The sequence below is a fragment of the Vicugna pacos genome, chromosome X (assembly GCF_048564905.1).
Source record: "Vicugna pacos chromosome X, VicPac4, whole genome shotgun sequence".
In the NCBI taxonomy this organism is placed as follows: Eukaryota; Metazoa; Chordata; class Mammalia; order Artiodactyla; family Camelidae; genus Vicugna; species Vicugna pacos.
Window position 1 is genome coordinate 61647891 of NC_133023.1, and position 144179 is coordinate 61792069.

At 34.2% G+C, this 144179-nt stretch overlaps 1 protein-coding gene across 1 annotated transcript; it reads left to right on the forward strand.

The window, feature by feature from the left end:
* The first annotated feature begins 38025 nt into the window (after positions 1-38025).
* Positions 38026-100340, forward strand: LOC102544123 (sodium/hydrogen exchanger 2-like). Its single transcript, XM_031671591.2, has 11 exons — positions 38026-38281; positions 41157-41620; positions 42134-42384; positions 60198-60415; positions 63683-63879; positions 73692-73781; positions 87363-87433; positions 89819-89983; positions 93172-93195; positions 93985-94057; positions 100323-100340. The coding sequence occupies exons 1-11, from the start codon at positions 38026-38028 to the stop codon at positions 100338-100340; spliced, it is 1827 nt and encodes a 608-aa protein (XP_031527451.2).
* Positions 100341-144179: the final 43839 nt, after the last annotated feature.

Sequence of the window (144179 nt, forward strand, 5' to 3'; positions counted from 1 at the left end):
TATCTTGTCTTATGTTTAATTCTTTGATCCATTTTGAATTGTTTTCTGTATATGCTGTCAGGGAGTGTTCTAGCTTCATTGATTTACATGCTGCTGTCCAGTTTTTGCAACACCATTTGCTGAAGAAACTGTCTTTATTCCAACATATATTCTTGCCTCCTTTGTCAAAGATTAGTTGACCAAAAGTTTGTGGGTTCATTTCTGGGCTCTATATTCTGTTCCATTGGTCTATATGTCTGTTTTGATACCAATACCATTCTGTCTTGATGACTGTAGCTCTATAGTATTATCTGAAGTCTGGGAGGGTTATTCCTCCAGCCTCTTTCTTTCTCTTCAGTAATGCTTTAGCAATTCTAGGTCTTTGATGGTTCCATATGAATTTTATTATGATTTGTTCTACTTCTGTGAAATATGTCCTGGGTCATTTGATAGGAATTGCATTAAATCTGTACATTGCCTTGGGCAGTGTGACCATTTTAACAATATTGATTCTTACAATCCAGGATCATGGGATATCTTTCCATTTTTTAAGGTCTTCTTTAATTTCCTTCATCAATGGTTTGCAGTTTTCTGTGTATAACTCTTTCACTGCCTTGGTTAGATTTATTCCCAGATATTTTATTACTTTGGGTTCTAATTTAAAGGGGATTGTTCCTTTAATTTCTTTTTCTGTTGATTTATAGTTAGTGTAAAGAAATGCAACTGATTTTTGAACGTTAATTTTGAAACCTGCTACCTTGATGAATTCTTCAATCAGCTCTAGTAGCTTTTGTGTGGACCTTTTATGGTTTTCTATATATAGTAACATGTCATCGGCATATAGTGACACTTTTACCTCGTTTTTTCCAATTTGGATCCCCTTTATTTCTCTCTGTTGCCAGAATGCTGTGGCTAGGACTTCCAGGACTATGTTGAATAGGAGTGGTGACAGTAGGCATCCTTGTCTTGTCCCAGATATTAGTGGGAAGCTCTTTGAGTTTTTCACCATTGAGTACTATGCTGGCTGTAGGTTTGTCATATATAGCTTTTAATATGTTGAGATATGCTCCTTCTATACCCACTTTGGCGAGAGTTTTTATCATAAATGGGTGTTGAATTTTATCAAATGCTTTTTCTGCATCTATTGAGATGATCATGTGGTTTTTGTCCTTTCTCTTGTTGATGTGATGTATTACATTGATTGATTTACATATGTTGAACCATCCTTGTGTCCCTTGGATGAATCCCACTTGGTAATGATGTATAATCTTTTTTATTTTTTGTTGGACTCAATTTGTTAATATTTTGGTGAGGATTTTGGCGTCTATGTTCATCAGTGATATTGGCCTATAATTCTCTTTTTTGGTAGTGTCTTTGCCTGGTTTTGGTATCAGGGTGATGGTGGCTTCATAGAATGTGTTTGTGAGTATTCCCTCGTTTTCAGTCTTCTGGAAGAGTTTGAGAAGACTGGTATGAGTTCTTCTTTCTATATTTGGTAGAATTCCCCAGTGAAGCTGTCCGGTCATGGACTTTTATTTGTAGGGAGGTTTTTAATTGCCATATCTATTTCCTTTCTAGTGATCAGTTTGTTCAAGTGGTCAGTTTCTTCTTGATTCAGTCTTGCTGGAAAATATGTTTCCAGAAATTTGTCCATCTCCTCTAGGTTATCCAGTTTGGTTCCATATAGTTTTTCATAATATTCTCTTATGATATTCTGTATTTCTATTTTGTTTGTTGTAATTTCTCCATTTTCCTTTCTTATTTTGGTAATTTGTGCTCTCTCTTATTTCTTCTTTGTGACTTTGCCAGAGGTTTGTCGATTTTATTTACTTTTTCAAAAAACCAGCTTTTGGTTTGGTTGATTTTTTCTATGGCCTTGTTAATCTCTATTGTATTTATTTCCTCCCTGATGTTTATAATTTCCTTCCTTCTGCTGCATTTTGTGGCTTTTTGTTCTTCTTTTTCTAATTTATTCAACTGGTGGGTTAAATTATTTCTTTGAGATAGTTCTTTTTTTTGAGGAAGGCCTGTATCGCTTTAAACTTCCCTCTTAGCCCTGCCTTTGTTGTGTCCCATAGATTTTGAGTGGTTGTGCTTTCATTATCATTTGTATGAAGGTATTTTTTAATTTCAGCTTTGATTTCCTCATTGACCCATTTTTTTTTCAGTAACATATTGTTTAATCTCCATGCTTTTCTTTTTTTCTCCTTTGTTTCTCTGTTGTTGATTTCTAGTTTCATGGCATTGTGGTCAGTAAAGATGCTTGAGATAATTTCTATCTTCTTAAAATTGTTGAGGTTTCTTTTGTGCCCAAGTATATGATCGATCCTGGAAAATGTTCCATGTGCACTTGAAAATAAAGTATATCCTATTTTTGGGGGGTGAAATGCCATAAAAATATCCACTAAATCTAGTTTTTCTATTGTAGTATTTAATTTCTCTTTTGCCATATTCATTTTCTGTCTGGAAGATATATCTAGTGATGTTAATGCAGTGTGAAAATCTCCAACTATGAATGTATTCCCATCAATATCGCCCTTTATCTCTGTTAGTAATTCTTGTATGTACTTAGGTGCTCCTATATTGGGTGCATGTATATTAACGAGTGTAATGTCTTCAACTTGTATCACTCCTTTAATCATTATAAAATGTCCCTCTTTATCTTTCTTTAAGGCCTTTGTTTTAAAGTCTATTTTGCCTGAAATTAGTACTGCAACACATGCTTTTGGCTTCTCCATTTGCATGGAATATCCTTTTCCATACTTTCACTCTCAATCTGTATGTTTCCTTCTCCCTAATGTGGGTCTCTTGTATGCAGCATACTGAAGGTTCTTCGTTTATTATCCAGTCTGCCACTCTATGTCTTTTAACTAGAGCATCTAGTCCATTAATATTTACAGTAATAAATTATGGATATGTTTATTGCCATTTTGAACTTATGTTTGCAGTTGAATTGGTATATCCTCTTTGTTCCTTTCTTCTTCCTTTTGTGGTTTGGTAATTTTCCTTTGTATTATCATGGAGTTTATTTAATTTTTGTGATTCCCTTTTTAAGTTTTTGGCTTGTGGTTATCCTTTTCCGTAAATCTATTAGCCCTTTAGTATAACTGTTTTTATTAAACTGATAGTAACATGATCTCAAATCCATCCTACCGATAAAGATATTCAGAAAAGAAAAAAAATGTATTTTATATTTCCCTGCCTCCATCTCCCACTCTCAGTGATTTGTATGTCTTCTTTCATAATTTCGTGTTTATTTTATTTGTAGTTCATGAGTTATCACCTTTCCAGTTGTGACTTTCTCATTTCTGTAGCACCCTGCTGCTTTTGTATTTATAATAGACCTTTCAATATTTATTTTAGCATGGGTTTAGTGTTGCTAAACTCCTGCAGCTTTTTCTTGTCTGTGAAATTCTTTATCTCTCCTTCTATCCTAAAAGATAGCCTTGATGAATATCATATACTAGGCTGAATCTTTTTTCATTCAGAACTTTGAATATATCTTGCCACTCCCTTCTGGCCTGTAGTTTTTGTGTAGAGAAATCAGTTGAGAACCTTATGGGGGTTCCCTTATAACTTACTCTTTGCTTTTCTTTTGCTGCCTTTAGAATCATTTCTTTATCCTTGACTCTGGCCATCTTGATTATGATATGTCTTGGTGTGGGTCTGTTTGGGTTCTTCCTGTTTGGGACCCTCTGAGCTTCCTGTACTTGGATATCTGATTCCTTCTTTAAGTTTGGGAAGTTTTCAGTCATGATTTCTTCAAAAACGTTTTCAATCACCTTTGATCTTTCTTCCCCTTCTGTGATCCATATTATGTGAAGATTGGGATGCTTTATATTATCCCATTGGTCCCTTATGCTATTTTCATTATTTTTTATTTGTTTTTCTTGTAGCTCTTCTGATTGGGTGCTGTCTATTGTCATGTCTTCTAGGTCACTAATTCATTCTTCTGCATTATCTATTCAGCTTTGCACAGCTATTAGATCATTCCTCATCTCTCTCAATGAGTTTACCCATTCTACTTGACTCTTCTTTATAGCTTCAATTTCATTTTTGACATATTGTATATCTCTAAACATTATCTCTTTTAGTTCCTTCAGTACTTTGATTACTCCTTTTTTGAAATCTTAATCTTGTAGGCTATAGATATCTATTTCATTGATCTTTTTTTCAGGGGATTTCTCTTGTCTTTTAATTGAAAATGGTTTCTCTGCTTCATCTTGCTCATACCTCTCTGGCACTGTGGCTTATGGAGTATCAGTTATATATTGTGGTCCTTAAGAAGTTTATCTATCTAATGCCTATTTAGGAATAAGACTTAGGAAAAAAAGAAAAAAATAAGAGACAGAGATAAAGAATTTTAAAAGAAGGGTGAAAAAAGGTTTGAAAACAGTGTATAATGAATAATAGAAGAGCAATTTGAAGCAGAATGTCACTCGGTTTGAGACTTCCTTTTAAAACCTTTAAAAAAGGGGGAAAAGAGGAAAAGATGTATTTGAAATCTGTGTCTAATCAATAACAGGACATCAAAACCCAAGAGAAATAGAAATGAATTAAGAAGTAAAAATTAAGAGGGTAATAGAAAATAGAACATTTTAAAAAAGATTTAAAAAAAAGGGGGGCTGTCGGTGTTCTCTTGGAGTCTGTGTGCTTTTAATGTGAAGTCTTTCTGTCTTCGTCCTGTTTAGAAAGCTCAGCTTGCTGTTTCCAGAGGCCCTCTGTTGGTGCCCTCTTCTGTGCTGCTCCCAGTACCTGTTGGCAAGCAGATCACGCCTCTTCCCATCACTGGGTCAGGTGCAGCTCTCCTCTGCTGTGGGCGGGCGGGTCAATGCCCCTCCCGATGCCGCAGTCAGATGTTGCAGACTGGCTAGGTAGGAGGGCTGGTCACACCCCTTCCCAGCAGCCTGGTCAGGGGCTATGTTCCTGCCAACAAGGCGGGGAGCCGCACTCCCTCTCCCGGCGCTGGTCAGTCAGCTGCTCTGTGCTGCTGCGCTCTCCTCCTTGGGTGGGCTCTCTGCATGTGGGCTCGCGGAAGACCGAGGAACAGCCTTGTCCCTACTCCAGGCCAAAACCCAGCTCCTTGTTTGTCTTGGTGGAGCAAGTTCTCTGAGGGTCCAGGATGGAAGGATCCTATCTGCCTTGGGCTGTAGACAAGTCTCCCTCTGGCCTTTGAATCTGCTAAGCCCTTTGGTCCAGATGAAGGTTTCGCCCCCGCCTGGATGCTAAGCGCTGGAGTACATGGCCGCTGTGCCTAAGCCCCTACTCTCTTCCCCCGAAAGCTTTTCACAGGTTGTCAGAGATGGGGGTATACACCCTTCCCCCCAAGGCACATCAACCGTGTTGTTTTATGGAGGACCCAGGTTGTTCTGCCCTTTATACCCATAGCTACGGTGCGCAGCCCCTTACAGTCTCCCAGGGCTGCCTCAGTGTGGCCGTCCCATACTCCGCCTGGCTTGTGCAGCCTGGCCCTGCCCCTAGCTGCCGGCCAGTGTTTCGGACTGGGTGTCGGGGGGACCCTCTGTACCCGTTTAACTTAGTTCTGTCAGTCAAGGGCTGCTCTACAGATCCGAGCCTCGGAGGCTCCCCCTCCGTCCCTCTGGCCTCTCAGTTGGAGAGGGGAGACCCAGCGAGCGAGCGTCAGTCCTCCTTTGCCTCTCCCTCCCCGCGGGACCCGTCCAGCTCTACTTTGCCTTTTGTTCTTTCTTTTTTCGTTTTCTCCTACCAGATTTTTGGTGTCTCTATCTTTTGAAGAGGGTGATGTTCTGTTGGAGTTCTGCAGGTGTTCTGTTTGGCTGAGTGGGTCTGTGGATGTGAATCTTGGTGTATTTGTGGGAGAGGGTGAGCTACGGGAATATTTCTACTCTGCCATATTCTGTCTTTCTCTCTCTTTACCTCTTCTTTTTCATTTTGCATCCTTTTTATTTCTTTTTATTGCCTGATTGCTGTGGCTAGAGCTTCCACGACTATGCTGAATAGAAGTGGTGAGAATGGACAACATTTTTTTCCCCAGATTTCAGTGGGAAGCTTTTGAGTTTTTCACTGTTGAGTACCATGCTGATTGTAGGTTTGTCATAAATAGCTTTTATTATGTTCAGATATGTTCCCTGTATACCCACTTTGGCAAGAGTTTTTATCATAAATGAGTGTTGAATTTTATCAAATGCAGTTTCTGCATCTATTGAGATGATTATGTGGGTTTTGTCCTTTCTCTTGTTGATGTAGTGTATTACATTGATTGATTTGTGTATGTTGAACCATCATTGTGTCTCTGGGATAGACCCATCTTGATCATGGTGTATGATCTTTTTTATGTATTATTGGATTCTATTTACTAATATTTTGTTGAGGATTTTTGCATCTCTGTTCATCTGTGATATTTGGCTGTAATTCTCTTTTTTTGTTAATATCTTTTTCTGGTTTTGGTATTAGGGTGATGGTGGTTTCATAGAATGAATTTGGGAGTACTTCTTCCTTTTTGATCTTCTGAAATAATTTGAGAAGGACTGGTAAACTTTTTTCTTTATATGTTAAGTAGAATTCCCAGGTGAAACCATATGGTCCTGGACTTTTATTTGTATGGAGGTTTTTTTATTGCTAGTTTGATTTCATTTGTAATGATGTGTTTGTTCAAGTGGTCAGTTTCCTTTTCATTCAGTCTTGGTGGAATGTACGTTTCCAAAAACGTGTCCATTTATTCTACATCCTCCATTTTGTTTCCATATAGGTGTTCATAGTATTCTCATATGATATTTGGTATTTCTGTGGTATTGATTGTAATCTCCCAATTTTCTTTTCTTCTTTTCTTTATTTGTGCTCTCTCTTTTCTCTTCTTCATGAGCTTGACCAAAGGTTTGTCAATTTTGTTTAGTCTCTCAAAAAACCAGCTCTTGGTTTGATTTATATTTTCTTTTGTTTTTTTAATCTCTATTTTATTTATTTCCTCTCTGATCTTTGTTATTTCGTTCCTTCTGCTGAATTTTGGATTTTTTGCTCTTCATTTTCTAACCCTTTAGCTGCTAGGTTAGACTGTTTATTTGAGATTGTTCTTTTTTGAGGAAGGCTTGTATCACTATCAACTTCCCTCTTAACACTGCCTTTTCTGCATCTCAAAGATTCTGTATGGTTGTGTTTTTATTGTCATTTCTCTCAAAGTATTTTTTAATTTCTTCTTTGATTTCATCTTTGACCCATTGATTTTTTTAGTAGCATGTTGTTTAATCTCCATGCTGTCATTTTTCTCTCATTTGATTTTCTGTAGTTGATTTCTATCTTACTGGCATTTTGATCAGAAAAAGATGGTTGAAATAATTTCTATTTTCTTAAAATTTTTGAGGCTTCTGTAAGTGCCTGAGTATACGATCTATCCTAGAAAATGTTCCATGTGTTCTTGAAAAGAATGTATATTCTATTTTGGGGGGATGTAATGTACTGAAAATATCAACCAAGTTTAATTTTTCTGTTATATCATTTAATTTTTCTGTTGCCTTAATAATTTTCTGTCTGGAAGATCTGTCCAGTAATGTTAATGGTGTGATAAAGTCTCCTACTATGATTGTATTTCCATCAATTTCTCCCTTTCTATCCATTAGTATTTGCTTTATGTATTTAGGTGTTTCTATATTGGTTGCATACATGTTAACAAGGGTAACATACTCATCTTGTATTTCTCCTTTAATCTTTATAAAATGTCCTTCTTTATCTTTCTTTGTGTCCTTTGTTTTAATGTCTGCTTTACCGGTATTGCTATTCCTGCTGTTTTGTCATTTTCATTTGAATGGAATATCTTTTTCCATCCTCTCACTCTCAGTCTACATGTGTATTTCTCTTTATAGTGGGTCACCTGTATGCATCGTATTATAGGTTATTGTTTTATTATCCAGTCAGCCACTCTATGTCTTTTGATTGAAATATTTTGTCCATTGACATTTACAGTAATTATTGATAGATGTGTGTTTATTGCCATTTAAAACTTAGTTTTGACTTCCGGGCAAGATGGCGGAGTATAAGGATGCTTGTAAGTCACCCTCTCCCACAAATACACCAAGACCCACATCTACAGACCCACTCAGCCAACCAGAGCACCTGCGGAACTCCAACAGATCATCACCCTATGCAAAAGGTAAAGATGCCAAAAATCTGGTAGGAGAAAAGGAAAAAAGAAAGAACAAAAGGCAAAGCAGTGCAGGATGGGTCCTACGGGGAGGGAGAGGCAAAGGACAGGCGCTCACTCGCTGGGTCTCCCCTCTCCAATTGAGAGGCCAGCGGGACGGAGGGGGAGCCTCCAAGGCTCGGATCTGTACAGAGCAGCCCTTGTCTGACAGAACTAAGTTGAACGGGCACAGAGCGTCCCCCCGGCACCCAGCCTGAGACGCGGGCCGGCAGCTAGGGGCAGGGCCAGGCTACACAAGCCGGGCAGAGGACGGGGGTGGCTGCACGGAGGCAGCTCCCGGGGACTGCAAGGGGCTGGGCGCTGTGGCTATGGGTGTACAGGACAGAACAACCTGGGCCCTCTATAAAACAGCAAGGTTGATGTGCTCTCGGGGGAAGGGTGCATACCCCTATCTCTGAAAACCCGCGGAAACTTTTCAGGGGAAGAGGGGCGGGGCCCAGGCAGAGCCGCCATATTCTCAGGCGCTGAGCACCCAGGCAGGGGCAAAGGAAAAACCTGCGTCCGCACCTAAGGGCTTAGCAGCCTCAACGGCCAGACTGAGATGGGCCTACAGCCGGGGGCAGATACGATCCTTCCATTCTGGTCCCCCAGAGAACTTGCACCACAAAGAAAACAAGCAGCTGGGTCTTGGCTCGGAGCAGGGACAAGGCTGCCCCTCGGTCTTCCCCGAGCCCAACTGCGGAGCGCGGCCAGGGCGGAGCGCCGTCCAGGGAGGAGCACGACCAGGGCAGAGCGCCGACCAGGGCGGAGAGCGACCAGGGCGGAGCGCCGGCCAGGGCAGAGCACCAGTGCAGAGCGCGCAGCCTCACAGAGCAGTGGAGCTACCGGCGGCACAGGCAGGGGGAGAGCGGCCCACTGCCTGTCGGGCAGGAACACAACCACTGACCATGGTGCTGGGAGAGGGCACGACCCGCCCTCCTGCCTGGCCAGTCTGCAACATCTGACTGTGGCATCCGGAGGGGCAGTGACCCGCCCGCCCACAGCAGAGGAGAGCTGCATCTGACCCGGTGTTAGGAGGAGGCACGATCTGCTTGCCGACAGGTGCTGGGAGGAGCACAGAAGAGGTCGCCAAAGGAGGGCCTATGAAAACAAGCTGAACTTCCAAAACAGGACAAAGACAGAAGGACTTCACATTAAAAGCACACAGACTCCAGGAGAACACAGACAACCCCTATTTTTTTTTGTTTTGTTTTTTGTTTTTGTTTTTTTTTTGGTTGTTTATTTTTTGTTTTGTTCTTAAATCTGTTTTTACCTGTTCTATTTTCAATTACTCTCTTAATTTTTACTTCTTAATTCATTTCTATTTCTCTTGGGTTTTGATGTCCTGTTATTGATTAGACACAGGCTTCAAATACATCTATTCATCTCCCCACCCCTTTTTTTTCTTTTTCTTTTTTTTTAAAGTTTTTAAAAGGACGTCTCAACCTGATGAATACTCTGCTTCAACTCGCTCTTTTATTATTCATTATACACTGTTTTCAAACCCTCTTTCTCCATTCTTTTAAAAATCTTTCTCTCTCTCTATTATTTCTCTCTTTATTTTCCTAAGTTCTATTCATAAATAGGCATTAGATAGATAAAATCCTTAAGATCCAAAATAGACAACTGATACTCCATAAACCACAGTGCCAGAGAGGTATGAAAAAGATAAAGAAGCAGAGAAATCTTTCCCAATTAAAAGAACAATAGGAATCCCCTGAAAGAAAGATCAATGAAATAGACACCGATAGCCTACTAGATCAAGATTTCAAAAAAGGAGTGATCAAATTGCTGAAGGAATTAAAAGAGATAGTGCTTAGAAAAATAAAATATGTCAAAAATGAAATTGAAGCTATAAAGAAGAGCCAAGCAAAATGGGAAAACTCATTGACAGAGATGAGGAATGATCTAACAGCTGTGCAAAGCCAACTAGTTAATGCAGAGGAACGAATTAGTGATCTAGAAGACAGGGCAACAGAAAGCACCCATTCAGAAGAACTACAAGATAAGCAAATAAAAAATAATGATAATAGCATAAGGGACCTATGGGATAATATAAAGCATCCCAATCTTCGCATAATAGGGGTCCCAGAAGGAGAAGAAGGATCCCAGGGGGTTGAAAAGGTTTTTGAAGAAATCATGACTGAAAACTTCCCAAACTTAAAGAAGGAATCAGATATCCAAGTACAGTAAGCTCAGAGGGTCCCAAACAGGAAGAACCCAAATAGACCCACACCAAAACATATCATAATCAAGATGGCCAGAGTCAAGGATAAAGAAATGATTCTAAAGGCAGCAAGAGAAAAGCAAAGAGTGAATTACAAGGGAACCCCCATAAGGCTCTCATCTGATTTCTCTACACAAACACTACGGGCCAGAATGGAGTGGCAAGATATATTCAAAGCCCTGAATGAGAAAAAGATGCAGCCTAGGATACTTTACCCAGCAAGGCTGTCCTTTAGGCTAGAAGGAGAAATAAAGAGATTCACAGACAAAAAAAATGCTGCAGGAGTTTAGCAACACTAAACCCATGCTAAAAGAAATATTGAAAGGGCTATTCTAAATAGAAAAGAAGCAGGATGCTACAGAAATGAGAAATTCACAACTGGAAAGGTGATAACTCATGAATTACAAATAAAGAAAACACGAAATTATAAAAGAAGACATACAAATCACTGAGAGTGGGAGAGGGAGGCAGGGAAATATAGAATTTTTTTCTTCCTTTTTAAAATTTTTTTAACAGTAGGATGGGTTTGAGATCATGTTATTATCAGTTTAATAAAAACGGGCATAGGTTAATAGATTTACAAAAAAGGGTAACCACAAGTCAAAAATGTACAAGGGAGTCACAAAAATTAAATAAAATCCATGATAATCCAAAGGAAAATTACCAAACCACAAAAGGAAGAAGAAAGGAACAAAGAGGATATATTAATTCAACTGCAAAGATAAGTTCAAAATGGCAATAAACACACATCTATCATTAATTACTGTAAATGTTAATGGACTAAATGCTCCAGTCAAAAGACATAGAGTGGCAGACAGGATAATAAAGCAAGAACCTTCAGTATGCTGCATACAAGAGACCCACTTTAGGGAGAAGGACACATATAGATTGAGAGTGAAAGGATGGAAAAAGTTATTCCATGCAAATGGAAAAGCCAAAACAGCAGGTGTTGCAGTACTGATTTCAGACAAAATAGACTTTAAAACAAAGGCCATAAAGAAAGATAAAGAAGGACATTTTATAATGATTAAAGGAGTGATACAAGATGAAGATATTACACTTGTTAATATATATGCACCCAATATAGGAGCACCTAAGTACATACAAGAATTACTAGCAGAGATAAAGGGGGTTATTGATGGGAATACAATCATAGTTGGAGATTTTAACACTGCATTAACATCACTAGACAGATCTTCCAGACAGAAAATAAACAAGGCAACAGAGAAATTAAATACTACAATACAAAAACTAGATTTGGTGGATATTTTCAGAGCATTACACCCCCCAAAAAATAGAATACACATTCTTTTCAAGTGCACATGGAACATTTTCCAGGATTGGTCATCTACTTGGACACAAAAGAAACCTCAACAATTTTAAGAAGATAGAAATTATCTCAAGCATCTTTACTGACCACAATGCCATGAAAATGGAAATCAACAACAGAGAAAGAAAGGAGAAAAAAAGAAAAGCACGGAGATTAAACAATATGTTATTGAAAAAACAATGGATCAATGAGGAAATCAAAGCTGAAATTAAAAAATATCTTGAGACAAATGATAATGAAAGCACAACCACTCAAAACCTATGACACATCAAAGGCAGTGCTAAGAGGGAAGTGTATAGCGATACAGGCCTTCCTCAAAAAAGAAGAACAATCTCAAATAAACAAGTTAACCCACCACCTGAATCAATTATAAAAAGAAGAACAAAAAGCCCCAAAAAGAAGCAGAAGGAAGGAAATAATAAAGATCAGAGAGGAATTAAATACAATAGAGATTAACAAGACCATAGAAAAAATCAACCAAACCAAAAGCTGGTTTTTTGAAAAAGTAAATAAAATCGACAAACCTCTGGCCAAACTCACAAAGAAGAAAAAAGAGAGAGCACAAACTAGCAAAATAAGTAAGGAAAATGGAGAAATTACAACAAACAAAATAGAAATACAGAATATCATACGAGAATATTATGAAAAACTATATGGAATCCAACTGGAAAATCTAGAGGAGATGGACAAGTTTCTGTAAACATACTGTGCACCAAAACTGAATCAAAAAGAAACTGAACACTTGAACAATCTGATCACTAGAAAGGAACGAGATATAACTATTAAAAACCTCTCTACAAATAAAACTCCTGGGCCGGATGGCTTCACCGGGGAGTTCTACCAAACATACAAATAAGAACTCATACCAGTCCTAGTCAAAATCTTCCAGATGATTGAAAAGGATGGAATACTCCCAAACTCATTCTATGAAGCCACCATCACCCTGATACCAAAACAAGGGAAAGACACTACAAAAAAAGAGAATTATAGGCCACTATCACTGATGAACATAGAGGCCAAAATCCTCACCAAAATTTTAGCAAATAGAATCCAACAACATATAAAAAAGATTATTCATCATGACCAAGTGGGGTTCATCCCAGGGACACAAGGCTGGTTCAACATACGCAAATCAATCAATGTAATACATCACATCAACAAGAGAAAGGACAAAAACCACATGATCATCTCAATCGATGCAGAAAAAGCATTTGATAAAATTCAACACCCATTTATGATAAAAACTCTCGCCAAAGTGGGTATAGAGGGAACATATCTCAACATAATAAAAGCTATATATGACAAACCTACAGCCAGCATAGTTCTCAACGGTGAAAAACTCAAAAGCTTCCCACTAAAATCTGGGATAAAACAAGGATGCCCACTATCACCACTCCTACTCAACATAGTCCTGGAAGTCCTAGCCACAGCAATCAGGCAAGGGAAAGAAATAAAAGGGATCCAAATTGGAAAAGAAGAGGTAAAAGTGTCATTTTTTGCTGATGACATGTTACTATATATAGAAAACCCTAAAAGGTCCACAAAAAAGCTACTAGAGCTGATCGAAGAATTCTGCAAGGTAGCAGGTTACAAAATTAATGTTCAAAAATCAGTTTCCTTTCTTTACACTAACAATAAATCAACAGAAAAAGAAAGTAAAGAAACAATCCCCTTTAAAATAGCACCCAAAGTAATAAAATATCTGGGAATAAATCTAACCAAGGAGGTGAAAGAATTATACACAGAAAACTATAAACCATTGATGAAGGAAATTAAAGAAGACTTTAAAAAATGGAAAGATATTCCATGCTCTTGGATTGGAAGAATCAATATTGTTAAAATGGTCACACTGCCCAAGGCAATCTACAGATTTAATGCAATTCCTATCCAATTACCCAGGACATATTTCACAGAACTAAAACAAATCGTAATAAAATTTATATGAAACCATCAAAGACCTAGAATTGCTAAAGCATTACTGAAGAGAAAGAAAGAGGCTGGAGGAATAACTCTCCCAGACTTCAGACAATACTACAGAGCTACAGTCATCAAGACAGCATGGTATTGGTACCAAAACAGACATATAGAACAATGAAACAGAATAGAGAGCTCAGAAATGAACCCACAAACTTTGGTCAACTCATCTTCGACAAAGGAGGCAAGAATATACAATGGAATAAAGACAGTCTCTTCAGCAAATGGTGTTGGGAAAACTGGACAGCAGCATGTAAAACAATGAAGCTAGAACACACCCTTACACCATATACAAAAATCAACTCAAAATGGATTAAAGACTTAAACATAAGACAAGATACAATAAACCTCCTAGAGGAAAACATAGGGAAAACATTATCTGACATACATTTCAAAAATTTTCTCCTAGAAAACTAAAATCAAGAATAAACAAATGGGATCTAATGAAACTTACAAGCTTCTGCAGAGCAAAGGAAACCAGAAATAAAACAAGAAGAAAACCTACAGAATGGGAGAAAATTTTTGCAAGTGAAACCGACAAAGGCTTGATCTCCAAAATATATAAGCAGCTCATATGACTCAATAAGAAAAAAATAAACAACCCAATCCAAAAATGGGCAGAAGACCTAAACAAGCAATTCTCCAAGGAAGACATACAAATGATCAAAAAACACATGAAAAAAATGCTCAGTATCACTAATTATCAGAGAAATGCATATCAAAACTTCCATGAGGTATCACCACACACCAGTCAGAATGGCCGTCATTCAAATATCCACAAATGACAAATGCTGGAGAGGCTGTGGAGAAAGGGAAACCCTCCTACACTGCTGGTGGGAATGCAGTTTGGTGCAGCCACTATGGAAAACAGTATGGAGATTCCTCAAAAGACTAGGAATAGACTTACCAAATGACCCAGGAATCCCACTCCTGGGCTTGTACCCAGAAGGAAATCTGCTTCAGGATGACACCTGCACCCCAATGTTCATAGCAGCACTATTTACAATAGCCAAAACATGGAAACAACCTAAATGTCCATCAACAGGTGACTGGATAAAGAAGAGGTGGTATATTTGTACAATGGAATACTACTCAGCCATAAAAACCGACAACATAACGCCATTTGCAGCAACATGGTTGCTCCTAGAGAATGTCATTCTAAGTGAAGTAAGCCAGAAAGAGAAAGAAAAATACCATAAGAGATCACTCATATGTGGAATCTGAAAAACAAAAACAAACAAACAAACAAAAACAAAGCATAAATACAGGACAGAAATAGACTCATGGACAGGGAATACAGACTTGTGGTTACCGGGAGGTGGTAGAGGTTGGGAAGGGGTAGACTGGGATTTCAAAATTGTAGAATAGATAAACAAGATTACACTGTATAGCACAGGGAAATATACACAAAATGTTATGATAAATCACAGGGAAAAAAATGTGACAATGAGTGTGTATATGTCCATGAATGACTGAAAAATTGTGCTGAACACTGGAATTTGACACAACACTGTAAAATGATTATAAATCAATAAAAAATGTAAAAAAAAAAGCAAGGCAAAAACACTGTAAAGAAAGCTGATTTACTTCACTTAGTATGATCATCTCTAGCACAAGGAACTATAATCTTGTAATAACCTATAATGAAAAAGAATCTGAAAATGAATATGTATAAATATGTATGTAAGTGTAAAAAAAATAAAAGTTTGTTTTGCATTTGATTTGGTATTTCCTCTTTGTTCCTTTCTTTTTGTTTTGGTGTTTTGATGATTTTCCTTTGTATTATCTTGGTTTCTTTTTAGTTTTTGCCACTCTTTTGTGAGCTTTTGTTTTGTGGTTACCCTATTTATATGTATATTAACCCATTACTATAACTGTTTGTTTTAAACAGATTCAAAGCCATCTTAGTGAAAACAAAACAAAACAAAACAAAACAAAAAACCCTATATATTCTTGTTCCCCTCTCCCACCCTTGATGATTTAGATGTCCTCTTCTACAATTTTATGTTTATTCTGTAGTGACTCATTGTAGTTTTTGCCTTTTCAACTTGTTTTTTTTTCTTTCTGTAGCATTGTACTTCTTTTCTAATTAGAGTAGACCTTTCAATATTTCTTTTAGCATAGGTTTATTGTCCCTAAATTCTTTTAGTTTTTGCTTGTCTGTGAAGTTCTTTGTCTATTCTTTGTTTCTAAAGGATAACGTTGCTGTAGAATGCATCCTGGTTTGCATCGTTTTTTCATTTAGGACTTTGAATATATCTTGCCACTCCCTTCTGGCCTGTAATGTTTTTTAGAGATGATAATCACCTGAAAGCCTTATGGGGGTTGCCTTGTAACTAACTCTTTGTTTTTCTCTTGCTGCCTTTAGAATCATTTATTTATCTTTAATACAAGCCACCCTGATTTTAATATGTCTTGGTGTGGTTCTGTTTGGGTTCTTCTTGTTTGGACCCCTCTGTGCTTCCTGTACTTGGATATCTGATTCCTTCTTTAGTTTTGGGAATTTTTCAGTCATGATTTGTTCAAATATCTTTTCAACCGCCTTTTCTCTTTCTTCTCCTTCTGGGACTCCTATTATGCATAGGTTGGCACAGTTTATATTATCCCATCAGTCTCTTATATTGTTTTCATTGGTTTTTATTTGTTTTTCTGTAAGCTGATCTGATTGGGTAATTTCTGTTTTCCTGTCTTCTAAGTCACTGATTTGTTAATCTGCATTATCTAGCCTACTTTTTACAGACTTTACCTCAGCTCTCATCTCAGCAAACGAGTATTCCCAATTTTAATTGTCTTCTCTTATAGTTTCAATGGTTTTTGTTTTTTTACATATTCTCTGTTTCTAATCAGAATCTTTTTTACTTCCTTCAGTACTTTGATCACTCGTTTTTTGAAATCATGATCTAGTAGATGATTGAGGTCTATTTCAATGATCATTCTTTCAGGGGATTTCTCTTGTTCATTTAATTGGGAGTGGTTACTTTGCTTCTTCATTTTAATTATCTCTCTCTGGAGCTATGGATTATGGAATATCAGTTTTCTACTGTGGTCCTGAAGAGGTTTATTTATTTGTTTAATTATCTAAAGCAGATACAGAAATAAAAACTAAAAAAAATTTAAATAAGAAAAAATTCGAAAACAGAATGCAATCAATAACAAAAGAACAAAATGAAGAGAAATAAAACTCAAGTTGAGACAAATTTTTGAAAACTTAAAAGAAGAAAAAAAGGTTTGAAAACTGAGTGTAACCAATAACATAAGTGCAAAACAAAGAGAAATAAAAACCAAATTGAGAGATTTTTAAAAAAATTTAATAGAAGAAAAAAAGATTTGAAAACAATATAATCGATAAGAAAAGAACAAAACAAAGAGAAATAAAAATTAAATTGAGACAAATTTTTTAAAAATTAATAAAAATACTTTAAAAGAAAATTTTGAAATGGATTAAAAATAGAAACACAAGAAAATTTTAAAAATAAAAATTAAAAAGAAAAAGAAAAAAGAAAAGAAAGAAAAAGAAAGTGGATGTGTTCCCCTGAAGACTGTGTGCTCTTAATAATTTTGTCAAGAGATCCTTCTTAATTATGGGTGTTTGTCAGGTCTTCCTTCCATGCCTTTTGCCTGTTATCCCTTTGTTTGGGGGTGTGTCCGATGTTCTGGTGGCCAGAACCTGCCCTGGCTATTGAGCGGAGCCTCCTTTTGTTTTGTGGTTGTCACCACTCCTGCCCTCACCCTGCTGTATTAACTCCACTCATTTGCTGGTTCCAGTGGCCCTCTGGTCTCACCCCTTGTCTGTGCTGTTCACAGTGCCATTAGGTGGGCAGGAGGTTACACCCTCTCCTGATGCCACAATCCAGAGCTGAGCTCATGCATGGCAGGAAGGCAGGTTGCACCCCCTCCTGATGCCTCCTCCTGGTGCATGGCTCCTGCTTGGTAGTTGGGCAGGTCACTCCCAGGTTCAATGCTGCTCTGCACTCTGTAAGTCTGTGCTATGTAGGTGGGCTCAGAGAATATGGCCACACCAGCATCCAGCATGCTCTGTGCCAGAACTCTGCTCCTTATTCATTTGTCTTAGAGGTGCAAGTTCACAGAGGCACCACAGCAGAATGTTCCCCTCTGCCTGGGACTATAAACAAATCTCAGTCCTACCTATGAGTTTGCAGAGCCCCTGGGTAAGGATTCAGGATTTGAACCTGCCTCCACCTGGGAATCACACACAGGAGAATATGGTGGTTGTGACTGAGCCCCACCTCTCTTCTTTGGAGAACAGGCCAGTAATGGTGCTGCAGGTCTGTGGAGACAAACGCTATGGCACTCCTCCCCCCAGAGCACACCAGCAGTGTTGCTTTGCCTTTTTTTCTTATTTTATGGGGGGGCCAGGCTGTTCTGATCTGTATACTCTCCCAGCAATGGCACACAGCACTGCAGTCCCTGGGGGTTGTCTCTGTACAGTCAGCCTGAGTCCTCTGCCCAGCTAGGGAATTCTTTCCCATCCCACCCCTGCTGGTTTGTGTCTAGGGCTGGGAGTTTTGGGGACCTTTTGTGCCTATTTTACTTAATTCTGTCAGTCAAGGGCTATTCTGTACAGATCTGAGCCTCTGAGGTTTCCCCTCCATCCCACCGACCTCTCCAATGGAAAGGAGAAGACCCAGCAAATGAATGCTATTCCTCCTTTGCCATTCCCTCCCCACAGGACTGGTCCCACACTATTTTCCTTTTCCTTCCCTCTTTTTTCCTTTTCTCTCACTGGATTGGTGGTGTATTTTGCCTTTTGAAGAAGGCAATGTTCTGTCAACGTTCAGCAGATGTTCTGATTGGATGGGTGAGTCTGTGAATATCAGTCGTGGTGTGTTCATGGGAGAAGGTGAACTACGAGCATCCTTTTACTATGCCATCTTGTCCCTTCTCCATGTCCAGTGTTTTTCAGTCCACAGAATTGGGGTTTGTTTTGAACCCAATTATGTAGTTTGTCTTGTTGAGCATTCCAGTTGACTTCCATGAAATTAATCTTTCTTAGAATCCCATCTCTTTGGTGTTTCCTGATACATTGTGAAAGCTGTGCTAATGTTTTCCTTGACTGAGAGGATTAATTCTATTACTCATTTCCCATACTCTTTATTAGTTGAAAAAATTTCCCATTAAAGCATTGGGAACCCTTCCTTAACTAGAATATATCCATACCTCCACTATATTATTTCCTGTCACTTGCCACATTGTCATTGCTGGACCCTGTTCAGCAGATTGGATCCTCTCTGATAAAACACTATTTACTTGCTCTTGATGGGACTTGCCTTTGCAACTAACTTAGTTTCTGAATTTTTGTTATATACAAGTTTACTTTCTCTACTACTTTTTTTGCCTGTTTGTTGTATATTTAGTTCTAAAACTTCCTCAAGTCTATATCTGCTCCAGGTACATCAGTAATGAATATTTATTTCATTGTATGTATTTCTGATACTTATTATCATATTGGCTTAAATACATATTGTTCATATTTATAGTGAACCAGTAATGTACCACTGTTAAAAGGTATTGAGTACTATTGATTTTGTGAAAAAAAAAATCAGTTTAATGAGTATAAAATAGCAAGACTTTTTAAAAACGAAAAGCAAAACAATATCTGAGAAGTGTCTTTTTGGCATTTAGAGTTTGACTTATTTTATATAGTAATTTTTCCTTATTTTTATGAATAATTGTAATGTATTATAGTAATCCTGAAATTTCTCTCCCAACCACTTCTGATAATAATTGAAGATGGCTTAAAATGAAAGTACAGAAACATTGAATGTTACAAAGGAACTTAGAAGAAATATCACAAAAAAACAGAAAAAAGGAATCTCAGGATAGTACTACTATTAAATTTTACCCTGAGCATTCTTGCAGCCAAATGATACAGAGAAACATTTTAGATTATGACATTTTTATTATCTGGTAATCTATTTTCAAACATATATTTGAAACACATATTCAAAATATTGAAGTTATGATTTATGTTGCTGCATGCTCAATTGAAAATTTACAAATACACTGCCCAAAATATTTTGTTTCCTCTTCTAATTTCTATTAAACAAACATTTTCTGCTTTGCTGCTTCAAACTTTGCAGATTCATTTATTTTACTTTACTTTAAAGCTATGCATCATTCTCTCTCTCTCTCTCACTGCTTCTGAGATTTGACTGCATACCAGAAAATAATCTGGATGTATGCCTCAGTTTAGGAAATATTGGCAAAAATCACCATTCTATTTTACCCACTAGTGTCATCTAGTGGAGAATAGTAGGAATTGTGGGTTTATACTAAAAATGTTTAGAAGCAGTCTTTTTATCTTCTTTCTAAATTATCCATGATAAATACATATTTTTTTCCATGAATAGAAATAAACCAAAATGAAGAATTTGCAATAAGATTAATATAGGGCCTATTTTCACCAGTTTTGTTTTCATTAGGATTTCCATCAACCATAATGTTGAAACTACACTCCATTAGATTTATAATGTTCTCTGTTTTTCATAATGAAATTCTCTCTTTGACTCTATGAATAGAAAAGGGTTATACAGTTTATTTAATAATACCTACAATTTACTGAGTGTTTTCAATGCATCATCTTATTTAATCCTGTAATACTGTTGTAATCTCCACTGTATATATGAAACAAAGGCTCTAAAGTAGGAAGTTGCAGATCAGACATATGAATCTCAATCTCCCTGGCTCCAAAGCAGATACTCTTAACCACTGGACTATGTTTATTCCTTTATGTATGGTGTAAGGGCAATGAGTCAAAATAGAGAGCAATATCAATCTTTATGAGGGTGGAGATATAGATTGAAAATGATTATAAAATTTTCATTTATTTCAATGGAAATTTTTCGCCAAAAATCAAGAGAGACTTTCAACCCAATTAATTAAAACATTATTAAAGTAGAGTCAATTAACAATATTGTGTAAATTTCTGGTATACAGCATACTGTTTCAATATATATATGTTCCTTTTCATATATATATATATATATATGTTTCTTTATATACATATATATATATTCCTTTCCATATTCTTTTTGATTATAAGTTATTACAAGATGTTGAATATAGCTTCCTGCACTATACAGTAGGACTTTGTTGTTTATCTATTTTATATATAGTAGTTAGTTTCTGCATATCCTGAACTCCTAATATATCCCTCCATCTTCCCCTTACCCACTGGGTAACCATAAGTTTGTTCTCTATGTCTATGAGTCTCTTTCTGTTTTATAAATAAGTTCATTTGTGTCACTTTTTTAGATTTCACGTATAAACAATGTCATATGGTATTTTTCATTCTCTTTGTGGTTTACTTGATTTAGTATGACAATCTTCAGATCCATCCATATTGCTGCAGATGGCATTATTTTATTCTATTTTATGGCTATGTAGCATTTCTTTATGAAAGTATACCACAAATTCTTTCTCCAGTCATCTGTTGACAGACATTTAGGTTGCTTCCGTGTCTTGGCTATTGTAAACAGTGCTGCTATGAACATTGGGGTACATGTATCTTTTTGAATGAGAGTTTCCTCCAGATATATGCCCAGGAGTGGGATTGCTGAATCATATGGTAGGTCTACTTTTTTTTTTTTGAGAAATCTCTGTACTGTTTCCCATAATGGCTACACCAAACTACATTCTGACCAGCAGCGTAAGAGGGCTCCCTTTTCTCCACAGCCTCTTCAACATTTATTGATTGTGAATTTTTGAATGATGGTCATTCTGACTGGTGTGAGGTGATACCTCATCGTAGTTTTGATTTGCATTTCTCTGATAGTGATATTGAGCATTATTTCATGTGCTTATTGGTCATTTGTATGTCTTCAACACAGAATTGCTTATTTAGGACTTCTGTCCATTTTTGGATTGAGTTGTTTGTTTTTTTGTTATTACGTTGCATGAGCTGTTTATATATTCTGGAAATTAAGTCCTTGTTTGCTGCATCATTTGCAAATATTTTCTTCCATTCCATAGGCTGTTGTTTTGCTTTGTTTATGGTTTCCTTTGCTGTGCAAAAGCTTGTAAGTTTAATTAGGTCCCATTTGTTTACTTTTGCTTTTATTTCTATTGCCTGGGTGGACTGCCCTTGGAGAGCATTGCTAAGATTTATGTCATAAAATGTTTTGCCTATGTTTTCTTCTAGAAGGTTTATCATGTCTCGTCTTATATTCAAGTCTGTAAGCCATTTTGAGTTTATTTTTGTGTATAGTGTGAGGGGGTTTTCTGACTTCACTGATTTCCATGCAGCTGTCCAGTTTTCCCAACACCACTTGCTGAAGAGACTGTCTTTTCTCCATTATATATTTTGCCTCCTTTGTCAGGAATTAATTGACCTTTGCTGTGTAGGTTTATTTCTGGGCTCTCTATTCTGTTCCATTGAGCCATATATCTGTTTTTGTGCCAATACCAGAATGTTTCAATTACTGTAACTCTGTAGTATTGTCTAAAGTCTGGGAGCGTTATTCCTCCAGTTTTGTTCTTTTTCTTCAATATTGCTGTGGCAATTCTGGGCCTTTTTTGACTCCATGTAAATTTGTCCCAGGTAACTTGATAGGGATAGCATTAAATCTGTAGATTGCTTTGGATAGTATGTCCATTTTAACAATATTAATTCTTCCAATCCAAGAGCACGGGATATCTTTCCATTTCTTTAAGTCTTTAATTTCTTTAGTCAATGTTTTGTAGTTCTCTGCATATAAGTTTTTCACTTCCTTCATCAGATTTATTCCTAAGTATTTTTTTTTTTGGTTGTGGTTTTAAAAGGGATTGTTTCTTTACTTTCATTTTCTGATATTTCATTGTTAGTGTAAAGAAATGCCACTGATTTCTGTATGTTAATCTTGTATCCTGCTTCCTTGACAAATTCTTTTATCAGTAGTTTTTGTGTGGAGCCTTTGGGGTTTTCTCTGCATAGTATCATGTCATATGCATGTAGTGACAGTTTTACCTCTTCTCTTCCAATTTGAATCCCTTTTATTTCTTTTTCTTTTCTGGTTTCTGTGGCTAGGATTTCCAATACTATGTTGAATAGAAGTGCTGAGAGTGGGCATCCTTGTCTTGTTCCAGATTTTAGCAGGAAGGCTTTCAACTTTTCATTGAAAAGTATTATGTTGGCTGTGGGCTTGTCATAAATAGCTTTTATCATGTTGAGATATGCTACTTCTACACTCACTTTGGTAAGAGTTTTTATAAGGCCTTATTACTTATTGATTAAATTTATTTATTAGATATGGACCTATTCAGCTATTCTCTTTCTTCTTGCATAAGTTTTGCTAGATTTTGTCTTTCAAGGAATTGGTCCATTTCAGTGAGGTTATCAGACTTGTGGGCATAGAGTTGTTCATGATATTCCATTATTATCTTGTCATAGGATCTGTAATGATGAATATTTTTAATTTCTATTATTAGTAATTTGTGTCTTTTTTTCTTAGTCTTGTTGAGGCTTATAGATTTTAATGATATTTTCAAAGAACCAGCTTTTTTAAAAATTTACTCTATTGATTTCTTTTTTTCAGTTTCACTGGTTTCTGCTCTAATTTTTATAATTCATTTTCTTTTATTTACTTTGTATTAAATTTGTTCTCTTTTATGCAGTTTCCTAAAGTGGAAGCTTAAATTACTTATTTTAGATCTTTCTACTTTTCTAGTAGATGCATTTAATAATATAATTTTTTCTAAGCACTGCTTTCATTGAATCCCACAGTTTTAAAGAATTAATTTCTATATTTATTTATTTTCTAAAATTTAAAAAATTTCTCTTGTGAGTTCTTCTTTGACTCCTATATTATTTAGAAGTTTGTTGTTGCAGTCCAAGCATTTGAGCATTTTCCACTTGTCTCTATATTATTGATTTCTAGTTTAACTCCACTGTGATTGAAAGCAGACATTGTATTAGTTACATTATTTTAAAATATTTAAGGTATGTTTTATGGCCCAAAATATGATCTATATTGGTGAATGCTCCATAAAAGCTTGAGATGAATGTGTTTTCTGCTGTTACTGGATGAGGTAGTCTATTGATGTCCATTACATTCAGTTGATCGATGGTGCTGTGGATTTCAACTATGTCCCTATTAATTTTCAGCCTTAAAGATCAGTCCATTTCTGATAGAGGGGTTTTGAAATCTCTAACTATAATAATGGGTTTTTCTGTTTATCCTTGTAGTTCTATCAGTTTTTTTTTCTCGTATATTTGGGTACCCTGTTGTTAGGTGCATGTATCTGGGTCTTCTTTTTGGTTTACTCTCTAAATGTCTGCCTTTTAATTTGGGGTATTTAGATGACTAACATTAAAATGATTATTAATATATTTGTATTAATATTTACCACATTTAATGTTGTTTCTTATTTGTTGCCTTTGTTCTTTATTTATTTTATTTATTTATTTTTGTCTTTCACTTTTTACTCTTTTTCTGCATTCTGTGGGTTTTAAATGAAAAATTTTTTATGATTCCATTTACTTTTCTTTCTTAACATGTCAATTATACTTCTTTTTTTCATTTAAAATATTCTTCATTCCTTCCTCCCATTTTTTGCATCATTGCTATCATTCATTTCACTTTGAAATGAATATGTAAGTATATAAATATACATAAGCATACAAAATTGAATAAGCTGTTTTTTGGGGGAAGCTATTAGGTTTATTTATTTATTTTTAACAAAGGTACTGGTGATTGAACCAAGAACCTTGTGAATGCTAAGCATGCACTATACCACAGATCTATACCTTTCCCTCCAAATACATTGTTGTTATTATTACTTAGAACAAACTGCAAACCATTAGATCAATTAAGAATAAGAAAAAAAAAACTTTAAAAAATTATTTTATTCCTTCTCCACGTCTCTTTCTTTCTTTCTTTATATAGATCTGAGTTTCTGACATGTATAATTTTCTTCTCTTTGAAGAATGTCTTTTAACATTTATTGCAAGACAGGTGCAGGAAACAGAATTTTAGGTTTGTGTGTGTGTATGTGTGTTTATGTGTGTCCTTGCAGCACTTTAAGTATTTCACTCCACTCTTCTCGCTTGCATAGTTTCTGAACAGTAAGATATAATTCTTTCATTTTTTTGCTCATATGTAGTTAAGATGTTTTATTCCTCTTGTTTCTTTCAAAATATTTTCTTTCTCTTTAATTTTTTGCAGTTTGAATATTCTATGCCTACATGTAGGTTTTTTTGGCATGTATCCCCCTTTGTATTCTCTGAGCTTCATGAATCTATTGAATTAATGTGTGACATTAATTCCTCATTATTCTTCATTACTGTTTCACAAAATTATTCTGTTGTTTTCTCTATTCTCCTTATATTCCTATTATGCTTATGTTTTTTTTATTTGTATCCTACAATTCTTGGATATTCTGTTCCAATTTTTTTTCAGTCTTTGTTCTTTTGCTTTTCAGTTTTAAAATTTTCTATTGTTATATCTGCAAGCTCAGAAATTCCTTCCTCACCTGTGCCCATTCTATTAATTAGCCCATCAAAGGCACTCTTAATTTCTGTTTTTTTAAATTCTAACATATCTTTTTAATTGTTTCTTAGAATTTGGATCATTCTGCTTATACTATTCATCTCTTATTTTATGTTATCTACTTTTCCTTTTTTTTTCCCTTTAGCATAATAACAGTTGTTTTCAACTCTCAGTCTGATAACTCCAGCACCCCTGGCACATCTGAGTCTGGTTCTGATGCTTGTTCCGTGTCTTCAAACTGTGTTTTTGGCTTTTTAGTATGTCTTTTAATTTTGAAAGCAAGACATAATATATTAGGTAAAAGACACGGTGGTAAATAGGCTTTTGGTGGTATAGTGGTAAGGTACAGGGGGAGGGAGTAAGTCTATAGTTGTATGATTAGATCTCAGTCTTTCAGTGAGTGTGTGTCTCTGGGCTATGCACCTTACAAGGATTTATCAGTTTCTTCTCCCTCTTAGGTGGGACAGGATAACTAGCATGGGCAGGAGTTGGTATTTCTTTTCCACCCCATGGAAAGGCAGAGAGAAATTGAGTTCCTTCAGGTCAGTTAGGCTCTTAATAGCTTAGGCTTTGGTAAAATATTTTCTCCTGAGGACAGGCTTTCTTTCAAAGAACAGAATTCCCTGGTGTATATCCAAATGGTTATTTCTCCCTCTCCCCTGCAGGAAACACAAAGGGATTTTTCTCTTCTTCTACATTCACTGTGAGAACCTGGTAGAACTCCTGGAGATGAAGCATTCCCTCTATAACTGCCTCCTCTACCCATAATTTTTAATTTTTAGACCTGTCCGCAATGACCCTCCCTAGGAATCTGCCTATTAAAGTTTAAGTTTTCCTACCCTGGTATTTGCCCCAAGATAGTTTTCTGCTTGTGAATTTTGCTCCAGTAGCTTGTGATACACTATATTCCAAGTCTAGGAAACAGAAAGTGTATATTGAAGGGCAGACCATAATTCTGGAGAGGTAAGTCACTTATCTATTTAATTCAGTAAATATTGATTAAAAACTGCCATGTGCCAGGCCCAATGCTAAGAACAAGGGGTCCATAAATTAATAAGTTATTGCCCTGAAGGTGCTCACAGTATAGTGTGGGGGACAGTAAGAATAAAAATAATTTCAATATAGCAAATAAAATACAGTGATAGAGGCATGGTGTGATATGAGAAACTGAGTAGGTGGGTACTTAATACAATTCAATTTCCTGGAAAAAATGACATCTGAATTGCAACTTGAAGAATGAATAAAATTATTCAGTGAAGAAACGTAGGAATGGCTTTCTGGAAGCAAATAACAATATGGCCACAGCATGGAAGTGAGGAGTAGCATATTGTATGAAAGCAACCACAAATATTTTGATATCATAAAAGCATGAAATTAGAGGAAGGAAGTGGTAGGAAATGAGAGTGGAGAGGTATGAGTGAAATAATTATCAGCAGCATTTAATATGTTTAAGTTTTATACTCTATTGTTGGGAGTCAATGAAGTGTTTTAGGCAGGGATTGAGATTATTGATTTGACATTTTAGAAAGACAACTTTAGCAAGCAATACATCAAATGGTTTGGACGATGATGAGATCAAATACAGGAAGAACTGTTAAGAGGCTATTACGCTGGTCCCAGGGAGAGATGTTGAGGCCATGAACTGATATAGTGAAAATAGAGAAGAGGAGATGGATATGTGAAAGGGATAGGAAATGGAATGAACAGGATTTGGTAATAAGTTAGATAGATGAAGTAAGGCAGAAATGTTAAGAATGACTCCCAGATTTCTAGCATGTGTAACATGGGCGTACCATTATCTGATATAGGGAATTCAAGAAGAAAAGCAGAATTAGAGTAAGAAATTATGAGGCCATATATCCAATTCTGGACAGGTAGAATTGAAGGGTAGAGTTTTTAAACATTGTGGTATGTTTTAAAAAGTCAATTTTAAAAATAATATAGCTCTCTGGTTATAAATATTTCCATTTCAGTCATGATAACTTTGAGAGGAATATTTGAGTGCATTTAGACTTCTTTTTCTTCCTTGTGGAAGGGTGGAACAGATGGTGTGTGTGTTTGTGTGTGTGTGTGTGTGTTTAGAAGCGTGTTCATATGCTTGCAGAAACAGTATATGTACTATACTAAGCCCCTAAGCCCTGCATTGAGCTGGGAAAGGTATATAGTGGTGTGAGATTGCAAACACAGTCTTGGGCATGCCATAAATATCACATTATTCTTAAAAAATCAAATTAAAGTTAATTCTGAGGCCCCATACTAACCAAATGGTGCTTCAATCTCAGTCACTGTATGTTGCATGCATGCATGCATGTTTGTTTGTGTGTGTGTGTGTGTATGAGTATATTTGAGGACCTTTTCCTTTCTTTAAACTCTCACAAAAATCTGAGATTGTATATGGTTCCGGAAATCTTGCCTTTGCTGCAACATGGATGCTATTGAGTTGTTCATTGTCTGACTCCACATGGTACCTTAAAGATTTGCTGCATTTTTGTCAAGCTTTGGCATGACATTATTTGCCAGATTTAGAAGCTGCCCTGTGTAGGATCCAGCTTGCTCTATCACACTTCCACTCCCAGGAGGTCCCGGAATCTCTCTGAAGCATCAGATTCAGGGTATAGGTCCTCTACTGATTGTGGAGACCCCAAATCATAATCCCTTTCTGATCCTGGGAAATTTCATTCTCTTTCACTGCTCATGCTTTTCTCTCCTCAAGGTTCTCTCTCCTTAAATTTATACATTCCATTCTTTGTTTCCAAGCATATTTACCTCAGGTTACTTAGGTTTCTGGAAACCAAAAACTAGGAACATTATATTTTCCGAAAGCAACTTCTGAGTTTAGCACTGCATTTCAACTCTTCCCTGAAAGTTGAAGTATACAAGAAGGAACCAGGAAGGGAAAAATACAGGGAGAACAAATTACATATGTCTCATTCTGGTTTACCTTAAAAGCTGAGCCTGATTCAAAAGCTTTTTCATGAAGATAGTTTATTTGGGAAGTGGGAATGAGGAACCAGAGAGAGTGAAACAGGGAAGGAGATAAACCTAATTATGCAGAATCAAGCTGGCTACCACAGTGGATAATTGATATTCAATCTAAGTGGTCCATTCTGAGGAGATATATAAAATGTACCCCAGAATGACCACTTGCCTAAGGGATATTGTCTATCTATTGATTCTTGATTACAATTTAGTTGAATATTGTGCTATTGAGATGAAGTATACTGTCAGCATGAAGTAGAATAAAAACTTGGACACCGCTTTTTGTCATTATATGGCTGGAATCAGACCTGAGGGTGAGATGCTGTGAGGTAGTGTTCAGATGTATCCTATAGGATCCACCCTTTGCACTCACTGTCTCTCATTTTCTTCATTAAGTTTTTAATGCAATATCCAACTGCATTCTCCACAAATGACAATACATGGGGGAGATTAATGGAACTTGCTACTATTGTCCCTACTGTTGCAACTGGTTCCAAGCCTGTGTGGATATTCATTGTCTCACTCCTCTACCTGCAGTCTATTTTTCCCTCACTCTCAGTCAATACTTTAGTTAATATAGATTGCTAGTCTGGTGGGATTATCCAAACTTTCAACCCTAAGGGTTCTGAGTCCTTAGGAGACTTGCCCTTGCCAGGCTATGGTAATTGTAATTATCTATTACTCATTATTATGAGATGTGGAAACACAAAGAGATACCCTAGTAAAATTTCCTGGGTTCTAGAAATTGATCCCTACCTCAATCATATAAGAGTAACCTTAGTTCTTCATGGTAATGGGCTGATATCTCATATTAATATTAACTCCTTTCTTTGCCTGCTGGTCTATTTTTATGAGAAGTCCTAAATGACCAAGTAGGGGTTGTAGTTTCATGTTCAATGGCACCCTACGCTCTCCCTTTTTAAGAAGCATTCTTCCCCAATTGAAACTGGGGCTTTGAATCTGGCAGAGCCTAAAAATTTAGGAATGGAAAGTCATAACCCACAGTGTTGGAGAGAAGAGCCAATTCCATTATTCACTGGACCAATTTATTCTAGCCGTTGAGGATAGGAACCATGTATCAGCTCTTCCTTCAATGAATATGCTTTATACTGGAGGATCGTGCCTCATCCACATAGGGTGTAGTTTCCAAATGGAACCTTCATCATGCATCTACTAGGCCATTTAATTAGGCTAGCTTATCTCAAATAATGTTACATATGGTAGAACTAGTAGATCCCTGATGGAAGAAGGATTTTGTCATTAACCAGCAACAGTGACTGGCTGGTCTCTTTGAAGGACTATATTATATATAGAGCTCAATATCAGTTTTTGCTGCTGGTAAATTGGACATTCATCAGTAGAGGTAGCTATATCAGCCTTGGTGAAAGGAAGCCCTTGCCTAGCTCTTATCCTTACCATCATAGCCGCTTTATTCATGGTTCCACTACAAAAGCACTGGGATAGCCTAGTAGAGAGGTTGGCTGATATCTATAGGGTGAATTATCTTGTTCACTTGGATGTTCTCAACATTAAAGGGTGTCTCAAACTTTTTCATGTTTTGCCCTTTCCTTCGTATCATTCACATGTCTGTACCCTAGACTTTCTTGTTTACGATGTTTTAATCTTGCCATTTCCAGGCCTCTGAATCCAAGCCATTTATCACTGCCCAGAAGTCCATGGATATCCATACTTCCAACCATTTCTCCTTTCACATTATATCAGCAAGCTATTGGTACAGAATAAATCACATCCAAATTCAGTTGTTTAAAACAATAAACATGTATTTTTTTCTTATGATATTTTGGTGAGCTGGGTGATTCTGTTTTTCGAGACCAGGCTTGGTTTATCTCAGCCATCTGTCTTCAGTCAACCAGTGCATCAGCTAAGAGATGGCTGGTCTAGGAGGGCCTGTCTCACATGTCTGGTACTTTGTTACCTATTGGCTAGGGTAACTGGGGCCACATGTATCTCATCAACCAGCAAACTATCCTGGAATTTTTCATATGGTCATTTCAGGGTTCTGAGAGAGAGGAGAAGCATAGAAAGCCTCTTGAGTACTAGGCCCTGAATTGGTCTTATTCTATATCAATGTACCAAACAAATCACAAGGCCAGCCAACTCTCAAGGGGTGGAAAAATAGACTCTACCTCTTAATGGGAGGAGTTGAAAAGTCAGAAAAAATGGTAAAAATTGTGGCCATCTTTTCAATTAATTTATTATACACAGGGAATTGATAATCAGGTGTACTACATAAAACTTTGCCAATTGGGAGGATTTTCACTTATTTCTGTCCTTTAGGGACACCCATATATGTGGCTGGTAGATGCAGTAGTAGGCTATTTTTGGTTCACAACAGCATATTGAGCCCACCATTCTGTGAATCAAGTCCTGGAATATTTTCTCTTTCTTTTTATTTCAGAGCAGTTATAAGGTAACCCATGTGAGGGAGAGGCATCAGTGCAACAAAGGCAAATGACATGAGGTCTTGACCTTCTGTTTGTGCAATTTACTTGGGACTTTGGGACCAGTCTATTGTATGATTGATTGCTATTGACTTAGTGGATCTGATAATAACCAGCTCATTATGGTCAGCTCTAGTGGTAAGTCACTTGATATCCCCTAGTCATGTGCTTAGTCTCTACTAGGGTCTAGTAGTATATCCAAGTCTGCTTTTCAAACATCAAGTAGTCATCTGCTGCAGAAAGCATGGCCTTATTCTGTAACCCCTGGAGTCTGTGCTATAATTCTCTAATTGGGGCCAGATAATCCACATAGCACCCCCATTCACTACAGATATCTCTAACACCATCAAATCTGCTAGGTCATATGGCTTGAGAACAGGGCAGTTTTCACCTGGATCTTTTTCAGAGCCTCTGTGATATAAGGCCTAAAATTAAGGCCCAATATTTTATGTTGCCTTGATCTCTGATGCCAGAAAGGGCCCAAATGGCCTAACTGCAAAGTTCCCCTTTGTAATCTGCCTTTGTGGTTAAGATCTCTATCAGACCACTGTGCTTATCAAGGGTGCCAGGCAAAGTTCCTGCTTATACCTGAGTAGTGGATTTCACTTCCCTGACAACCTATATAATGATTCAAACAAACCAATTTCTGACAGGAACCAGGCATCACCTCACTCTCCTGATACTATAAAGCATGCCTTCTACACCCCTTTCTTGTTCACTCTATTTCAAATTGCAACCATCATGTTGTCTTATGTGGCATATGGTGTCCTTCTCCCCTGGGCTGTGAGTATATGTGACTCTTAATCTACTGTTGAACTCATCTGTCTAGTGTTGGTTGTTGTGTATTTAACCATTACCATAACTCTAGTGTGTTCCTCATCAATGGGGTGAATGGGAAACAATTAAAACATCCTCTCTTACTCCTCGAGCCCTACTCAAAACTATGCCTTTTAAATCTCTTGATAAATGGGTAAGGACAGTATTTCCAAGTGTAATAAACTATGGTATTCAACATTCAACGAGGACTACCAATCACTGTATTGCTTTTATATTGGAAGGGGATCCAATATAAGATTTCTACCAATTATTACCCAGGACTGGAAAAATAATAACATAAGTCTGTGAAAACTTTGGACCCACTCTCAGATGGACTTAGACCAAAATCCCATCTATCACCCCAGCCTCCTTAAGCTCCCATCTTATTCAAGGAACAATGACAGTACTTTACATCCCTTGATATCAGTGTCATCTCCAACTCTACATCAGATAGTTTTCTTTTCCTTGAAGTCTCTTCATCTGATATTAATATTGCTATATTTCTTTTTATTTTTAAAGCAATTTGTCTTGTATATTTTAAAATCTTTTTCTTCACAACTTTTATTTGAGATTTATCTCGTTAACAACATATAGCTGGATTTAGCAATTCCAATCTGACAGCATCTGTCATTTAATAGTGAGTTTATTCCATTCACTTTGCCTATGATTATGATTATATTTAGACCTATTCTTACATTTTACTTTGTGTTTTTCCTATTTGCCAGTTTCTAAGGTTTTTTCCTACCTTTTTGATCTTTTAAAGTTGACAGTCTTTATTAGGTTGACTGAGTTTTCTTTTCTCTCTTTTTCTTCTATTTTATCCCCATTATTACTTTTTAACTGAGTTCTGTAGAACACTCATCTTCTGCTTATGGTTTATATCTTGGGCGGATCGCATTGCTTTTATGGTCACTTTCAGGGATCAACAGTCTAATTTTATGTACTAAAAGATCAATCTAGTATATTGTTATGTTTTTAATCTCTTTCTCTCTCCCTAGAGTTGGGTCTGACTCATGATTAGAAACCTGCAGTGAGAAATGCTGGTAGAGAGGAGGTTATGCATGGATGGCTTCTTTCCTATTTCTTTACCTTCCTTTTTATGTCTTCTTCATTGCTTATTTGGCTGCCTCTAGCTCATGTAGGATGGTTGGGGTTTGAAGGGGAGGTAAAGGGAAGGAAATATATCTTACTGGATTGCTCCACTGTAATTTGGCACCTAATGCCCTCATTATGTGTCATGTGCTCAAATTCAAACATTTTTCCCACAGATATTCCCTTTTGTGAATTCTGGGGAATGCCCATCCCCTTTAGGAATATTCCAGTACCTGTCCATTGCAATGTCTAGGATACGCCCCTGCAGCTGACTGCATTTCAACTTCCTCTCCTTTTCTGTTTCTGGCAATGGTGCTCCATTCTATTTTCTTAGGAGAGAGTAATTTCTCCAGGTAGGAATATCTCATGATATAACAAAAAGGCTCTGAAAAAGTAGGGCAGTGATTTTCTGATACTGACATCTTTAATAAAGTAGATGGTATCAATAAAAAAGTGTAGTGATTCTGATTGTGTGTGTGTGTGTGTGTAAGAGTATTCATCACAGCTGGAGAGGCACTTCAAACAACACATACCCTCTGGAATACCTAGTATGTCCATCTCCACCCCTTTGTTTGCAAATCACTGCTGTAATGAGCTACACATTTTGATGAAATGTGTCATATTCTTGACTGATTGGGTGCAGAAAAAGAGATTTCAGTCTATGTGTGGATACACCCAGGCCTCTCCTCTTTGGAGAAGTGAAGAGATTGAAAGTTTTCACTTCTTCCTTGTGTGTTCTCTCTTTTTTGGATGTCTTCTCTTCTCTCCTTTCCCCTTTCTTTTTCTCACATGCAGCTGGCATAGCAATACTATTGGTATTAGTTGATAGTAGTTAGGACTATGTACCAGTCTTGGACTTTTTTGGTCTCAGATTCATTCCTTAACGTTTGATTGCTTTGTCCTTAACATTTATTTGCAGAGGGGCAGACTCCTCCAGGCTGTGTTTCTCAGGCTCCTGTATCAGTTGGCTTCCTGGTGGACTCATTTAATTGTAGGTACTGATGGGAGTTTGGAGAGAGAGAAGGGAGAGGCCAGAGTATTTCTCTTGGTCTCATCTTCCATGGTGGTATCACTGGCAACAGCTGTTCATGACTCTAGCTCTCACTAAACATGACTGCTAATGTTTCAGTTTCTGCCAGGTCATTCTGTCAGGTGATAAGTTTCCATTTCCTCTCTTTGTCCCTTCAGCTTAGGTATAGTAGTAGCTTCTGTTGTTGCTAATATTTCTAATCTGCAAACTTTATGTTTTCACTGTTGTGTCTCTATTTCAGGTTATTGTCATCTCCCAATGGGTCTCCTTGTCTCTATTTATGCTAGTTATTTAAGATTCAGTCACATTTAATTGTTTTACATTCCTGTAATTTGCCATGAGCTTTCTCTGTTCGTTTATATCTCTATTTTGTTTTGCCAGTGAAACTCATCACATTTTGTCCAACTATCTCCAACTTTTCTCCCTTTGGGTCTCAGCTCAGATTTTTTTTTTCTGGAAGTTTTCTTCATCTTCTTTCTTCTTTTAGTCTGGGTTAAGAACCTTGTTCTGTGCTCCCATATGTTGTGTACAAAGGCCAAACGTATATGGAAGTATTTAGTGTTGTATGCCCAGTGTCTAGCAAGAAGTACAAGGTAGACACTCATTAGATAACTGTTGGTTATACGCATATTGTTGAATGAGCTTCACTTAATATATTCTAGTGACCTTGCTTATGTATATGCCTGTTCTTCCCACTAAATCATAAGGTCCTTGATTGCAGGGAATCAGTGTTACTCTTCATGTCTACAGCATCTAGTTCTGTACCCACATAGCATAACGGATACATAGAAGACTCAAATAATTTTGAACTATACACTAAACCTTATTTTTGTAGACGAATAAATAGAAGTTCACAGAAGTTAAATAAACTGTCAAACATCATGAAAGTATTATCTAATGGTGGGTCTCCTGATTCATAGTTTATTGCTCTTTTATATTTACCAAGTCCCTTTAACTTTAGTAATTTATCCTAAACCATGGATTTAACTCCACAATTATCTTCTTTATAGATTTACATTATATGTCTCAATAACGATGGGCTATAGAATTTAATACTTTGTCCTGTATTTTAAAAAAGGAAAGAAATACCTATCAACTGCATGCATAAACAATTACCCAAAAGAAATAAAAACATATATCCACACAAAACTATTCAAGAATTTTCATAGCAGCCTTTTTTCACAATAGCCAAAATGAGTAACAACCCAAATGTCCATCAACATAAGAATGGATGCACAAATCACGCTATATTTATACAGTGGAGCACCACTTGGTAGTAAAAAGAACTGAACTGCTTATACATATAACAACATGGATAATTCCTATAGATTCTACATTGATCGAAAGAAGCCAGATAGAAAAATGTACATATTGTATGATTCAATTCATATGAAGTTCAAGAGTAGACAAAAATTAATCTATGTTGAAAAAATCAGAATGATGGTTGTCTGTGTATTAAGGTGGGGATAAGCTGAAAAAGAGCATGAGACAAATGTTCTTTATCTTCCTTTCAGTGGTAGTTACAGAGATGTATATAAATTGCCAAAATATCAAGTTGAATACTTGAGAACTATGCATTTATTAAATATATTTAGTAATTATACATCAATAAAAGAGAAAAGAATAAATAGTAAAAAGAGGCATTTTCTTTTCATGGGGTGACCTTCATAGATCCTAAAATCACATTATATGCCCCTTACATAAAAGGCTAGACCTAGATGATGAGGTACACCAATATTGAATACTCCATATCTAATATAATTACTCCAGAACTTAGTCTAATGGAAACCTGGAAAATAATTACTGAGAATAGTGGTTAGTGTCAGTCTCTGATCTAAAAGTAAAGTGAATAACTAAATATTGAGTACAGGATGATGACAAATGAAATTGCAAATGGAGAAGTTTACAGGGAAATTAAATTTTAAGTTGTCAGATTTTTAATTTATGCCCTGCTTTTTAAAATTAGATTTATTTTCAAGAAGACTTCTTGTTGACATATCAAAAAGTGTATGCATTGGTGAGCTTGTATCTCCAAATTATTCCTTTTTGTTGAAAAATGGGTCATTGATTTATCATTAGCTGTTAGATGGTGTTTAGGCAGCTAAGAAAAAAATGGGTCATTGATTTATCTAATAGCCTAGGGCTTTCATGTTTTAATTACTCATGTTCTCTGTGAATAGTCAACCATGTTAACACTCCCACGTCCTGTTTCATGAAATGCTTATTTACTTATTTGGACTTCCTTCCTTCATTCCTTTCTTCCTTTCTTTCTTCCTTCCTTCCTCCCTCCCTCTCTCCCTCCCTTCCCACCTCCCTTTCTATGCGTGTATATGTATATATATATTTTGCTTTCTATCAGAAAGGTAAGGATGATTATTAAAAACAAGAATTTACCAGGAAAACACTTTCCAACTTTTACTGTGCAATTTTGCAGTATTCTGAGCACATAGAAAACAAGAAAAAAATTTTCCTTGGTATCACAAATATTTGTCATAATGTTCAAAGTGTTAAAATACACTTTAAACTTTAAAATACACTTGTCACCACCTGCCCTGAGTTTTTCATTTGAGTACTTATTGCAAGCATTGTTATATAAACAATGTCTTTTTAAAGACATATGTCTACATAAGCAATGTCTATAAAGCATTGTCTTTACCCCTAGAAAATGGTGATCTATTCTGGACTATTTAATTTTAGAGGCTAAAAATACAAAATATTTATAGGAATAATACTAATAAAGGATTTTATAATAATACAGGACAAATTCAAAGATGCATTTTAAAAACACAATAGTAGTCAGAGAAAATTCATCATCTTTGTCAACATGCCGTGGGATTCATATATATACTATTCACTCCACCTGTTAACTATATAGCCAGTGTGATGTGGCTGCTTAGCATTGAAAATTCAGGGAAATAAATCACATGGAAATTGCATAAAGCCTTTTCCTTTTTTAGCTGACTGGCTCTCTGAAACTAATAGCATGAAACGTTTGTCAGTGAAAGTAATAAACAATCTATAGTAGGAATAGAAAAAAGCTTTATTTGAACCAAACTGAGGACTATAGCCTGGAAGACAGCCTCTCAGATAACTGCTCTGGGAGATCCATGGTTTCCAGCACAGTTTTATATCTTTTCAGAACAAAGAACATTAAGCAAGTCAGGGATAAACTCCTTTAAGGTTTCTGAAAAACAAATCAGCATGTACACAGCAAGTCAGTATGGCCCTGGCACCTGGGAATGGGGTCTTATCATCAAAGGAGGGCCAACATTGGCATCCCAGGAAGAGGGGCATTTAATCTTTATTTTTAACATAGACATTGTTTACTTCTGGTCAATGCATCTTTTTCTTTCATAATTAAAGCAGATGTACAATGTATGTTTGATAGGCCACAAATAGGCTGTTTTAGTTAACATAAAATTCAAGTTAATTTATATATATACCACAATATATGAAAATTTCTTTCATCACATTCTACTTTTAATTATATTTTTCCTTAATTGCCACAGATAAAATAAATATATAAGTATTGAATTTTTGATTATATTCAATTTGGTAATCTATGAAACAAGATGTGATCTAAAGATTTTGACAAAGGAAAAGAGGAAAGAAGACACCAGCTTTAAATTCATGCCTAATTTGAGTATAATAAAGATGAAAAGGGCACGATGATACAAAAGAGTATGTAACTATGCTGGAGGTCAGCCTCTCTGGTGAAACTTCACTTAGTTTATTAGCAACCAGTATATGCTTTTCATAGTACAAACCTGAGGAATTTGATTAACAAGTAAAGTAATCATAATTTACATGAGGTAGAAGTGGGAGTAGAAGGTACTTGCCCTTTTTTAGAAGTTCTATTGAAAGCACATGGAAGATAGGAATTATGGTAAAAGTAGTAACAAAATCTCACTCTTTACTACTGGGACACTTATTCAGAATAAAGAAAATGCTTTCCTCCTGGAATTTTCAGGAGCAGCTGATCTGATTTAATTTTACCAACCTTTTCACCTCTCTATGAATATAAGGAGCTCTAGGTCTAGAATTTTCCCCAAAAGGTAGTTTGAATTTGGAGTCAGGATTCTTGTATGTAGAGGTCTTCAAAGTCTCTGGAGATTTAGAAATTCTTGAATAGTCTTCCATATCCATTGTGAATTGGAGTCATCTTGTAGTGAGAAAAAAGATTGCTAAGTGGCCAGAATCCAGTTCCCAATGGTTTTCTTCCTTTGAGAGTTAGGACTGGGGGTAAAAATCCTTTTCTATGTCAATCAGTGAATTTGTCCCAGCTTCCTCCCTTTGCTGGCTTGGGCTCTAAATCATTCCAGGGCATAACAGTCCAGCATTTCTCTTTTGGAACTCCAGGGAGCTGCTGGAATTTTCATTGATCCATTAAATGCTAGCCAGCAGGACTAAGGGTGAAGGACAGCAAACTGCATTTATGAGCAGATGCAGCTGGGGAAGAGATTAAGTACTTAAGCAAGCACAGCTGGCAAAGCTGATGATGGCCCACAGGCTGGGGCTCCTGTTACCTCTGCTGCTGGGGCAGCTCTGCTCCCAGCTTCTGGGAACCTCTGGTGATAGCATGCTGCACTACTGGGACCTGAGAGCAGACAATGGCAGCTGGGGACCCAAGAGAACACAGGATAATGGCTCAGAGGTGTCTGCTCACACACTCCTTTTCTCTCTGGATTACCAGCATGTGCAGGTTCCTTTTGAGATCACACTCTGGATTATGTTAGCATCTCTGGCAAAGATAGGTAAGTGAGGAATTTCCCAAGGCTTTCCCAGGGAGTTGCCTAACAGGGGGGACTTTCAGGGCTTTTCCAGATGTAAAGAAAGGCACCCTTTTCTTAATAAACCCAAGAAAAGCAAACTATAATATTTGCCACCTGATCTCTGCTAAAAGGACCTTTCTCTTCATAGCACCAACCCTCTTGCAGGGATTATGTTCAAATATTGGTGGTCTCCCAGCAGAAGGAGACAAGAATAGACTGAGCACAGGAACTTAGACTGCAAAGGGTCCCAGCTGTTCAAGGGTTAAGTAGATAAGGCATAACTTTAAAAGAGAGAACAGAGAAATCTTGATTGATTCTGACTAATCTAAGTCTTTAGATGACTTGTTTTTCCTCACAGGATGCTTGTTATAGTTGCCAGGTAGTGCAAAAATGGGACAAACTTATTTCCTATTTGTTAAAAGGTAGGTCTTTTCGCCACCACTCAGAATTGAAGGGGAAACACAAACTAAGAATAAATCCAGCAAGAAAAGAAGAGCCATTGTGTTTTATTTCACATTTATGAACACACTGTATTACTAGTGTTATGGTTCTCCTAAGGAGATTTATTCTCAGTTATTCCTCCTATGTTCTTTAATAATTTATCAAACCTTTGCTATGGTGATATTAAAATTATGAGAACCTTTAAGAGTTCTAAGTATTCATGATTGAGTTACCATTTATTTGTAGGTTCAGAACTGAGAACAATGCCAGGAAAACATGAAAGAAGCTGTAGAATTTTGTTATTTTAAAATCAATTTATTCTAAAATGAATCATGTTCAGCATTTCAAAGTTTTGTTTAAGTGACTTTATAGATACCAAAGCATTACCATTTATGAAATGTAATATTTAACGATGATACACAAAATCCACAGATTTATACCACGATAGATTATCAGAGCTGGATAAGCCATTAGATATCATTTTTATCCAACCCTTTCATTTTATAGATAGGAAATCTGAGACCCAGGGAGAGAAGATGCTTTGTGAAGTTCACAAACCAGAGCTTAGAATGCAAGTATCATACCTCTTTGATTAGAAATATATTCTGTCTTGGATGATAATAACTAGCACTTCTATATAGTTAAGAGTTTCTTTAAACTATTTTTTGCAGTACTAGATATGTTGATTGTAATAAATAGTCTAATTAAATGTTAACTTCTGGATCATAGGGCAAAGAATCTTCCCAATAGGTCATCTGTTGCCATTTGTTTAAGTAGGACTTCATTGAGCCATCACTGACAGATAATTTTGTTTTACCATAATCTTAGTAAGAGAATGTAAGTTTAAAAACAAACAAACAAAAAAACTTCCTTGTTAGCTTTCATTCATTCATTCAGAAAATATTTTTTGAGCACATTTCATGTATGGAACATTATATTGGGCCCATGGGCTACAGAGATAAGACCCCATCTTTCCCATGAGGAATTTTCAAATTATTCCAAGGCCTAGAGGAAATAAATGGCTCTATAGAGGATAAAGAGGGAAGCAGCATGGTTTAATGAAAAGATAAGTTTGCTTTGAGCTGTTTAGTATTTGCTCAAGTTTAGAAGTCAGTGCCTGCAAATAAGCGGTCAATAAGTATGTGTTAGAGGAGTGAAGTGCTTCTTTGGTCTCATATTTATCATTTCTAATATAGGAATAACAGTATTTACATCGCTGTGTTGGTGTGATGAGAGAATCAAATACAAGAACATATGTGAAGGCACTTTTGAAACTATTAAAAAATAAAGTCTAGCTTAGAAGCCAGCTGACTTTTTTTTCTAAAAATGTATTTATTATTTATTTGATAAGTATCTATTGAGCTGTTTCTTTGTGCTAGCAATGTGCTAGGGGATTAATGTAAAAAACTAGCCTCAATCCTTGAGAAAGTTATAGTCAAATAAATTAACAAGTATATTAGAAAGGGATCTCAGCAGTGTACTGGTGGGGGCTGGGGTAGAGAGGAAGAGGATTGATTAGCTTGAAAGATTATTAAGGTCCTTTCTAAAGCAGAGAGTATTGATGATAATTAGAGTCACTATCTATAGGCATTATGTAAGCTAGAGCATGATGATGTGCCATAATGTAGGCAAAAGTAAAAGAATACGGGATAAAACAGAGGACTGCTGCCATGTGGGTTGTTAGAATTGGTGCATTTCCCTTCATTGGATGAAAGACTCATATAATTCTATGAGAAAAAAATAAATTTTATGATTGGAATTTTATTTTGATGATTCAGTTGCATGCATTAATGTAAGCCCACATTTGTCAATCAGACCAAGTGACAGTTTGAGGTAATTATAGGAACACTGAGCTAAAAGTCAGGAGGCCCGGCTGGGTTGTCTTCCCAACTCTGCCACATACTTAACATATAGCCATGAAAAGTTACTTTGTTTCTTTGGTCTCAATTTCCTTATAAATAATCATGATCCCTTATCAATGAAGAATTAGTTACGATTACTAAAGCCCTTTTCAACTCTTATTATTCAAAGCAGATGTTTAAATTATGTTTCTCATTTCTATATTCTTAAAGTGTCTGATGTGTATCATTATGATCATGAGAAGAGCAGAAGAATATTGCCAGATGATAAATGCATGGTTTCCATTTTAAAATATGTTCTCACATTTGAAAATGATTCAGTGGGCACATGAATAATCTTATTGTTGTTTACGGTGAATAGTTTCATTCAATTAGTAAATATTTTTCCATTATAAAGAAAAATGCCTCCACTCATGCATATTCATCCTAATTAAAACATTATTTAAATGTGAAATGACTGAGAAGCTATTTTCTGGAATCATAGACTTGAACGGCTGACATACAGAGATGACTGATAATGAAGATGTTATAATACTCTATCTTTTTTTCTTTTGTAGGATTTCACCTCTATAATAAGATACCCACAGTTGTACCTGAAAGCTGCCTCTTGATATTTGTAGGTCTCATCATGGGAGGACTAATTTACAGTTTAAATGACAAATCCCCACCAGTTATGAACAGTGATATATTTTTCTTGTATTTACTTCCACCAATAGTCCTTGATGCAGGGTATTTTATGCCCAGTCGGCCATTTTTTGAAAACATAGGGACAATTCTGTTGTACGCTGTAGTTGGGACCATCTGGAATGCATTTGGGATAGGTCTTTCCCTCCATGGCATATGTCAGGTGAAGTACTTCAACCTTCAAGATGTGCCATTGCTCCATAACCTTTGGTTTGGTAGTTTGATTGCTGCAGTAGATCCTGTGGCTGTACTCTCTGTATTTGAAGAAATTCATGTGAATGAAAAGCTTCATATTTTGGTGTTTGGAGAATCCCTCCTTAATGATGCTGTTACTGTCGTAAGTATCCCAGGCATGAGCTTTCTAGGTAATTAAATAGGTTCCTTTATGATCACCCTTGAAATTTAAATAAGAACTGAATTCTGGTTTAGACAATAATTGAGCAATTTAGTCTTAGAAATAAGTTTATGAACAGAGACTGTGATTTACTGGCCATTAATATGTTTTCAAAAATAACAGTACTTCCTTTATACTGTATTAATCTTCTATCAGTTTATTAAATGGAAACTTGGATAAACCTTCTTCCTAGTCATGGCAGATAAGAATATTTTAGCCATGAAGGATATATTCACAGCCCATCAGACAATTTTCAAACATAATAATGCATAATTTGACATTAATCTACAGAAATATCTGTTAATAAAGGGAAGCATTCTAGGAACTCATTTTGGGAAGGAAATGGGAAGTTGAAGGACTTCAAAGTTGAAAAACCTCAAATTAGAAGGCTACATGGGGCATAAGTTGAGACTCTTCTGAATGATAAATTCATTCTAATCTTTTTTTTTTATGCAGGTGCTCTATAAGCTGTTCAAATCTTTCTGTGAAATGCCATCTATCAAACCATTGGATATTTTGGCTGGGATAGGAAAGTTTTTCTTGGTTGGAATAGGAGGCATTTTCATTGGCCTCCTGTTTGGCATGGTTGCTGCCTTTACCACGCGCTTTACCAAGACCATCCGGGTCATTGAACCTCTTTTTGTTTTTTTATATAGTTATCTTTCCTACCTGACAGCTGAAATGTTCCATCTCTCAGGGATTGTGGCGTAAGTATCTGGACAAGTCCTTAATTTATTCAATTTCTCTTAGGAATTGAGTCTGATTTTCCACTAGAAGTCTAGGAAATTGCATTTCCTAGATATGGGAGGAGGACCCTCCCTTTATGTTCTAGGATTTCCTGTTGCTTCTAATAGGCACTTAGTCATAGCACTGCATATTATTGTGGCCAAGTTCATGGGCTTCCAGTAGAGATTAAATGGCTATATCCCAACTAACATGCCTATGTTTGGGGTACAGGACAGTATGACTTTATTGCATAACAAAAGTGGTGAGAATTTGGCATGGCATAGGGAAAATCATTCCCCTAATAGTATCTGATCCTAGTAGTATTCTAGTGGTAATTAAATGACACCATATAAATAAACTTGGCATTAACTCTTGTATAGATGAACTTTCTGTCATGGCAGTTAAGTAATATTATAACTTATTTTGTAAACCATAGGGCATGTTATGTTTTTCTTTTATCCACCACTGACATTTAAACAGTGATGATAATACCTCATATCTAATAATAAGCTTGTAACACTAAATAACCATATGGTGAATATTAACATCTAAACACTTTTGTACTAGGGTGTAAACAGATCATCCCATTTTGTGTTTTTAAAAGTAATGGAATGCATTTTTTCAAATGTTGCATGTTTTCCAAAAACTTAAAAATAAAAAAGAAAAGGTTGATTTTTTAAAAACATTTTTATTGAGTTATAGTCATTTTACAATGTTGTGTCAAATTCCAGTGTAAAGCACAATTTTTCAGTTATGCATGAACATACATATATTCATTGTCACATTTCTTTTCTCTGTGAGCTGCCACAAGATCTTGTATATATTTCCCTGTGCTATACAGTATAATCTTGTTCATCTATTCGGCATGTAAGTGTCAGTATTTACAAATTTTGAAATCCCAGTCTGTCCCTTCCCACCCCCCACCCCTTGGCAACCACAAGTTTGAATTCTATGTCTATGAGTCTGTTTCTGTTTTGTACTAATGTTTTTTTTTTGATTCCACATATGAGCGATCTCATATGGTATTTTTCTTTCTCTTTCTGCTTTACTTCACTAAGAATGACATTCTCCAGGGACATCCATGTTGCTGCAAATGGCGTTATGTTGTCGTTTTTATGACTGAATTATATTCCATCGTATAAATATACCACTTCTTTATCCAGTCATCTGGTGATGGACATTTAGGCTGTTTCCATGTCTTGGCTATTGTAAATACTGCTGCTATGTACATTGGGGTGCAGGTGTATTTTTGAAGTAGGGTTCCTTCTGAATATATGCACAGGAGCGGGATTCCTGGGTCATATGGTAAGTCTCTTCCCAGTCTTTTGAGGAATCTCTATACTGTTTTCCACAGTGGCTGCACCAAACTGCATTCCCACTGGCAGTGTAGGAGGGTTCCCTTTTCTCCACAGCCTCTCCAGCATTTGTCATTAGTGGACTCTTGAATGATGGCCATTCTGACTGGTGTGAGGTGATACATCATTGTAGTTTTGATGAGCATTTCTCTTATAATTAGCAATACTGAGCATTTTTTTCATGTGCCTATTGGCCATTTGTATGTCTTCCTTGGAGGATTGCTTGTTTAGGTCTTCTTCCCATTTTTGGATTGGGTTGTTTGTTTTTTTCTTAGTAAGTCGTACGAGCTGATTGTATATTCTGGAGATCAAGCCTTTGTCAGTTTCATCATTTGGAAAACTTTTCTCCCATTCCATAGGTTGCTGTTTTGTTTTACTTATGGTTTCCTTTGCTGTGCAGAAGCTTGTAAGTTTCATTAGGTCCCATTTGTTTATTCTTGCTTTTATTTCTATTGTTTTTGTAGACTGCTCTAGGCGAACATTTCTGAGATGTATGTAAGATAATGTTTTGCCTATATTTTCTTCTACGAGGTTTATTGTATCTTATGTTTAAGTCTTTGTTACATTTTCAGTTTATTTTTGTGTATGGTGTAAGGGAGTATTCTAGCTTCTTTGATTTACATGCTGCTGTACAGTTTTCCCAACACCATTTTCTGAAGGGACTGTCTTTATTCCATTGTATATTCTTGCCTCCTTTGTCGAAAATTAGTTGACCAAAAGGTTGTGGGTTTCATTTCTGGACTCTCTATTCTGTTCCATTATTCCATATGTCTGTGTTTATAACAATACCATGTAGTCTTGATTACTGTAGCTCTATAGTATTGTCTGAAGTCTGGGAGAGTTATTCCTCAAGCCTATCTCTTTTTCTTCAGTACTGCTTTGGCAATTCTAGGTCTTTTGTGGGTCCATATAAATTTTATTATGAATTATTGTAGTTTTGTGAAATATGTCCTAGTTAATTTGATAGGGATTGCATAAAATTTATAGATTGCCTTGGGCAGTATGACCATTTTAACAATATTGATTCTTCCAATCCAGGAGCATGGAATATCTTTCCATTTTTTAAAGTCTTCTTTAATTTCCTTAATCAATGTTTTATAGTTCTCCATGTATAAGTCTTTCACCTCCTTGGTTAGATGTATTCCTAAGTATTTTATTATTTTCGGTGCTATTTTAAAGGGGATTGTTTCTTTTCTTTCTTTTCCTGTTGATCCATCATTAGTGTGAAGAAGTGCAACTGATTTTTGAACATTGATCCTATAACCTGCTACCTTGCTGAATTCTTCAATCAGCTCTAGTAGTTTTTGTGTGGACCTTTTAGGTTTTACTATACATAGTATTGTGTCATCGTCATAGTGTGACACTTTTACTTCTTATCCAATTTGGATCCCTTTTATTTCTCTCTCTTGCCTGTTTGCTGTGGCTAGGAGTTCCAACACTATGATGAATATGAGTGGAGATAGTAGACAGCCTTGTCTTGTCCCAGATTTTAGTGGGAAGCTTTTGAGTTTTTCACCGTTGAATACTATGCTGGCTGTAGGTTTGTCATATGTAGCTTTTATTATGTTGAGATATGTTCCCTCTATACCCACTTTGGTGAGAGTTTTTATCATAAATGTATGTTGAATTTTATCAAATGCTTTTTCTGAACCTATTGAGATGATCATGCAGTTTTTTTCCTTTCTTTTGTTGATGTAATATATTACACTGATTGATTTGCATATGTTGAACAAGCCTTGTGTCACTGGGATGAACCCCACTTGATCATAATGTATAATCTTTTTTATGTGATGTTGGATTCTATTTGCTAATATTTTGGTAAGGATTTTTGCATCTATGTTCATCAGTGATATTGGTCTATAATTCTCTCCTTTGGTTGTGTCTTTGTCTCGTTTTGGTATCAGGGTGATGGTGGCTTCATAGAATGAGTATGGGAGTATTCCCTCCTTTTCGATCTTCTGGAAGAGTTTGAGAAGGACTAGTATGAGTTCTTCTTTGTATGTTTGGTAGAATTTTGTGGTTAAGCCATCTGGTCCTGGACTTTTAGAAAGGGTTGATTTTTAACTTCTACAGAACTAATGCCATTTGACTTTGTTACTCTAATTTCTAAAAGGATTTACTGTAAATGATAAATGTCACCGTATAGTGATTGATATTAGTCTGTTTTAAATAAAATGTTTTAGACTGAAAGCAAGAGCCTGGGTGATTGCATTTTAATTTTTTGGAAGATGTAGTTTGTGCTTTAAATTGTCTTTGATTTTCATTGTTCATGTTACCTATTAATGAAAGACATGTTAAAAAAAAAGGCCAACAAATGAATTGGATGTGGCAATTTAAATTTAATTTTTCTAATCTAGAGCATTTTCCAAAGTTTTTAATTTAGTATCTTTTAGGTGGCTTCCTTCTTTTGAGCACCCTGGATTTTTAAAGAACTTGGCAATGTGGAGAGTATTGCCATGTCTGTGTTGAGTATTGAAAGAATGGGTCAAAGGAAAATATATTGTCAAAACTACTTGCTTTCTCTGAAAATGTTCTGATTCTTAATTTTCTTATAACTCTAAGATGTTTTATTTTGGTTTAGGATTACAAGTATCCTTCAGGTTATATCTGACAATCTTGTTTCTTTTGACTGTCAAAAGTAGTGAAGACAGATCTTCCCTTAATTTCTATAGAAACAGTTTAACAAAATCATTAAATGATTAATAATTCAGACTATCTTAGGCTAAGGCTGTAGGTGCATTTTTGTATTTAAAAGTTTTTGCATAAAACCTTTAAGAAATTATATATAATATACCAGTATAAACTTTGTGTTTATGTGTGAAATTTTGTCTTACCTAAAGTACAATTATTTTGAATGCAATTGAAAAAGAAAAGAACAAGCATGATTTGAAATATTTGAGAGAATCCTTTTCTAAGATATTGTAGTTTTGGAAAATTAATTAGGTTGAAAACCTTGGATTAATAAGTGGAACACTGATATTTAGGTCACCTAAATGATCAAACCAGATTTGGTAATGATGATATTTTAACCTGTAATTAAAGTGAATACAATAATTCAACTAACGGTCAAGTCACAGATTTTAACTATAAAATACATTTGAATAATTAAAAATTTAACTTTTTTTGGTGATGGAGATAGAAAGCTTCCTCCAAAACTGTCTGAGCTTCAGTTATTTTTTAGCTGTTAGAGGTAGATAATATCTGCTTCACAGAATAATTGTGGCTAATAAAATGAAATAATGTATTAACTGATTGGCTATTTAAATATAAAAAGTAAATTGTAGTAATTCTGTAGTTATTCATTGATTGAATCACCGTGTTAAATACGAAACAAACATATAATCAGAGTCACAATGTTACTTTGGGAAAAATTTCTCTTCCTTTCATTTTGTTTTATTCTACAATAATTTGAATAATGTACGCAAAACACCTAAACTCAGTCAGTCATTAGTTACTTTTTTAGAAATGAGCTGTGTATAAATCAGTTCTACCTGAAGGATTACTGGTTTTCAGAAATGATCAATGTCATCATTTTTTTTTTGAGGGGGAAACGGGGAAGCAACTTTACTGTGTGAAAAGTAATTAAAAATCTATTGGGAGAATTGTGAGATTGAACACTATTTTCAGCCTAAAATCATACGGCATCCAATCTTAATGATGAGTGCTTTTAACAGTGGTATATTGCATCCATTATAGAACTCATTTTTGTGCCTTTTCAATAATTCATTGTTTCTGAAGTCAATAAGTACACTTTTGCTGATATTTTATAGTAAGTTTTATTATATTGCCTCCTACTTTGGACATATTTTGGTTAAAAAAATGTACCCATCAGCAGCACCAATTGCTATAATGTAAAATTTAGGTTTAAGATTAAATTTTATTATGATAAAAATTAAATTATATGTATATATCTTTGTATTATAAATGAACAGTTGTTAATAATTCTGAGATTAATGTCCAAGGCTAGAATTCTATTTAGAAATCTGATAATATATATTTTATCACCATTATATTTTGGTATATTTTTTTACAACTTGACAATGATGAGTTTGCTTCTGCAAGCTTCAAATTGGTCTGTATTTCATTCAGAAAACTGTTTATTGTTGTTGCCTATGAGCATAGGTAGGAGAACAAGGTGTTTTAATTAACTGTGGTTGGGTCAGGTGACTATGACTACCTAATATTGTTTTGGAGAATCTCAAGAAATAGTAAGCATTGGTATTAAATATCAGATTGATACCACATTTTGGCAGAAGAAACAGAGGAACAACTATTCTTGTGGTATAATTTCCATATACAATTAATAAAGTGTACCATTTGCTGGCTCTGTAGATAGTATTATATCAAAATTACATTGCAGAAAGTAGAAGGCCAGTTCTCATCTTATATTCATTTCTCATCTTATAATCATTCTTAGATAAAGGGTTATGGTCTCTACAGAAACTATTTGTAAAATTAACTTGTTTGTGATTTCTACTCAGGAGCTTGAACAAAATTATTTTACATTCTAATAAAAATGAACTTCTAATTATAGCTAAAATAACCAAAGGATATTCTTTTTACAAACCATTTTCTTCACTATGTCGTTAAAATAACTTTCTAAATTTTGTAAAAAGAGGCACTTACAGAACATGAGGATTCAGAAATGATTCTATATAGTGACAGATACTATTTTTGTGGTACCAGAAATATATTCTAAAGTTATTTTTGTGTATTTGAAGTGAGCTACAAAGCTAAGGCATTAGAATTTAAGAATACTTTAGCTTAAGCTTTCAGTTCTATAATGAGTTTGAACTGTACCAGTTGGTAATTTCATAAGTCATCTGTTTTGCAATATAATAATGCTTTATCCAAGAAAGCATCATCATAGGAAAAATGCCCTATATAATGAAATATATATATTATATTATAACTTTGTTGAACTTTCAAAGCTGTTGGAATCTAGTAGAAGTTCCCTTTTGTTAGTTCAAATGATAAAACTATTGCTTGTGAAGCATAGTTCTCTTTCACTTTTAGAAAGAGCTTGTCTTTTTTCTCACTGACACACAGATGGCTTTAGTTGGCAGCTATGATCTTTATTATCTATAGGTTCCAGATAAGTACCTTTTATTTATTTTCTAGCCTAGTTGGACACTTTAAATTCTAAACTTAAATTTAAAGCAAAGTTATAGCTCAAAATATGTACATAAATAAAATAAAATAAAATATTTTAACTACAGTCCATATTTTATTTTCATGATTGACACTATTAGTCTGAGACTATTCCTGAAAGATACCAAATAGAATCATATTTTATTTCAAATGATATTTTCTTTCTATTTCTTTTGCAACTTATCAAGCCTATACATTTTAGTCATATGGAGTAACTGAAGTAATACTTGTATGCTTAATTACTGATATTAGAGCAAACAATTAAATAGGGAATCACAAAGATGCCCCTGCTTACCAACTTCACTGTTTTAATTCAAAATTTCTAAAACCAGGATAAAATAAGTTTTGTTGGATGTGTCTTCAGCAAAACTTCTCTGGCCTACCCAGCTTGCTCAGTTTTGAAATTACAATGCCAACAATGTTCTCAGGAAAGAACCAGTACTTTTTGCTAAGAATGATAAGAGAAGCAAAATCTGTACCGAGACTTGCACACAGTAGGGACTCGATTGTTACTTTTTTTGCAATATTATATATATTTTATTGAAGTATAGTCAGTCTACAATGTTGTGTCAATTTCTGGTGTACAGCACTTGATTGTTACTTTTTGAATGAATGTACAAATGAATGCATAAATGACTAGGGAAATTTTAGATAAGACATCATGAGACCACTTCTGTAAAAGAAAGTTCTTGTATTGATCATACTTTTATGACTCACATATAACCTGCCCTATAGAGAAATGGATTCAGGAAGTGAGAAAATGACTTTCTTAAGCATGTTATACTTAAGGAAGAGGTAAAATGAATTCCCTAAGGATCTGTAATGAGTCAATGACAGACATGATCTTTTATTCTAGAATTTAATTACTAGGAAACTCTTACTCATATAGCAATCAATACTTGAAACTTTAATTAAAGTTTAGAGTCTAGTCTTAAAGACGCTGAGAAATCTTACTGAATTCATCAAGAAAAAAACATGAAACAAATCAAGATAGCACATAAAAATCAAGGCCAATTCTATTAAGAAAGGACTGAGAAATAAGCTATAATTTTTATTTTTATTTTTAAATCTTATTCAAGTATTACATTTTCTCCCATGCATGACCTCAAAGAGTTTATGCATTGCTGTGACTTCTACACAAAAGGACTAAAATGGCCTAATAGAATATGTTTTGACATTGTGAAATGCTTCATAGTAATTTAGGCCTATAATATTCAAAGTGTGGTTTATCAACTTCTGCTGGTCCATGAACTGTTGGTTAGTATAGAGATTGGAAACTTTCATAGTCTTAAACCAACTTTTAAATATAATAATAAATTATGACTTGTATTTTATAGGTCTTTTTTAAACTTCATTTTTCTAGTAATTCATTTTTATTGTCATTGACACAAACTGATTTTTAATCACAGATTGTTTGAGAAGCACTGATCTAGGTCAAAGTAAGCCTAGGAAATAGCCATTTGACACTTCTATTAAGCATTTAAAAATGTATGAGGCACCATATCAGGAGGTAGCTACACAAAGGTGGATAAACCTCTGTAAATTCAGTGGGGTGGATGGGTGGTAGGTGGGGGATTATAGTGCAGTTTTTAAGACACTGGGGTTTGCAGTCAGATGTGGCTGCCAGGAGCATAACCTTAGGCAAGTTATTTAATCTTTCTAAACCTTAGGTTTCTTTCCTGTAAAATGGACAGAATTAATATTGCCTAACTATTTATTTTGCAATTGCCATGAGAATTAAACAAGATAACATATGTAAAGTAATAAGCATAGTGCCTGACATACAGGAAGTGCTCAATGAATATTAGCTAATATTTGTGAGGGAGAAACATCTATGTGAGTAACTATGATGCTAGGCAGATGTGACAAGAATTAAGCTAGAGTTGCAAATAAATTTCTATGAGTGATACAGGCTTCATGAAGAAGTGATTCAGGTCTTTGAAGAATTAGCATAATTTGAGCAACTGGAGATTAGTTGGAGGGGAATACTTTAAGTGGGAACATTTGATCTTGTACAAAACTTTTTTTGGTTATAAATCTCTAGAGGAACTCACTAGATTATGAGTATTTTCTGGAAAGATATTTTCCATAAAAAGTAGCACTCAAAGATAATTTGCAATTTTGTAACTTTCATTTGTCTTGACTTAGGTGGTTGATGCTTTAGTGTTTGAGAGATCCATTGCCAAAATTTCATAGAGAAGAAAAAGTTTAATTTTTTAAAAGAATGTTTTTGGGTGATTTTGGCCTTCTGGATTGCTATATGGGGATTACAAATTAGTTGAAAGCAAATTTATTAGACTAACCACATCTATCTTTAAGTTTCAAGAACAATTATTCAAGTGTCATCAAAGGGAAAACATTAATAGACATTTTGTGTTTATAAATTGACCTTGGGTTTGTTTGATATAAAGAGAAAAATGATAGAGCTGGAGGAGCTATAGTTCGCTGTTACCTTAGAAACATCTGATTTTAAAAATTTGTTCTAGGCTAGTCTCTATCCAATAAAACCAAAGGAAAAACTTCTACCTCCAGCACTGCAGGACCTCCAGCTCCAAGGATATATAGTTTAATCTGCTACTACTTCTTAGCTATGTTCTGGGTTAAATAGATTTTGTGTGATGGTCTGGAAATGCAACCATAATTCATAACATTAATACTTTCAAGTACTAAATATAGGCTTTTGAGATGTATCTCATAGGTGCATAATTTATAGATTGCTCATATCTAATTCCTTAGAAATGTGAAATTCAGCTGAGAACCATATATGGTTTTGTGTTACAGATGAATGATCATTCATTAGTTGTTGTGTTTACATTCTTTTAGTTTGTGTTTTATTTATTTATTTTTTATTCTTGAAATCAAGTCCCAGGAATACCAACTATTATTTGGTAAATGAAGTCTAGAGTTGTTGCAGTGAGGGGATTGCAGAATATATTTTAATAAATGAAATAGTCCTTGTAGAACAAACATGTTCATATTTTTATATTTGAGAAAATAGCTTATTATTCATTATAATTAAGTACTCTAAGTGTGATGAGGGTCAATTTTTTTAAGTGAGATAGAAATGGAGGAAAGTTCATAGCATAGGATAGTGATTAAGATCACAGGATTTGAAATTAAACAGATCTGGGTTTAAATCCCAGCTCTACTACTTACTAGCTGTATGACTGTGTTGTATTAAAAATGAGATGTCCCATGATAAGAGCTCAATACATGGTACATTTTATTATTATTTTCTATTTTCTCTTCATCCTTAAGAATATATGAACATTAGGCTCTATTAAATGTAATGAGAAGAGATCTTAGCTTATTTCTGCTTCACAGATTTTCTCTTTATGCCAAATACCCATGGAACTGATAACCTATAGTGCTACCAGCTGTGTATGAGTTACAATATGTCACTTTGGAAAACAGTTTCAATTTTTTCTTAGAAATTATGCATGTTCATTGTAAAATATTCACAAAATTGACAGAAACTTAAAATAAAATTTATAACAAAACATACAAACATAACCATAAGCAATATTTTGTTGGATATCCTTCCAGGTTTTTTTTCCTCCTATGTATTGTTATAGCATTTGAAAAGCACCATGAGAAATCCCCTATAAAGAAGGGAAAGGCTTAGCTTTAATCCTGGAGCAGCTTGGTCCTGTTGCTTTTAGGGCAATGATGCCAGGTCTATATTCAGTTAGAGTATCACATAATGGTGGTCTTTCGCCAGTGTAAAGTGGCTTCTCTCTGCATTATAGAGGTCATTTCTCTCTAAGCCATGGCAGCTTTCTTTTCTCCATACACTGAAAAACACTGGAATTATTATAACTTATTTTATTAGGCAAATCTTATACTTCACCAGTGCATATAAAAAATTAGTTGATTGAATTGCTTATGAATTATCTAAGCATTACAACCCAATGCAACCACTGACATTTTTTGGAGGGAGGAAGCATTAGGCTTAAACTTTTTTTTTTGACTTAAACTTTTGTGATAAGCTCTTTTCCCCCTCTCAAGTTAAGATGTAATATCAATCTGGTTAAATTAGGTTTGAATAAGTACAAAACAAAATGTATTTTATAGTGACCCAAAGACTAAATCCACTTATAGATTGAAACTTCACTAGTGTAGAAGCACAAAAATTCTCATTCCCTCACTCTTCTCAAACTTGGAAAATGATTTACATGTAAAACATTAATTGCTGCATTTATTGCTTTAATGTGTTAGAATAGTGAACATACATTCAGAGCATTATATGATTTTAGTTATCTACAGACAACTGGTGCTTGTCTTTTTCACTTTTCAGAGTGAAATGCAGTCCCCATTTACTCTTCTTCAAAATTAAAAAAACAGAAGTACAAAATTAGAACAAGCCTACAGTTAGAAGGAAACTTAGAGATAATTTAATCCACTCCCCTCATTTTTCAGGTGAGGAAACTGATGCCCATAAAGATGAAAAGATGTGTGGATGATTACATAGTTGAATTTTTCACACAGGAGCATAAGTCATCTCAACAGGTCAGAATCTCTTCTACTTTTAAAGAGTCACTGACAAAAACAATTCTGCACAAAGCTCATCCAATTTAAAAAATTACTGTGGAAAAATACATAATGTAAAATTTACTAACTTGATCATTTTAAAATGTACAGTTCAGTACTGTAAAGTATATTCACATTCAGCTGCTCTTTCTTGCTTAAAACTATTTTGTAATCACCTTTTTAAGACTAAAAGCCATAGTATTCTATTAAAAGACTTACTTGTCATTTTTGTACTCTTGGAGTGACAGCTCTAAGATGTGAAACAATAAATAGTGCATGAAGGCTAGTAATTTTGTAACTGTTACCTAAATATCAAATCATATCAAATACCAGTGTGAAATTACAGTTAAAAGGCAAAAGAGAGACTGTTGTAAGAATTGTAGCCAGAATATTGAATAAAGTCATCATCTACTTGATTTTTTATATGCTGGAATGAGACTAAAGAGAAACATTCTTTGCACAGCCCATTTGAATTATTTTGTTTTGTGATAAAGTACAATTTTTTTCATTTCTCTCTTGCAAAGGAAGATTTAATTTCTATGTCTTTCATAAATTTTAAAATTATTATGAAGCTATCACGAAGACATTACCCCTAACTTTTTATTATACAAGCCCATGGAAACAGAATACTTGGTTTTGATTGGTTGTTAATTTATGGAGAAACCTTTAGGTATAGCTAAATCAGTTACTTTTCACAAAGATATACTATGATATTCTCACTTAGCTTCATTTCTGACTTCTGCATTAGGAGCCTATTGGGGCTAGAGTATAGACAGTTACATTGGGTGAGGGTCTCTCAGGTTAGAATGGATTTTAGTCGATCTTTTTTCATCCTCCCTGAAATACATTTTAATTTTAAAAAACACAAGCATTTATGAGCTCCTATATGCTTAGTGCTGTTCTCATTTTTATGAGCGATTAAAGAATTTTAAAACAAAGTTCTTGCTTTTAGAGACCTTATAATTTACTTAATGAGGCAAAAACATACGGGTGAAATAATAGGTTGCAACAAAGGAAGATAGGAAATGCTCAAATGTATGGTAACAACAAAGAGCACTTATCCGCTGTCATGCCCCGGGCTGGACTAGAGTGCCTTGAGGAGAATGGGCAGTCTGAGAACTAAAGGAAAAGCAAGAGTGGTAGTTGGGGTAGTGGGGAAGATAGAAAAGGGAGAAGAGGAGGCTGGCTTCATGGCTTTATCAACCCTGAAGACCTATACAAGCTGTAGCAATTTCTGCCTGCTCCCTCCTTTTGTCTTCCATAATAGCTTCTTTAAACTTCACTGTCATTAGATATTGCATGATTCCTGATTCATATTAAATATTTTAAGTGGTGAAGACAATTTGTAACTGGCTAGTCATTAAATCTTCCAGAAAGTGGCTATAAGGCACTTAATTACCTTTATCTTATATGTATGGGAGCATGTTTTATCCATTCCCACCCCCAGGGCTGTGAACTCCTGTAAGACAGTGACAATGTCTCTTGTATTTTTCTGTTTTAATTCATTAACTAGAATACAATAGATGCTGAATATTTATTGAAGATATGTTTTATTAATTCATTTATTTATTCTTAGTATTATTTTACTTTTGTGTGCCTCCTGGAGAAAAGTTAGACTGGTAAAATACTTTGGGGACTGGTAAAAATAATGTTATTTGATAAGTATTAAATGCCTCGTAGCTCAAGTTACAGTACTAGTGATACATACAAAATTTGTATGCAGAGATACAGCCCCTTTTTAATTATTAGAGCTTGCTGATACTTCAACACTTTACACAGTAATGGTAAAAGTGAATAAATGGTTGAAATTGATAGTCTAATAAATGGTCTAGAAAGAAAGCTGTTCTCACTTTCTTAAAAACCCTTGTTATATGTTTAAAAATTATCTATTGTTAGAATTTGACTCATAAGTGGCTGTACTTCAAAAAAATAACATTTGTCTCTCTTCCTACCTTTTTTTTTTTAAGTTTTGCTGAAATAAAACTTTGGAATTGTATAGTGAAAAGAGAAAGAAGTAAAAAGGAAAAAAGACCAACCAAATATCTGTTAGGTGACAGATGATAGTGAAGGGGAAATTAATAAAACAGAGAGGGACATGAAACCTTATAAAGTAGGTGAGAATTATTGCCAAATTAGCACATGGCGAGTGCCAAACTGTATAAGTTAAGAAGACAAATTTAACTTATACAGTCTGGCTTTGTTTTACATAGAAAGCTACAGGAACTGTATCTGATTATTACTGGTAAAGATTTGACATAGATCTTTTTTGACAGGTGTTCGAAATTGTAGATTCTAGTCCTAGCCACTACCCAGAAAGGTGAATGATTATAACTTAATTTTATAGCAATTTACTGTTGCACCATACACTGTTTGTTATGTAAAGGGAAAATCATAAAGTATGCAGAGTGTACAAGGTAAAACATACCTAAAATTTTTTAGTCTAGTACAGGGATATCTTACTTTATTGTGCTTCACTTATTGTATTTTGTACGTACTGCATTTTTTACAAATTGAAGGTTTGTGGCAACCCTGAATTGAACAAGTCTATCAGTGCCATTTATCCAATAGCATTTGCTCACTTCGTGTCTCTGTGTCATATTTTGGTAATTCTTGCCAATATTTCAAATCCTCCACCAGCAAAAAGATTATGTTTCACTGAAGGCTCAGTTGATGGTTAGTATTTTTTAGGAATAAAGACTTTTAAAATTAAGGCATGTACATTTTTTCAGACATAATGCTATTGCACACTTAATAGATTATAGTATAGCATAAACATAATTTTTATGTCTACTGGAAACCAAAAAATTCATATGACTCGCTTTACTGTAATATTCACTTTGTTAGTGATCTGGAACTGAGCCCACAATGTCACAGAAGTATGCCTGAATTCCACCCTAGATTTCCTTGTGTTTTAGATCTCTGACTTTACTTCCTTATAAAGTACGGTTTTACGATGCTTGCAGTAACAATTTTTTTTATATGAGAAGGCTCTTTAGAACATTTTAAATATGAAAAACAAGTGTATCTATGCAAGATAATTTTTGTTTAACATGAAGTGGCATTGGGTAATAGAAAGATCATAAGTTCTGGAATTGGTCAGAGTTGGGTTAAAATATGTGCTCTGCAACTTATTACACTTTGTGTATTTTTGTGAGGTTATGAAGATTAAATGGAATGTGACTAGCATGTAGTAGGCACTCAATATTAGCAGTTCTAAGCATTTTATTAGGAATATGCTATATTTAATAGTTAATAAATCAAAGTATATTTTATTCTTGCTTTATACTTATATTTTACTTAAAGAACTCTTCCTTTACCTTTACCTGACCTTAGTACCTTCATTAGCTCTTCTTTCTCTGGCTAAAAGAAATGACCAAGTCATATTTCTGGTTTGCATAATTGATCTTTCATTCCCACCTCTCTTGATATTTTTGGGGTGTCATTTCTACAAAAAAATTAAAAATGACCTAAGTGTTGAGGGGAGTACCGTTAAAACCACAGCTACTTCATTCATCTTTTATCTGGTACTTGTCTTTCTTTATGAGATGTGTGATTGTATGTCTGTCTATACTTATAAAACAAAATAGAAAGAAAAATACAATTAATCCTTGAAAATAATCAGTTTGCATGCAAATTGTATTTCTAGCTTAATGTATGTACTGTCAGTGTGACCTTATGTTACCTAAGATCCTAATGTGATTAAGAATAGGAACCATGTATGAGGGGTAGGGGGTGGAAATCACACAATGCCGCATACTGCTCAGTAAATATTAAACAGCAGCAATTAGGAATTGCCTTAGATGTGATTATAATGCATGTATGATGGCAATGATATATTCTAGGTAATATTTTAATTAGTTATCACTTCTAAGATAGTCAAACATGCAAACAAAAAACTGTTCTGTGCTGAAAGACACCAGACAGCATGTAGTATTTCAACAATTTCAGCAGATGCTCTATGTAAATCTTACTCCTTGAGGATTTCATTATTCTATTTCTCTCAAATAATCACAAATTGACTCTAGAGAATGGAAATTTGTGGTTATTGAACTGCTTTAATTTTCTTTTTACAGAATAGGAAATGAGAATAAAACCTGCATGTAACAGGTGGGAAAACAAGAAATGTATGATAATTATCAAGTAACCAAATGCTATTTATTAGAAGAAATTATTAAGCATAGTGAAAATAATAATAAATAATCTTGAGATTAATTAGCATTGATAATTCACTTAAGGCTTTTGATGCCCATATTATTTTTAGATACTTTAAATAGTATCCAGGAAGTGGTTTAAAATATAAAAAAAAAGTTTCACTAGCCAACTAAAATTGATTATTCATGAGATATCTATGCTTATATCAGGAACTCAGCTTTAACCCTCAAAATTTACACACAGAACTGTAACTGAAAGCAAAAAAATCTGTAAAAGATTGAGAGCATATGTTTGTCTATCACATTTTTGAAAGTCTGGTTATTTACCACTTGACCAAGCCTATCTCCTTAAAGTAGCTGAGACTAAAATGAAAATAGAGCAATTAAAAACATTTTAAAATTTTGTCTTGGAACACTGAACATCATCATGGAACTCTTCCAGTTTCTGGAAAAAAATCTCAAATGACTTAGGAAACAAAGAAGCAACACTACATAACAATGGCAGGAGAGGAAGCTCTTTAGAGCTAAACTGACTAGAGGGAAAAATACAACTTGACAGAGAAAACAATAAATGTTGGTAACAATGCTTGATTTTAAGTGTAGCAAATACTTTGAAATTATACCTTCAAAAATTGAAATAATCAACTGAAAAAGTCTTCTTGTAAACTGTTGTGAGGAAAAAAAGAATGAAAAGTCAGAGAAGCTTCTTACATTCTCCTCTTTTTTACAGAATAGAACAGTTAACAGTGTTTCTTTGAAAAAGGAAGGAGGCTATATTGGGCTGATACTGAATGTCAGAACATTTCAATGCTCAATTAATGACAGAAAATATAAAAAGCAAGTCAGTAAGATAAGGTAACTAACTTTCAAAAAATGGAAAAGCAAAACATAAGTTGATTAAAAATGTCACACTTAAAAATATTAGTTATCATTCATACAAATGAAGTAACTTGTGTATATGTGAAATATATATCAAGATGGTCAAGAACATGGACTCTAGAAACAGATTGATTAGATTCAATCCCAGCTCTGCTACTTCCTAGGCAAGTGTCCTTGAGAAAGTTCTTTAATTTCTCCAGGCCTCATTCACCTGTGACATGGAGATAGTTTCTATCTCATAAATGTCAATCTGAGAATTAACTGAGATAAAATAGATAAAACACTTAGAAGATATACTTGAAACAAAAGAAGCACTTAAAATATTAGGTACATCTTTATGTAAATATGTATATGTATATTTTAAAATTATCTGTAGGTCAAAGAAAGAAGAAAGATTAAGCTTGTCAAATGGTATTTTAAGTAAATAACTCTTAAATCAGTGTGCCTCTAACTGAATTCCATGGGTTTAATCAGACTGAAGCAATCCCAAAGAGCCTGCAGTAACTTTAAGGACAACTGTCAGTCAGTTATTATTGATATTAAAGGAGCTGAAGGTGAATCGGTCTTTTCAAAGCTCCCTTTGTGAGTCTGGTTTAACCAGAGCTGAAATTTGACTCTAATTCCTTGCTAATCATTGTTTTACCTACTTCTCTGAGTTTTACATATGATAAACCTCTGGCTATTTTCAGGGTAGATTTCCAGGGTAGATTAGTTTGAACTAAGTATTAGCAACCGATGGTTTTTATGCCTTGAGTATCACATTATGGGATTTAGAACTATTTGTTTAGTCTGAGCTGGTCCTGGGCAAAACTGAGGATTTACAATCTACAAAGCTTGATCTGCCTCTCAGATTCCTAGTTTGGCATTCATACCCTTTTGGCTTTTAATGTGAGCCATTTTCTGGGAGTTTTGCATTTTAAAAAGGTTATATAGGAGGTGAAAGAACATCTGTTTTCTGTGAAATGAGTGCACTTGTGTGCACTTTAGTAGAAAGTAATTTAAACATTACTTAGTATGGGATGCCAACAGGTTGTTGATCATCCTATATACAATGTTCTTCCTACTCTGCTGCTCCCCTGCTTCCAGTTATTAAGAAAATATCTAAATATCTGACCCTTAAATGAGTAAGAGTAGTAAGAAAGTCTTGCAGACCATAAACCATTTTGATGGATTGAAGGTGCAATGAAATACTCTTCAGGAAGACTTGAAAAAGATTATTAAGTAGGAATATAAAACATAATTTTGAAAGCATAGTGAATAGAATAAAACAGTAAAACCTTCCCTAAGCATCAAAAAATGCTTTATTGATTAGAATTGATTAGTATTGATTATTGATTATAGTACTTTAGAGGCTACAAGTATGTAATATTTCTCATTATTAGCCCCTGCCTCTGAGTGATTTGCTGCCAACCAATGATTAGAATCTGTCAGTGCAGCCCTATTTAAGGAGGACTGATTAGATGATGTTAAACATAAAACAGGCGGGTGGTTCTCAGCACACAAAAGAGCATAAAAACTGTCATTTATCTTGAAAACTAAGCGTTTTATAGTCTTAGAAATGTTACTGTATAAATTCTGTGGAAATGAAATGTTTTTCATGTTCTGGAATAAAGACAGACATCTTGAGTAACAGAAATGCTAATTTAGACTTCAACACCATTTGTGTGATCACTTTCCCTTAAAGTTAAATGCAAGTATTACTCTTACACATTTTTTCCTCTTCTTTAGAATTATTGCCTGTGCTATGAGCATGAAACGCTACGTGGAAGCTAACATTTCTCAGAAGTCCCACACCACTATCAAGTACTTCATGAAGATGTGGAGCAGTGTTAGTGACACTCTTATCTTCATCTTCCTTGGTGTTTCTACCATTGGAAATAACCATGAATGGAATTGGCCTTACATTTGTTTCACTGTCATTTTCTGTCTTTTCTGGAGAGCATTAGGTATGGTGGATATTGTTTTGTGTGTAAAATATGTCAGCTTAATTTGGGATTGCATTAGAAGCAAGATATTTAAAATTCCAATATGCTATATTTGCTTTACTTATCATAAGTGGACTGTTTTATATCTTCACTTATGTAGGGGGTCCATAATAGCAAGGCTAAGAAACAGGCTCTGGAATCAGACTACCTGAATTCAAATTCTAGTTTCACGACTTAGCCTTATGGCTTTGAGTCATATAATCTGCTAAGCCTGAGAGTCCTCAACTGTAAAATAGAAGTGGTACTGCTATCAACTTCGGGCAGCTATTGTGAGAGTTACATGACATAAAGCAGTCAAAGAGCTTAGTATAGTGCTGGGCACATCATAAACTTTTACTAAATGTTAGCTTTTACTACTACTACTACTGCTGCTGCTGCTGCTGCTACTGTGAATACTTGTGCTATTATAATATAGAATATTATAACAAATTTGTGGGTGCTCCTAGTACTACTACTAAGAATTAATACTCAATAATATTACTGTTGCTAGGGTAAGCACTGAAAGATTTCTCTCATTCTTTTCTTTCTGAGTATTCACATCTCCCTACCTCACCTTAGTTTACAAAGAAGGAGTAAAAGTTACCACTGCCCTCAGCACTATTGTTTCAACTTCCTATCCTAACACACATGTATGCATCTTGCTAATGTTTGCATCAGTATTATTTAAGTACTGACTGTATCATGGGGAATGCTGACTCCAGCAGGAAAATGCATACTATCTATGTCTTTTCCTCCAAACCTAGTAGAGGCTGAGTGACATCTGGTACCCTCAAACTATACCTACTGTGTGATTTTACATTTGGCTGCAGCTAAACCTTCTAATTCAATTCTTAACATTTTAAAAAAGTACTCCATTTGTACTGAAATGAAATACACATGTGAGCATATTTTTCATCTTTAAAACATCACAGCTTCATTGCTAGTTAAATTGAGCTGTCTCTTTAATCTTACATTTTATAGTCTGCATAAGAATTCACTTTATAGTTTATCATCTTTTCTTGACATTTATATCTCTGTTTCCCTCCTCCTCCACAAATGAACAGAATCGTTGTAAACTTTTCTTTGGAGACTATAAGTTACTCTAGCAATACTGAGGGGCATATTAGGGAAATTGCTTAGAGTTTTAAGGATGAATAAAAAGGCTGGCCAGGGTATGCTTTATTATCCATTAAAATGTATTTAGGTTGGCCATTAACAGTGAAATCATCATGCAAGTTCACAGAAGGCAAGTTCTAGTTTATTCTGAGCCCACTGGAAAATCTCACTAGGGTTGTAAAATTTTCTTTTTTCATCTAAGCATCTTTTTAAATAAAACTGAACAAAAAAGTTTACTTTGTGCTCATGTGCTATAAAAAAATAGCTGACAGGAAAGAAAAAAATGAGAGATAATTGAGGAGTTTTTCCTACAAAATGTTAAGACCTAGCAAGAGTAAACATCAAAGACAGAGGCTAAGATTTCTATAGATTTGTATATATAGTTTGTGTGAAAATTTATGAGATGAAACAAATCCTCTTTTTAATACCATTTTATTTATAAACTATAATGTGTAGATAATCACTACATCTAGTATGAGAAAAGGAAAAAGGTCTATATATATATTTGTGATTCTGAAAAATTAGAAGATTTTAGTAGTTGATGCATCAGAATATTCTCATTCCTTTGGTTTGGGGACCAACATAAGATGAGTAATAAACAAAATGGAAAAGTCAGCATTCTGGCAATATGTCAACATTACTGACACAGTACACCTAAGTTGGCCAAATGCAGTTTGACTCAAAGTGTGCTGGATGAATTTCCATTTAGTCAAAGTGGTAATTTGGCCTCAAATAAATATACTGTTACTACTTCTGAATTCTGGTAATTTTAATACAGCAGAAGGGTGATTAGAAATGTTATTACATATGTTTAGGCAGTATTGGAACAACTTAAATGTTCAACAGTAGGGAAACAGTTACTATTAGAAAAATAATAATTTAAACAGTCATATGTGGCTTTGGAAGGTTTTATTCCAAATTGTTAGCAATAATTTTCTCTGGATGGGTGGGATTATGGGTGTCATATGCTTCCTTTGCATATCTGTGTTTTTCTAAGAGCTTCCTTTGCTTTTGTAGTAATAAAAAAGAAAATTAAAAGAGCTAAGGAAACAAAGAGTTTTCAAAAGGAAAATTCAAAGTTCTAAACATTTCAGTAGATATAGCTTTTATTTAAAGTTAATTATGTCAGCTCTAAGAGTTTGACTAAGTTTTCATTTTCTGGCACTGTGTAAAATTTTTAAATTAAATTGAAGTATTTCTAAAAACAGAAAAATGAACCACAATTCTTATCATATTTAGAGGCTGCAAGACTACTCCCATGGACCTCCAAACCATATACTCCAATGAAGAGCATCTGGGATTTTTTCCAAACAAATCAATTTTAGCTAAATTGTCTGTTGGTCAACTTATTTCAACTCAAAGTTTATGTAAGAACCTCCACTTTCAGCTAGCCTATCAAGGAAACTTGCATTCTATTCCTGGTCTTGAAGTAAATAATCTTATAAACTCATTCACATTAAGATGTTCAAAAGATAATCACTAGAAGTGAGATCTATGGGGCAGAGATTTAACTGGTTTCCTTCAACTAGTACTGGTACATTACTAAGCACTTACTTCTCTCCTGGTTAAGGCTGGTTTTTGAGACTACAGACAAACATGAGTAATAAAAAGCTCTGTCTGAGACTTGAGTCTCGGAACTCTAGATTCTGGGTGGCAGGAATAAAAATAGTTTTCTTCAAAACCTTGAAGAATCTGGAAGCCTGGCTCATTAAAGATTAAAACCAATACAGATCACATTACTTAACTTTTAGTTCACTAGCTTTGATCAGCTCAGTAATATTTATTAGACTGAAGAAAAATGTTATATTCTGTTTGCAGAGTCTACTTTTGCAGAATGCCCTGATTTAATCCACATAGGCCTAAGGAAGGGAGTTGCACTGCCTTCTTTCTAAGAAAACTGAGAACAGTCATAAGGGAAAAACAAAACACAACCAAAATAAAATGTAACTATTTAAAGAAAACTCTCTGAGGAAACAAACCTTTTAATAGCTTAGTTAATTTAGACTTTTAAATTATTCATCATAAATCCTTAGAATTCCAGTCGAGTATAACACTAATTTATTAGAACACATTTGTAACACTTTTCCTTCTGTTGATTAATTACTCAACTATTCTTCTTACTGGAAAATTTAGGAGTTCTTGTGCTGACTTTCTTCGTGAACAAATGTCATGTGAATACAGTCACCAGAAAGGACCAATTTATTATAGCCTATGGAGGACTGAGGGGAGCAATCTGTTTCTCCCTTGTTTTTCTACTCCCCGAGTTTTCCAGAAAGAAGCTCTTCATTGCAGCAACCACAGTTGTTATCCTCTTCACTGTTATTGTTCAGGTAAACAAAATAAAGTAGGGCAATTTGAAATCTTCCACTTAGATGGCTAAGAATGGACCAACATTCTCTTTCAGGATCTTTAACTGAGGCAGTTTATATTTGGAGGAGACAATTATAGCATATGAAATAGCTTCTACCATAACTCAAACAGGACATGCAAAAGCTGAGATGAGATGTATTTTCAAATCAATAGGGGAAGGGAAGAATGTGCCATTTATTCAATTGGTTGACACCAATAGCTATACAACAAATACTGCACTTTCGCTACTTAAAAAGGTAAGGTTGGGGTTGAGGGTAGTTGAGGAAATAAATAAAATGCTTTAGGAATTTCACTCGAAGGGAACTTTCCTCTTGAATTATCTCCTTGTCCTGTGTATATCACCATTTGTCTCTAATTGCTAATTCACTGCATTTCAGTTTTATAAAACTGGCCAAAAGAATATTGGAAAAAAATCTAAAAACCTATTTAGTAATTTAATGAGATGGTATTTCAAATTTTGGCTGAATTTTTTAAACTAGGAGAATGATGGTGGATATTTGTGTGTCTCTGTGTGTGGTAGGGTAGGACAAATCAGAAGATGTGAGTGAGTTTGGCAGGCTTCTCTTTAAACAAAATAATTATTTCTCTATAACAGGTGAGATTATGTTCTTAGGTTTTGAATTTTGTTTTGTTTTGTTTTATTTTGTTTGTAAGATTCAACATTTATTTTATCCTCATTTAAAACTTAATCATGTGTATTAAACCAACCCCAAATCAAATTGTGTTTTTATCTAAGCATTAACTGATCTTCACTTTAATATGTGTCAGGTAAAACAATGTAACTTCAAAATGCAAAGTCATTTTAAAGAATTAATTTTCTTTTTTTTTAACATTTTATATAGAGTTATACTCATTTTACAATGTTGTGTCAAATTCCAGTGTAGAACACAATTTTTCAGTTATACATGAACATACATATATTCATTGTCACATTTTTTTCATTGTGAGCTACCACAATTTTCAATTTCCATCATTTTAAAATTCTTACTTAATATCTCTGATAATTTATCAATAGCATTCATATACTCCTTCAATTGTGCATTTCCTCCAAGTATTCAAATGCATCTTACTCCTAGAGACTTCATCATTTGACATTTACATTTTCCTGCTGTTTCAAATAATGATGTAATCCACTTAAGACTCTAATTAGGGAGTTTGGGTGGAATTTAGGTGTTTAGAGGGAGTGTTGTTAGTTGCAATTGTAGGTAGATTGCACAATAAAGAACTTCTCGTGTCATTCCAACACCATCTAGTGGTTAAAATATTTGCAGAAATTTTAATTTTTTTAAAGAATTAAGACCCGACAGGGAAAAGAAAACAAAGGTACAATGTTATATTTTACTTATTGGTGATTAATAAAATTGCCATGATGTGATTCAGGCAAATGAGTCTGGTCCACCATGAGTAGAACATGTCTTTGAATTTTTTTCTTTAATGTACTGGACATGCTTTGTAATCATCCGACCATTTTTACCCCTTTATTCTTCTTGAGGGAGAAAGAGGACCGGAGCTGAAATCAGAAGAACTGGTGCTAATCACAACTTCATTCCAGATGAGCTTTCTTTTATATATATATAGTCAGTTTTATATCATATATATAGTCAGTTTACAATGTTGTGTCAATTCTGGTGTACAGCATAATGCTTCAGTCATACATGAACATACATATATTTGTTTCCATATTCTTTTTCAGCATAATTTACTACAAAATATTGAATATAGTTCCCTGTGCTATACTTGTCGTTTATCTATTTTATATATAGTAGTTCGTATCTGCAAATCTCAAACTCCCAATTTATCCCTTCCCACTCCATTTCCCTCCTGGTAACCATAAGTTTGTTTTCTATGTCTGAGAGTCTGTTTCTGTCTTGTAAATAAGTTTGTTTGTCTTTTTTTTTTAGACTCCACATATAAGTGATATCATGTGTATTTTTCTTTCTCTTTCTGGCTTACTTCACTTAGAGTGACAATCTTAAAGTCCCTCCATGTTACTGCAAGTGGCATTATTTTATTCCTTTTGTGGCTGAGTAGTATCCCATGGTATAAATATATACCACAACTTTATCTAGTCATCTGTTGATGGACATTTAGATGAGCTTTCTAATCTCGAACATCTTATTGATTACTCAACGTCCTTTTTATTTTTTTGTAGAAAGGGGATACAGGACCTATCTTTCCCTCTATTTTGTTATAAAGATCAAATAGTAATATAAGTTTAAAAGCGCTTTATGTTTATAAGATATTATTGTTACTATTATTATTATTATTATTATTAAGAAACTTATTTTCATATGCTGCCTCAGGTTGTCAGTTCCACTTAACTACAATTTGGATTCTGCTCTCACTATTCCACTGAAATTATTCTTGCCAAAAAGTCTCTGCTAGCTTCTATAGTGTCAAGTTAGGACATATTCTTTTGTCTTAATATTATGAAACTTGTCAGCAGAGTTTTATACAATGCACTCCTTCTTTCTTGAAGTGCTTTCTTTTTTGCTTTTTTGACGTCATACCCTCCTAGTGTTTCTGTCTTTCTGGGCATTTCATAGACTTCTTTGCAGGCTGATTCTTTTTTATTTGGTCTCTAAGTGTGGGAGTTCTCCAGTATTATGTCCTTAACATCCTGTTGTATTACAATTTTTCATTAGGTGTTTATATTTCATTTTCATAGCTTCAAATGCAATATAAATTCTGATGACTTCTAAATCTAGTTCAGCTATCTACTCTGAGGTCTAAGTGTTTATATTAAATTGTTACTTCATACTTCTACTTGGATGTCTCACAAGAACATCAGAGCTGTTAACTGAAAAAAGACATAACCTAAAAGTTGCGAGTTATGTTTTGTTTGGGGAACTTACGGAGGTCTATAGATTGGGAAACAGTCTATCAGACAGCTCTGAGAAACTGTTCCAGAGAGGTAAGAGAAGAGCCAGGTTATATAAGACTTTTTACTGAAAAAACATGTAGTAGAACATCAAAAAATTACTGCTTATTGTTCTTTTCTGTGTTTGAGAAGATGCAAGAGTCTAGGCTCATTGAAATTATTCCTTTGATGTGCATCTTAACTATCTAGGGCCAGTATCCTGTTTTTCTCTACCCTGCTTTCCTGTCAGGGCACATCACTAGGGGTGGCTAGATGGCAGGCAGTATTCATTATTTTCTGAAATGGCAGGCAACATTTTTTTTTGTCCACACAGGCAATATGTCTACAGAGGTCAAATCTGATCCTCATCTATTTTAATCCTATCTTAGCTAATGGCACTGACATCTACCCGTTTACTAAAGCCAGAAATGTGGAATGCATCATTGATTATTCCCTCTAACTTATCCCCTACATCAAACCCTATGGTTTCAAACTCCAAAATATATTCTTCAATATAAGTATTTGATTAAATTTTTTCCAGATATGCAGAATTATATTAATAATATATTTTGATTCATGACACACTAGAAACATTGGCCCATATGTGACAGTTATTCATTCATTTAATACTTTTAACAGCTGTGAACGCAACAAAACCTAAGAAACAGAAAGTTAACAATTACCTATTCAATGCACTTCTGTACTGTTTTCTTGCCTCTCTCTCACACAAGTAACTGATATTCTGAATTTACCATTTACCATTCTCTTGTTTTTTAAAAAGTAGTTTTTGAAATCATGTATTACACATATAGGCACATACACATAAATAATATATTAATCAGTTTAAATTGTTTTTTAACTTTATAAAAGTGTGTATGTGAGGGATGTGTGTATATGTATGTTTTGCATGTAGCTTTCTGGAATTTTTTTGATTTGTTAACATTTTATTACCAATATTTATTCACATAGTTGTGAGTAGTTGTAGCTTATTCATTTTCAGTGCTCTACAATATTGTATTTTATGATTGTAGACCAATTTATTTATTCATTGTCGTTTCAATTGATACTTTTTTTGTTTCTCTTTTCTTTTTCGGTTTTACAAATGGTGTTGCCATGAATATTCTTGTATGTGTCTCCTTGTGGAATCTCTATGCTATTCTCCATTCCCACTGACATCATCTTAGTCCAAACTGTTTCCTGAACTGCCTTAAAATCTTCCATTTTCCTTTCCTCTTTCAATCTGTTATCCCCAGAGAAACAAAAGCAATATTTTTAAAACACAAACTGTATTTCTTACCCTCCAAAATTCTTCTATTGATTCTTTTCAAACTTTTAATAAAATCCAAAATATTTAGCATGGCTATAAGCTGTGACAAATATAGCTCATGTCTACCATTTAAGCCTCATGTTTTTGGGTAATTCTCCTTCTTGTCCACTATGCTTAACAACCTTTTAACTGCTCCAAATTTGACAAACTTTTTGTCAGCTTGAGGCTTTCCAACATGTCATTTTGTCTCCTTAAAACACTATCTCCTAAGTTCCTTGCATGTCTGTCTTCCTTTTATCCTTCAGTCCTCGGCTATATACAATCTCCTCAGAGAAGCTTCCCAGACCACTCTGTGTAGGTGGATTCCCCTTGTTGTTCTGATCATTTCACCTTGGATCTTTTTTCCTTTGTTGAAAAACCAAAATTCAACTGAGTAAATTTAAAACATCTTATTAACTTTATAATTCATGAATCAGGCAGCATTCAATGTAACAGATGAGAGTTCCAAGGAGCTGTACAAAATGAAAGACTCATAGGCAGAAGGAAGCAGGAGCAAGGAAGTTATACTAGGCGAAAAAACAGATTGGTTATTGCTAGGTTACTTTCCTTTAGTTGGTTGCAGGGGTCTATCTGGCAGATTACCTAACTAGTGCTGATCAGGCGATTCCTGACTGGTTTGATTCCATTTCTGGGAGACCTGAAACCATAATAAGTTTAAGTGTTGGTTTGGTGGTGTGGGGCTTAGGATAAGCATCTCCATTTTGGGCCTATTGTTTTGTTTTAACACCTTCATAGGCTATATCACTGTATCTATTATCTATCTATGTATCAATCAATCTTTTAGTTATTTTCATCTGCACTTGTGTGATGTCTATCTCCTTTACTTGGCTAAGTTCCATAAATGCAGGAAATACATAAGGTTCATTTGTCACTATATACTCAGAGTCTTCTAGTATGGGCTCCAATGAAATGTGCAATGAATATCTGTGAAATAAAGAAATAAGTGAATAAATAGTAAATAAAAGTTAATTTGGAGTATGGATATAAATTATGAACATATGTAGTAGAGCTCTGAAATCAAGTCCATTTCTTTAAAACCATGGCCTTGATTTATTCAATACTTCATTTAACTAGATATGCTAGTTATTACAGAGATTCCATACAGACCATCTGGAATAAAATTTTGTCCCTCACCTGTATTTTACATCTTCAAATAACCAGAGTATAATTGTACAAAATACATAAAATACTCTCTATGAGGAAATGTCACTGAGTCAGGTTGGTTTGACATCTTTATTTTAGAAATATTAATTTTGATCTGTCCCTGGTAGACTGAATAGAATGTATTAAGGTAAGTGAAGATGGAGAGTAGTGTGGATGGGTTTAAAAAATGCAAATATGGAGTCAACCTTTTAAAAGACAGGTCATTAAGCAGACCTGCTCACACTGAGAAGCTTTTTGCCTGTGATAAACACTGTTAAAAGATGTAGTTCTATCCCATGAAAGCACTGTATGATAATTTTTCAAATGTCAGAATGAATTTAGTGGAATCACACAACGCAAATGTCATCTAAAAAAGCGCGAATTATAGAAAATTACTTATGAAAACCATGTGAATAGGATGATCCCCTGACTTTGGGCAATTCAGATACATTTACAAAAAAAATTGCATAGTTCCAAATTGGAACATTTTGGTCATTTGAAAGTGCTGAAGAGCTGATGAAGAGCTAGGACACCCCTGAGTTTCTTTTAAGTTTCAACCTTAACATTAATGGACGTTATTACCTACTTCTTCCTACATTTCTGAAATAACATGAAGATAGAAACTTTATGGGGATGCATTTTTCAAAGTGTTTTAAAAATGACTAAGAAGTGTGGAAGCTCATTTGAAAGCAGTAGATTTTGTTGTGTATTTAAAGCCAGTTTTTTCCATATTCCACCCCATGTTTTTGACTTCAGTTGATACTTTCTTTCTTAAAATCCTTGTTCCCACATGTAAACTCTAGGGCAAATCTCAGCTTCTTCTCTTACTTTTTGTTCAACCATACTTTGGTTTAAGAAAACCAAAACAATATTTTAGACAATTTCCAACTCTCCATTTTCTTTCCCCCTTACTTTTACTGTCTTAGTCTTGGTCTTGCTTTTTCTTCTTTTTGTCTATAGAAGGTGAACAAACATCACTCACTCTTGCTATTAGTTCATTTAATGATATTTTTATGTATGAATGCATTCAAAGTGTATAAAACTGGTATTCCACTTACTATATTTTCTCATTAAGGCACTAATATGTCAGGCTTCAACAGGTAAAATGAGGTATTAAGTGAATTTAGACTATGCAGTCACTTAATATTTTTAATTAAGGATTTAAGAATAAATATAAATGGGGATTCTCAAAGGGACATACAAAGGCAAATTTCTCTAATAGCATATTGTTTAATATGTATAATTCATCAGACCTATCCTTCCTCTTGCTTTGAAATGAGAGAATTGCCTAAGAGAAAAGTCAGAGCCTGTGGACCAGATCTGGTAGAAATAGCAACCATTTGGTAGATAAGAGCCATTCACACAACTTTTTTCCCCTCTTCTTTATTCTTAAAAGGATAAGTGTAATCCTTCGCAACTATGATCTAAAAGCCAGCTTTAATTAGACCACACAAGTGCATGACACTGTGCAAAGTGCTTTCACATCTATTGTTTCACTTTATTATTCATATTACTTACATTAATATTGTTGATGTAGTCAACAAACATTTATTGAGCAACTACTATATGCCAGATAGCATTTAGAGTGCTTGAAATATAGTGGTAAACAGAGTAAAGTCTAATTTTTGGCTTCTCTAAACTTATTTACCTAATCAGTATAATTATTTTTAAAGGTTAAATGTAAGACTTCGGACACATTTGACTTCATTTTATTTAATTATTACTAGCAGTACTGGCAATATGTTTATTTTTATATAAGATCAGGTAATGGTGTAATCACAGAAAAAAAATAGTAGAGATATAGTTCAGCACAAAAATCTGAAATGACAGTTTAAATTGCTAACCTCTCCCACCCCAGAGAGCACTAAAAACAATAAGAGCTATGCATATATTAAGATGTTTTATTTTAATCATTTTGACCTCTCCTTTAGGAACATTTTTGGAATTTTGAGTGTAATCACTCATTCTTTTTTTTTCTCTTTAATTGAACTATACTTGATTTACAATGTTGTGTTATAGATTATTATACTAAGTGATCTCTCATTCCTGAATTGGTGTTATGATATATTGCTATTTAAAACTTACTTGTATTGACATTAGGAACTATCTTGTTTCTTAGTTTTATCTTCAAGATGAGAGGCTTCTTAATGGGGTCACTATTGGCTTTTGGGGCATAACACTTCTTTATTCTTTGATATCCCTGATCCCTGCTCATTAATTGCCAATAGGAAATGCTGGTCATTTTGACAATCAAAAATTGCTGTCCTCTCCATATTTTCAGAACAATTGAGAACTACTTGATCATCTCAGATTCTATTCAGCCCTTAAATGCCTATAATCTAAGAAAAGAGAACTCCGCAAAGGGCAACTTGGCTTATAGTAGTCATCCATGGAAATTCCTTCAAGTTCCCAACATAACTACATCTGCTCCTATCCTCCTCTTTCTTCTTATAACAAAGCTGGGGCCTCCTATCTCAAGCTATGCTCTGTAATCTCTTTCTTTCTTGTCTTGCCTTATCAATCATATGTTTTCTGTCATATATATTCATACTCTTCTTCTCAACTACATCCTTCTCATGAGCTTTAAACAGACTCAAGTCACTCCTATTTAAAATGCAATACAACTACACTAAAGTAATGCTCTCTCTTGAACTCATAAAACTTTGTTGCTCCCATCTCTTTTATTAAGGTTATTAATGGGCATTTTCCATCCTCATTTCACTTGAGCTTTCACCAGGATTCCACATGAGTCAAATTCCCACTGTCTTGAAATCTCCTCTTTTTTTTGTTTTGTGACAAGCCACTTTCTGATTTTCCTCTTACCTCTCTGGTTTCCCTTTCTCTCTTTTGCAAGCTTATTCTCATTGTTACATCACTAAATATCAGAGTTCTTCAAAGATTCCTGTAGACTTTTTCATCTTCTCACTCTTTACTCTTTCTCTAATGATTTCATCCATACCCACATATGGCTTGATTTACTGACTATACACATATGACTTACAAATTTATATCTCCAGTCGAAATATCTCCTCTGAGTTCTAGAACATATTGTTTTCTTGACATCCTCCCTTGGTTATCTCCCAGGGATCTTCAATTTTGTATGTTTAAAATATAATTTTTGATTTTCCCTGCCAATCTGATTCCTACATTTAGTTTTCCTCATTAAGATTAGTTTTACCGTCCTCTACTCCTTTGGAATCTTAGTGTTATCATTTATGTCCCACTCTCTGTCATACTGCCCTACTAAGTTCACTTCTCTATATCTGCCCTACCATCATCTTTGTCTAAGCTATCACCATCTCTTACATGGAGTAGTAAAATGGTCTCCTAAACCTTCTCCTGCTATCTATTATAGCTCATTTTCAAAAGTGTTTTTTTCACACTGCAGCTAGAGTTATCTTTTTAAAGCATAAATCTGGTCAAGCCATTCCAATTTTGAAGTAGTCTTAGAAAAAAGTTTTTTAAAAATGGTTAACACAGCCTGAAAAGCTTTGTGTCTAATCCTGGCCTATCTCTCCAGTCTTAACAATAGTAGGATCTCCATTGCACTCTACAACCCAGACACAGTTTTCAGTTTCTCTAATATGTCATATCATAGGGGCCTTATCAGTGCTGTTCCCTCAGCCAGGAATGGTTCTTTTCCCTTCATGTACATAATGCCTGCTCATCCTTTACGTTTTATCTTAGAAAAAACTTTTCTTATAGTTCAATTTAAAATGTGTTACTCTGTTATAAACCAGCTTCATTTTCTTCAGAACACTTATCTCAGGTTGTAACTGTTTATTCATTAATGCAATTATTTAGCTAATTGCTCTCTCCTGGAGACACACGACACTGTAAGCTGCATAAGGCTATGGGCCCTTCCAACTTTACCTTCCCATTGTAACTCCAGTGCCTAATACACAATATATGTTCAATAAATATAGTGGCACAACTTAATGGATGGTTATTAATATAGAATGTTTGCTTCTTTTATTATTCCTCTTAAGGAAAATTTAAGGTAACATGCCAAGAGGACAGTAATCCCATATTCAATGTATGATGGGTAATAAAGACAAAAGGATATACCTGAGATATTTGACAATAATTGAAATGAAAATCTCTTGAAGCACTTTGGCTCTGTTATTTGACTACTTCTTCCTGTTTTTGAAATATAATGGTAAATACTTTTATTAAATGAACCAGATTTTTGTAAACAATATGTATTCTCCTTTGGTTTTTGTAAGAGAAAATCACAGCACTTCTCTCTGGTGTTAGCCCAGTGATCCCTTTGAATTTTAAAATGATGTTCTAAATTCCTATCACAACCAGATTAAGACACATGTGCATGTGCGCACACACATAGACACACATTCAGACACACAGACACACACACACCAGGGAAATCTTCAAGAACTTGTTTCATATGAAGGGAATTCGACTTTTTGTTTTTCATTTTGTAGGGGATGACCATTCGTCCTCTTGTTGACTTATTAGATGTGACAAGAAGAAGAGAGACCTCGCCAACTGTGAGTGAACAAATTCTCATTCGGGTAAGATGTCTATATAATCATCTAGGTTATTTTGTTGACTGGAACTGACCCTCATCCATTAGGTCGCTACATGTTAGTTCTTCTTGTATTTGAATTTCTCTAGTAAAAGGGGACATGATTTTCTGAATTCTGAAAAGGTATTTGTTATATTGTGACCATCTGTAATTTGAAAATCAATAAATCATTTCTTCTGTTAAGAATAAGAAAAATGAAAGTCTGTATTCTAACATTTGCTCTGTTACTACCCAGCTTCCAACATTATCTTAGGAGAGACTTTTAACTTTTTGTGGCCTTGGTTTACTAATCTATAAATTTTAATGGCTGTTTACATGATCTTTAAGGACCTATCCAGGTAGATTAATTATGAATTATGAACTTTTTTTTCAAATTATGACTATTATAAGTGTTTTTGGTTTGTTTAACATATTTATTATTGATAGTAGACTAAATTATCCAGTAACTTAGTTAATTTTCTATTTGATATTATAAAGTAATTGCTTATAAGCTGACTTGTATAATCCTTATGTAATCAGAATTTTTTTTCTTGGAGTATTTTAGACTTTGTCAGAGTTTTTTATACCATCGAGGACTGAGACAGTTAAAGATTTCAAATCAAATTGCAAAATATACTCTTTGAAGTAGAGTTTCAAAATCACCCAGAGTTTATATATATAAGAAAATATATAACTACTACATTAGAAGTAAGGACAGCATCAGAGAAATTTAAAGATGTGAACTCTGTATCACTTGGTTTTATATTCTTATAAAAATAGAATTTGAATTATGCTTACCCGGGTGGGCTTTTATAAAATATAACAATAGAAATACTGAAATATAGAGAATGTTAAGAACAATTTCAAGATATCCTTAGATTCATCAATATGGAAAATATCTGAGAATTTTAATCAAAGGGAAGAAGAACATTCAGTATCTATCTTGCTTCTAACTTCAAAGTGGCACAGTCCATAATTTTCTGGGATACATTGTCAGCATACATAATGGCTTTCTTCATGTAAAATGCTTAAGTTTTCTTAATAACTATGAGTCTAAAATATGTAAAGATAAGCATGACAAATTTGACTTTTCATTCTTTTCTTTTTGATTGCTCAAGTTGTTAAAAAATAGGATTTTTAACATTTTTTATTGATTTATAATCATTTTACAATGTTGTGTCAAATTCCAGTGTTCAGCACAATTTTTCAGTCATTCATGGACATATACACACTCATTGTCACATTTCTTTCTCTGTGATTTATCATAACATTTTGTGTATATTTCCCTGTGCTATACAGTGTAATCTTGTTTATCTATTCTACAATTTTGAAATCCCAGTCTATCCCTTCCCACCCTCTACCCTCCCCCCCGGTAACCACAAGTCTGTATTCTCTGTCCATGAGTCTATTTCTGTCCTGTATTTATGCTTTGTTTTTGTTTGTTTGTTTGTTTTTGTTTTTTAGATTCCACATATGAGCGATCTCATATGGTATTTTTCTTTCTCTTTCTGGCTTACTTCACTTAGAATGACATTCTCTAGGAGCATCCATGTTGCTGCAAATGGCATTATGTTGTCGATTTTTATGGCTGAGTAGTATTCCATTGTATAAATATACCACCACTTCTTTATTCAGTCATCCGATGATGGACATTTAGGCTGCTTCCATGCCTTGGCTATTGTAAATAGTGCTGCTATGCACATTGGGGTGCAGGTGTCATCCTGAAGTAGATTTCCTTCTGGATACAAGCCCAGGAGTGGGATTCCTGGGTCATATGATAAGTCTATTCCTAATCTTTTGAGGAATCTCCACACTGTTTTCCATAGTGGCTGCACCAAACTGCATTCCCACCAGCAGTGTAGGAGGATTCCCCTTTCTCCACAGCCTCTCCAGCATTTGTCACTTTTGGATTTTTGAATGACGGCCATTCTGACTGCTGTGAGGTGATACCTCATTGTAGTTTTGATTTGCATTTCTCTGATAATTAGTGATATTGAGCATTTTTTCATGTGCTTTTTGATCATTTGTATGTCTTCCTTGGAGAATTGCTTGTTTAGGTCTTCTGCCCATTTTTGGATTGGGTTGTTTATTTTTTTCTTATTGAGTCGTATGAGCTGCTTATATAAAAATGGGATTTTTATTGTAATTGAATGACATTTTTAGGTTACATTTGGAGAAAATCGTATTTTTGCTGTCTTATTCCTATAATATGAATGACTTTTAATGATTGTATACTATATGTTACATTGATAAGAAGTAATTTATTTAACCAATTTATAAGAACAAATCAAACTTTATTTTCTTTTTCCAGCTTTCTGTTTTAAAAATGTCAAGCATACAAATTTCAAAGATAGTACAATGAATATGTATATACCCTTTACCTGGATTCATTGTTATGTTTGCCACCTTAGCTTAACATTCTCTGTTTATATATGTACATACTATTATTGTCATTTGCTGAATCGTTTAAGATTAAGCTGCGGACATCCTGACTTTTTAATGCTAAATATTTCAGCATATATTAATATTTCCTAAGAAAAAAAGACATTATAGTACATAATAGCAAGTATTTATCAAAGTCAGCAAGTTTAAAATTGATACAATAGTGTTAGCTAATATAATTCCATATTCAAAATTTTGCCAAATGGCCCAAAAATACTTTTATAAAATTTTTCTCCTGATTTAGGCTCATACATAGCATTTAGTTGTCATATGTATTTATTGATCTTTAATCTAAAACTGTTTAATAACTTTTTGTTGTCTTTCATAATACTGGCATTTTTGAAAAGTGCATGATGTTATTTTGTAGAATATTACTCAGTTGGGTTTATTATTTTCTAATAAATATATTCAGGTATTTTTGTGATGTTATGTGAAATCAAACTTTTAATCTTAGTATTTAAAATCCTTTGTCAACAACCTTCTCTTCCTCACCCTTGACCCAGGTCTAGCAGACCTTCTTCTTTTTCATAAATCTTTTATAAAGTTCCTTATTTTCTCACATAGTTTTCGTTATTTTTGTTTTGTTTTCTTTTCATATATATATATATGTATATATATATTTATTGAAGTATAGTCAGTTTACAGTGTGTCAATTTTTGGTGTACAGCACAATGCTTTAGTCATACATGAACATACATATATTCATTTTCATATTCTTTTTCACTATAAGTTATTATAAGATATCAAATTAGTTCCCTGAACTATGCAGCATCAACTTGTAATTTATCTTTTCCATATATATCAGTTAGTATCTGCAAATCTCTAACTCCCAGTTTATCCCCTCCCACCCCCCTCCGGTAACCACAAGTGTCTTCTCTATGTCTGAGAGTCTGCTTCTGTTTTGCAAATAAGTTTGTTTGCTTATGTGTTTTAGATTCCACATGTTAATGATGTCAAATAGTATTTTTCTTTCCCTTTCTGGCTTACTTCACTTAGAATGACAATCTCCAGGTCCATCCATGTTGCTGCAAATGGCAAGATTTTATTCTTTTTCATAGCTGAGTAGTATTCCATTGTATAAATATACCACCACTTCTTTACCCAGTCATCTGTTGATGGACATTTAGGTTGTTTCCATGTCTTGGCTATTGTAAATAGTGTTGCTATGAACCTTGGGGTGCATGTGTATTTTTGAATTAAGGTTCTCTCCACATATATGTCCAGAAGTGGGATTGCCAGATGATATGGTAAGTCTATTTTTAGTTTTTTGAGGGATCTCCATACTGTTTCCATAATAGCTGCACCAAATTGCATTCCCACCAACAGTGTAAGAGGTTTTCCTTTTCTGTACACCCTCTCCAGCATTTATCATTTGTGGACTTCTGAATGATGGCCATTCTGACTGCTGTGAGGTGGTACCTCTTTGTAGCTTTGATTTATATTTCTCTGATAATTAGCAATATTGAACAATTTTTCATGTGCCTATTGGCCATTTGTATGTATTCATTGGACAATTGCTTGTTTAGGTCTTCTGCCCATTTTTGGATTGGGTTGTTTGTGTTTTTATTTTGTTATTAAGTTGTATGAGCTGTGTATATATTATGGAAATTAAACCTTTGTCAAGCACAAATTTCAAGAATATTTTCTCCCATTCCGTAGGTTGTCTATGTGTTTTAGTTATGGTAATATCTTTGTCTGGTTTTGGTATCATGGTGATGGTGGCTTCATAGAATTAGTTTGGAAATACTCCTTCCTTTTCAATCTTCTGGAAGAGTTTGTGAAGGGCAGGCATGAGTTCTTCTTTGTATGTTTGGTAGCATTCCCCAGAGAAGCCATCTGATCCTGGACTTTTTTTTTGTAGGAAGGTTTTTTTTATTGCTAATTTAATTGCATTTCTAGTGATCGTTTTGTTCAAGTGGTCAATTTCTTGTTGATTCAGTTTTGGTGGACTGTATGTTTCTGGAAACTTGTCCATTTCTTCTAGGTTATCCATTTTGTTTCCTTGTAGTTATAGTTTTTCATAGTATCCTCATATGATATTTTGTATTTCTGTGGTATTGATTATAATTTCTCCATTTTCTTTTCTTATTTTTTTGGGCTATTTTCTCTTTTTCATGAGCTTGACCAGAGGTATGTCAAGTTTGTTTACTCTTTCAAAAAATACCAGCTCTTGGTTTGACTATTTTCTATTTTAAAAAAATCTCTATTGTATTTATTTCCTCCCTGACCTTTATTATTTCCTTCCTTCTGCTGAATTTTGGAGTTTTTTACTCTTCTTTTTCTGATTCATTTAGCTGGTAGGTTAAATTGTTTATCTGAAATTGTTCTTTTTTGTGGAAGGTCTGTATCACAATGAACTTCCCTCTTGGGCCTGTTTTTGCTGCATCCTGTAGATTCTTTGTGGTTGTATTTTTGCTGTCATTTTTCTCAAAGCATTTTTAAATTTTTTCTTTGATTTCATCATTGGCCCATTGATTTTTTTTTTTTGGTAACATGTTGTTTACTCTCCATGTTGCCATTTTTTTCCTCCTTTGTTTATCTGTAGTTGATTTCTAGTTTCATGGCATTGTGGTCAGAAAAGATGCTTGGAATAATTTCTGTCTTCTTAAATTTGTTGCGGCTTCTATTGTGCCCAAATACATGATCTATCCTAGCAAATGTTCCATGTGCACTTGAAACTAATGTATATTCTATTTTGGGGGCATGTAGTGCTCTGAAAATATCAACCAAGTTTAATTGTTCTATTATATCATTTAATTTATTTGTTGCCTTACTAATTTTCTGTCAGGAAAATCTGTCCAGTGAAGTTAATGGGGTGATAAAGTCTCCTACTATGGCTCTATTCCCATCAGTTTCTCCCTTTCTATCCATTACTATTTGCTTTATGTATTTAGGTGCTCCTATATTGGGTGCATATATGTTAATGAGTGTAATATCCTCATCTTGTATTGCTCCGTTAATGTCCCTCTTTATCTTTCTTTATGGCCTTTGTTTTAAAGTCTACTTTGCGTGTAATCAGTATTGCTACTCCTGGTTTCTTGCTGTTTCATTTGCATGGAATTACTTTTCCATCCTCTCACTCTAAATCTATGTATGTACTTCTCCCTATCATGAGTCTCTTGTATGCAGCATATTGTACTTATTATTTTCTTATCCAATCTGCCACTCTATGTCTTTTGACTGCAGCACTTAGTCCATTGACATTTACCATAATTATTGAGAAATGTGTGTTTATTGCCATTTTGAGCTTAGTTTTGCAGTTGACTTGATACTTCCTCTTTATTTCCTTTATTTTTATTTTTGTGGTTTGATAATTTTCCTTTGTATCATTTTGGTTTGTTTTTAGTTTTTGTGATTCTATTGCAAGCTTTTGGCTTGTGGTTTTCCTATTTTGTACATATATTAACCCATTACTATATCTGTTTGTTTTAAATAGATAGTAATATAAACTCAAACCCATCCTACTGAGAACAAAAACAACAACAAAAATGAAAAACTATATTTTCTTGCTCCCCTCTCCCACCCTTAATGATTTATATGTTTCCTTTTACAATTTCATGTTTATTCTGTTGTAATTCATGGTAGTTATCACCTTTCCAATAATGATTTCTCCTTTCTGTGCATACTGCTTGTTTTCTATTTAGAGTAGACCTTTCAATATTTCTTTTAACATAGGTTTACTGTTGCTAAATTCTTTTAGTTTTTGCTTGTCTATGAAGTTCTTTATCTCTCCTTCTGTTCTAAGGTTTAGCCTTGCTGGATAAAGTATCCTAGATTGCATTTTTTTTCATTCAGGACTTTGAATATATCTTGCCACTCCCTTCTGGCCTATAGTGTTTGTGTCAAGAAATCAGCTGAAAACCTTATGAGGGTTCCCTTGTAACTAACTCTTAGTCTTTCTCTTGCTGCCTTTAGAATCATTTCTGTATCCTCAGCCCTGGCCATTCTGATTATCATATGTCTTGGTGTGAGTCTGTCTGTGTTCTTCTTCTTTGGGCCCCTCTGTGCTTCCTGTACTTGGATATCTGATTCCTTCTTTAGTTTGTGGAAGTTTTCAGTCTTGATTTGTTCAAATACCTTTTTGATCCTCTTTTCTCTTTCTTCTCTTTCTAGTACTCTATTATGCATAGGTTGGCATGCTTTATATTATCCCATATGTCTCTTATATTGTTTTAATTGGTTTTTATTTGTTTTCCTCTGAGCTGTTCTTATTGGGTGATTTCTGTTGTCCTGTTTTCTAAGTCACTTATTAATTTCTCTGCATTATCTAGCTTACTTTTTACATCCTTTACCTCAGCTCTCATCTCAGCAAATGATTTTTCCAATTTTAATTGGCTCCTTGTTACAGTTTCAATTTCCTTTTTGGCATATTCTCTGCCTCTATTCAAAACCTCTTTTAGTTCCTTCAGTATTTTGATCATTGCTCTTTTGGAAATCATGATCTAGTAGACTATCAAGGTCTATTTCATTGATCATTCTTTCAGGGGACTTCTCTCTTCCTTTTAATTGTAATAGTCCCTCTGCTTCTTCATTTTACTTATATATCTCTGCTACTATGGATTATGGAGTATTGGTTATTTACTGTGGTCCTGAAGGGGTTTATTTGTTTGTTTGTTTGTTTATTTATCTATAGTGGGTGCAGAAATAAAGCTGAAAAATAAAGAAATTTAAAAGAAGAAAAAATGTTTGATAATAGTATAATCAATCACAAGAACAAAATGTAGAGAAATAAAATCGAGTTAAGAAAAATTAAAAAAAACTGAAGCAAAGGTTTGAAAACATAGTATAATCAATAACAGAAGCACAAACCAAAGATAAATAAAGATCATATTGAGAGAAATAATACCATGCTGTTTTGATTACTATAACTCTATAGTATTTCTGAAGTCTAGGATGCTTATTCCTCCATCTTTCTTCTTTTTCTTCAATATTGCTTGGGCAATTCTGGGTCTTTTGTGATTCCATGTAAATTTTAGGATTATTTGTTTTAGTTCCGTTAAAAATATCCTGGATAATTTGATAGGGATCACATTAAGTCCATAGATTGCTTTGAGTAGTATGGCCATTTTAACAACATTAATTCTTCAAATGCAAGATCATGGGATATATTTCCATTTTTAAGTCATCTTTAATTTCCTTAGTTAATGTTTTGTAGTTCTCCACATGTAAATCTTTCACTTTCTTTGGCAAATTTATTCCTAAATATTTTATTTTTTGGATGCAATTCTAAAAAGGACTGTTTCTTTACTTTCCTTTTTTGAAATTTCATTGTTAGTGTAAAGAAATGCTACTGATTTCTGTATGTTATTCTTGTATCCTGCTAACTTGCCAAATTCTTTTATCAGCTGTAGCAGTTTTTGTGTGTAACCTTTAGGGTTTTCTATATATAGTATCATGTCATCCACAAATAATTAGAGTTTTACCTCTTCTCTACCAGTTTGGATCCCTTTATTTATTTTTCGTGTCTAATTGCTATGACTAGGACTTCCAATATATATTGAATAGAAGTTCTGAGAGTGGGCATCTTTATCTCATTCCAGATTTTAGCTGGAAGGCTTTCAGCTTTTCTCTGTTGAGTACTATACTGGTTGTAAGTATGTCATAAATAGCTTTTATTATGTTGAAATATGTTCCCCCTATACCCACTTTGGTTAGAGTTTTTAACATAAATGGATGTTGAATTCTGTCAAATGGTTTTTCTGCACCTACTGATATGATCATGTGAATTTTGTTTTTTTCTCTTGGTGATGTGGTGTATCACACTGATTTGCACATGTTGAACTATCCTTGTATCCCTGAGAAAATCCAACTTGTTCATAGTGTATGATCTTTTTTATGTGTTGTTGTTGGATTCTGTTTGCTAATATTTTGTTGAGGATTTTTGCATTTATATTAATCAATGATATTGGCCTATGGCTTTCTTTTTTGGTAGTGTCTTTGTCTGGCTTTGATATCAGGGTAATCATGGCTTCAGAGAGTGAGTTTGGGAGTATTCCCTCCTCTTCAATCCTTTGGAAGAGTTTGAAAAGGATTGTATGAGTTCTTCTTGGTATGATTGAGAGAATTCCCCAGTGAAGGCATCTGGTCCTGGACTTTTGTTGCAGGGAGGTTTCTTATTATTGATTCTATTTCACTTCTAGTGATTGGTCTTTTCAAATGATCTATTTCTTCTTGATTCAGTTTTGGTAGACTGTATGTTTCTAGAAACTTGTCCATTCCTTCAAAGTTGTCCAATTTTTTTTCCATATAGTTGTTCATAGTATTGTTTTATGATTTTCTGTATTTTTGTGGTGTTGGTTGTAATCACTACATTTCATTTCTTATTTTGTTTTGCTTTGTCCTCTCTCTTTTCTTCTAGTTGAGCCTAGTCAGGGGTTTGTCTTTTTTTTTTTAATCGTTCAAAAAACCACTTCCTGGTTTTGTTGATTTTGTATGTTTATTTTTAAATTTCTAATTTATTTATTTCATCCCTGATCTTTGTTATTTCTTTCCTTCTACTGACTTTAGTTTTTATTTTTCTTTTTCTAATTCTTTTAGGTAGTAGATGAGATTGTTTATTTCAGATTGTTCTTGTTTTTTGAAGAAGGCCTCTATTGCTATGAACTTCCCTCTTAGGACTGCTTTTGCTGCATCCCATAGATTTTGTTTGGCTGTGTTTTCATTATCATTTGTCTCAAGGTATTTTTTAAATTTCTTCTTTGATTTCATCATTGACCCATTGGTTTTTTTAGTAGAATGTTCTTAAGTATCCACGCTCTTTTATTTTCTCATTTATTTTTCTGTTGTTGATTTCTAGTTTCAAGTCATTATGGTCAGAGAAGGTGGTTGAAATTATTTCTGTCCTCTTAAATTTGTTGAGGCTTCTTTTGTTCCCACTTATGTGGTCTTTCCTAGAGAATGTTACATAAGCACTTAAAAATATGTATTCTATGTTTTGGGGATATAATGTCCTAAAAATATCAAGCACATCCAGCTGTTCTGTTGTGTCATTTGGTTTCTCCATTGCCTTACTGATTTTTTGTCTGAAAGACCTGTACAATGATGTTATTAGGTTGTTAAAGTCTGCTACTATTATTGCCTTCCCATCAGTTTCTTCCTCTATGTCTGTTAGTATTTGTTTTATGTATTTAGGTGCTCCTATACTGGGTGCATATATGTTAATGAGTATAATATCCTCATCTTTTATTGCCCCTTTGATCATTGTATAGCATCCTTCGTTATCTTTCTTTATGGCCTTTGTTTTAGTGTCTGTTTTGTCTGATATGAGTATGGCTGCTCCTGATTTCTTGTCATTTTCATTTTCATGAAATATCTTTCTCCATCCTCTCACTTTGAATCCATGGGTGTCCTTCACTCTAAAGCTGGTCTCTTGTAGGAAGCTTTTTAGACTTTTGTTAAACAGTCAGCCACTTTATTTCTTTTGATTGGAGCATTTAGTCCATTGACATTTATGATAATTATTGATAAATGTGTGCCTTTTGCCATTTTGAACTTTGTTTTCCAGTTGATTTGATATTTCTTCTTTGTTTCTTTTCCTTTTTGTTTTTCTTTCTGTTGTTGATAATTTTCTTTCTTATTATCTTGGTTTCTTTTTGGTTTTTGTGACTGTATTATATGCTTGTGATTCGTGGTTACCCTGTTTTTCAATTATGTTAGCCCCATACTATTTCTGTTTGCTTTAGACTGGTAGTCATGTAGGCTCAAACACATCCTAAGAAGAAGGAAAGAAAGAATGAAGAAAGAACGAAGAAAGAAAAGAAAGAAAGAAAATCTATATTTTCTTGCTCCCTTCTCCCACCTTTTGTGATTTGGATGTTCTTTTGTTTGTTTGTTTTTTTTTTTTTGCATGTTCATGTTTATCCTCTTGCAACTCCTTGTAGTTATCACAATTCCAATTATAGCTTTATCATTTCTATAGCTTCCTGCTTCTTTTCTATTTAGAGTAGAGCTTTCAATATTCCTTTTAGCATAGGTGTAGTATTGCTGAATTCTTTTAGTTTTTTCTTATCTGCAAAATTCTTTCTCTCTCCTTCTAGTCTAAAGGATAGTCTTGCCAGATAGAGAATCCTTTGTTGCAGCTTTTTATCAGTCAGGACTTTGAACATATCTTGTCACTCTCTAATGGCCAGTGTTGTTCGTGTAGAGAAATAAGCTGAAAACCTTATGGGGGTTCCCTTGTAACTAACTCTTTTTTTTTCTCTTGCTGCCTTTAGAATTTTTTCTTTATCTTTAACCTTGGTCATCTTAATTATGATGTCTTTGTATAGGAATATTTGGGTCTTCTTTTTGGAGACCCTCTGTGCTTCCTGTACTTGGATACTTGATTCTTTCTCTAGGTTTTGGAAGTTTTCAGTCATGATTTCTTCAAATAGCTTTTCAATCCCCTTCGTTCTTTCTTCCCCTTCTGGAACCCCAATTATGTGTAGATTGGCACACTTTATATTAATCCATAGGTCCCTCATATTGCTTTCATTCATTTTGATTTGCTTTTCTGTCTGCTGTTCTGATTGGGTGACTTCTGTTGTCCTGTCTTCTAGGTCACTTATTTGTTCCTCTGCATTGCCTAGTCTGCATTTGACTGTCTTTACCTTGGCTCTTATCTCAGCCATTGTGTTTTCTGTTTTTAACTGGCTGCTCTTTATAGTTTAAATTTTCTTTTTAAAGTATTCTTTGTCTCTATTAATAGTCTCTTTTCATTCCTTCAGTGCTTTCATCACTCCCTTTTTGAAGTCATGATCTAGTAGACTATTGAAGTCTATTTCATTGATCATTCTTTCAGGGGATTTCTCTTATTCTTTTAATTGGGAATAATTCCTCTGCTTCTTCATTTTACTTATATTTCTCTGGCTCTATGGATAGAGGAGTTTCAGATGAAAGGCTTGTTTATTTTTTGTTTGTTTGCTTGTATTTTAAAGTGGGAGTGTTCTTGTATAGACTGTACATCTAGTAGTTTTGTAGTGATGGCTGTTCTTAGTATAGATGGCTGTTATATCTTTCTTCTATGTGTGTTGGCTATTATCCCTTTGATTAGGGGTGTAATTGGTGCAGTGGTGATCAGAGTCTGCCCTGTTGTCAAACAGGGCCTCCTTTTTTGTTCTGTGGTTGTCACAGCCTTGACAAGGGCCTGGTCTGCTCCCCTGTTGCTGGAATATAGTCTTCTAGACCCATTTCTGAGCTGTGGTGTATGGTAGGCAGGGTTGGAGCACTTCAGCTGAGAAGAAGAGTCTCTGAATATACTCCACAAGAAATGTCCACTGAGTGAGGATGCCCTCTGTGGTGTTGTCTGTCACTGTTATGTGGGCTTTTTTTTTTGTTGATAATGCATTTATCCCTGCCTTATCTGTGGGAATGTCAGCCACCTGCTCTGGTGTTCCCCAGGTTCTGTGTCCCAGGAGCCACAAGTGCAGGTCTGCCAATCTCAGTCCTGATGTCCCACAGTAGAGAGCATGCAGTCACAGACCTGAATGCATGGTTCACCACAGGGTCAGTGCAGACTGCAGCCCCATCTCTGCATGTGGTATGCCAGCCTGTTGTATATACCCATACTCATCTGCACTGTGTACCAGAACTCCACACTCTGCCTGTTCATCCCAGAGGCATGACTCCACCAAGCATCCAGAGAGAGCAAATTTACCCTCTATGCCTGGGGTTGTAAACAAATCTCATTCCCACCTGTGAAGTTGCAGGACCACTGGGTATAGATTCAGCTTTCAGCCTCACCTCCATGCAGAAGTGATGGCTATGACCAAGCCTCACCTCTCTTCTCACAATAGCACACCAACGGTGGAGCCCAGGGGAGAAAGTTGCTGTGGCATGGCTACATTGTGCCCATCCCCACTATGGACAACAGCAGCGGTACTTTTTTTATTGGGGTCCCAGACTGTTCTGTTCTGCACACAGCCCTGATCAGAGCACATACTGCCCTCCAATCCCCTGAGGCTGCCTCTGCCTGGGCTCCTCACTGCTCTCCAACAGCCCATCTTGGCTTGTTCCTGCTGACTAACATCTAGGCTGGTGATTGCATGGACCCTCCATTTTAGTTTCCCTTAGTTCTGTCCACCAAGTGGCTGTGACTTACTCCTCTGAGCCTCAGAAGCTCTGCTTCTTTCTCCTCTGACTTCCTGGCTGGAGAGTGGGCATCCCAGTATAAGGGTGCCTTTCTTCCCATGCCACTCCCTTCCTGCAAGACCCATTCTACACCAAATTTTTTCTTTTCTTTTCTTTTTTTTTCGTTTTCTCTCACTGGATTTTGTGAGAATCCTCCTGTATTTTGAAGTGAGAGACACTCTTCCAGATTTCAGTAGGTGTTCTATGCGATTCAGTGGGTTTGTAGATGTAATTCTTGGTGTATTTTTGGGAGAGGGCAATGTGTGAGTCTCTCTACTCTACCATCTTGGTCCCCATATTCCCATTCATTTTATTCATGCTATTCCCATTACATGCAATGATTTGTTTTTTTTTCCTTATATACCCCTGTTTCATTTTGAACTCTATTATCATGCACATGCTTTAATCTCTGTCCATTTCTTTAAGTTTTGCCTCTCCAGTTTGGTTCTATATTCTTCAAGGATGGGGGCCATGCTTTTTACATCTTTTATTTACATCATTTTACCAAGCCCATATTTTTAATAGATAAGTGAATCTATCATATGATACTGATTGACATGTGCATTTTCAACTTTATTTTATTTTGTCATTTAACCGCTGTATTTATTTATCTATTTATTTATTTATGTAATTGAAGTATATTCAGTTTACAATGTTGTGTTAATTTCTGGTGTACAGCATAGTGATTCTGTTATACATATATATTCCTTTTCATATTCTTTATTATTATAGGCTATTATAAGATATTGAATATAGTTCCCCATGCTATACAGTTGGACCTTGTTATTTATTTTAGCAATTATAAATAGAATGTCTTTAATGCTTGTATTAGAATTACTGCAGACATCCTCACATACAATTGTAGAGTCTCCTTTTTATCCTTACCCTACAAAACGTTTCAGATTAAAAAATAAGCAAGTCAGATGAAATCAATAATTTCAAGGTGCTTTTGATGGATCATTATATTTGGTAGTAATTGACCAAGTTCTTTATATATATATATATATGCTATATATTTAGACTTTCTTTTATATTTCAGTTCTTTGATCACTTGCTGGCTGGCATAGAAGACATATCAGGACACTGGGGGCAATATTACTGGAAAGACAAGTGAGGATTTGCTAAAAATATGCTTGTATACATGTGTAGAAAAATGAAAATAAGCCTGTATATATTTCTGTATGTTTCTGTTGGGAATAGTTGAGATATATTTATCCACATGTTGTTAAAAAGATGACAGCTAGGAAACAAAGACAGAGATCTTTCTTTTTATCGTGAGAGACGTGATTGACAGTAAGGCGAGACCCCAAAACTAAACAGTGTGCATAAAATTCTCAGACCATCCATTTTTGGGAGGGGGTTATTATGCACAGTTCCATTAAAAAAAGGATTTTATATCAGATCTTGTTACTATCCTAATTAAAGCTTCTAATAGCTTGTCACTTAAAAGGTATCCAAACTACTTACCTCATTTTACAAATCTGGCTTTCTCACCTCATCTCATACTATTCTCTCTGCCGTATACTACAACATAGCCATGTTGTCTTTCCTTTTTGTCTAACAAATTAAGTTCAGCACATTTTTACTTTAAAGGCTTTGCATAGTGTTCCCTCTGCCTGGAATGCTCTTCTACCTGATCTTTGTGTGCCTTCTTGTCATTTAAGCCTTAGCTTAAATTTCATTTTCTCAAAGAGTTCTTCCCTCATTACTCAGTTATATCAATGTACGGTAATTCTCTGAATAACATATAAATCTCTGATATTTTAATATCTTATCTTGTTTATTAAATGTTTTATTTTTTAATTTTAAATTATAATTCATATAAAATATATCTTTATTCTTATTGTATGTTTCTTTCTAACTAAAATATAAGTGGCATGAGGACAGAGACCTTGTCTGAATTTTTAAGTTCTATAACTGCAGCACTTAGAAAACATCCTTCCAAATAATATGTACTCAATAAATATTTTTAATAAATAAATGAATGACTTAATGAATTTTAAAAGGGATATTTTAAATTCTGATATTAAATCTAGTCCTAGATTTTAAATCCAAATGTTTGAACTATTCTAAATTATGATATACTTCAAGTGCCCTTGTAGCAACACATATTAAAATCTGCTGCTTCAACCTAGATTCCTTGCAGGGGCTGTGTGAAAAAACAGATAGGATTTTAGGAGCAAACACTTGGCAGAATTGGTAAGACTGATACTTTGTAGAGATCCTTTTATATTAACCTTCCAGGAGAGGTGTCTTCTAAGACAATGTTAAGGTTAGAGAATCAAGAGAACTTATGACAGTGGTCACTCCCAAAGCAGGTTTATTTTAAACTCTGATAAATAAAGAATAGATTCTTTTACCCTCCTTATAAGTGCAAAAGATCAAACAAAAATAAGTCTTTTTCATATGTTTGATTTTGATGACTCTTTTTGATCATACAGAAGTAATGTAAACCATGAATGGGATAATTTATACTTACTGACTTGTCCTTCTTGAGATATCAAACAGATAAACAATTAAATTTTTTTACAATAAAATTTTGAGCTAATCACCTGACTTTATGTTTAGATATGTTCTGTGTGGTTTTATGCAGTGATTTTTTTCTGTGGACAAGTTAAACACACACAGACCTTGAAAACTTCATGGTTTTAGGTCATCTCCTTTCCTTTTTCTTCCCTTTGCTCTTACCTAGTCTATACAAATCTCCCCCTCCTCTAAAATAGCATCTCTTCCAAGTCCCATAAGTTTCTGGGTCCAATATTTTTCATAGGTAAAAATTGATATTTAACTTTTTAGTTTTGTTTTTCTAAGCTGGGTACTGCCACCTATTATCTTCCTGAGCAAATTTCAGGTTAACAGCTTGAGCCTAGAGTCAAGGTGGCTTTAGACTCCTGAAACATCAAGAAGTGCCTTTTAATATATAAATATTTGAAAAAGAAGTAAACCTCAATAAACTCTTTAAGAATATGGTATAAGTATTTTTTAAAATATTGACCATAAATCTATATTTAGTTGGACATTTTCACTCAGGTTTTGTGAAACTGTGGTTTAACATGATTTATTTTTCATTTTGTGAGTTTATTATGTGAATTTAAATTCAGGTTCCCTAAGCAACATTTAACAAAGGTGTTCCATTCTTTTTCCCATCCATTGAAATAAATTGTATAAGCCCTTTTCTTTCATGGCCTTCTCTGAAATTTAGACTCTGCTTGGCCAGTATTTCAGTCTTTGATGCAAAGCTTTATAGGCTGTTTCCCTTGGCTTGGTTGGTACTAGTGGGTTAAACAAAAAGCTTCAATTTCCTCATAAAGACATATTTATAATTAAGTAAGATTTTCTCATATGCATTTTTCTCTTTACACAATAGATTAAAATTTTCATTTAAACAAAGTACATTTGTAGTAGGCAGTCCTGGGACCTTCTCACTAGAGTGTAAAAGTACTAAAAATTGGCAGTAATTTCCTGGAATTTTTACTTTATTTGCTTCTTGAGCAGACTGGAGTATTTCAATAGCATGTATTTGCAGAAGATTTTGCTCAGAGAATATGACCAGTCCAAATCAAGCATCGTGCTTCTTTATGAAAAGCTTGAAAGAAAACATGCCATTGAGCTAGCTGAAGCAGGCCAGTTAATACACACACCATCTAGTACATCTTTGCTGTAAGTGTGTATGTGTGTGTATGTGTACATGTGCTTGTGCTTGTGCATGTGCTTGTGCATGTGTGTGTGTTTTAATTTGTTTAATGAGATATCACAGAAAAACTACAGAATTATTCAAAGTTCCTTCCATTTAAAGCACAGTTGTCTTTCATCGCATTGCCTCCTGAAAAAATATGAAAAAGAGCTCAGATAAAATTGAGAATGTTTGTTTGAGTACCACAGGCTGCAATGTTTAGAATGGAGTGGTGAACAAGGCTTTATGAGATAAATTCTATCTATGAAACTTTAGCTTCTGAAAGTTTAAAAACGTTATCTATCTTCCAAGAAGTACATGTTTGTATTTTTATTTGATTTAAACACTCTTTTTAGGTAAAATAATTTATCATTAACTTTTGTTGATTAAGCACTGACCTGAGTGTTAAAAGGTATTTAGCTTTTCTTTTTTCTTTTGCTGGGGAATATCAATAGAGAAAAAAATATATAATTTGGAGATGTCCTTGCTGTATGTCTTTAGGCAATTGTTAGGAGAGAGTAGATAGATCTTTAAAGAGAGAAAATATAAGGAAGGGAATGTAATTAAGGAAGAAAATAATATTACTATAAATAATAATTTATTAAATTTGGTGTTTGAGTAGGAATTTGTCTTTTCCTGCATCATGAAATTTTTTGAGGGGGGGTTTGTTTTGATTAAAATTTTATAAAATTAAAAAAATTCTTCAAGCATAATTCATTTTAACTGGTATGAAGTAACTGTAGTTACGTATTTAGCCCAGGACAAAAGGATTAACTTACTTATCATTGGACTCATCATTTTCAACCAGCCAGTGCTTGATTTGATAGAGAGATATTTCACCACTGGAGGGCTCATTTCTCTATTCCATATTCAGAGGTTGAGGCCTCAAAGTTTAGCTCTTGTTGAATTGACTAGAACACAATGCAGGCCTTAGATATACGTGAATGTATTGACATGGAACTATATCCAGGGTACAGTGTTGATTAGAATAAGAAGCCTGAAAAATAGAAAATATCGCATGATCATTTTTTTGTAGAAAATTTAATTTATACCTGTATCTGTATATGTGCATAAATATCCTAGAAATGCATAGACTAAGAGCTAAGTAATTACATTATTTGATTTTTATATTATTCTTTGTATTTTATACATTTTTGGTGTGTATACATAATACACCAAGTATATTTTATAATCAGAAGAAAACTGTAAAGGTATCAAGGGAAGGAAATTGTCAAAAGCAAAAGCAAAACAGAACTCAAGGTAAAAAAAAAATCCAAACCCCACAGTATAAGAATGGGAATCCTTTGGGTTCTAAATGATTGACTGAAATTAAGGGATGGCTTTTCAAGAATATGTTAGCAAACAGTATTTGTCTTAGTCTGTTTGACTTATTTCACTAAGCATAATATTCTCTAGTTCCATTCACATCGCTGCAAATGGCAGAATTTCATTCTTTTTGATGGATAATATTCCATTACATATGTATATGCATGCCACATCTTTTTTAGCCATTTACCTGTTGAGGGTCACTTGGGTTGCTTCCATATCTTGGCTATTGTAAATAATGCTACTATGAACATTGGAGGTGCACGTATCTTTTTGAATTAGTGTTTTCATTTTTTCTATATATATACCCAGGAGTGGAATGGCTGGATTATGTGACTGTTATGAGAGGAAAGGGAAAAGGGGCAAGATAAGAGTATGGGATTAAGAGATATAAACTACTATGTATAAAATAGATAAGCAACAAGATATGCTGTACAGCACAGGAAATTATAGCCACTATTTTTTAATGACTTTTATTGGAGTATAATGTATAAAAATATTGAATCATGTTGTACATCTGAAATTAATATAATATAATAAATCAACTATACTTCAATAGAAAAGAAACAAATAAAAAACAAAACAAAACAAAAGAATAAGCTCCCAAATAAGCACTGAAGTAGGATATCAAAATATATTACAAACTAGTTTGTGTTTTAAGAGATTATTAATTAGAACATACTTGTTTTCATTGTTGAGTTTTTTACTTGTTTTTTAAAAGTGAACTGCACCAGATGACCTACTGAAGTATTTTCTACCACAAAGGACTTCTGCTATTATCTCAGCTGGATCTTCTGTATTAGGCAGGACTAGGCTAGCTATGGAGAAGGAAAGATAGATGAGTAAAAATTTTATGCTGTAAATTCTTGAATAGATTAGGCTTTGGCCATATATAGGAAAATTAATATATTTTTAAGTCAAGTATATATAATAAAAACACAATTAAGGGCTAAATATAAATTTTATGTGTTTGATAAGTATATATATAGCAATTCTGGTTAATTCAGGATCCTAAATGTGAATTCCATTTTATCTAAATCACACAAATTGGCTCTCATCATTGTCTGAAATGACCATAGAAATATTGAAATTTCCCTTTGATTTAACAATATAAATCTGGCATTAATATTAGGAAAAGAAGTATGCTAAATATTTAGGAATTTATAAGCCGTTAATGATGATGATATGTTTTAGAATTTAGATGGAGAATAAAGCTTTAATTGGATAATTAGCATAAAAATATTGTTGTAAGATTGTATATATATAATAAAAATCAATTCAATTATTGTTAGGTGGTAGCATACTTAAGAAAAACCTCAAAGCTACCTCATGCCCATTAGGATGGCCATTATTTAAAAAAAAACAAACAGAAAATAGCAAGTGTTGACAAGATTGTGCTGACACTGAAGCTCTTGTACTTTCCTGTTGTGGATGTAAGATGGTGCACCAACTGTGGAAGATGATACAATGATACCTCAAAAAAAAATTAAATGTAGAGTTACCATGTGACCTAGCAATTTCACTTCTGGGTCTTTACCCAAAAGAAGTAAAAGCAGAGACTTGAACAGATATTTGTACATCCTTGTTGTCATAGCAGCATTATTTACAGTAGATGAAATGTGGAAGTGACCTAAGTAGCCACTGACAGATGATGGATAAAAATATGTGGTATATATATATATATATATATATATATATATACAGTGGAATATTATTCAACCTTAAAAGGGAAAGAAATTTTAACACTACAACATGGATGAACCTCAAAAACACCGTGCTAAGTGAAATAAGCTAGCTACAAAAAAGACAAATACTGTATGATTCCACTTATATGAGATACCTAAAATAGGAAAATTCATAGACAGAAGGTAAAATGGTGGTTTCCAGGGGTAGACGAAGATAGAAATCGGGAGTTATTGTTTAATGGGTACACAGGTTCAGTTGGAGAAGATTATAAATTTCTAATGATGGATGGTGGTGATGGTTGAAGAAAAATGAATATGTTTAATGCTAATTAACTGTACATCTAAAAATGCTTAAAATGGGAAAAAAGAGAAAAATCTCAAAATCCATTTGAAATGCTAGTATGAAACAGCATAATTCTGATGCCTGGTCTCAGTCATCATAGTTAAATTGATTTTCCATTTTCCTTGCATAATGAATAAATAAATACTTTAAGTTAAATTTTAACAGATATTCAAGTTATATCTTTATTAAACCCATATTGAGGAAGTACTATCAATACTCTATACATATTTGGTTGTATATAGAGTATACAGTGGTATGGATTATACAAATTTGAGTACTCACAAACAGAACTGTCCTTTGAAATATTTTTGCTTATATATCTACTAGTCTAGATATACAAGTATACTTTAAAATATTGAGAAAAGTAGAAATTCCCTGAATGACTTTAATTTACTACCCTTAAAGCTCAGATTTCTGCTTTTCAATGTGCCTTTCTACATTGCTCACTCTCCACTTCACCCTCAAATAGCCTTTCAGACCATCTTTGTGGTGTCTCTATTTATTCATAATTTATCTTTTGTGAATGTATTTATTAAATTTGTACATTTATGAATTGAATGCCTATAAGAATTCCAGATACTTTTCTTTTTTGCAGCCACAGCCATGAAACAACCAAGTCAGTCCCATTCTCAACACCCCTGGATCAAGACCTTATGGATAATATTCAAGAAATACTGACCACAAACCTTTATAAAATCAGGAGAGTGGTAAGAATTTTTTTCAGTACACACTACTTTACTGGTTACACAAATGGAATAAATCTAGATTCTTTTCATTTTATAGTTCCAAATGAACCTTGCCCCTTATATATGTCACAGAAATACTAGCAGGATAAATGAAATGACAAGTCACTGTTTAAGTCACATTCAAACTTGTTATTCATGGGAAAGTGCTTTAACATTTTCTACATAATCGCCAGTGCAATGCATTACATGATGCTCAAAAGTCCTGAAAAATGATGACATTTTCTTAAGTATACAGTTTTTCACAGTAAACCCTATTCTATTAAGCATATTATAAAATTGAGTATTATAGTTATTAAATTATTTTAGGTTACTAAAGAGCTGTCAAATTCCACATTTAAAATTTTTGCTTATGATAACATAGACCTAGTACATCTAGACTGAAGTGTATGTATATTTCTTTGATGATTCAGGAATCTGAAAATTTGTAAGCATATTAGAATCCTATCTTTCTTCCTTATTCAATGAAAAAAATTGTCTGCAGATTAGTTGGTGCAATCTCATTTTGAAATTTAAAATTATACTTTATGTTAGAAACAGCTTAATTTAAACTTGTAGATTTTTAGGTCATTGCTGTCAAGACAATTTTTGCCTATGTACATTTTGTAACCCTGTATAAAGAAATGGAATGGAAATGCCAGTTAACATAAATATCAAAAGCATTCTGTTTGGTAGTATGCTGGATAAGAGGGTTAACTGTGTGGTGGAGAGGCTTAGAGAATAAAAATCAATTGATATGAAAATCACTTTGATCTCTTGAGAAAAAAAGCTGGAGAATATTTAAAGTAATAAATATATAATCATAATAAATGGATATTACTCTTTTAATTCAAGTTTTCACATGATCCAAGTTATTTTCTCAAATTGAGCAGTATAATATATTTGTTCCCTCAGTTCTCATTTATAGTTACTAATTCTTACATTAGAGTATGAAGTAATTATAATGTTCAAAGTGTTGTAAACAAATGTGTCTATATTCTTCATTGTCAGACTCTTTTTAAAGAATTGTATATAGTTTTTCTTCCAGTTTTATTGAAATATAATTGACATATAGCACTGTATAACTTTAAGGTGTACAGCATAATGATTTGACTTACATCATGAAATGATTACAAAATAGGTTTAATAAATATCTATCATCTCACAAAAATACATTAAAAATAGAAAAATATTTTTCTATGTGATAAGAACTCGGGATTTACTCTCTTAACAACTGTGTTTATTAAGTACAACAGTGTTAATTACATGTATCATGTTATAAATTACATCCCTAGTACTTATTTATCTTATAACTGAAGTTTATACATTTTGACTGCCACCATCCAATTACCCCTCCTCCCATGTCCACTTCTGGTAACCACAAATTTGATAATTTTTTCTATGAGTTTGTTTTTGAAGTATAATTGGTCTACAACACTGTTAGTTTCTTGTACACCATAGTGCTTTGATATTTCTATACATTTCAAAATAATCACCATGATGTGTCTAGTTACCATCTGTCACCATACAAAGATACTATGTAATTATTGACTTTATTCCCCGTATTGTACATTTCATACCTAGAACTCATTTATTTTGTAACTGAAAGTTTATACACTTAATCTTCCTTACCTATTTCTGTCCTCTCCCTATCCCGTTCCTCTCTGGCAACCACCTGTTTGTTCTCTGAATCTATAACTCTGTTTCTGTTTGGTTATGTTTGTTTATTTGTTTTGTTTTTTAGATTCTACATATAAGTGAAATTACAGTGTTTGTCTTTCTCTGACCTATTTCACTTAGCATAATTCTAGGTTTGCTTATGTTGCTGCAAGTGACAAGATTTTATTCCTTTTAATGGCTAAGTAATATTCTGTGTGTGTGTGTGTGTGTTTGTGTGTGTGTGTGTGTGTGTACATCACATCTATCTTCTTTATCCATTTATCTATTTATGGGCACTTAAGTTGCTTCCATATCTTAGCCATTGTAAATAATGCTGCAATGAACATTGGTGTGCATCTCTCTCTTTTTTTTTTTGCATATATATTTTGGTATTAGGTTTTTTTTCATTTTTTGAGACAAATACCCAGAAGTGTAATTTCTGGATTTTATGGTAGTTCTATTTTTAATTTTTTGAAGAATCTCCATTTTTTCCATAGTGGCTGTTTTCCATTACTGTTTTCCATAGTGGCTGCACCAATTTACATTCCCATCAACAGCGGTCAAGGACTTCCTTTTCTCCATATCATCGTCAACATTTGTTATCTGTTGTCTTTTTGATAATAGCCATTCCGACAGGGGTGAGGTGATGTCTTATTGTGGTTTTGATTTGCATTTTCCTGATGATTAGTGATGTTGAACACCTTTTTATTTGCCTGTTGGCCATCTGTTTGTCTTTGGAAACATTTCTATTCAGTTCCTCTGTCCATTTTTTAATTGGATTGTTTGTTTTCATGATGCTGAGTTATATGAGTTCTTTGTATATTTTAGATATTAACTCTTTGTCAGATTTATCATTTGCAAATAAACAAATGGGGCTGCATCAAACTGAAAAGCTTTGCACAGCAAAGGCAACTGCCAACAAAATGAAAATGCCATCTATAATTTTGCGTTTTTTTAAATGTAAATGATAACTTGCTAAAATAAAATGCAAGGTCTCAGGGGGAGATAGAGAAACAAGTGATCTAACTGAGGGAAAACAGACCCTATGATATCTTTATAGTCTCTATTCCAGATTAATAGACATTTCTTTCTGGTGATTTAGGTTTCAAACTCTCTGAAAGTACCAGATAATTTCTTAGTTCATAGGCAACTTTGGAATTCTATGATATTACAAATACTGATCTAAACAGTTTTATCCTCTTTTAAAATGAAGCTTGCGACTATAGATTAATAAAGGCACTTAACCTTTATTGGACATTTATTATGTACCATGCACTGTGCTAATATATCACATGAATTATCTTAGTTATAACTCATAATAATGCTATGAAGTTAATAACATCATTATTTCCATTAAAACACTGAGAAAACCAAGATTTAGAGAGGTTGTGTAACTTTCCAATGGAGTTTTCAGTTAATAAGCAAGAAAGCCAGAATTTTTACCTAAGTTATATGATTTCAGAGCCATTATTGCAAAATAACTCTCAACCAAGCCATTTTTCTACAATTAAAATACTTCCATTGGCTTTTCACATGTACCAGGCAAAGTGGCTTCCTGGTCTATATGAGAATGTGAACATGTCTGTTTATTAAAATTTATTATGATTTTTTTCAAATGTGAAAATTGAAAGAATATAATGAATCTTTACATATTTATCACCTAGGATAAAAGTTATCAGCCCCTGCAATTTAAGCTCATCCACTGCCCTTTCCACTGAGTTTTCCTCTGGACTAATTTTAAAGCATATCTTGGACATAACATCATTTCACCTGTAAATACTCAGTATGCTAACAGATAAAAGATATCCACAATATAATTATAACACCCCCAAATAAGCAACAGTTTCTGAATATTATCAACTAGTTTATGTTCAATTTCCCTTTATTGTCTCAAAATTTTCTTTTCATATTCATTTTGTTTGAAGCAGCATCCAAAGTCATATATTTGCATTTGTTTGATACATCTTTTTAGTCTTTAACAGGTTCACTCTAATCCTTTAACAAGCCACTTATTTAAGAAAGTGTACAACTTGTCCTGTAGAATTTCATTCTTGTGTGTGTGTGTAAACATAACTTTTATTTATTTATTTTTTATTGAAGTACTGTCAGTTATAATGTGTCAATTTCTGGTGTACAACACAATGTCCCAGTCATGCATATACATACATACATATATTTGTTTTCATATTTTTTGACTAAAGGTTATTACAAGATATTTAATCTAGTTCCCTGTACTATACAGAATAAATTTTTTTATGTCCTGTAGAATTTCTAAGTCTCTGGATTTGGGTGATTGCATCCTTGTAGTGTAACTTAACATGTTGTTTCTAATCACCCAATCTCCATTAAGTCAATAAATGTTAGAGGATGAATTAGATTCAGTTTTAATTATTTTAGCAAGATTACTTCATAGGTGACACTGTTTACTTCACATAGTATTAAAACAGAGGGAATATAATTTTAAAAATTGATCAGTGGGTTCAAGATTTGTCAGCCTTATCAATTCATTGTAAAATTCCCCAAACAACTTTGATGATTGTTGTCCAGATCCTTTATTTCATTAGAGGTTGCAAAATGGTAACTTTTTAATTATCAGTCTTTCTGCATTCATTAGCTGACATTCTTCTATAAACAACTCTTAATTCATCAACTGTTTGGTAAGATTAAAGCTGCTTCCTTATAAGAAAGGCAGGATACATGCTCTATGTAATTTAATTATAGCTTCTAAGTTTATCAATGCTTAAATACTGCCATCTTGGGCCAGTGGGTACTGATTAAAGCTAGCCTCTTTGTGTTTTTAATGTGACCCCAGTAGTCTTAGATAGCTTCCTGGCTGTCTGGCATGATAAAAAGTCTGATGATCATCTGATCTATTCCTGATTCAGACTTTGAACCAGAGATTTCTCCAAGGTTCTGGTTCTTTTTAGTGAGCAATGGCATTGCAAATCACAATCTGAGTATTGATGCTATTAGTTTGGTGTCACTTCTGGAATTTTTATAGTAGGAAAGAGCTAAGAAACTATATATATCTATAGTTTTAGGAAGGAAAAAACTTGAGATCTTACATATATTTTCAATTAAAATAAAATGTTATAGGAATTCTAACTCTTTGATTTTATATTTGTATCTACTTCTTCTTAAACTGAAGTATGTGTGTGTATGTGTGTGTGCAGTCAATGTTTTAATCTTATGGATAAATATTGGTACCAAAAAAACTACTAAATGCAATATAATGTTACTTTACTTGTTTTTAGTCTTCAGGCTATATCCATTAGATATGCATGATGAAAATACTCTATTCAAGTCAGTTTAAGTAATTATTTTTCTTCTAGTTATGCCATCAACTATAATAACTACATACAATAAACTGCATATATTTAAAATATGAAATTTCATATGGTTTGACATATGGATATGTTCAAATATGTGCACGAAAATCAAGATAATAACACTCCAAGAGATTCCTTTTTCCTGTTCCCTAGTTTATTTCAGTTAACCCTATTCAAAGGGAATCAAGTGATCTGCTTTGTCTCTATACATTAATTTGCATATAATAGAATTTTATGTTAATACAATCACATTATATATATACTTTTATTGTCTGGCTTCTTTCACTAAGCATAATTATTTTGAAATTCATCCATATTATACAGTGTATTGAAAATTCCATTTTATTATAGCATTCTATTATATGAATACACCACCATTTGTCTATCTATTTATGTTGATGGATATTTGGGTCATTTCAACTTGTTGGCTATTACAAATATTGTTGCATTAAACATCTATGTACAAATATTTGTATGGACATAAGCTTTTATTTCTCTTTGATAAATATCTTGAAGTGGGATCATGTGGTAGGTTTATGTTTAAATTTTTAGGAAACTGCCAAACTGGTTCCCAGAGTGGTTGCACCATTCAACATTTCCATCAACAGCTTATGAGAATTCCAGATACTTGGCATCCTTGTTAGTACTTGGTATGGTTAGTCTTTAAACTTTAGCCCCAGTAATGAGGGTCCAATTGTATCTTTGTTGTTAAGTTGCATTCTTCTAATAACTAAAGGTGTTGAGTACCTTCATGTGCTTATTTGCCATGTATATATAAAGATATATATATATATATATAGATATAAAGATATATATATATATCTTTTTTATGAAATGTACTTTAGTTAATATACTATTGGATTGTTTATTTTCTTATCACTGTTTTAGTATTCTGTACACAATTCCTTTATCAGATAGATAATTTGTAAATATTTTCTCTGGTCTGTGGATTGTCATTGGTTCTTTTAAAAATGTCATTTTGAAGAGACAAATTTTTAGTTTTGGTAAATTTCAATTTATCTGTGTGTTCTTTCATGAATCATAGTTTTGGTGTTGTATCTAAGAAATTATTGGTCAACCTAAGGTCACAAAATTTTCTTCTTTATTTTCTTTTAAACATTTTAGGTTTTACCTTAAATGGATATATCACTTTTTTATTAATTTCAAATTATTTTTTAATTTCCCTTCTGATTTCGTTTTTGATCCATCTGTTCTTTTAAGAATGTATGGTTTAATTTTCATACTTTTTGTGAATTTTCCAGGTTTCCTTCTGTTCTTGATTGTTAGCTTCATTCCATTATAGTCAGAGAAGACACTTTGTATGGTTTTAATCTTTTAAAATATAATGAGACTTGTTTGGGGACTTAAGATATATATGGTGTATACTGGAACACATTCCATGTACACTTGAGGATTGTATGGAGTGTTCTATATATGTCAATTAGGTGAAAATGGTTTATAGTGTTGTTTAAGACCTAATTTTACTTACTGATCTGTCCAGACCTTCCATTCATTATTAAAAGTGGTTATTGATGATTTCAACTATTTTTGTAGGACTACTATTATCTTTTCTTTCAATTCTTCTAATGTTTGTTTTATATATTTTGGGACTCTATTATTTGTTGCATATGTGTTTATTATAATTTTGGGTTATTTTTTATCAGTGTTCCAGATTTATTCTAAATCCCATGAAAAAGAGAAGGTGTTTTTTTTTACATTTTTATTGATTCATAATCATTTTACAGTGTTGTGTCAAATTCCAGTGTTCAGCACAATTTTTCAGTCATTCATGGACATATACACACTCATTGTCACATTTTTTTCTCTGTGATTTATCATAACATTTTGTGTATATTTCCCTGTGCTATACAGTGTAATCTTGTTTATCTGTTCTACAATATTGAAATCCCAGTCTATCCCTTCCCACTCTCTACCCCGCCCCCCCCCCGGTAACCACAAGTCTCTATTCTCTGTACATGAGTCTATTTCTGTCCTATATTTATGCTTTGTTGTTGTTTGTTTGTTTGTTTTTGTTTTTTAGATTCCACATATGAGCGATCTCATATGGTATTTTTCTTTCTCTTTCTGGCTTACTTCACTTAGAATGACATTCTCTAGGAGCATCCATGTTGCTGCAAATGGCGTTATGTTGTCGGTTTTTATGGCTGAGTAGTATTCCATTGTATAAATATACCACCTCTTCTTTATCCAGTCACCTATTGATGGACATTTAGGCTGTTTCCATGTTTTGCTATTGTAAATAGTGCTGCTATGAACATTGGGGTGCAGGTGTCATCCTGAAGTAGATTTCCTTCTGGATACAAGCCCAGGAGTGGGATTCCTGGGTCATATGGTAAGTCTATTCCTAGTCTTTTGAGGAATCTCCACACTGTTTTCCACAGTGGCAGCACCAAACTGCATTCCCACCAGAAGTGTAGGAGGGTTCCCCTTTCTCCACAGCCTCTCCAGCATTTGTCATTTTTGGATTTTTGAATGACGGCCATTCTGACTGGTGTGAGGTGATACCTCATTGTAGTTTTGATTTGCATTTCTCTGATAATTAGTGATATTGAGCATTTTTTCATGTGTTTTTTGATCATTTGTATGTCTTCCTTGGAGAATTGCTTGTTTAGGTCTTCTGCCCATTTTTGGATTGGGTTGTTTATTTTTTTCTTATTGAGTCATATGAGCTGCTTATATATTTTGGAGATCAAGCCTTTGTTGGTTTCACTTGCAAAAATTTTCTCCCATTCCGTAGGTTTTCTTCTTGTTTTATTTCTGCTTTCCTTTGCTGTGCAGAAGCTTGTAAGTTTCATTAGGTACCATTTGTTTATTCTTGCTTTTATTTCTTCTAGGAGAAAAGTTTTGAAATGTATGTCAGATAATGTTTTGCCTATGTTTTCCTCTAGGAGGTTTATTGTATCTTGTCTTATGTTTAAGTCTTTAATCCATTTTGAGTTGATTTTTGTATATGGTGTAAGGGAGTGTTCTAGCTTCATTGTTTTACATGCTGCTGTCCAGTTTTCCCAACACCATTTGCTTAAGAGACTGTCTTTATTCCATTGTATATTCTTGCCTCCTTTGTCAAAGATGAGTTGACCAAAAGTTTGTGGGTTCATTTCTGGGCTCTCTATTCTGTTCCATTGGTCTATATGTCTGTTTTGGTACCAGTACCATGCTGTCTTGATGACTGTAGCTCTGTAGTATTGTCTGAAGTCTGGGAGAGTTATTCCTCCAGCCTCTTTCTTTCTCTTCAGTAATGCTTTAGCAATTCTAGGTCTTTGATGGTTCCATGTAAATTTTATTATGATTTGTTTTAGTTCTGTGAAATATGTCCTGGGTAATTGGATAGGGATTGCATTAAATCTGTAGATTGCCTTGGGCAGTGTGACCATTTTAACAATATTGATTCTTCCAATCCAAGAGCATGGAATATCTTTCCATTTTTTAAAGTCTTCTTTAATTTCCTTCATCAATGGTTTATAGTTTTCTGTGTATAATTCTTTCACCTCCTTGGTTAGATTTATTCCCAGATATTTTATTACTTTGGGTGCTATTTTAAAGGGGATTGTTTCTTTACTTTCTTTTTCTGTTGATTTATCGTTAGTGTAAAGAAAGGCAACTGATTTTTGAACATTAATTTTGTAACCTGCTACCTTGCTGAATTCTTCGATCAGCTCTAGTAGCTTTTTTGTGGACCTTTTAGGGTTATCTATATATAGTAACATGTCGTCAGCATATAATGACACTTTTACCTCTTCTTTTCCAATTTGGATCCCTTTTATTTCTTTCTCTTGCCTGATTGCTGTGGCTAGGACTTCCAGGACTATATTGAATAGGAGTGGTGATAGTGGGCATCCTTGTCTTGTCCCAGATTTTAGTGGGAAGCTTTTGAGTTTTTCACCATTGAGAACTATGCTGGCTATAGGTTTGTCATATATAGCTTTTATTATGTTGAGATATGTTCCCTCTATACCCACTTTGGCGAGAGTTTTTATCATAAGTGGGTGTTGAATTTTATCAAATGCTTTTTCTGCATCGATTGAGATGATCATGTGGTTTTTGTCCTTTCTCTTGTTGATGTGATGTATTACATTGATTGATTTGCGTATGTTGAACCAGACTTGTGTCCCTGGGATGAACCCCACTTGGTCATGATGTATAATCTTTTTTATGTGTTGTTGGATTCTATTTGCTAAAATTTTGGTGAGAATTTTGGCGTCTATGTTCATCAGTGATATTGGCCTATAATTCTCTTTTTTTTGTAGTGTCTTTGCCTGGTTTTGGTATCAGGGTGATGGTGGCTTCATAGAATGAGTTTGGGAGTATTCCCTCCTTTTCAATCGTCTGGAAGAGTTTGAGAAGGACTGGTATGAGTTCTTCTTTGTATGTTTCGTAGAATTCCCCGGTGAAGCCATCCGGTCCTGGACTTTTATTTGTAGGGAGGTTTTTAATTGCTATTTCTATTTCCTTTCCAGTGATCGGATTGTTCAAGTGTTCAATTTCTTCTTGATTCAGTTTTGGTGGACAGTATGTTTCCAGAAACTTGTCCATCTCCTCTAGGTTATCCAGTTTGGTTCCATATAGTTTTTCATAGTATTCTCGTGTGATATTCTGTATTTCTATTTTGTTTGTTGTAATTTCTCCATTTTCCTTACTTACTTTGCTAATTTGTGCTCTCTCTTTTTTCTTCTTTGTGAGTTTGGCCAGAGGTTTGTCGATTTTATTTACTTTTTCAAAAAACCAGCTTTTGGTTTGTTTGATTTTTTCTATGGCCTTGTTAATCTCTATTGTATTTAATTTTTCTCTGATCTTTATTATTTCCTTCCTTCTGCTGCTTTTTGGAGCTTTTTGTTCTTCTTTTTCTAATTGATTTAGGTGGTGGGTTAACTTGTTTATTTGAGATTGTTCTTCTTTTTTGAGAAAGGCCTGTATCGCTATAAACTTCCCTCTTAGCACTGCCTTTGCTGTGTCCCATAGGTTTTGAGTGGTTGTGCTTTCATTATCATTTGTCTCAAGGTATCTTTTAATTTCAGCTTTGATTTCCTCATTGATCCATTGTTTTTTCAATAACATATTGTTTAATCTCCATGCTTTTCTTTTTTTCTCCTTTGTTTCTCAGTTGTTGATTTCCAGTTTCATGGCATTGTGGTCAGTAAAGATGCTTGAGATAATTTCTATCTTCTTAAATCTGTTGAGGTTTCTTTTGTGTCCAAGTACATGATCGATCCTGGAAAATGTTCCATGTACACTTGAAAAGAATGTATATTCTATTTTTGGGGGTGTAAAGCTCTGAAAATATCCACCAAATCTAGTTTTTCTATTGTAGTATTTAGCTTCGTTGTTGCCTTGTTTATTTTCTGTCTGGAAGATCTGTCTAGTGATGTTAATGCAGTGTTAAAATCTCCAACTATGATTGTATTCCCATCAATATCCCCCTTTATCTCTGCTAGTAATTCTTGTATGTACTTAGGTGCTCCTATATTGGGTGCATATATATTAACGAGTGTAATATCTTCATCTTGTATCACTCCTTTAATCATTATAAAATGTCCCTCTTTATCTTTCTTTATGGCCTTTGTTTTAAAGTCTATTTTGTCTGAAATCAGTACTGCAACACCTGCTGTTTTGGCTTTTCCATTTGCATGGAATATCCTTTTTCCATCCTTTCACTCTCAATCTATATGTGTCTTTCTCCCTAAAGTGGGTCTCTTGTATGCAGCATATTGAAGATTTTTACTTTATTATCCACTCTGCCACTCTATGTCTCTTGACTGGAGCATTTAGTCCATTAACATTTACAGTAATTAATGATAGATGTGTGTTTATTGCCATTTTGAACATATCTTTGCAGTTGAATTGGTATATCCTCTTTGTTCCTTTCTTCTTCCTTTTGTGGTTTGGTAATTTTGAATCTTCTAGATGAATTGACTTTTTATCAAAGGTAACAATTTTTGATTTAAAGCCTACTTTGATATTGTTATAGTCACTCCAGCTTTATTTTAGTTACTATTTGCATGAAATTATCTTTTTCCATACTTTTACTTTCATCCATTTGTGATTTTGGATCTAAAGTGAGTCATTGGTAGACAGCATACAGTCAGGTTATGTGCTTTTTTCCATTCTGCCTGTCTTTGGATTGGAGAGCTTAATCCATTTATATTTAAATTAATGGTGATGAAGGCTCAGTTCTGCCATTTTACTATTTTTATATATCATATATTTTCTGTACTTCACTTCCTCCATTACTACCTTCTTTTGTGTTTAATTTTTTCTATAATATACCAATTAAATTTTCTTCTTACTTATTTTTCCGAACATTTTTTGGTTATTTTCTTAGTGATTTAGTGGGAATTACCATTGCCATCCTAATGTATAAGTCTAGTTTGAATTGATACCAACTTAGCTTCAATAGCACACAAAATATCTTTATCTTTACATTTCTGCCCCCTTTATGTATTTTATCACAAATTACATATATATACACATTTATATACACACACACATATATACATATATATATATATATATACACGTGTGTCCATTCACATTGAGTTTTAATTGTTTTATGAATTTATCTTTTAAATGACATAGGAAATAAAAATAGGTGTTACAAACAAAAAACTACAATAATGTTGGCTTTTATATACACCTATGAACTTACTATTACTGGAATCATTTATTTCTTTTTTTTAACATTTTTTATTGATTTATAATCATTTTACAATGTTGTGTCAAATTCCAGTGTTCAGCACAATATTTCAGGCATTCATGGACATATACACACTCATTGTCACATTTTTTTCTCTGTGAGTTATCATAACATTTTGTGTATATTTCCCTGTGCTATACAGTGTAATCTTGTCTATCTATTCTACAATTTTGAAATCCCAGTCTATCCCTTCCCACCCTCCACCCCCCTGGTAACCACAAGTCTGTATTCTCTGTCTGTGAGTCTATTTCTGTCCTGTATTTATTTCTTTATTTGGCTTCAAATTGCTGTCTAATCTTTTCATTTCAGCCTGAAGGACTCTCTTTAGCGTTTCTTGTAGGGCAGGTCTGCTATCACTGAATTCCCTCAGATTTTGTTTATCAGGGAATGTTTTAATTTCTCCTTCAGTTTTGGAGGATAGCTTTGCTAGATGTAGAATCCTTTTTTAAAAATCACTTAATTGAGACATGATGACATACAAAAAGCTGTACATATTTTTTAATTAAAATATAGTTGATTTACAATATTCTGTATCAGGTATACAGCAAAGTGATTCAAATATATATATATATATTTGGATTCATTTCCATTATAGATTATTACAAGACATTGAATATGGTTCCCTATGCTATATAGTAAGTCCTTGTTGTTTATCTATTGTGGTATGTATCATCCTAAGTAAAGCAATTCAGGCAAAGACAAATATTATATGATATCACTTATATAGAGAATCTAAAAAAAAGCTGTACATATTTAATGAATTTGTTTGGAGATAAATTTATATGTCTGAAACCATCATCACAACTATGTCATAAATGTGTCCATCACATCTAAAAATCTCTTCTTTCTATTATTATTATTTAGTAATGAGACAACATAAGTACTATTCTCAGAAAAAAAATAAATACACAATACTGTATGTTAACTATAGGCATTATGCCCTACTGTAGATCTCTAGGTTTATTCATCTTATATAACGGAAACTTTGTATACTTTGACTAACAGCTCCTATTTCCCTGTCTGCTAGACTCTAGCAAAGACTATTCTAGTCTCTGCTTTTTTGAGTTTGACTATTTTAGATTCTTCATAAAAATTAAATCATGTAGCATTTGTCTGTGTTTGGCTTATTTCATTAGCATAATATTCTTCAGGTTCACCCATATTGCCATAAATGGCAGGATTTTTTCTATTATAAGGTGGAATAATTTTCCATTTTATGCATGTACCGCATTTTCTTCATCCATTTGACAAAGGACATTTAGGTTGCTTCCATATGTTGGCTATTATGAATAATGCTGCAATGAGCATGGGAATGCAGATTTATCTTCAGGATCCTTTTTTTCCAATTCCTTTGCATGTATACCCAAAAGAGACATTGCTGGATCACATGGTAGTTCTATTTTTAACTTTTTGTAGAACTTCCATACTGTTTTTCACAGTAGCTTCACCAAATAGCATTCCCTCCAGCAATGTACTAAAATTCCCCTTTTTAAACATCCTTGCCCACAATTACCTTTTTCATAACAGACATCATAAAAGGTGTGAGCTGATATCACACTGTTGTTTTGATTAGCATTTTCTTGATGACTAGTTGAGCAACTTTTCATATACCTGTTTGTCATTTTATGTCTTCTTTGGGAAAATGTTTATTCAATTCCTTTGCCCATTCTTTTAATCAGATTACTTTTTTTTCTGCTGCATTATAGGAGTTCCTTATATGCTTTAGATATTAACCCTTTACCAGATATATTACAGGCAAACATTTTCTCCCTTTCTGTGTGTTGCCTTTAATTCTGTTGTTTCCTTTGCTCTTTGGTGGCTTTGTAGTGTGATAGTCTTACTTGTCCATTTTTGCTTTAGTTATCTGTGCTTTTGATCTCCTAGCCAAAGTAATGGCCAAGAGAAAATGTCAAGATGCTTTACTTTTATGTATTTTTAAAGGGGTCTTACTTACATTTAAGTCTTTAATAGATTATTTGCCTTTTCTTTATTAAATATAGTTGATGTACTATATTATGTTAGTTTTAGGCATGCTATATAGTGATTTGATATTCACATACATCAAGAAATGATCAACATAAGTCTAGTACCCATCTGTCCTCTTACAAAGTTATTCCAGTAGTATTGACTATATTTCTTGTGTTATATATTATATCACTGTGGCTTATTTATTTTCAAAATGAAGGTTTGTACCTCTTAATCATCCTCACCTATTTTACACCCACCAAGCCCCTTCCCTCCTGGCAACCACCAGTTTGTTATCTGTATCTGTGAGTCTGTTTTCAATTTTTTGTTTTCCTTTTTGGATTTCGTATATGAATGAGATCATGTGGTATTTCTTTTTCTCTATCTGACTTGTTTAAAATAGCATAATACACTCTAGAATAATATACACTGTCACAAATGTAAGATTTCATTTTATTTTAATGGCTAGGTAATATTCCATTAGATACCATATGTCTTTATCAATTTATCTATCAGAGGACACAGATTGCTCCCATATCTTGGCTGTTGTAAATAATGCTGCAATGAACATTAGTGTGCATACATCTTTTTGGATAAGTGTTGTTATTTTATTCAGGTAAGTACCCAGAATTGAAACTGTAGAATCATATGGCTGTTCTATTTTTAAATTTTTGAAGAAACTCCATACTGTTTTTCACAGCAGCTATACCAGTATACACTTCTACTAAGAGTACATGAGGGTTCTTTCCTCTCCATATACCAGCCAAAACCTATTTCTTGTCTTTATGATGATAGTCATTTTGACAGTTGGAAGGTGGTATCTCATTATTTTTTTTCTTAATTGAAGTATAGTCAATAGCAATGCATCTATCTCTGGTGTACAGCACAATATCCTAGTCATGTGTGTATATATGTATATATAACTTTTCATTTTTTTCATTAAAGGTTACTACAAGATGTTGAACTTAGTTCCCTGTGCTATACAAAGAAACTTTTTTTTAAATCTACTTTTATATATAGTGGCTAACATTTGTAAATCTCAAACTCCAAAATTTATCCCCTCCCACCCTCTTTCCCTGGTAAACATAAGATTGTTTACTAAGTCTGCAAGTCTGTTTGTGTTTTGTAGATGAGTTCATAGTATCCCATTTTTTGTTTGTTTTTTACTTTCAGATACCACATATGAGTGATATCATATGGTATTTTTCTTTCCGTTTCTGGCTTACTTCACTTGCAATAATGATCTCTAGGTCCATCCATGTTGCTGCAAATGGCATTATTTTATTCTTTTTTATGGCAAAATAGTATTCCATTGTATAAATATACCACCACTTCTTTATTCAGTCATCTGTCAATGGACGTTTATGTTGTTTTCATGTCTTGGCTATTGTATATAGTGCTGCTATGAACATTGGGGTACATGTATATTTTTGACTTAGATTTCCCTCTGGATATATACCCAGAAGAGGGATTGCTGGATCATATGGTAAGTCTATTTTTAGTTTTTTGAGAAATTTCTGTACTCTTTTCCATAATGGCTGCAATAACCTACATTCCCACAAACAGTATAGGAGGATCCTTTTTTCTTGACACCCTCTGCAGCATTTATCATGCTTGGATTTTTGGATGATGGCCATTTGACTGGTGTGTGGTGATACCTCATAGTAGTTTTGATTTGCATTTCTATGATAATTAGTGATATTGAACATTTTTTCACATGTCTAATGACCATTTGTACGTCATCATTGGAGAAATGCTTGTTTAGGTCACTTGCTGATTTTTGGATTAGGTTGTTTGTTTTCTTTTTTGTTGTTGTTATTAAGTTGTATGAGCTGTTTATATATTCTGGAAATTAAGCCTTTATTAGTTGCATTATTTGCAAATATTTTCTCCCTTTCTGTTGGTTGTTATTTTGTTTTGCTTATTGTTTCCTCTGCTTGGCAAAAGCTTATGAATTTAATTAGGTCCTATTTATTTAATTTTGCTCTTACTTCTATTGCCTGGGCAGACTGCTCTGGAAGAATGTTGCTAAGATTTATGTCATAGAATATTTTGTATATGTTTTCTTCTAGGAGATTTATTGTGTCTTGTCTTATATTTAAGTCTTTAAGTCATTTTGAGTTTATCTCTGTGTATGGGGTGAGAGAGTGTTCTAAAATCACTGATTTTCATGCAGCTGTCCAATTCCCAACACCATTGGCTGAAGAGACTGTCTTTTCTCCATTGTATATTCTTGCCTCCTTTGTCAAAGATTAATTGACCATAGGTCTGTGGATTTATTTTGGGGTTCTCTATTCTGTTCCATTGATCTGTATGTCTGTTTATATGTGAATACCATACAGTTTTGATTAATGTAGCTCTGTCATATTGTCTGAAGTCTGGGAGGGTTATTCCTCCAGCTTTGTTCTATTTCTTCAATATTCCTTTGGCAATTCTGGTTTTTCTTTTTTTTTTTGGTGATTCCATATAATTCTTAGGATCCTAATTTCCAGTTCTGTAAAAAATATCCTGGGTAATTTGATAGGGATTGCATTAAATCTGTAGATTACCAAGGGCAGTATGGCCATTTTAACAAAATTGATTCTTCCAATCCAAGAGCATGAGGTGTCGTTCCATTTATATAAGTCTTCTTTAATTTCTTTAATCAGTGTTTTGTAGTCATCCATGTATAAGTGTCTCACCTCCTTGGTCAGATTTTTCCTATTTTATTGCTTTGTGTGCAATTTTAAAATGGATTGTTTCTTTACTTTCTTTTCCTGTTGATTCATTATTAATGCAAAGAAATGCAACTGATTTTTGTGTTAATCTTGTATCCTGCTACCTTGCTGAATTCTTTTATTAGTTTTAGTAGTTTTTGTGTGGAGCTTTTAGGGTTTTCTGTGTATAGTATCATGTCATCTCCATATAGTGACAATTTTACCTCTTCTTTTCCAGTTTGAATCCCTTTTATATCTTTTTCTTCCCTGATGCTGTGGCTAGGATTTCCAAGACTATGTTGAACAGAGGTGGTGAGAGTGGGCAACTTTGTCTTGTCCCAGATTTTAGTGGAAAAGTTTTCAGTTTCTCATCATTGAGTACTATGCTGGCTGTAGGTTTGTCATAAATAGCTTTTATTATGTTGAAATATGTTCCCATTTTGGTAAAGGTTTTTTTTATCATAAATGTGTGCTGAATTTTATGAAATGTATTTTATGCATCTATTGAGATGATCGTGTGGTTTTTGTCCTTTCTTTTGTTGATGTGATGTATTACATTGATCGATTTTCTTATGTTGACCATCCTTGTGTTCCTGGGATGAATCCAATTTGATCATGGTGTATGAACTTTTTATGTATTGTTGGATTCTGTTTGCTAATATTTTGTTGAGGATTTTTGCATCTGTGTTTATCAGTGATATTGGCCTGTCATTTTCTTTTTTTGGTAATGTCATTGTCTGGTTTGGTATCAGGATGATGGTGGCTTCATAGAATGAGTTTGGGTGTACTCCCTCATTTTCAATCTTTTGGAGGAGTTTGAGAAGAACCAGTATGAGTTCTTCTTTGTATACTTGGTGGAATTCCCCAGTGAAGCCATCTTGAGTTGGCTGGAGTTTTAGTTGTAGGGAGGTTTTTTCTATTGCTAATTCTTTTTCATTTCTAGTGATTGGTCTGTTCAAGTGGTCAGTTTCTTTTTGATTCAGTCTTGGTGGACTGTATGTTTCCAGGAACTTGTCCACTTTCTCTAGGTTATCCATTTTGTTTCCATACAGGTGTTCATAGTATTCTCATATGATATTTTGTATTTCTGGTATTAGTTGTGATTTCTCCATTTTCCTTTCTAATTTTGTTTATTTGTCCTCTCTCTCTTTTCTTCTTGGTTAGCCTTGCCAGAGGTTTGTCAATTTTATTTACTCTTTCACAAAACCAGCTCTTGATTTGATAAATTTTTTTCTATTTTTTAATTTCTAATTTTTATTTCCTCCTTGATCTTTATTATTTCCTTCTTTCTGATGACTTTTTTTGTTTTGCTCTTCTTTTTCTAGTTCTTTTAGCTGGTAGGTTAGTTTGCTTTTTTTTTAAATTCTTTTTTGAGAATGGCCTGTTTCACTATGATCTTCCCTCTGAGGGCTGCTTTTGCTGCAACCCATAAAATCTGTGGGGTTGTGTTTTCATTGTCGTTTGTCTCAAAGTATTTTTTAAATTTCTTCTTTGATGTCATCATTGACCCTTTTTTTTTGGTAGCATGTTATTTAATATCCATGTTGTCATTTTTTTCTGATTTATTTTTCTGTAGTTGATTTCTATTTTCATGACATTGTGGTCAGAAAAGATATTGGAAACAATTTCTATCTTCTTAAATTTGTTGAGGCTTCTTTTGTGCCCAAGTACATGATCTAACCTAGAAAATGTTCCATGTGCACTTGAAAAGAAATTATATTCTGTACTTTGAGAATGTGATGTCCTAAAATTATCAGCCAAGTTCAGATTTTATATTTTGTCATTTAGTTTCTCTATTGCTTTATTAATTTTCTGTCTGGAAGATCTGTCCAGTGATGTTAATGGGGTATTAAAATCTCCTACTATAATTGTGTTCCCATCAATTTCTCTTTTTATATCTGTTAGTATTTGCTTTATGTATTTAGGTGCTCCTATATTGGGTGCGTATATATTAATGAGTGTAATATCCTCATCTTATATTGCTCCTTTAAGCATTATACAGTGTCCTTATTTACCTTTCTTTATGGCCTTTGTTTTAAAGTCTACTTTGTGTGTAATCAGCATTGCTACTCCTGCTTTCTTGTCATTTCCATTTGCATGGAATTTTTTTTCATCCTTTCACTTTCAATGTATGTGTGTCCTTCTCCCTAAAGTGGGTCTCTTGTATGCAGCATATTGTAGGTTATTGTTTAAATCCAATCTGCCACTCTATGTCTTTTGATTGGAGCATTTAGTCCATTGACATTTGCAGTAATTATTGATAGATGTATGTTTATTGCCATTTTAAACTTAGTTTTGCAGTTGATTTGGTATTTCCTCTTTGTTCATTTCTTCTTCTTTTTGTGGTTTGATAATTTTCCTTTGTATTATATTGCTGTCTTTTTAGTTTTTGTGGCTCTATTGTAAGCTTTTGTCTTGTGGTTATCCAGTTTTGTATGTATATTAACCCACTACTATATGTGTTTTAAACTGATAGTCATATAATCTCAAACCCATCGTATAAAGAATGAAAAAAAAGAAAAAAATATATATTTCCTTGCTCCCCTCTCCCACCCTTAATGATTTTGATGTCATCTTTTCATTTTCATGTTTATTCTATTGTAACTCATTGTAGTTATCACCTTTCCAATTATGGCTTTCTCCTTTATGTTGCATCCTGCTTCTTTTCTATTTAGAGTAGAACTTTCATTGTTTCTCTTAGCATAAGTTTAGCATTGCTGAATTTTTCTAGTTTTTGCTTGTATGTGATATTCTTTATCTCTCTTTCTATTCTAAAAGATAACCTTCCTGGATAAAGTGTCCTAGGTTGCTGCCTTTTTTCATTCAGGACTTTGAATATATCTTGCCACTCCCTTCTGGCCAGCATTGTTTGTGTAGAGAAATCAGCAGAAAGCCTGTAACTAAATCTTTGTTTTTCTCATACTGACTTTAGAATCATCTCTTTATTATTAACCTTGACCATCTTGACTATTGTAAGTCTTGTTGTGGGTCTGTTTGGTTTCTTCTTGTTTGGGATCCTCTGTGCTTCCTGTACTTGGATATCTAATTCCTTCTTTAGGTTTGGGAAGTTTTCAGCCATTATTTCTTTAAATACCTTTTTAGTCATCTTTGTTCTTTCTTCTCCTTCTGGGATCCTTATTATGTGTTGGTTGACAAACTTTATATTATCCCATAGGTCCCTTATATTGTTTTCACTGTTTTTTTATTTGTGTTTATTTATCTGTCTGCTGTTCTTATTATGTGATCTCTGTTATCCTGTCTACTACATCACTTATTTCTTCCTCTGCATTCTCTAGTTGGCTTTTGACAGCCTTTAGCTCAGCTCTTACCTCAGCCATTGTGCTTTCTGTTTTTAATTGGCTCCTCTTTATAGTTTCAGTTTCCTTTTGAAGTATTCTTTGTCTCTATTCACAGTCTCTCTCAGTTCCTTCAGTGCTTTGATGACTTCTTTTTTGAAATCATGTTCTGTTAGACTGTGGAAGTCTCTTTTATTGATTATTCTTTCAGAGGATTTATCTTATTCTTTTAATTGGGAATGGTTCCTCTGCTTCTTCATTTTATTTATATCTCTCTGGCACTATGGACTATGGCGTGTCAGTTATCTCCTGTGATCCTGAAGGGAATTATTTATTAATTTATTTAAAGAGGATGAAGAAATACAACTAAAAAAAAACTCAAAAAACAAAAACAAACAAAACAAGAAGAAAACCAAAAATTTAAACCAAAAAAATTTTAAAATTTATTTCTTTAACTTAAAAAGAGGAAGAATTAAGAACCCAAATTAAAATAAATTATTAAAAAACAGAAAATTCAAATAAAACCTAATTAAGAAAATTTTTAAAAATAAAACAAATTTTAATGAAGAAAAAAGATTTACAAACCGAATGTAATAAATAACAGAACAAAACAAAAAAATCAAATTGAGACAAATTTTAAAAATTAACAAAAATTTTTCAAAGAAGATAATTTTTAAAGATTAAAAAATAAAAGTAATAAAAATTAAAAATAATAATTAAAAACTTTAAAATAGAACAGAAAAAAAGAAGAATGTGCTCCCTTGTAGACTGTGCACTTCTAATTTTGTTGCATGATTTATTTTAGTTATTGTTGTTTGCCACGTCTTCCTTCTGTGCCTTTTGGCTGTTCTGTTATCCCTTTGGTTGGGAATGTGGCCAGTGTTATGGTGCCCAGAACCTGTCCTGGCTATTGAAGCGGGCCTCTTTGTTCTGTGGTTTTCATTGCTCCTGCCCTAGCCCTGCTAAAGCTTCCCAGCACTGTGTCTGCTCAAGGTTTTAGGGTGGGTCACACCCCCTCCCAGGACAGTGTCCTCACACAGTAGGTGGGTGGGTTGTGCCCCAGTTGTGCTCCCTCTGCTGCTCTGCACTCCATAGGTGGGCTCCCCAAAAATGGCCATACCAGCTCTTACACCACCTGTGTGCCAGAACTCTGCTCCTTGTTCATTTGTCTTAGGTATGTCAGTTCACAGAGGCATCAGAGCAGAATGGTCCCCTCTGCCTGGGTTGTAAACAAATCTCACTTTTGCCTATAAGGTTGCAGAGCCCCTGGGTATGGATTCAGGTTTCAACCCCACCTCCACCTGGGAGCCAAGAACCAGCAAATATGGTGGTTGTGACAAAGCCTTGCCTCTATTATCCCAGGAACAAGCCAGCAATGATGCCGAGGGTCTAAGGAGACAAAGGCTATGGCACCTCTCCCCCAGTGTACTCAAACAGTGTTGATTTGCTTTTTTTTTAATTTTATGGGGGTCACAGTCTGTTCTGTTCTCTGTATCCTCCTAACTATGGTGCACAGCACACTCCAGTCCCCTGAGGTTGCCTCTGTACAGTTGGCTGCAGTCCTCCACCCAGCTGGGGCAGCTTGTTCCATACCACCCCTGCTGGTTCACATCTAGGGCTGAGGGTCACAGGGACTCTTTGTGCCCATTTCACTTAGTTCTGTTGGTCAAGAGCTGTTCTATATAGATCCCAGCCTCAGAGGTTTCTGTCCCACTGACCTCTCCATTGGAATGGGGAAGACCCAGCATAAAATCGCTATTCCTCCTTTGCCACTGCCTCCCTGCAGTAATGGTCCAGTGTTAATTTCCTTTTTAACTTCTTTTTTCATTTTCTCCTACCATATTTGTGGCAAATTTTGTCTTTTGAAGAAGGCAATATTCTGTCAAAGTTCAGCAAGTGTTCTGAGTGATTATGTGATCCATGAATGTCTATCTTGGTGTATTTGTGGGAGAGAGTGAGCTAAGCGCATCCTTCTACTCTGCCATCTTGATCATCCCTCCACACACTCTTCATTATGGTTTTGATTTGTATTTCCCTGATTATTAATGATTTTGAGTATTTTTAATATTTTTTATTGATTTATAATCATTTTACAATGTTGTGTCACATTCCAGTGTTCAGCACAATTTTTCAGTCATTCATGGACATATACACACTCATTGTCACATTTTTTTCTCTGTGAGTTATCATAACATTTTGTGTATATTTCCCTGTGCTATACAGTGTAATCTCGTTTATCTATTCTACAATTTTAAAACCCCAGTCTATCCCTTCCCACCCTCCAAGCATCTTTTCACATGTCTGTTGGCTCTCTGTATGTCTTCTTCAGAAAAAGTGTCCATTGAGGTACTCTGTCCATTTGTTAATTAGGTTGTTTTCTGATTTTGAATTGTGGGTTTTTTGTATATTTTAGATATTTACTCCTTATCAGATGTATCACATGTATATGTCTTCTCCCTTTCAGTTGGTAGCCTTTCAGTTTTGTTGATAGCTTCCTTCTCTGTGAATATGCTTTTGTTAATTTGATGTGGTCCCATTTGTTTATTTTTGCTTTTATTTCCTTTGCCTAAGGTGAGATAGCCAAAAAAAATTGCTGAGATCAATATCAAAGGTGGTACTACCTATGTTTTCTTCTAGGAATTTCATGATTTTATACTTAATTCATCTAATTCCTTAATCTATTTTTAGTTTATTTTTAACATGGTGTGAGAAAGTAGTCCAGTTTGATTGTTTTATATGTAGTTGTCTAGTTTTCTCAGCACCATTTATTGAAGAGGCTGTCTTACCCATTATCTTTGCCCCATTTGTCAGATTAATTAACCATATGAGCATGGGTTTATTTCTGGGGTCTTTATTCTGTTCCACTGATCTATGTGTCTGTTTTTGTGACAGTATCATACTTCTTTGATTACTATAGCTTTTTAGTGTGGTTTGAAATCAGAGAACTTGGTACTTTCAGCTTGGTTCTTTCTCAAAATTATTTTGGCTATTCAAGGTCTTTTGTGCTTCTATACAAATTTGAGGAGTACATGTTCTAGTTCTGTGAGAAATACCTTTGTTATTTTGACAGGATTGCACTGAATCTGTAGATTGCCTTGAGTAGTATAATCATTTTAACAGTATTCTTTAAATCCATGAGAACAGTATATCTTTCCATTTGTTTGTGTCGTCTTCTTTAAATGTTGGGTAGAATTCCCCTCTGATGCTGTCTGGTCCTGAACTTTTGTTTGCTAGGAGTTTTATAATAATAATAATAATAAATAATAAATAATAATATAATTATAATATTAAATAATATATATAATATAAAATAATAATAATATTATTATTATTATTATTATTATCATTATTATTATTACTACTAATTCAATTTCATTGCTGGTAATTGATCTGTTCATATTTTCTTCTTCCTAATGATTCAGTCTCAGGAGATTGTATATATCTAGGAATTTATCCATTTCGTCCCAGTTTTCAATTTTATTGACATAAAATCATTTTCAGTAGTCTTTAATGATACTTTTTATTTCTGTAGTGTTGGTTGTAAGAAGAAGCTCTTGGTGTCATTCATCTTTTCTATTTCTTTTTTGTCTCTATGTCTTATTTCTGCTCTGATCTTTATAATATCTTTCTGTTTACTAACTTTGAGTTTTGTTTGTTCTTTGTTTTCCAGTTCCTTTAGGTATAAGGTTAGATTATTTATTTGTGATTTTTCTTGTTTCCTGAGGAGGTAGGATTATATCAGTATAAACTTCCCTCTTAGAACTGCTTTAGCTGTGTCACGTTGATTTAAGATCATTGTGTTTTCATTTTCTTTTGGCTCCAAGTATCTTTGGTTTCTTCCTTGATTTCTTCAGTAACCCATTGGTTTTTTAGTAACATGTCATTTAGCATCCAGATATTTCAGTTTTTTTTCTTGTAGCTGATTTCTAGTCTTATACCATTGTGATTGTAAATGATGTGTGATATGATTTCAGTTTTCTTCAATTTACTGAAACTTGTTTTATGGCCTAGTATGTGATCTATATTGGAAAATGTTCCATGTGTATTTGAAAAGACTGTATTGTCCTGGTTTTGGATGGCATGTTCTATTTTTATTGTCTATCTGGTCTATTGTGTTCTTTAAAGACAATATTTCCTTACTGATTTTCTATATGGATGATCTGTCCATTGATTTAAGTCTGGTGTTAAAGTTCCCTACTGTCATTGTGTTATTGTCTATTTTTCCCTTTTAGTTTGATAATATTTGCTTTATGTATTTCAGTACTCCTGCATTTTGTGCCTATGTATTTACAACTGCTGTATCTTATTATATTGATCTGTTTATCATTATGTAATGTCCTTTTTTTGTCCCTTGTTAGAGTCTTTGTTTTAAAGTCTGTTTTCTCTAATATGTTTTGCTACCACAGCTTTCTTTTTGTTTCCATTTGCCTTTTTAGTCCTCTCATTTTCAGTTTGTGTATGTCTTTATATCTGTACTGAATCTCTTGCATAGATCTTGGTTTTTTGTCCATTTAGCCACATTATGTCTTGATTGGAGCATTTATTCCAATTACATTTAAAGTAATGACTGATAAGTATGCACTTATTGCCATTTTGTTAATTGTTTTCTGGTTGTTTTTGTAGTTCATTTTTGTTCCCATCTTCATTTTATCCTCTTGTCTCATGATTTAATGACTTTCTTTAGTGTTAGATTCCTTTCCATTTTTTTGTATTTTTGGGTTGTGGCTACCATGAAATTCATATATAACAAATATATGTGTGTATATATATAATTAATATACATATATATAATTAATTAAAATAATGATTTCTTAAGTTTGCACCCCATTCTAAATACCCTACATTTTCTCCCCTTTCCACCACATTTAATGTTTTTGACATATTTTATACCCTTTGGTTTTGTGAATCCCATAACTACTCATTTTGAATATAGAAAATTTTACTTCTTTTGTCTTTTAACCTTCCTACTAGCTTTATAGGTCATGCATCTACTACCTTTACTGTATGTTTGCCATTACCAGTGAGATTTTTTTCCTTTCACAATGTTTTATATTTCTAGTTGTAGCCCTTTTTTTCAGCTTAGAGAAGTCCCTTGAACATTTCTTGCAAAGCTGATTAAGTCGTGCTCAATTATTTTAGTTTTTGCTTATTTGTAAAACTATTTCTTCAATTCTGAATGATAAACTTGCTGGGTAAGGTATTCTTGATTGTAAGATTTTCCTTTCATTATCTTGAATACATCATGTGCCTCCATCCTGACGTACAAAATTCTGCTGTAAAGTCAACTGATAGTTTTAGGGGAGTTCCTTCCTATATATCTAATTGCTTTCTTCTTACTGTTTTTATGAGTCTCTCTTTATCTTTAATTTTTGTCATTTATAATTATAATATGCCTTGATAGAGACCTCTTTCAGTTCATCTTGTTTGGGACTCTCTGTGGTCCCTAGAGCTGGGTATCTGTTTTTTTCCCAGGTTAGGGAAGTTTTCAGCTATTATCACTTCAAATAAGCTATCTTCCCCTTTTTCCCTCTCTCTCTTCTACTTTTGGTACCCCCATATTTCACATATTAGTACTCGACATTGTCCAGAGGTTTCTTAAAATATCATTAATATTTAAATTTTTTTTTATGTTTTCCTGCTCAGCATTGCTGATTTCCACTACTCTGTCTTCCAGATTACTGATCAATATCTCTGTATCATCTATTTTGTTGATTCCTTCTAATGTATTTTTTTTACTTATTGTATTCTTCATCTTTGTTTTGTTCTTCTTTATATTATCTAGTGCTGTTAAAATTCTCACTGTGTTCATCCATTCTTTTCCAAAGTTTATTGAGATTCTTTTTGGTCATTACTTTGAACTCTTTTATTAGGTAGTTTGCTTATCTCTACTTTGTTTAGCTGTTTTTCTGAGGTTGTGAATTGTTCCTTCATTTAGAACATATTCCTCTGTCTCTTCATTTTGACCAGTTCTCTGCATATATTTTTATGTGTCATGTAGGTAGGTTACATTTCTCTATTTTGGAGAAATGACTTTATGTAAGAGATGTCCTGTGGGGCCGAGCAGCATGCTACCCTCTGGTCACCAGAGCTATGTGCTCTAGGGTTGCCCACTGTGTGGGCTGTGTTTGCCCTTCTGTTGCGGTGGGGTTGAATCTTGTGGTGCACTAGTAGGCAGGGCTGTCTCTTGGCCCCATTGTCTGTGAGACCATACCTTGTGTGGTGGCTGTGTGCCCTCTAAAGTGCAGAATTGTCTTTACATGTAGTTTGGTGCATTTCCCAAGGAGATGTAGGAATGGTGCAAGCCTTGAGGTTAAGGCTGACTCATTCTGTGTCCATTTGTGCAGCCCAAGCATATTTTGGGCTGGTGGTGGCCCACTGGAGTGTGGGACCATGTCCCTTTACAGCTGCGTTCATGGCTCCTACGGGCTTGTGGCTGATGCAGGCCTCTTGGAGCATGGGGTCATGTCCCTACATGTCTGTCTGCAAGGCCCAGGGGGACTCAGGGCTAGTGCCAGCCCAGTGGAGGGTGGGACTGTTTCCTCATGCAACTACCTATTGAGTCTGGTTGGGGATTGGAGTTGAGGCTGGTCAGCTGGTGGGTGGGGCAAGTTCCCTGGTGCTAATAGGCTAGTGTGAAGACTCCAAAATGGCACTGTCAGCACTGATAATATCATCATAGACCAACCTCTGAGAAATGGCTGTCACCACTGTCTCTGTCTTTAGGGTGAATCCTAGCTGCCTGTTGACTCTCCTAGAGGCTCTCGAGATCAGCAAGTGGATCTGATCCAGTTTCTTTTCAAATTACTGCTTCTCCTCTGGGACTCATAACATGCGAGATTTTGCACATGCCCTTGATGAGTGGAGTCTGTTTCCTATAGCCCTCCAGCTCTCCCTACATAAGCCTCAGTGGTTTTCAAAGCCAGACATTCTGGGTACTCATTTTCCTAGTTCAGAATCCCCTGGCTGGGAGCCTGATGTGGAGCTCAGACCCCTTACTCCTTGGGGAGAACCTGTAAAATTGTGATATTTTTCCTGATTGTGTGTTGCAGACCCATGGGTATGGGTCTTTACTCTGTTGTGTCTCTGCCCCTCCTACCTGTCTCATTGTGGTTCCTTATATATGTCTTTAGTTTTGAAAATCTTTTCTGCTAATCTTCAGGTCATCCTCATAGTTGCTTTGTACATAGTTGTAATTGTTGTGTGTCCATGGAAAAAAGTATGTTCAGGATTTTCCTACTCTTCCATCTTGTCCACAACCACTCTTTAATGTATTTTGAGTTGATTAGTGTACATAGTGCAAGATAAGAGTCCAGTTTCATTCTTCTACATGTTGATATCCTGTTTTCCCAGCACCATTTGTTGAGGAGACTATCCTTTCCCTATTGCATGTTCTTGGCACCTTTGTTGAAGAACAGTTGACTATTGAGTATATTTATTGATTATTTCTGATCTCTATGTTCTATTTCATTGATCTATATGTCTGATTTTAAGACAGAACCGTATTGTTTTATTTACTATAGCTTTCTAATATATTTGGAATTAGGAAGTGTGATGCCTCCAGCTTTGCTTTTCTTGCTCACAATTGCTTTTGCTCTTTATAATATTTTGTTATTTCATATAATTTTAGAGTTTTTTCTTCCATTCCTGTAAAATCATCTTTGGAATTTTGATAGGTATTGCATTGAATCTGTAGATCACTTTGAGTAGTATGGACATTTAAAAATATTAATTCTTCCAATTTGTGAACACAACTGTATTCCCACTTATTTGTGAATTCTATAATTTTTCATCAGTTATTTATAAGTTTCAGTGTGCAAGTCTTTCATTTATTTCACTGTTTCTAAGTATTTTATACTTTTTGATGCTATTTTAAATGGTATTTTTTAAAATTTTCTTTTTGGATAGTTTATTGTTAGTGTGCAGAAGCACAAATTAGTTTTGTAGATTGATTTTAAATCATGAAGATTTACTCAATTTGTTTATTAGTTCTAACAGGTTTTTGTTAACACGTTTAGGATTTTGTATATATAGGAACATGCCATCTGGAAACAGAGACATTTACTTTCCAATTTGGATGAAATTTATTGCTTTTCCTTGTCTAATTACTCTGGTTAGGGATTCCAGTATTTTGCTGAATAGAAATGGTGAGATCAGGAATCCTTGTTTGTCTCCAGATCTTAGAGGAAAAGCTTTCAATTTTTCACCATTGAGTATGTGGTTGGCTGTAGGCTTTCCATATGTGGCCTTCATTATGTTAAGATATGATCTTTACATACATAATTTTTTTATCATGAAAGGGTGTTGAATATTGTCAGCTGTATCTATTGAGATGATTATATAATTTTTGTCCTTCATTCTGTTAATGCAGTGTATCACTGTCATTGATTTGCCTATCTTGAACTTTCCATGCATCCTAGGAAGACATTCCTCTTAGTCATGGTATATCACCTTTCATAGTGCTGTTTTTTTCTTTTTAGGGAGTGAATTTTTCATTGAGTTATAGTCAGATTTCAAGAGCAAAAAAAATCAGTAGAAGGCAGGAAATAATAAAGATCAGGGAGTAAATAAATAAAATAGAGATTAAAAAAATCAATAGAAAAAAATCAATCAAACCAAGAGCTGGTTTTGTGAAAGAGTAAAAAAACTCACAAACCTCTGGCCAAGTTCATGAAGAAGAGAAAAGAGAGAGCACAATAAACAAAATTAGGAAGGAAAATGGAGAAATTACAATCAAAACCACAAAAATATAAAATATTGTATGAGAATATTATGAACAACTATGTGGAAACAAAATAGATAACCTAGAAAAAATGGACAAGTTTTTGAAACATACAGTCCACCAAGATTGAATCAAGGTGAAACTGACCACTTGAACAGACCAATCACTAGAAATGGAATAGAATTAGCAATAAAAAATCCTCCCTACAAACAAAAGTCCAGGACTGGATGGTTTCACTGGAAAATTCTACCAAACATACAGAGAAGAACTCATACTGATCCTTCTCAAACTCTTCCAAAAGATTGAAAAGGAGGGAATACTCCCAAACTCATTCTATGAAGCCATCATTACCCTGATACCAAAATCAGACAAAGACACTACCAAAAAAGAAAATTACATGCCAATATCACTGATGAACATAGATGCAAAAATCCCCAACAAAATATTAGCAAACAAAATCCAACAACACATGAAAAACATCATACACCGTAATCAAGTTGGATTCATCCCAGTAACTCATGGTGCTGTTTACTTTTGTTCACTAGTATTTTTGAACATTTTTATGTTTATGTTTATCAGGGATATAGGCCTATAGTTTTTTTTCTTATGGTTTGTTACTTGGCTTTGATATCAAGGTGATACTGTCCTCATACATAGGTTTGAAATTGTTCTTTTGAATTTTTTGGAACCATTTTAAGGAGGATTGATGTTAATTTTTCTTGAACAGTTTGATAGAAATCATCTACAATCATCTAGTCTTGGGATTATAATTTTTGGGAGGATTTTTTATTACTGATTCTCTTTAATGGTTGTTGGTTTGTTCAGACTTTCTATTTATTCTTTATTCAGTTTTGGTAGGTTGTATAATTTTGGGAATCTATCCATTTCTTCTCAGTTATCCAAACTGTTGACATATAATTATTCATAAGTCTTTTATTATCTTTTTATTTTTATGGCAGCGGTTTTCTTTTTAATTTCTAGTTTTATTAATTTGATTTTTGCCTTTTTTCTTCATTTAGCTAAGGGTTTGTCAATATTGTTTATCTTTTCAATAAACCAAATCTCAATTTTGTCAGTATTTTGTTGATTTCTATTTTCTATCTCACTTATTTCTGTTATATCTTTATTATTTTCTTTTCTCTGCTATTTTCTATTTTGTTTATTATTTTTCTAATTACTTAAAGTCTAGTTAGGTTGTTTATTTCTGAGATTTTTATTTTTCAATATGGGCTTTTTTTTCACTATAAGCTGCAATTTTATTCTTACTTTTCCTGGCTGCCATAAATTTGGACATGTTGTTTTTTGTTATCATTTGTAGTAATCTATTTTATAATTACTTTTTTGATTTCTTTTTTGACTTATGTTGCTTAATATCCATGTATTTTGTGTTTTCCCAATTTCATTTTCTTATACTCTTCTAGTTTTATTCCACTGTTGTTGGAAAAGATGCTTGAAAATAAAATCCTTGTTCTTAAATTTGTTAAGACAAATGTTCTTCACCTGGCATGTGATCTATCCTGAGAATGTTTCATGAGTATTTGAGATAAATTTGTATTCTGCTGCTCTTCTGTGGAATGATCTGTATATATTTGTTAGGGCCATTTACTCCAGTGTTGTTCAAGTCTTCTATTTCCTTATTGATTTTCTGTCTGGATGATTTGTCCATTATTGTATGTAGTGAATTGAATCTTTATACATTTTTGTATTGCTGTCTTTCCCTCTCTTCAGATCTGTCAATGTTTGCATATATAGGTGATTTGATGTTGAGTATATATATATTTATAATTGTTATATCTTCCATTGAATTGACCTTTTGTCATCATGTTATAACCTTTTTGTGTCTGACAGTTTTTTACTTAAAGTCTGTATTATCTGATATAGTAAACTCCTCCATGTCTCCTTTGGTTACTAGTTGCATGGAATATATCGTTCTCTCCGTCTACTTTCACCTATGTGTGATATTAAATCTAAGATGGTTCTCTTTTAGACAACATATACTTCAGTCATACTTTTTTTAAAAAAATTTTATGGATTTATAATCATTTTACAATGTTCTGTCAAATTCCAGTGTAGTGCACAATTTTTCAAGTTATGCATGAACATATATATTCATTATCAAAATTTTTTCTCCGTGAGCTACCATAAGATCTTGTATATATTTCCCTGTGCTATACAGTATAATCTTGTTTATCTATTCTACATTTTGAAATTCAAGTCTAATGCTTCCCAATCCCCCCGACCCCTTGCAACCATGTTTGTATTCTATGTCTATGAGTCTGTTTCTGTTTTGTATTTGTGTTTTGTTTTGTTTTTAAACTCCTCATATGAGTGATCTCATATGATATTTTTCTTTCTCTTTCTGACTTACTTCACTTAGAATGACGTTCTCCAGGAGCATCCATGTTGCTTCAAATGACATTATGTTGTCAGCTTTTATGACTGAATAGTATTCTATTATATAAATATACCATTTCATCTTTATCCAGCCATCTGTTAATGGAGATTGAGGATGTTTCCTTATCTTGGCTATTGTAAAGAGTGCTGCTATGAACATTGGGGTGCAGGTGTCATCCTGAAGTAGGGTTCTTTCTGGATATATGCCCAGGAGTACGATTCCTGGTTCATATGATAAGTCTATTCCTAGTCTTTTGAGGAATCTCCATACTGTTTTCCACAGGGGCTATACCAAACTACATTCCCACCAGCAGTGTATGAGGGTTCCCTTTTCTCCACAGCCTCTCCAGCATTTGTCATTTGTGGACTTTTAAATGATGGCCTTTCTGACTGGTGTGAGGTGATACCTTATTGTAGTTTTGCTTTGCATTTCTCTAATAATTAGTGATATTGAGCATTTTTTCATGTGCCTATTAATCATTTGTATTTCTTCCTTATAGAATTGCTTGTTTAGTTCTTCTGCCCATTTTTGGATTGGGGTGTTTGTTTTTTTCTTATTAAGTCATATGAGCTGCTTATATATTCTGCAGATCAAGCCTTTGTCAGTTTCATTTGCAAAAATTTTCTCCCATTGCGTAGGTTGTCTTTTTGTTTTACTTATGGTTTCTTTGCTGTGCAGAAGCTTTGTAAGTTTCATTAGGTCCCATTTATTTATTCTTGTTTTTATTTCTTTTGTTTGGGTAGACTGCTCTAGGAGAACATTTTTTAGATGTATATGAGGTAATGTTTTGCCTATATATTCTTCTAGGAGTTTTATTGTATGTTGTCTTACGTTTAAGTGTTTGATCCATTTTGAGTTTATTTTTGTGTATGGTGTAAGGGAGTGTTCTAGCTTCATTGATTTACATGCTGCTGTCCAGTTTTCCCAACACCATTTGCTGAAGAGACTGTCTTTATTCCATTGTACATTCTTGCCTCCTTTGTCAAAGATTAGTTGACCAAAATTTGTGGGCTCATTTCTGGACTCTCTATCTGTTCCATTGGACTATATGTCTGTTTTTGTACCAATACCATGCTGTCTTAATGACTGTAGCTCTATAGAATTGTCTGAAGTCTGGGAGGGTTATTCCTCCAGCCTCTTTCTTCAGTAATGCTTTGGCAATTCTAGGTCTTTTGTGGTTTCATATGAATTGTATTATGATTTGTTCTAGTTTTGCAAAATATGTCCAGATTAATTTGATAGGGATTGCATTAAATCTGTAGATTGCCTTGGGCAGTGTGACCATTTTAACAATATTGATTCTTCCAATCCAGGAACATGGAATATCTTTCCATTTTTTAGTCTTCTTTAATTTCCTTCATCAATGGTTTACAGTTTTCTGTGTATAATTCTTTTAACTCCTTGGTTAGATTTATTCCTAGTTATTATATTATTTTGGGTGCTCTTTTAAAGGGGATTGCTTCTTTATTTTCTTTTTCTGTTGATTTATCATTAGTGTAAAGAAATGTAACTGATTTTTGAACGTTAATCTTATAACCTGCTACCTTGCTGAATACTTCAATCAGCTCTAGTAGTTTTTGAGTGAACCTTCTAGGGTTTTCTCTATATAGTAACATGTCATTGGCATATAGTGACACTTTTACCTCTTTTCCAATTTGGATCCCTTTTATTTCTCTCTCTTGCCTGATTGATGTGGCTAGGGCTACTAACACGATGTTGAATAGGAGTGGTGACAGTGGGCATCCTTGTCTTGTCCCAGATTTTAGTGGGAAGCTATTGACTTACACACCGTTGAGTACTATGCTGGCTGTAGGCTTGTCAAGTATAACTTTTATTATGTTGAGGTACATTCCCTCTATACCCACTTTGATGAGAGTTTTTATCATAAATGGGTATTGAATTTTATCAAATGCTTTTTCTGCATCTATTGAGATGATCATGTGTTTTTTGTCCTTTCTCTTGTAGATGTGACATATTACACTGATTGATTTGTGTATGTTGAACCACCCTTTTGTGCCTGGGATGAACACCACATGGTTATGATGTATAATCTCTTTTATGTGCTGTTGGATTCTATTTGCTGATATTTAGGTGAGGATTTTGGCATCTATTTTCATCAGTGATATTGGCCTATAATTCTCTTTTTTGGTAGTGTCTTTGCCTTGTTTTGATATCAGGGTGATGGTGGCTTCATAGAATGAGTTTGGGAGTATTCCATCATTTCAATCTTCTGGAAGAGTTTGAGAAGGACTGATATGAGTTCTTCTTTGTATGTTTGGTAGAATTCCGCAGTGAAGCTGTCCAGTCTTGGACTTTTATTTGTAGGGAGGTTTCTTAATGACAATTCAATTTCATTTCTAGTGATCAGTTTCTTCAATAGGTCATTTCTTCCTGATTCAGTCATGGCGGATTGTATGTTTCCAGAATCTTGTCCATCTCCTCTAGGTTATCCATTTTGGTTCCATATGGTTTTTCATAATACTCTCATATTATCTTCTGTATTTCTATGTTATTTGTTGTAGTTTCTTCATTTTTCTCTCATTTTGCTAATTTATGCTATCTCCTTTTTCTTCCTTGTGGGTTTGACAGGAGGTTTGTCGAATTTATTTTCTTTTACAAAATACCAGCTTTTGGTTTGATTGATTTTTCTATGTTTTTTTAAATCTCTATTTTATTTATTTCCTCCCTGATCTTTAGTATTTCCTTCCTTCTGCTGCCTTTTGGGTTTTTTTGCTCTTTGTGTTCTAATTCTTTTAGCTGGTGGGTTAGATTGTTTATTTGAGATTGTTCTTCTTTTTTGAGGAAGGCCTGTATCGCTATAAACTTCCCTCTTAGCACTGCCTTTGCTGTGTCCCATAAATTTTGTGTGGTTGTGTTTTCATTTTCATTTGTCTCAAGGTATTTTTTTAACTTCAACTTTGATTTCATCGTTGACCCACTTGTTTTTTAATAGCATGTTTTTTAATTTCCATGCTTTCCTTTTTTTCTCCTTTGTTTTCTTTGGTTGTTTTCTAGTTTCATGGCATTGTAGTCAGTAAAGATGCTATAGATAAGTTTTGTCTTCTTAAAACTTTTGAGGTTTCTTTTGTGCCCAAGTACATGATCTATCCTAGAAAATGTTCCATGTGCACTTGAAAAGAAGGTATATCCTAGTTTTGGGGGGTGTAATGCTCTGAAAATATCCAGGAAGTCTAGTTTTTCTATTGTAGTATTTAATTTCTCTGTTGCCTTGTTTATTTTCTGTCTGGAAGATCTGTCTAGTGATGTTAATTCGGTGTTAAAATCTCCGACTGTGATTGTATTCCCATCAATAGCCCCCTTTATCACTGTTAGTAGTTTTTTTATGTACTTAGGTGTCCCTATATTGGATGTTTATATATTTATGAGTGTAATATCCTCATCTTGTATTACTCCTTCAACCATTATAAAATGTTCTTCTTTACCTTTGTTTATGGCCTTTGTTTTAAAGTCTACTTTGTCTGAAATCAGTAGTGCAACATCTGCTTTATTTGGCTTTTCCATTTGCATGGAATATCCTTTTCCGTCCTTTCACTCTCAATCTATATGTGTTCTTCTCCCTATAGTGGGTCTCTTGCATGCAGCATATGGAAAGTTCTTGCTTTATTATCCAGTCTGCCACTCTATGTCTTTTGACTGGAGCATTTAGTCCATTAACATTTACAGTAATTAATGATAGATGTGTTTTTATTGCCATTTTGAACTTATTTTTGCAATTGATTTAGTATTTCCTCTTTGTTCCTTTCTTCTTCATTTTGTGGTTTGGTAATTTTCGTTTCTACTATCATGGATTTTATTTAGTTTATGTGACTCCCTTGCAAGTTTCTGGCTTGTGTTTACCCTTTTCTGTAAGTCTATTAGCCCATTACTATATCTCAAACCCATCTTACCGAGAACATAAAATTTAAAAAAGAGAGAAAAATAAGTCTGTATATTTTCTTGCTTCCCTCTCCCACTATTAATGATTTAGATATTCCTTTACAATTTTGTGTTTATTTTATTTGTAATTCATGAATTATCACCTTTCCAGTTATGAGTTTCTCATTTCTGTAGCATCCTGCTGCTTTTCTATTTGAAGTAGACCTGTCAATATTTCTTTTAGCATGGGATTAGTGTTGCTAAACTCTTTTAGTTTTGCTTGTCTGTGAAATTCTTTATGTCTCCTTCTATCCTAAAAAGCCTTGCTGGATGAAGTATCCTAGGCTGCATTTTTTTTTCATTCAGGACTTTGAAGATATCTTGCCACTCTCTTCTGGCCTGTAGTGTTTTTGTAGAGAAATCAGCTTAAAGCATTATGGGGTTTCCCTTGAGACTCACTCTTTGCTTTCCTCTTGCTGCCTTTAGGATCATTTCTTTATCCTTGACTCTGGCCATCTTGATTATGATATGTCTTCGTGTGGGTCTGTTTGGGTTCTTCCTGTTTGGGACCCTCTGAGCCCCCTGTACTTGGATATTTGATTCCTTTTTTAAGTTTGGGATGTTTTCATTCATGATTTCTTCCAATACCTTTTCAATCCCCTTTGATCCTTCTTCCCCTTCTGGAACCCCTATTATGTGAAGATTGGTACACTTTATATTATCTCATAGGCCCCTTTTGTTGTTTTCATTTGTTTATCTCGCAGTTGTTCTGATTGGGTGCTTTCTGTTGTCCTGTCTTCGAGGTCACTTATTCGTTCCTCTGCATTATCTAGTCTGCTTTGTACAGCCTATAGATCAGTTCTCATCTCAGCCAATGAGTTTACCAATTTTACGTGGCTCTTCTTTATAGCTTCAATTTCCTTTTTGACATATTTTATATCTCTAAACAGTATCTCTTTTAGTTCCTTCAGTACTTTGATCACCCCTTTTTTGAAATCTTGATCTACTAGGCTCTCCGTGTCTATTTCATTGATATTTCTTTCAGGGGATTTCTCTTGTTTTAATTGGGAGTGGTTTCTCTGATTCTTCATTTTGCTGATATCTCTCTGGCATTGTGGCTTATGGAGTATCAGTTATCTATTGTGGTCCTTAAGGAGTTTATTTATTTATCTATCTAATGCCTATGTAGGATTAGAACTCAAAAAGAGAGATATAGAGAGAAAGAGAATTTTAAAAGAAGGGAGGAATAAAGTTTTGAAAACCGTGTGTAATCCATAATAGAAGAGCAATTCGAATCAGACTAGCAATTTAGACGTTGTTTTCAAAAACCTTTAAAAAAAGGAAAGAATTAAAAAAAACAATATTTGAAGCCTATGTACAATGAAAAACAGGAGATCAAAACCAAAAGATATGAAAATGAAATCAAGTTTGTTTTTAAAAATAATAATATAACTACTTTAAATGACAAATTTAAAAGGAATTAAAACTAGAAGCATATACAAGTGTTTAGAATGTAGAAATTAAAAAGTTGATAGAAAATAGAACAGATAAAAAAGATATAATAAAGAGAATTTTAAAAGCAGAGACGGAAAAAAGGTTTGAAAACAGTGTATAATGAATTATGGAAGAGCAAGTTGAAGCAGAATAGCAATCAGGTTGAGACGTCTCTTAAAAACCTTTACAAAAGGAGAAAAGGGGAAAAATATATTTGTAACCTGTGTATAATCACTAACAGGATATCTAAACCAAGAGAGATAAAAATTATATGGCATGAATTTTTTAAAATAATGATAATAACATTATTTTAAAAGAAAAATTTAAAAGGGATTAAAACTGGAAGTATATATAATTATTTAAAAAGTAAAAATTAAAAAGGTAATAGAAAATAGAACAGGTAAAAACAGATTAAAAAAAAAGGGGGGATGTTCTCCTGGATACTGTGTGCTCTTAATGAGAAGTCTTTCTGTTTTTGCCCTGTTTCATGAACTCAGTTTGCTGTTTCCAGAGGCCTTCCATTGGTGCCCTCATCTGTGCTGCTCCCAGTGCCTGTCTGCAAGCAGATTGCACCCCCTCCCAATACTGGGTCAGGTGCAGCGCTCCTTCACTGTGGGTGGTTGGGTCAATGCCCCTCCTGATCCTGCAGCCAGGTGTTGTAGACTGGCCACGTGTGTGGGCAGATAGCACCCCCTCCCAAAATGGAGGTCAGGTGCAGCATTCCTGAAAGGAAGGTGGGTGGCCACCCACCCTCTCCAGGCACCAGTAGCTCTGCAGCTCTGTGCCACTGCCCACCCCACCTTGGGTCTGCGCTCCATAGGCCGGCTCGTGGAAGACCATGGAACAGCCCCACTTCTGTTCCATGCCCAGACTCAGGTCCTCGTTTATCTTGGCGGCAGGAGTTCTGCGAGGTACTAGGGCGGAAGGATCTAATCTGCCTCTGGCTGTAAACAGGTCACTGTCTAGTCTTTGAAGCTGCTGAGCCCTTAGATGTGGATTCAGGTTTCACCCCTGACCCCACCTGGGTGCCAAGCACTGGAGGATAAGGCGGCTGTGCCTGAGCCCCACCTCTCTTTGCCTGAAAACCTTCCCCGGGTTTTCAGAGTGGGGGTATGCATGCTTCCCCCCAGGGCACATCAGCAGTGTTGTTTTATGGAAATCAAGTTTGTTCTGCCCTGTGCACCCACTCATCCGTGGCATGTAGCAGCCTGTAGCCCCTCCGGGGCTGCCTCAGTGCTGCTGCCCCAGTCCTCTGCCTGGCTCAGGCAGCCTGTCCTGGCCTCTAGCTGCTGGATCGTGTCTCAGACTAGGTGTTGCAGTGTCCCTCTGTGCCTGCTTAACTTAGTTCTGTTGGTCAAGGGGTGCTCTGTACGGATCCAAGCCTCAGAGGCTTCCCCTCTGTCGGGCTGCCCTCTCCATTGGAGAGGGGAGACCCAGCAAAGGAGCACTAGTCCTCCCTTGCTGCTCCCTCCCCACAGGAATGGTCCCGCACTGTTTGCCTTTACTTCTTCCTTTTTCCCTTTTCTCATACCAGATTTTTGGCATCTTTGTCTTTTGAAGAGGACGATGTTGGTCGGAGTTCCGCAGGTGCTCTGGTTGGCTGAGTGGGTCCATGGATGTGAGTCTTGGTGTATTTGTGGGTGAGAGTGAGCTACAAGTGTCCTACTACTCTGCCATCTTGTCCTCTTCCCAGTCTTACTTTTTTTTAATGCATTCAGCTACTCTTGGCCTTTTGATTGGCGAGTTAAAATTTACATTTAAAATAATTTACATTTAAATTAACATTTACATTTAAAATAATTATTGATAGTTAAGGACTTACTTTTGATATTTTGTTAATTATTTTCCATCTGCTTTATTGTTCTCTTGTTCCTCTCCTTGTGCTGTCTTTATTTGTGGTTTGACAATTTTTGTAGTGATATGCTTTGATTACTTTCTCTTTGTCTTGTGTGTATCATAGTTTTGTTGTTGTTGTTGTTACTCTTTTAGTTCACTGGACTTCTTTAAGATGATTATTTTGAATTATTTGTCAGGTGGTTCGTTGATCTCAATTTCTTTAGGATTATTTTTTGGAACTTTAGTGTTTCCTTTGGCAATATGTTTACATGATTATTTGTGATCTTTTTATATTTGAGTTGGTGTCTGTGCATTTGAAGAAGTGGTTACCTTGTCTAGTCTTACAGGCTGACTTCAGCAGAGCAAGACTTTAATTAATAAGCCCAGACTTAGATTTTTGGGAAGGCTAGCTGGCTGTGTCCATGGGCAGACAGTGCCTGTTTCTAGGATCTGCTGTTGGCTGAGAACTGCTGCCAGTTTCTGAAGATGAGCTGGGTCTATTGTTAGGATCTTTAGTCATCTGTTGACTCCTAACAGTGACATGGTAAGTCAAAGTTGTTAGCAGGATTCTGCTGTCAGTCTTGGACTGAAGGCATGCCTGCAGGATTAGGTGAGATGGCTGGTTGGGCTCTCTAGTCAGACATGGCCACTGGCAGGGATTCATGAATGAGTAGGCCATTGTGGATGGGCAGTCTACTTGCTAAGCTCTGCCGTCAAATGGGGCTGGTTGGGGTCTGCAGTTACATAGAGCCAATTGATAGGGTCTGTGGTTTGGTGAGGCCACTGGTGGGGCTCCATAGTCAGACAGGTGTGATTGGTTTGGTTTCATATTTGGGTGGGGCTGACTGGCTTGGTTCTGCAGTTCATTGGGTCAGCACTGTTGAAAAAGGCTGCTGGTGGTGCTCCAGTGTTGGGCTAAGCTGCTGGCAGCCTCCCATTTCAAGCAGATCTGAGTGGCACTGTTCTGCAGTTAGGTAAAGTTGCTGCTGGGGGCCATGGTCTTGCCATATAGCTGTCAGCGACTGCAGGGCTACCTCTAAGGTCTGTGCATGTTGACTGCTGAGAGCCCCTGCCCCTTTTAATTATTTTCTGTGTCTTCAGGTTGTCTACTTGTACTAACTCCTTGAGTATTCTACATGAGGTGACACAGAAATGGGCCTGTGAGACATTTCCCCAAGTGCTGGCAAAGTTCAGTGTCTACCAATTTCTCTTTACCTCACTGGAGAAGTTGCAGACTGTGTATGTCCTTAGAGGTGTGCTGTGCTGATTTAGGGGAAGAGAAATATGAACAAAGTAAAACTTTTTATTACCCTTTTTGGATGTATTTTTCTCATTTTTGTGTTCACCTAGAGTCCTGTAACCTCTCCCCTGGAATTTCAAATTCTCACAAAGGCATTCTTATCTGTGGATAGCTAATAATCAGTGTTTCTGTGGAGGTCAAGGGATGGGGAACTTCTATTCTACCATCTCTGCTGACGTCACTCCAGAATGGACTTCTTATCATTGTAAAGTGACACATTTTATTCCTGATTTCCCCTCCCTGAATCAGGGCATGGGGACTCTTTCAAGGCAATTAACCTTGGCAATTTCAGGGCTTATCTCCTTTGTTTCCCAATTTTCTGGCTTTATACTCCTATGTTGCTTAATTTACAGTGTTTTGCACACCCTTATTTCCTATAGTTTTTCTGTTTGTTTGATACTTTCAGGAAAGAGGTTAAATCTGATATCTGCTACTTCATCTTGACTGGAACTCAGTTTTCAATGTTTCTCTTTTTAATCTTTTTAAAAAATTATATAAAACACTTACTTGATTCTACAATTGAACATATGGTGCAGGATACATTTTGATAAGTCTGGCTTTCATCTCTGTCTCTTCCTATATTGTTTTTACTTCCACATAAAGATAAAGTTTTAACTAGTTTGTGGTTCATAATTTCATTTTTTGGGTAAAAATAATCAAAACAATGGTTATTTTTTAATGGTGATCTAATTCAGTCATCAAAATTGGGATGTATACTCTCAGTTTCAAAAGTATCACTCAAAATCTCTAAATATATGACATGGTTATAAAATAAATATGGTTTAAGTGTGGCTAAATGTAATTTTTTGTAATGTTACATTATTAGGAACTCTTTTAACTGGAGAAATTCTGAATATTTTTAGCTGTAAAAACATGCCTCATTCCTCAGCTCAGTAGAGACTTATAAAAAGGATAAGAAGAGGTCTCATATGTTCTTTAAATTCTCTGATGAACTCTAATACCCCTCACACATTAACAGTTGTATCAATTTTATTCTTGTATAGATAGAATTTATTCATTTAAAAATCGTATTCTTGGTACTTTAATTCTGAAACCTATGTGTTGTGTATTTTGACTAGGCTCCAACATATAACAGGTATACCCTTCCAGGAGAAACAGGAACAGCAGAACAGGCAAAGGAAATCCTCATTCGTCGACACAAGAGCCTGCAACTGCATCTTTCTCAAAGTGACTCTGATCAGTCTCAAAAGGAGGTATATTTAAAGTTATTTTCTCTTTCTTCTAGCTATTCTGTTATAATTAGCTCCTTTTTGGCAGCTTACTTCCCTTGTACTAGAAATAGAGCTTTGGTGAAAGGCAAATAGGATTACCTGAACTTTTAAAAAACAACTTCTTAGTAGGAAGACCTTAACAGGGTAAGTGGAAGGTCTGACTTATATTTATCACAAATTGTTTTTGATACATTTTTAGAATACCTCAATTTCAATATTAGAATGAAATATTTCCATATATCAGGGCCTTGGGATCTGGGTACCAAATGAACAATTCATTAATACTTTTTGTATAGGGTTATATTTTCTATCTCCTCATTTAGAAATACTACCTGTTAGCTACCATATTGATTTAAAGAATCAATTTCTGAAAGTTTGTTCATTTTAAATAAATAATCATTTTGGTCATACTTTATGTAATTTTATGTGATGTTAGACAGTTTTCTTCATTAAGTGACTGTGAGGTATGTTAGAAGAATATAATTTTGTCTCCAAACTTAAGTGTAGCAAGAGATTCAATCAAGAATTTCATCATTTGTAAGACAAATTACCCTTATTTCAATCTTACAAGAAGACTGAAAGTAAGCGTTGCAAAATGATGTTTTATTACATGTCAATAATGTCTTACCAGATTTCTGCAGAAGATATGGTAATAATGTTAATAAACTTTTAATTATTATTCTTGAGTGTATATTACATACTAACCTGGAACTAGAAATGTGTAAATAACAGTTTTCAATACACTTACAAGATTTTAATAAGGTGATTTGTCTTACAAATGATTAAATTCTTTATTGAACCTCTTGCTACATTTAAAGCTTGGAGAAAAAAATACACTATTCTAATATTTCAAAATTACATCTCAAAGCACTTAGAAGAAAATTCAGCTGGACTTGGAATGCATTTCTATTATTTTTTCATCTCATCCAGGTTGTGGGTGATGGACTGTGGGAAAATATTAGTACCATTTATTGAAAATAAACAAGGCAAGCTAAAAATGCTCAAAATTGGGTGATTATGTTGTATAAATATAGTTTTAGTAGGAATAAATCTGAAATTGGCCATCTTTTTAAATGAAGACCTTAAAGAAGGCCTTGAATTAGAAAATAATACACTTTTATTTTTGGTTTTAGTCAGTTCTTTTGAACTATGCTACAGGTGAATATTTCTTCCCTTGTGAGGCTACTATTTCCAATGCTTCTTACTTTGACAGGGAAGAGTCATTCCTCCAAGTCTTTTTTCATTTTGTTTATTGTGCTTAGAATGTTGTTCAACTTACTTTTTTAAATATACATTTTTGTTATATTAAAATATTGTGAAATACATTTTAAACATAAAAGATGATGAATAAAAATAAAAGGAACAATAATGTACCCACTATGTAGTGAAGAAATAGAATATTACCAGTACTTAGCAGTCCCTCACATGCCTCTATCAAATTGAAACCCCTTTTTACTCTCAGATGGAGTAAATGCTCTTAATTTGAATTAATATTTCTCTCTTGCTTTTCAGAACAGCTAAAGCCTCTATGCAGATTTCCTTGAACAATACATTATTTATTTTGCCTGCTTTTGTACTTCATGTAAATGGATTAGTATCATATGTATTTTCCCCTCTTGCTTCATTTATTCAATATGGTATTTGTAAAATTCATCTATATTGTTGCATATAAACCTAATTTATTCATTTTTACTGAGAATAATATTCCATTTCATGAATATACCACCTATAAATCCATCTGGATGCACTATTTTTCTAAAAGGGAGATTTTAAATCCCTGATTAAAATTTTCATGATTATAGGACTATTTAGGGTTTATATTTCCCCTTGAGTCAGTTTTAGAAAGCATTATTTTTCTACTATCTAGGTTTTTAAAATCTTTAGGCATAAAATGGTTTATAATTTTTGTATAACTTTGTTGAGGTTTCTTGGTCTTCCTTGATCTAAGGATTTTATTCTTCAACAATTTTGAAAAATTCTCAACCATTATCTTTTATATATTTCACATTCTCCATTCTTGCTTTAGTCTTCTATAATTTGGATTAGATATATATTAGACTTTCTCACTCTATCCTCCATGTCTTTTCACCTCGCTTCTATATTTTCCACTTCTTTGTCTGTGGGTAATATTTGATATAATTTCTTAGGAAATATTTTTCAGTATACTAATAATCCTTTAGATGTGCATAACTTCTTTGTTCCATTGGCTAAATTTTAAATTTCAGTGTCTATATATCTTATTTCTAGATATTGTGTTTTGTTCCTTTTCAACCTAGCTTGGTCATTCCTTAGTAACATTTTTAGGTTTTCTTTTTATCTATTTAAACATAGTAATCATGCTTTTTATATTTTGATCTAATGAATCCAAAGTCTAAAACTGTTATTGTTATAAGTCTGTTACCTTTTTTTTTCAGCTGGCTCTCCCTTATGGTACCTCATTTATTTGTTTGTTTTGATATTTTAAATATTAGCTGCATTTTTCCCTTGGAGTTTCATTTTTTGAAATTCTGTGCAACCTTGATTTAAAATGTGTTATTCCTGAAAGGTTTGCATTTTATTCTGACTGGTAATTGGAGGCACTACCAATCTGAGACAACTTTAAATTAAACTCTACATTTGAGATTTTTTTCTAACCATAAAGGTATTATATATCTGTACCAGAAACACATGTGAGGAATAGCTGTATTTATGAATTCTGAGGGACAATCCCTTTTAGTTCTATGTATTTTAAAATTTCCTTTACAATATTATCTTAAATCTGAATTATTTAGGAATGCAATTTTTAGTATCCTAACGAAAGTAATTGTTGCTTTGTAATTGATAGTTACTGTAGGTAAAGAATGTAGTCTGTATAATACCTTCTTATTCTCAATATTATGTTTGCAAGATTTATATAGTATTTTTTTTTACATTTTTTATTGATTGATAGTCATTTTACAATGCTGTGTCAAATTCTAGTGTAGAGCACAATTTTTCAGTTATACATGTACATACATATATTCATTGTTACATTTTTTTCCGCTATGAGCTACCACAAGATCTTGTATATATTTCCCTGTGCTATACAGTATAATCTTGCTTATCTATTCTGCATTTTAAAATCTCTGTCTGTTCCTTCCCACCCCCCTACTCCCTTGGCAAACACAAGTTTGTATTCTATGTCTATGAGTCTGTTTCTGTTTTGTATTTGTTTTGTTTTGTTTTTAGATTCCTCATATGAGCGATCTTATATGGTATTTTCCTTTCTCTTTCTGGCTTACTTCACTTACAGTGACATTCTCCAGGAACATCCATGTTGCTACAAATGGCGTTATGTTGTCAGTTTTTGTGGCTGAATAGTATTCCATTGTATAAATATACCACTTCTTCTTTATCCAGTCATCTGTTGATGGACATTTAAGCTGTTTGCATGCCTTGGCTATTGTAAATAGTGCTTCTATGAACATTGGGGTGCAGGTGTCATTTGGAAGTAGGGTTCCTTCTGGATATATGCCCAGGAGTGAGATTCCTGGGTCATATGGTAAGTCTATTCCTAGTCTTTTAAGGAATCTCCATACTGTTTTCCACAATGACTTTCCTTGCTTCCCTCTCCCACTCTTAATGATTTAGATGTCTTCTTTTACAATTTTGTATTTATTCTATTTGTAATTCATGGTAGTTATCTCCTTTCCAGTTATGAGTTTCTCATTTTTGTAGCATCTTGCTGCTTTTCTATTTACAGTAGACCTTTCAATATTTCTTCTAGCATGGGTTTAGTGTTGCTAAACTGTTTTAGTTTTTGCTTGTCTATGAAGTTATTTATCTCTCCTTCTATTCTAAAGGATAGCCTTGCTGAATAGAGTATCCTAGGCTGCATCTTTTTTTCATTCTGGAGTTTGAAGATGTCTTGCCACTCCCTTCTGGCCTGTTGTGTTTGTGTAGAGAAATCAGCTGAAAGCCTTATGGGGGTTCCCTTGTAACTCACTCTTTGTTTTTCTCTTGCTGCCTTTAGGATCATTTCTTTATCCTTTACTCTGGCCACCTATGCAAGATTTATATACTCTTTTGCATATAGTTTTAGTTTTCCATTTTCATTACTGTAGAGCGTTTCTTTTTATAAAGGTAAACACAATGTATTAATTTATTTGAATGGCCTCCAGTATTTGGCTATTATGAAAAATACCATTAAAAACATTCATATATCTATATCTATATCTATATAGATATAGATATCTATATCTATATAGATATAGATATATATCTTTTGGTACACAAATATACACAATTCTGAATATTTTGTACACAATACTGTAGATGTGGAATCGTTTAACCAAAGAAATATGCTAATTTATTTTTTGTACATGGGTGAAGATTATTTGTCTCTCAATATTCTCACCAGCACCTAATATCACAAATCATTTTAATTTTAGTATTTCTGGTGGGTTTTTTTGTAGTATTTCATTGTGGTTTAAATTTGTATCTCCCTGATGACTAATGAAGTTGATTATATTTTCATATGCTTAATGGCTATGTTGATCTCCTCTTTTGTGAAGTATTTGCTCAAATCTCTTACTCATTTTTCTATGGCTATCTGTTTTTTTAAATTTACTTGTAGATATTCTATACATATTATGAATATGAAGTCCTTGTCATATGTGTATATTACAAGTATCTTCTCTTGCTCTGTGACTTTCTTTTTGATCACTTAATAGAGCAGTTCGATGAAGAGTTCTTAATATTAATGAAGTCAAATTTATCAATCTTTTCCTTTGTAATTAGTACATTTTGGGTCTCATTTAAGAATACTTTGTCTCTCAAAGTCTATGAAGTCATTCTTCTATATTATTTTCTAACAGCTATATCATTTGCCTTTCAAACTTAGGTTGATGATTCATTTCAAACTACTTTTTCAGTATAATTTTAATGTTCAATTGTCCATATAGATTTCTAATTGATCCAGCACCATTTATTGAAAAGACTCATTTCCTCCTACTGCATTATATTTTGAAGTGGATAATTTAATTTAAAGTTATCAAAGACTCGTAGTTCACTTACTTAACTGTGAGAAGAAAATGTAAAATCCTCTCAGAACTCATTTTCGTTGCACAAAGACTTTTTAAAAATGTAATTTCAAAATATAGACAACTTATAGTTATAATTAACAAAACAAGGGAAAGGAGTTAAAGTACCATCAGTGGTGTAGTATAGTGGCACCTTTATGATGAATTAGTGAACTATGTGTGTAGGGGTCTCTCTCTGGTCTCACTTTTCCATAGGCCTATTTTCTTTTACTTATATTACAGCCAAATTATTTTATTTGGTTGAGCCTTATAGTAAGTCTGGTGTTCTGGTAGTATAAGTTTCCCAAGTTTTTCCTTCTTTTTCAAGGTTGCCTTGGTCCTTCCTGGCTCTTTGCATTTCCAAATAATTTTTAGAATCCCTTACTCAATTTCCAAGGAAGAAACTTCTGGGATTTTAATTAAGATTCCCCCAAGTCTAGTAATATGATTGATTTTTTTTTATAATAGTGAGTCTTCTTCCATGAACATATTATATCCTTCCATATATTTATGTTTTCTTTCATTTCTTTCAGTAACATTTTGTAATTTTCTGTGCATAAGTTTTGCATATCTTCTGTTATATTCATTCTTAGTTATATGATGTTTTGTATATATATCAAAAGGTATTGTTTTTAAAATCTAAAACATGTTAAATTATTTTTATTCAGTGAACCTGTGAAATTCAATTAGTAATTCTTTTTTATCTGAATATACCTTTGCCTTTCTGTATACACAGTCATGGCATCTATTTATAAAAACAGCCTAGGTTCTTCTCCTCTAATCCTTACATTTTTTAATTCCTTTCACTTACTTTCTTTCACTGGCTGAAGCCGCCAGTATCATGTTAAATACAAATGTTGATCAGTTGTATCCTTGCTTTATTCCAACTCTCAAGGAGAATGCTTTTAGCACTACACTGGTAAATATGATGTTGGCTAGAGGAGTTTTGTAGATACCTTTTATGAGAATAAGAAAAACTCCCTTCTATTCCTAGTTGGCTAATCATTTTTATCATGAATCAGTTTTGAACATTATTTCTTCAAGTTATAACTTGTTTCTTCTTTTCTCTGTGATTTCCTTCTGAAGATTCTGTAATGCAAATGTTGGCCTGCTTGATGCTGTCCCATAAGTCACTTATGCTAATTTCACATTTTAAAAATTATCTCCTTTTCACTATTCTGATTGTGTGAGTTATATTGCCCTGACTTTGATTTTACCAATTCTTTCTTCTGCTTCATCTAGTCTGCTGTTGAAACCCTCTAGTGTATTTTTCAATTCAGTTATTGTATTCTTCAGCTCTGTGACTTCTATTTGGTGTTTCTTGTATTTTCTATCTCTTTGTTGAAGTTCTCATTTTGTTCATTCATTCTTTTCCCAAACTCAGTGAGCATTTATATGACCATTATTTTGAACTGATTATAAATTAAATAACTTTTCCCAGTTTAATTAATGTCTTTTTCTGAGGTCTAATTTTGTTCTTTTGTTTGGAACATATTCCTCTGTTTCTTCATTTTCCTTGATATTCTGTGTTGATTTCTATATATTGGATGAAAGAGCCACTGCTCCCATTCTTGATGAAGTGGCATTGTGTAGAAGATGAACCTTATTGTTCAACCCTGCTCTAGCTCTTAGTTGTCTCTCAAACCTTTGTGATTGTCCAAGCAGCCTATTTTATTTTTAATATCCCTCAGTAGTTGAGGGAGAGACAATATCTGTCAGCATCCCAAAGGAAAGGATTTCAATCAACACCTAGATTCAGGCTGATTGGAAAACAGAACCTGAGGCAGCAACTTTTAAAGTATGTAAATAGATACAGTCCTGTGGGTCCTGAAAGTGTGAGCCCCTCTAATTACCTGATCCAGGTGACCTAGAGGTGTGTTCTCTGGGCAGCAGCCACTAAACTCAGGGTGCTAGAAAAGGGTACAACCTCCTTTCTGGAGGAACACATTTTTATTCAAGTGAACTGAAGCAAATCAGAGGAAGAATGCAAAGATGACATCCACATTCCATCCCTTGAGAACCCCTAAGTAGGACCCTATGTTTGTGCAAACCAAAAGACTGTTTCTAAGGCCAAAGCTCCAGGACAAGCAAATAGGCCTCTTTCATAGAAAGACAGAATGTGTTTCAGCCTTCTGTCTATACTTTTGCCCTTGGGGTAGTAACTAACCAAGAACTATCTCTCTAACTATTACAGTCCCAGATCAAGGGGCATTCTCTGGGTGGCAGCCACAAAAACTGGGCTACCAGATGCATGTAAAAGACCCCTACAGGAGATACTGCACTCTGTAGTGAAGCAGAGGGAGAGTGTAAAGGTAATAACTAACCTCCTAGGTCTCCAAGAGGATTATATTTGGCTTTTAGATGTGTGTTTAATTACAAGCCTGTCCCTCAGGCTGCAGTTATGAAGACAGGCTAGTAGGACTCTTTCACAGAAAGACTGATTGTCTCAGTCTGTTGTCTCTGTGCTTTGCCCTGAGGGTGGTAGCTGATTAAAAATTCTAAAAGATGGCCACTGCTGTCCTCTGTCCCTGGAGAATATTTCTGTAGGTCATTATACATGTGTTAAATTAGATGCCTGCCCCTCAGGGCAGTGCTTTACGATAAGCAAATAAGCCTCTTTCACATAATATGCAGGCAGTTTTCAGTCAGCTGCCTCTGTGCTGCCTCTGAGGCAGGTCAGCCTACATACCCTTTCAAGAACTGTTTCTCAGTTTATGACAGCCTTATGAGTCATGTGGATGTAAGCCCAGTTGGCTTTCAAAGCTAAATGTTGGGGCAGGGCTCATCTATCAGTTACAGGTCTTAAAAGTTGAGGTGCCCAATGTGGGGTTCAAACCCTTTACTCCTCAGGGAGAAGCTTGGGATTTTGAGTTCCCTCCTGACTCTGGGTCACCACTCTGGGGACGGGGTTTATGGCAAGATTGTATCTCAGCTTCTCCTACTTCACTTCAGGGGGGATTTTTCTTGTTTGCCCAATGTGTAAGAGTCAGTCAGCTAGCTTTTGGAGTTTTTTATTTTTAAGAGAAATTGTCACATACATAGCTGTAGAGTCAGTGTATGGGAGGATGTGAGTGCAGGATCTTCCTATGTTACTATCTTGAACCAGAACCTCGGTTTTTTTTTTAATCGTGGAGATGACAATGTGAATCCTCACATTATTAAAATATATAAATTAATATATTTCCAATATATATATATGTCAATGAAAAATTAATCAGTCAATCGAAGAAAGAAATGGAAAAATTTATTTAAGTCAAATTGACGATTATAACCAGGGAACAGCATCTCAGAAGGCTCTGAGAACTATTCTACCCATTAAAAGTCAAGGCACACTTATATAAGATTTTTGACACAGAGGGCTGTATATATATATATATATACATATTACATTTTTTAGCCAGTTATAGTCATATTACAATGTTGTGTCAAATTCCAGTGTAGAGAACAATTTTTCAGTTATACATGAACATACATATATTCATTGCCATTTTTTTCACTGTGAGCTACCACAAGATCTTGTATATGTTTCCCTGTGCTATACAGTATAATCTTGTTTATCTATTGTACATATGCCTGTCAGTATCTACAAATTTTGAAATCCCAGTCTACCCCTCCCCAGCCCCCTTGGCAACCACAAGTTTGTATTCTATGTCTATGAGTCTGTTTCTGTTTTGTATTTATGTTCTTTTTTTTTTTTAGATTCCACATATAAGCAATCTCATATGGTAGTTTTCTTTCTCTTTCTGGCTTACTTCACTTACAATGATATTCTCCAGGAACATCCATGTTGCTGCAAAGGGTGTTATGTTGTCAGTTTTTATGGCTGAATATTATTCCATTGTATAAATATACCACTTCTTCTTTATCCAGTCATCTGTTGATGGACATTTAGGCTGTTTGCATGTCTTGGCTATTGTAAATAGTGCTGCTATGAACATTGGGGTGCAGGTGTCATTTGGAAGTAGGGTTCCTTCTGGATATATGCCCAGGAGTGAGATTCCTGGGTCATATGGTAAGTCTATTGCTAGTGTTTTGAGGAATCTCCATACTGCTTTCCACAGTGGCTGCACCAAAGTGCATTGTAGGTGCAGTGTAGGAGGGTTCCCCTTTCTCCACAGCCTCTCCAGCATTTGTCATTAGTGGACTTTTGAATGATGGCCATTCTGAGTGGTGTGAGGTGATACCTCATTGTAGTTTTATTTACATTTCTCTGATAATTAGTGATATTGAGCATTTTTTCATGTGCCAGTGTCTTCAGCAGATGATGTTGGGAAAACTGGACAGCAGCTAGTAAATCAATGAAGCTAGAACACTCCCATACACCATACACACACATACAGAAAATCTCAAAATGGATCAAAGACTTAAACATAAGACAAGATACAATAAACCTCCTAGAAAAAAATATAGGCAAAACATTATCTCACAGACATCTCAAAAATGTTCTCCTAGGGTGGTCTACCCAAGCAACAGAAATAAAAGGGACCTAATGAAACTTGCAAACTTCTGCACAGCAAAGGAAACCATAAGTAAAACGAAAAGACAACCAACGGAATGGG

Excerpts from the sequence above, each read along its gene's own strand:
- LOC102544123 (XM_031671591.2), top strand. The coding sequence starts at position 38,026 with ATGGCCCACAGGCTGGGGCTCCTGTTACCTCTGCTGCTGGGGCAGCTC. Across the intron at positions 87,434-89,818 it reads CAATATTACTGGAAAGACAA|ACTGGAGTATTTCAATAGCA; the intron begins GTGAGGATTTGC and ends CTTCTTGAGCAG. Across the intron at positions 93,196-93,984 it reads ATTCATAGACAGAAGGTAAA|ACCCCTGGATCAAGACCTTA; the intron begins ATGGTGGTTTCC and ends CCCATTCTCAAC.